General features: G+C 36.5%; 2 protein-coding genes, 1 long non-coding RNA gene, 1 other non-coding gene and 1 pseudogene across 4 annotated transcripts; all 5 read right to left on the bottom strand.

Annotated features, from left to right (window-relative positions):
* Positions 1 to 486: 486 nt before the first annotated feature.
* On the bottom strand, positions 487 to 12,781 carry LOC102524164 (transmembrane protease serine 11B). The gene is made up of 10 exons (XM_006194934.2): positions 12,595 to 12,781; positions 10,457 to 10,575; positions 8,651 to 8,766; positions 8,498 to 8,565; positions 6,901 to 7,061; positions 5,461 to 5,499; positions 4,475 to 4,652; positions 2,692 to 2,951; positions 2,200 to 2,342; positions 487 to 1,562 (listed from the first exon to the last, which is right to left on the bottom strand). The coding sequence occupies exons 1-10, from the start codon at positions 12,600 to 12,602 to the stop codon at positions 1,401 to 1,403; spliced, it is 1,254 nt and encodes a 417-aa protein (XP_006194996.2). The 5' UTR covers positions 12,603 to 12,781; the 3' UTR covers positions 487 to 1,400.
* Positions 12,782 to 37,703: 24,922 nt separating this feature from the next.
* Positions 37,704 to 73,442, bottom strand: TMPRSS11E (transmembrane serine protease 11E). Its single transcript, XM_032459025.1, has 10 exons — positions 73,361 to 73,442; positions 59,653 to 59,777; positions 56,723 to 56,844; positions 54,898 to 54,965; positions 51,443 to 51,606; positions 47,650 to 47,688; positions 46,260 to 46,437; positions 44,993 to 45,252; positions 44,254 to 44,396; positions 37,704 to 40,693 (listed from the first exon to the last, which is right to left on the bottom strand). Exons 1-10 carry the CDS (start codon positions 73,366 to 73,368, stop codon positions 40,532 to 40,534), a joined length of 1,269 nt encoding a protein of 422 aa, XP_032314916.1. The 5' UTR covers positions 73,369 to 73,442; the 3' UTR covers positions 37,704 to 40,531.
* TRNAA-UGC lies at positions 68,451 to 68,523 on the bottom strand. The gene has a single exon. It is a non-coding gene; the product is annotated as a tRNA-Ala (tRNA).
* Positions 73,443 to 97,723: 24,281 nt separating the features above from the next.
* On the bottom strand, positions 97,724 to 97,824 carry LOC116659345 (annotated as a pseudogene).
* Positions 97,825 to 107,657: 9,833 nt separating this feature from the next.
* On the bottom strand, positions 107,658 to 119,325 carry LOC106730482. The gene is made up of 3 exons (XR_004312296.1): positions 118,988 to 119,325; positions 107,872 to 108,042; positions 107,658 to 107,777 (listed from the first exon to the last, which is right to left on the bottom strand). It is a non-coding gene; the product is annotated as an uncharacterized LOC106730482 (long non-coding RNA).
* Positions 119,326 to 121,896: the final 2,571 nt, after the last annotated feature.

Below are 121,896 nucleotides of genomic sequence, written 5' to 3'. Positions count from 1 at the left end.
TCTGCTGACACAACCACCTTGCTCATTTCTCTTTTGAGGCTTTTACACTTGTTCTCTTCGGACTTCTCTCAGATGTTTTATGTTTTGCCTCCTCATTGTTTAGGTCCAGCTCAAATGCTACTCTTTTGAAAAAGTTTTCATACTACCAGATCTCAAGTACTTCTCATCTGCCCCATTTTTTCTATCATATTACCTTTTCCCCCTTCCTAACACTTACCACAAACCAAAATTGTCTTATGTGTGTGCTTACTGCCTGTCTTTATCCACTAAATGCAGCATCCTTGGAAGATGATACTGTGTCCATACCTGACAGTTCCTGGAACGCACTGAGTGTTCAATACATACATGTGACCTGCCTGAGAAAGGAGAGGGGAGGAAAAAACACCACCTTGTCTCACTTAGTTATGGATTGGCTTCACATCATTATGTACATCATAAGTCATAATTTATAATAAGGAAAAAAAAGAAGAGTAATATCACAAACAATTGAAGGAAGAGAATTTTTAGGTTTATTTTAGCTGGTTTTAAATTTTTAAGCTACTTTTTAATTTTAGGAAATTACAAAAGGTGAATTATTTGCAGAGATTACAGAGTCTGTCCTCCACACCACTGCATATGCACTGTGAGGAGAGCTATAGATGCCATACAGTCCTCTGCCCTCAAGGACCTCACATTATTCTTGCTGCAAAGGAATACAAACAAATGACAAAAGGACATGAAGAAATATTATATAAATAATTGCAACTTAAAAATCATTTTAAAATTCCTGACTGACTTTGGATTTGAATTCTACAAGGGAAAATTCACATGAGGGTTGCAACTTGTCAGAGAGACTGAAGAATGACTTTAAGGAAATAATTTTTCTTCTTAGTTTCTCGATCTCTATATTGAGACACTCGGTCTAGCTGAACCTCTGACATTCCCCTCCATTCCAAGATCATATGATTTTACAAGGTACACAAACTATCTCACATTGAAATAAAAAGTGAATATACATTATTTGTCTTATGTATTTTGGTTTAACAAAATGCATTTATAATATATAGAATGAAAAATAATTTATTTGGTAGATCCAGCATATGTTCTCATACCAACAAATATGTATTTCTTTAATTCTAAAAAATAAAGGTCTATTCTGAATATAATGGTAAGATACATCAGAACTAGGCTATTAATAAAAATATTACGGTCATCCTTTCTTTTTTTCTTCCTGTTTCCTAAATTAGTTAAATAGATCAATAAATAAATGGATAGTGCTTTAGATAAAACATTAATCAAGATATTTATGCATTTTTATATAAGAAAATGATTAGTATACCAACAATCAAAAAAGATTTTGAAACAATAGATAAGAATATCCTGTAGTTGTCTTTATGTTCCATTCCAAGGTTACATTTCTTTCAGAGTCCAGTCTTGGAGGTAATCCAGTCACGATAAGCAGTCACCCGAGTGTAGACACCTGGTTTATTCTTTTTACCACATCCTTCACCCCAGCTTACTATTCCAACAAGGTGCCATATATTCCTAGAGTTGGGGTAAGCTAGTGGTCCACCAGAATCATTCTAGAAGAAAAGAGGGAAAAATGTTTCGTGTCTTGTCGAAGAATTTCCTTTTACCTCTCCTCTGGAGTTGCAATGCCCTGGGCATTGCAAACATCCACCCTCTGGGCTTAGAACTGTGGAACTCTTGGGTTTCTTCAAAACCCAGGGCAACTACCAACCAGAATACATTGCCTACAGCAGCTAAATATTGGATTGGAAAGACTAGGATTTGATTTTGTTAATTAGTCCAGCCTTAACTATGGAGAAAGTGCCTCAGCTGCTCCATGAGGAAGCCTCTGAAGAACGGATGTCACGTGCACGTGCTAAACGTCCTGCTGCATCTCTCCATAAGGAAGAGACAGCATTCTTGTCGGCAGGGTGCCCATAAAATAGAGCCAAACTTATTTTATCACCTTGTAAGTATGGATTCCTAGACTGAAAACTTCATGAGGGCAGGCATGGTGTTCACCACTGCATCCTCAGCATCTACGCTGGTATCTGGTACATTAATGAGAGTAATAAATATTTGCTTTCTGGATTGAAATAAGAAGTTACTCTGTGAAAATCATTAAGACAAAAATTTTTTTGTGTGGTGATAAAAACTACCACTGAATTAGTACTTTGGGAAAAAATGATTTGATAATATTTCTTGAGGTACCTGACAGGCATCAGCTTCTCCTGACATAAATCCAGCACACAGCATTGTATCAGTCACCAAGCCAGATAACGCATGTGGAGCATTGCAAACTTTGTTATCAATAATCTTCAGAAAGGCCTGCCGAAGTATTACTGGAAGAGGACCTAAAGGCAATAAATTCTGCAAATTATAGAGATCTTAACCTTGTTTGTTGATACAAAGAGCTTCTGTGGAATAAAGCCGATTCTTTGGTCACCAAGAGCCAGCCAGTCCCTGACTAGACTGGTTTCTTTCTGATGTTTATTATCTGGCTGCCGCATACATTATTCCAATTTTTCCAATTCTCATTCTCAGAGGTATTTCAGAAACTGAAAACAATACCATGCTTTTGGTCCCATCACTTTGTTTTCTTTTCAGTATATTTACTGATTGGTTAATTGTGTGAGAAAGTGATTGATTGATTGATTAAATATTATTCCTGTGAAGATATTACATATTTACAGAAAAACTCACCATTCATATAAAGTGTTCCCCATCCTGTAACTACAACGCTGTCATTTTCTGAGAGCTTCATTTTGGCTTCAGGAAGACAAATCGTACGAACGTATTTCGTAAAAGAGACTTCTTCAGCAAGCTGCACAAGGGCAATATCATCGTGAACCCCAGCCTTGCTATAATTTTCATGAAAAATAATATTTTGGACTTTCCTTGTCATATATGGTTTATTTACTACAGTTCCAAAGTTGACAGTCCAGTCTTCTGAATTATTTTTCCTGGAGGACACAATTCAATTAAAATTCACTCAGTTTGGGGTGTTCACAGAGGTTATTATCTTATAATTTTAAGGTATGAGGTTCCCAAACAATACTTATAAAGCACTTAAATTCTTATTTTTAAAAATTGTCTTTGACGTGGGGATGTTATAAATGCTGCAGTCACATAAAAATAGTGCTAAGGACTATTAGAGCTGTTAGCTTTCTACAAATCCTCCTGACCAGAGTCACTGATGTTTCCTGCTGCTTCAGCCCCGTCCAGTTTCTGAGCATTTGAGTTGGGTAGGGCTCACATGAGCAGCCCCAATGGAAGGGGTCCAGAATCACTGTTCTTTCCTACCATACACCCTGCACTCCTAGAACCTGTGGCAGTCTCCAGGCACTTCCATAAATTTTAAAATTGCAAATTATTTTAACACAGTCACATTACATTTACCAAGTCAATGCCTCTTGGCTTCTAATTTAGATTTTCTGACCAGTTTCTCCAGTTCCCCTGAGATTCTTTCTCAGTTAGGACCTAACATCCTATCTAACCATTTTTACCTTCCTCAAAATGTCAGGTATTGGCGGTTTTTTTGGTGGTTTTTTTTTTAAGGGTTTCAAGACCTTCCTATAACTGTGACACTGTTCAATCTTTCTCCCATTTTAAAATCTTCAGTGACTCCACATACTCAATAGCTGTGTTTTTCCAGTAAGTTAGCATCTTGTCATTTAGAAGTATTCCCGATCCCAGATATAACTACATTTTCTAAGCATATTTTCTAATGTTTCCTTTTACAAATCCTCTAAGATTCAAATTATTCTCTTTGCTTGCTGTCCACAGAATACAACTTGTGTTGTTTCATGTCAACACATTTGAAGAAGGCTATTTTCCCAACTCGAAATGCTTATTATCCTTTCTCATCTACTCACCCTATCAATCAAGTCTTTCATCTTTAGAGTCTGGATCAAATCTTACAACTGCATACCTCAGCTAGATATGTTCTCTCTTGTCATCAGGTTTCCATCAAACTTAGTACCTGTGTTGTACATACACCATGCCACCTTCTACTTTTAATACATCACATTTAAATTTCTTCAAATAGATTGTAACCCCCCAGAGGACAAGACAAATAAGCACCTTGTAACTGGAGTCAGACATACCTGTATTCACATTCAATTTCTGTTATTTAAGAGCTGTATGATCTTGGTCAAGTTACATCACCATTTCTGAACCCTAGATTTCCTCATCTTTAAATAGGTTAAATTATACCTTCCATATGGAATTACTATTATGATTAAATAAAATGATGTAAGTAAAGCACTTAACATTGGGCTAAAGCAGCTTTTTAGAAAATGTTAATTTGCTTCCATTCACTTTTCCCCCCTTCCAAATTTAAATTTCTTTGCTGCCCTTCAATTATACAAGTATTTGTAAATTTCATATGGCTTGGCAAACTTCACACATTCAAGTTAACCCCCACAGACTATCCGAAATAGGCCTGCACCTAGACTCCTACATTTAGTGAAACTCTCAAACTTACTTAGCAAAGCAGTGAGCTGCAGATAGGAGCCACCTGCTGCTGATCAGAGAGGCACCACAGTAGTGCTGGCCCTTCCATTGCATGCTTGCCTGCCACGGCCAGGCCCCACCCACGGCTTTTTTCCCATTCACAATTCGATTGCCAGATGTAATACTGTTGGCCAGTTGTCTCCCACAACCTAAAGAAAAGATTTATTTATACAAGAGCAGGTATCTGTGATTATGCTTTATAAGAAGTATTTTTAAAACATTACTTGAAACCCTTCAGTGATTGTTCAGCACCTCCTAACAATGCTGTCTCTTTCCTGTAATGTATTCATATCATGGTAGTCCACTCTATCTTCGTTTGGGTGATGTTTACTTTTCCTCTTTTTCAGTCTTAAACGTCTTTCACTTACTGAGTTACATTGTATCTGTCTTATAATTTTACTCTCCCCAAATAGATTGCAAAGTTCTTGAAGGTAGAAACTTTGCTTCATTAATGTCTGTATGTTGCATAGCATGTACAGTGCTGTCTGTAAAGCCCCATGTGGATAATAGATATTCCAGAAATATCCACTGATTGAATGAATGCATGGATGTACCATGTTGTGGGCCCCATGATACTTTAAAGAGAATTTGTTTAAAAGGTACAGAACTGTTTTTTACCTTATAATAGACGTATTTTTCTATAGCCTAGTTTTGCATTTTCTTATTATCCTAAGTTGTCCTTTTTCCTTCCCTTTTTTTTATATATTAACTAATTCAAACAAGATATTTTTCATGATTCCATTCTTTGCAAACAGTTGTCATTTCACCCTTTTGGACAACCACTTACAAATGGTCAGTGTTTTTTAAAAAGGAATTCCCAATAAATATCTAGTATATCCAATAATTTTGAAAAACTACTATAGATTTCCACCTGAGGTGCTTCTAGATACTTTCTAGAAAAATGATAGAAAACTGTTTGTGAGTGTATTAAATTTATAATAAAGTTTCTAAACTTACAGTTGTTTGTAAGCATTTCAGCATGAGCCTTGCTGATTTCTGAAATTAAAAAAAAATAAAGTTGATAAAATATCATCATGCAATTCTCTTCAACCCAAGGACTAGATTTCCTAACCTAATTACAGCCAACATTTAACTATTCAGGCTAGTTCGTGTATTGCTTATCAACCCCTCTCACTCTTACTTGTTATATTCTGGCCATCTCTCCACATCTTTACCAGGTAGTACAGGAAAAGGAAATAAAAAAGCAAAGCTCTCAGTTTTATGATAGTTGAAGTAAAATATTTAGTGAAGTAAGAAGCTTATACTCTTACTAAAAGAGGCACTGGGCATAATCTTTGGATTTCTTTCCCTTAGATAATTCTCATTACTCTGAAATACTCAGAGTTATCTATATTTTAAAGGAAAAAAATCCAACTAAAATTACATTGGGCCTATCCTACTCTTTGCAAGTCATCTCATTACTAAGACTGAATTATGAAATTTTGAGAATTTAACTTAAATTCAAGTCTCTTTTCCACTGGGAAGAGACTTTAGAGAGAAAGAGAAGAGAGAACTAAAAAAGAACACATCAGAAAGTGCTAACTCTTAAATCTCGGGGATACAGAGGGGCAGTAACTGGTACAGTCTTCTTTCCCAACAACTACTCACGAAGGAATTGTATTGCTTCTTTCAGAAGCTCTGCCTCAGACTCACTTGTCATGAGTGGCCCATTGGTGACAGGGTCTGTGTTCTGAGGCAAAGGACCTGTGACTGGCAGCTGGCAGCCATTATAGCTTTCAAGGACACTAGGATCAATTGTCAGTCTGGAAGAACCACAAAACTGGGCTCTGGAACCACAAGCTTAGACCACCTAAATAGACCTTTTAACAATCCAAGTTAGAGTTTCAGGACAAATGCAGGACCTTCAAGATGCTTACAAACGTTACTTTCTGCACTGAGACAAAATTCTGTCATTTTCTTCTCTTGTTTTCTGGGGAATTATTTCAGACAAGTTTTTCTTTAGTAGGATTACTTCCATTCTTCTACAAGAATCAATAAGAGCTCTCTGTCCTCAATTTCACACTTACTCCTACAATCTTCAGCTCAATGATCAAGAAAACACTTAAGTCTGTTTCCTATAATGAGATCCTGACAAAAGTAGAAGGTAGGGAGAATAATGCTTCAATTACTACCTTTCACCCCCTTTTCCATCCATAATACCCAACCCTCCCAAACTCACAAGCATATCTGTGGTTCAACACTCCTTCCTATCACTGTTCAGACAAAGATTCCATAGCACTACCCTTTCCACTATCAACTCAATGGTAGGAGTGCCAGAGTTTGGAAAGACTATTTTTTCCTAAGTAAATTTTTTCCTAAGTACATTTTTTCTGGTACTTTTTTTTTTAATAGTCTAGATACTTAAGTAGTAGAAAATAATTAAAATAGTTGAAATACCTATAAATTTAAGGGAGGTGGGAACTGCATTCCAGGATGCCATGTTGTCTTTCAATATCTGATGTAAGATAGCTTCTATTTCAGGCTTCATGCTATTCTTCTTTGCTGGAGGAAACTTGAATGTCAGCTGTAACTGTACACTGGAACCACTGGGATTAGGACTGGACAAAACAGAAATGTTCTCATGTGCTACTTCCTGATTTTTTAGATGTCTTATGAACATACTGAATTTCCCACATTGTAATTATTATATTGCCTTTACATATATTAAAAAACAATACACAGATATTGTCCCAGTATATATAAAGTTCAAGGATCCTTAAAAATCTTCTAATTGGTTTAGAGGTATTGTTTGTGAAAGAGGATGTGAACGTTAGAAATCAGAATATTTCAAACATGTATGAGAAACTGAGTACTGGCCAACAAATAATTGGCTTGAAATTTCATTATAATACAGTAAAAAAAAATAGTGTTTTGTACAGATGTTTTCTTAATTTTAGAGGAAGAGATAAATAAGAACTTAAATGCAGGGCTGGGAAGCATTCAAAAGATAAATTCTAGCATATATTCAAGAGCCAGAACTAAGCTTCTTCCCGTAGTTTCTTATGAGTGTCCACCCCAATGGATCTATACAATGAGAAGGCTCAGAAAGATAATTCTAAGCATAAGAATATCTCCGTTATCTGTATATTCAGTACATTATTTTTATTGATCAGGAGAGACAATTAATTCATTTTGGAAGACTGTCAATGCAAAAGCTATATTAATCACAATTTTTAAGAAACCACAGCTCTATTTTCAAATAATTAGGATCAATTGAAGGGCCTTCAGACGTTTTTGTCTGTCTGGAGGTAAGTAGGTTGGTTGGTTGTCTAGCTGGATTTTTTTTTTAGTTTTAAGGAATTCAGACTTCTCCAGAATAGATACTGACAGTTGCTAAATTACAAATGCTCTCTCCCTTAATCACTTATCCCCTATGCTCCGTGATACCTGCCTCCCCGCATCTCTCACCACCACCATTACCACTGTCAGGCACACTTACAATACATATTTAGACAAATGTTATCGTAAAGATTCACTTTTCTCCACAGTCATTACAGTGATGGTGATTATTAAAGAGACCGAAGGAGGATTATTTTAAGAAAGATACGGCCAGACGAGTATGAATGGGAAAAGAGGTGGCTAGTAGATGGATAGCAAGACAATCTTTATTTTCCGTAGAGTTACAATTGTCTTTTAAATTATCTTTTATCATAGAAGTCAGTTAGAACTGACTGCCACCAACAACCTTACAATTCCCCTTCAAGTACCGAGATTACAGATTTGTACAGAACACTTCCTACCCTGAACAGAAATTTGTTAGATACAGTGATATTTTAATTTATGGGGAGTCCTTCCTTCCTTCCTTCCTTTTTTCCCTTCCCTTCCCTTCCTTCCTTCTTCCTTCCCTCCCTCCCTCTCTTCCTTCTCTCCTTCTCTCTTCCTCTCTCTCCCTCTCTCTTTCTGTTTTTCATCACTGTTGTTACTTAAAACCAGGACTAATGTGACATATTACCTACATCTTCTTCCATATAATCTTGAATGAATTTATACTTACAGAAGTTTCATGACCTGAGAGTTGATATATTCTTTGTATACCCTAGAATTCTGAAATGTGGTAGATATCTGTCAAGAGAAAAAACCAAAAAAGCCATGATGTATGTTTCAATCAAATTTATAATAAAGTTAATAAAAAAGATCTCTTACTTACTTTAGTCTCAATATCTTTGCTCAGATTTGTGCTGGCTTCTGAAACTGCTTTTTCACAACTGTCATTATATGTGACTCCAGAAATATGAAAATTACCTTGGTAATAGTAAATCTTTCCTGTGAAATAAAGAAATATTCAGAAAATTTTAAAACAGGAAACGGCTTCAAGCCCCTCTGTATCTTTATCTCAAAATTAAATTTCAATAGATGTACTCAGTTAGGGCAATTAGTTTACTACCACTGAATGAGATATTCCCCTAGCTGTCATCCAACTCAAGTTACTCTATTAACAAAGATTGTATTAGCTCCTAAGCCAAAATCCTAGAGCAAAAGGGTTCATCTTTCAAAATGATTTCAAACAACCTTTGCAAGTTTGAATGTCCATTTTTACTTCACAAGAAGCCTGGTTCAACTAATTTAACTTTAGGTAATACAAGCTTGTCTAGTCTTATATCTGAAATGATAGATGGTTGAACATGTAGAGAAATTCAGGGGTGACTTATCATTCCACACACTTCCTACTCAAGCCAGGATGCCTGTAGTTCTCTCTTTTGCATTACTCCTTTCCACTAAGTCATTGTTTCTCCAGAAGAAGGGATCTATTAAAATGCAAACTATATTTTGGAAGGTTAACTAATTAGGCTACTGGTCCCCACTAACATATTGACAGAACTTCTTCACGGGGGCTTAATATGGAAAACTCAGAACTATCCTTAAGGAAATGATGTGAAGAATGTTATTTTTTAATGAGCAGAGACAAAAAGAGGCTAGAAGGATTCAGACTATGGAGAGTTCATGGATAGACATGCCAAGCAAGAGTCTGAGTGTCTACTACACTCATGAAGGACAAGTTTTGAAATTTGAAATTAAGATGATTATGGAGAAACAAAGGAGAAGCTAGGTTGAAAGAAAACTTGAATTGTCACTGAATCAAGCAAAATGTGTCCATATGACATTATTGTATAGGGTGATATATTTCAGAGGAATAAAACAAAAATCATGATAAAGTAGAATAATACACTTGAAGTATTAAAATGTGGGTTTGTGTTCAGCTATGTGACTTAAATCCTGTGATATCAAGCAAATCACTTGAGTTGCCTGAACCTCAGTTTCCTGCGTGTGAGACTAGGGATAGTAGTAAAACCTGCTCTCTCAAGTTCAAAGGATTATTGTGAGGATCAAGTGGAAGAGTAGGTAACAAATTTGTTTAAAAACCTTAAACAGTTACACAAATTTTAGAATTAATTTTTCTGAAAAGTAAAAATAAACTGGAAAACCAAACTTTCTGAATGTAGGTTTAATAAAAGATATTAAAAATAAGATCAAGTTAGTATGAACATTCAGCCATTTAACCATTCTTGACTGTCCACTATTAGAAGAACCATTAGTGGATTATCCATTCTTACTTATCAATTATATCTTTAATAATCAATATTAGAAATGAGCCAAGAAGAGTAGGGATCTCCAAAGCTTGAGGTATATTTACTAAAAATGTACAGCTTAACTGCAAACCTACTATATAAGCTCCTTTATTGACAACAAATATTGGCACCAAAGTATTGAATTTTTCAGTCTTGCCCATACTCCCATAGTTGGTGATACAACTTACAGAGAGGATCAAGGAAATACAGAATTCAGAAAAATTTATAAACTTTGGTGTCAAATTATATAAAATTATTATGTTGAAATAAAATAGTAGTGACAAAGTTTCCATAAGGAAATTTAATATTCATATTGTTTCTTACCAATTTCTAAGAGTTAAAAGAGATTTAGTGGTAAGGGTGAAAATTGAGTAGTCAATACTGACCAACTGCCAGAAAATGAACAATGAGACCAATAGTTATTCCCAAGATTGCCATCGTTCCAAGGAAGATAAGGATTGTCATCCACAGTGGCCAAGATCTTCTCTGGGAAAATACGTTGTACCTACCAAAGGAGGAAAACGGCTCAAATCAGATGATAGATATTCTAAATCTACCTGTTTCTCCTCCAACTCATACAACACAGTTTATAACTTATGCATTAGGTCTTTATGTTAGTTTAAAACACAGATGCCTTAACTGTCTCAGTGAGGATGGACATTACTGTTCGTCCATTTAGCAAGTCATCTTTGAGTACTGTGTTACAACAGTGAGTAAAATAGCATGGTTTGTGTTCTTACGTTGATAAGGAGAAGTTGGTTTGCTTTTTTATTTATCTAAAGCAAGTTATAAAACATTACATGTGGTCTGGTTGTATCTTTGTAAACTAAAGCCACATCAGATGTGTGGACATATATAGATTTATAAACACAAATATATAACATCATTTATATGTTTAATTGTGTAGGGAAACATCATGATGTCAAAAGCAACTTTCCCATATTATAAGATTATGGGTAGACTTTTTGTCATTTTTGTTTACTTTATTCTTAACTATGTTTTCTGATGTTTCTATAATAAATATAGATTATTTGTAAAATATAATTTAACAGACAGGTAAGATTCATCATCAAAACCAATCAATTAGATGAAAAATAATCAGAAAACATTGTGACTTGGCATCATACAAATAGAGAGGTCTAGGGTTACAGTTAGGCCATATGGCCACCCTTAGTCTAATTTTATAAAGTTTGGACATTGTTTATTCTTTATAGCTTGAAAGATATGATGTCATGAAATTGTCCATTTGGACGAAGACCTGTAACACACAAAAAACAAAATCTGATTTCAAGTTTCAAAATAGCCTCAGCTGTTTCTTCAATCTCTTTGTATTCTGCATCACCCTAAACAAAACTTGCAAAACAGAAGAGTTTGTAATCAGTGGGTACATTTAGCAAATCATATATTCCCTGTGAGCAGGAGAACCTTTTTGTTCTAATCTTTCTAGGACTAACTGATTTTTAGGTAGAGAAGGTCCTTTAAAAATAAATGAGTACCTTATGCCACACCTGTACAACTCCACCCAGTTTTGTTTCCTCTCTGTTCTCTATTCTTAATCCTAACTCTTCCTTGTATGCTTTTATACTAGAATTCAGTTGTTTAATCTCATCCTCAGAGCAAAACATCTATTTAGGCATGGTATTTCTTATACTAGATAAATCACAGTTTAAAAGGAGTATACAGTTAAGGTAATTAATAATGATATTTATAACCTTATTAATATCCAATAATCTGTGTCTTCTAATGAGTAGAAAAGTTCACTGTGATAGCAAAGTCTGAAATTTGTTTTGGATTAGTCAGTTGTAATGTAGTCTGGTAGCTCAGTCTTTCTGAGACATGAAAGTTTGAAAGACTCACACAGGTAGCCTAAATTATGTACATGGCACATAAAGTAGCTGAGACAGTTTCTATGCAAGTAATCACTATATTCAGCTTATAAAATGTTTATCGTTGAAAGCCCATTTTAGGTGTTCTTGGAAGTTCTAAAGAATACATATAGTTGACTGCAGCACTGATAAGCTTTTCCCTTTCATTATGGATTTCTTTCAGTCATAAGCATAATTAGTCCCCCAAAACACACACACACATGAAAACAAAAACAATTCAGCAGTAGTAAACAATCCTATTTTTTAAAAAAAGAACAAAAGCAGAGTCTACAGAAAGAAAATCATTTGAAAACCTTTTAAATTTTGAGGCCCCTTGTATTTTGCCAGGTGCTAATTTAGAATCTGTGTTGTAAAGTACATTATTCCAAAATCTATGTACTAGAGAACAAAAATAATAGTTCTTATGGGTGGATATAAAAAGTAAGCAAAATTTTGCTAAAATTCGTTTCCCCCCCCCAAATTTCTGAAAATTTCCCAGAGACTAAATACAGGGCCTTTAGGCCTCAGAAACAATTGCATGGGCCCAGAAATAACAATCTAAATTATAAAAAGCAACCAATTAACAAAAAACTAGAGAATACGCTATAGCAGCTTGTTAGCTTTTATAGACTTACTCTCCCAATTAAAATCCCATTTACCTGGACATAGTATTTTGATAGTTGTGGTGGTGCCACTGGCAATGGTAGTGATGATGATGATGACAGTGGTGACAGTGATAATGATAATAAGGATCTTCTGGTGTAGCTTTTAAGATGATCAGTGTTTCATAGGTTTATGTGCTACATCCAGTGTTGGTTTGTTTTTTGGGCTGGGTGAAATATGGAGAACAAATAAGATGAAACTTGTCTGACTAATGTTAATGACTGTCATATTTCTATTGTTTCAAGATAGGAGTCATCCAGGGAATGACAAACTTCCTTGACTTGGCTATTTTGAAAAAAATAATTGCCAAGTCTTGGATTTGTCACCTAAAGCTACACCCCAAAAACAGCTTTGTGGTAAGTCGGGATAATCCTAACTCTGTGTTCGGTCAATTCCATCATTCTGGCTTCTTCTTCCTTAACTGAAACCAGCTGTAACTAGGTAGAAATTTCTGACAAAAGACTTTTCACAGGGTACCAATTTTAATATAACTAATATTGCCATCATTTTGCTTAACTTTTTAGCACCCCTATGCCACCTGGACTGAATGACCAATGCCCTCTGGCAAGAAACTGTATGTTTGTAAATCTCAGGCAATATAGTCCTTTCCTTTCATAAACTGACCCTAATACAGTTTTTCCCAGTTTTTGGTCACTCTCTGCTGCCTTCATATGGCTGGTTTTTATGTTTTTTCCAAACTTTGTAATTATTAACTCTAAGAGAGCTTGATATAAGACTACCATTGCTGGAAGTGGAACTAATTATTGGTGATTTTTTAAAAAAAGATTTTCTTAATTTTAGTTTAAAAATTGTCAATATTTCCTTTTAAGGTTAGTATTTTGTGAGTATATGTGTGCAATTCATTTAAGAAATCTTTGCCTTTCATAAATATATACTTCCATGTTTTCTTCTAAAACCTTTAATGTTTCTTCACTGTCTGCACTTAGGTCAACAATTCACATTGCATTTATTTGTGTGTGCATTATGAAGTAGGAGTAAAAGATGCATCTTTTCCCATATGACTATTAATTGACCCTGTACATCTTATTGAAATCATAAACATGCAATCTTTATCCACCGCCCTTCAATGCCACCTTTCTTATAAATCAAGTATAAATCAAGTGTGGATCTCGTTCTGAACTTCTTTTATTGTTTCTTTGATTTATTTTTCTATTACTGTGCCATATCACACTACTTTGATTATTGAAGTTATAGAATGTATGCCAACTCAAAGAAAAACACGCATTATAAGAGTTGTGAATTCAGAGTCTTACTATAGCCTGGTGGACAGCCATTCAGTTAGCTCTGAGGAAAAGGCTCCAAAGAGGTAGGGGAAAAACCAAATTAAATATGATTACCAGATTAAATCTCGGTAAAAGATTACTGCTAGTCACAAAGAACAGATATCCCAAGTCAGTGATTTTAGTGCTTTTCTGTAAAATGGAAAATGCAAAAATCCAAGGTCATTGAAATTCTTCCTGAGATGTTTATCTATTTAAGGAGCATACTTGTCCAAAGCACGGAGGGCCTTACTCATTATGCTGTCCTCTTAATTTCATCTCACAGTGCAGTAGGTCAGTGAATATAGTGGGTTGTGACTTAATCCTTGTAGAACTTGGTGGTGAGCAACACCTTGAGTTTCTCTGTTTACACTTGATGTCTGGTATGTAAGCCCATATTTATTTTCCTTTGTCAAAATTGTCTTTGCTATTTTTAGTCCATTACATTTCCTTATAAATTTTAACATCATCTGATTAATTTCCAAAAAAGAATTTCTAGACTTTTGTTGGTATAGTATCGAATCTATAGATCTTTTGGGGAAGAACTGACTTCTTAAAATATTGAAGTTTCTAATCCATGAACTTGGTACCTTCTTTGTTTTATTTAGATTTTCTTTAATTTCTCTCAGTAGTGTTTATTAAGTATCTGAATAGAAGTCTTGTACATGTTCTCCTAGAATCAGTCTTATATATTTGACTTACTGAATCCTACTGTAAATGTCATTATCGTTTACATTTCATGTCATATTTATTGCTGACATATATAAATACAATTGACTTTTATATATTGACCTTGAATTGAGAAAACTTGATTCATCTATTAATTTCATTTTTTTCTATTTGTGTATTCTTTTGGGTTTTTAACATACACTTCCATCTGCAAATAAGAACAGTATTATTACTTCTTTTCTATTGCTTATATTTTTATTTTGTTTTGGTTGTAGTTGATTTATTGATTACTTCTAGCTTAAGTCATAGAATTCTAGTAAACTGTTGAATAGAGTTGGTGATAGCTGGAGTCCTTCTCTTTTTCCTAATTTCAGGGAAAGGTGTTTGGTACTTCACAATTAAATAGGATGTTTGCTATCATTTTATCAGATTAAGGAATTTTCTTTTGTTTTTAGTTTGCTAATTTTTACAAAAATGGATTTTTAATTAGCCAATGCTTTTTTTGGCATCTACTGAGATAATCATATCCTTTTTCTACCTTTATTTGATCAATATTGTGAATTACATTGATTTGTATTTAAATGTTAAACTGATCTTGTATTTCTACAATAGCCCCAACTTGATCGCAAATAAGATACATTTTACATTCCATTGGGTCTCACATTTTATTTTGCTTAGGATTTTTGTATCCATACTTCTGAGAAAGAATGACACAATTTTACAGTCTTTTAATGTCATTGTTACATTTTGTAATCAAAGCTATGTTGGAGACGGAAAAGATGGCGGAGTAGAAGGACGCTTGCAGGTCACCCTCTACCACAAATACACCAAGACCCACATCTACAGACCCACTCAGCCAACCAGAGCACCTGTGGAACTCCGACAGAACATCGCCCTCTTCAAAAGATAAAGACGCCAAAAATCTGGTACGAGAAAAGGAAAAAAGAAAGAACAAAAGGCAAAGCAGCACCGGACGGGGCCCGCGGGGAGGGAGCGGCAAAGGAGGACTAGCGCTGGCTCGCTGGGTCTCCCCTCTCCAACTGAGAGGCCAGCGGGACGGAGGGGGAGCCTCCGAGGCTCGGATCTGTACAGAGCAGCCCTTGACTGACAGAACTAAGTTAAACGGGCACACAGCGTCCCCCCGACACCCAGCCTGAGACGCGGGCCGGCAGCGGCGGGCAGGGCCAGGCTGCACAAGCCGGGCGGAGGACGGGGACGGCTGCACGGAGGCAGCCCCGGGGGAACGCAAGGGGCTGCGCGCCGTGGCTGTGGGTGCACAGGGCAGAACAACCTGGGCCCTCCATAAAACAGCAAGGTTGATGTGCTCTCGGGGGAAGGGTGCACACCCCCATCTCTGAAAACCCACGGAAAGTTTTTGGGGGAAGAGAGGCAGAGCTCAGGCACAGCCGCCATATACTCCGGCACTTAGCACCCAGGCAGAGGCAGGGGCGAAACCTGCATCCGCACCGAAGCGCTTAGCAGCCTCAAAGGCCAGACAGACTGGCCTGCAGCCTGGGGCAGATAGGATCCTCCATCCTGGTCCCTCAGAGAACTTGCTCCACAAAGACAAACAAGGAGCTGGGTTTTCGCTCGGAGCAGGGACAGGGCTGTCCCTCGGTCTTCCCCGAGCCCACCCGCGGAGCGCCTACCAGGGCGGAGCGCCGACCAGGGCAGAGTGCGCAGCCGCACAGAGTAGCGGAGCTACCGGCGGTGGCGCAGGTAGAGCGAGAGCGGCCCCCCGCCTTTCGGGCAGGAACACAGCCCCTGACCGAGGTGCTGGGAGGGGGCACGACCCGCCCTCCTACCCAGCCAGTCTGCAACATCTGACTGCGGCATCCGGAGGGGCAGCGACCCGCCCACCCACAGCAGAGAGCTGCACCTGACCCAGTGTTAGGATGAGGCGCGATCTGCTTGCCGACAGGTGCTGGGAGCAGCACAGAAGAGGGCGCCAACGGAGGGCCTCTGAAAACAGTAAGCTGAGCTTCCAAAACAGGAGACAAAGACAGAAAGACTTCACATTAAAAGCACACAGACTCCAGGAGAACACCGACAAACACCCCCCCCCCTTTTTTTTAAAATCTGTTTTTACCTGTTCTCTTTTCTATTACTCTCTTAATTTTTACTTCTTAATTCATTTCTATTTCTCTTGGGTTTTGATGTCCTGCTATTCATTAGACACAGGTTTCAAATACATCTATTCACCTCCCCCCCCCCCTTTTTTTGTAAAAGTTTCAAAAGGACGTCTCAACACGATTAATACTCTGCTTCAACTCACTCTTCTATTATTCATTATACACTGTTTTCAAACCCTCTTTCTCCCTTCTTTTAAAATTCTTTCTCTCTCTCTCTTATTTTTTTTTCTTTTTTTCCTAAGTTCTATTCCTAAATAGGCATCAGATAGATAAAATCCTTAAGGACCAAAATAAACAACTGATACTCCATAAACCACAGTGCCGGAGAGGTATGAGCAAGATGAAGAAGCAGAAAAACCTTTCCCAATTAAAAGAACAAGAGAAATCCCCTGAAAGATCAACGAAATAGCCATCGATAGCCTACTAGATCAAGATTTCAAAAAAGGAGTGATCGAATTGCTGAAGGAATTAAAAGAGATAGTGTTTAGAGATATAAAATATGTCAAAAATGAAATCGAAGCTATAAAGAAGAGCCAAGTAGAATGGGTAAACTCATTGACAGAGATGAGGAATGATCTAATAGCTGTGCAAAGCCGACTAGATAATGCAGAGGAACGAATTAGTGATCTAGAAGACAGGGCAATAGAAAGCACCCATTCAGAAGAACTACAAGAGAAGCAAATAAAAAATAATGAAAATAGCATAAGGGACCTATGGGATAATATAAAGCATCCCAATCTTCGCATAATAGGGGTCCCAGAAGGAGAAGAAAGATCAAAGGGGATTGAAAAGGTTTTTGAAGAAATCATGACTGAAAACTTCCCAAACTTAAAGAAGGAATCAGATATCCAAGTACAGGAAGCTCAGAGGGTCCCAAACAGGAAGAACCCAAATAGACCCACACCAAAACATATCATAATCAAGATGGCCAGAGTTAAAGATAAAGAAATGATTCTAAAGGCAGCAAGAGAAAAGCAAAGAGTAAGTTACAAGGGAACCCTCAAAGGCTCTCAGCTGATTTCTCTACACAAACACTACAGGCCAGAAGGGAGTGGCAAGATATATTCAAAGCCCTGAATGAAAAAAAGATGCAGCCTAGGATCCTTTATCCAGCAAGGCTATCCTTGAGGATAGAAGGAGAAATAAAGAGTTTCACAGACAAAAAAAAAGCTGCAGGAGTTTAGCAACACTAAACCCATGTTAAAAGAAATATTGAAAGGGCTATTCTAAATAGAAAAGCAGCAGGATGCTACAGAAATGAGAAACACACAACTGGAAAGGTGATAACTCATGAATTACAAATAAAGTAAACATGAAATTATAAAAGAAGACATACAAATCACTGAGAGTGGGAGAGGGAGGCAGGGAAATATAGAATATCTTTTTCTTTCTTTTTAAAATTTTTTTAACAGTAGGATGGGTTTGAGATCATGTTACTATCAGTTTAATAAGAACAGTTATAGTAATGGGTTGATAGATTTACAAAAAAGGGTAACCACAAGCCAAAAATTTACAAAGGAGTCACAAAATTAAATAAAATCCATAATAATAAAAGGAAAATTACCAAACCACAAAAGGAAGAAGAAAGGAACAAAGAGGATATACCAATTCAACTGCAAAGATAAGTTCAAAATGGCAATAAACACACATCTATCATTAATTACTGTAAATGTTAATGGACTAAATGCTTCAGTCAAAAGACACAGAGTGGCAGACTGGATAATAAAGCAAGAACCTTCAATATGCTGCATACAAGAGACCCACTTTAGGGAGAAGGACACATATAGATTGAGAGTGAAAGGATGGAAAAGGATATTCCATGCAAATGGAAAAGCCAAAAAAGCAGGTGTTGCAGTACTGATTTCAGACAAAATAGACTTTAAAACAAAGGCCACAAAGAAAGATAAAGAAGGACATTTTATAGTGATTAAAGGAGTGATACAAGATGAGGATATTACACTCGTTAATATATATGCACCCAATATAGGGGCACCTAAGTACATACAAGAATTACTAACAGAGATAAAGGGGGATATTGATGGGAATACAATCATAGTTGGAGATTTTAACACTGCATTAACATCACTAGACAGATCTTCCAGACAGAAAATAAACAAGGCAACAGAGAAATTAAATACTACAATAGAAAAACTAGATTTGGTGGATATTTTCAGAGAATTACACCGCCAAAATATAGGATATACATTCTTTTCAAGTGCACATGGAACATTTTCCGGGATCGATCATGTACTTGGGCACAAAAGAAACCTCAACAATTTTAAGAAGATAGAAATTATCTCAAGCATCTTTACTGACCACAATGACATGAAACTGGAAATCAACAACAGAGAAACAAAGGAGAAAAAAAGGAAAGCATGGAGATTAAACAATATGTTATTGAAAAAACAATGGATCAATGAGGAAATCAAAGCTGAAATTAAAAAATACCTTGAGACAAATGATAATGAAAGCACAACCACTCAAAACCTATGGGACACAGCAAAGGCAGTGCTAAGAGGGAAGTTTATAGCGATACAGGCCTTCCTCAAAAAAGAAGAACAATCTCAAATAAACAATTTAACCCACCACCTGAATGAATTAGAAAAAGAAGAACAAAAAGCCCCAAAAAGCAGCAGAAGGAAGGAAATAATAAAGATCAGAGAGGAATTAAATACAATAGAGATTAACAAGACCATAGAAAAAAATCAACCAAACCAAAAGCTGGTTTTTTGAAAAAGTAAATAAAATCGACAAACCTCTGGCCAAACTCACAAAGAAGAAAAAAGAGAGAGCACAAATTAGCAAAATAAGAAAGGAAAATGGAGAAATTACAACAAACAAAGTAGAAATACAGAATATCATACGAGAATATTATGAAAAACTGTATGGAACCAAACTGGATAACCTAGAGGAGATGGACAAGTTTCTGGAAACATACTGTCCACCAAAACTGAATCAAGAAGAATCTGAACACTTGAACAATCCGATCACTAGAAAGGAAATAGGAATAGCAATTAAAAACCTCCCTACAAATAAAAGTCCAGGACCGGACAGCTTCACCGGGGAATTCTACCAAACATACAAAGAAGAACTCATACCAGTCCTTCTCAAACTCTTCCAGATGATTGAAAAGGAGGAAATACTCCCAAACTCATTCTATGAAGCCACCATCACCCTGATACCAAAACCAGGCAAAGACACTACAAAAAAAGAGAATTATAGGCCAATATCACTGATGAACATAGACGCCAAAATCCTCACCAAAATTTTAGCAAATAGAATCCAACAACACATAAAAAAGATTATACATCATGACCAAGTGGGGTTCATCCCAGGGACACAAGACTGGTTCAACATACGCAAATCAATCAGTGTAATACATCACATCAACAAGAGAAAGGACAAAAACCACACGATCATCTCAATCGATGCAGAAAAAGCATTTGATAAAATTCAACACCCATTTATGATAAAAACTCTCGCCAAAGTGGGTATAGAGGGAACATATCTCAACATAATAAAAGCTATATATGACAAACCTACAGCCAGCATAGTACTCAACGGTGAAAAACTCAAAAGCTTCCCACTAAAATCTGGGACAAGACAAGGATGCCCACTATCACCACTCCTATTCAACATAGTCCTGGAAGTCCTAGCCACAGCAGTCAGGCAAGAGAAAGAAATAAAAGGGATCCAAATTGGAAAAGAAGAGGTAAAAGTGTCATTATATGCTGATGACATGTTACTATATATAGAAAACCCTAAAAGGTCCACAGAAAAGCTACTAGAGCTGATTGAAGAATTCAGCAAGGTAGCACGTTACAAAATTAACGTTCAAAAATCAGTTGCATTTCTTTACACTAACGATAAATCAACAGAAGAAGAAAGTAAAGAAACAATCCCCTTTAAAATAGCACCCAAAGTAATAAAATATCTGGGAATAAATCTAACCAAGGAGGTGAAAGAATTATACACAGAAAACTATAAACCATTGATGAAGGAAATTAAAGAAGACTTTAAAAAATGGAAAGATATTCCATGCTCTTGGATTGGAAGAATCAATATTGTTAAAATGGTCACACTGCCCAAGGCAATCTACAGATTTAATGCAATCCCTATCCAATTACCCAGGACATATTTCACAGAACTAGAACAAATCATAATAAAATTCATATGGAACCATCAAAGACCTAGAATTGCCAAAGCGCTATTGAAGAGAGAGAAAGAGGCTGGAGGAATAACTCTCCCAGACTTCAGACAATACGATAGAGCTACAGTCATCAAGACAGCATGGTACTGGTACCAAAACAGACATATAGACCAATGAAACAGAATAGAGAGCCCAGAAATGAGCCCACAAACTTTTGGTCAACTCATCTTTGACAAAGGAGGCAAGAATATACATTGGAATAAAGACAGTCTCTTCAGCAAATGGTGTTGGGAAAACTGGACAGCAGCATGTAAAACAATGAAGCTAGAACACTCCCTTACACCATATACAAAAATCAACTCAAAATGGATTAAAGACTTAAACATAAGACAAGATACAATAAACCTCCTAGAGGAAAACATAGGCAAAACATTATCTGACATACATTTAAAAAATTTTCTCCTAGAAGAAATAAAAGCAAGAATAAACAAATGGGACCTAATGAAACTTACAAGCTTCTGCACAGCAAAGGAAACCAGAAATAAAACAAGAAGAAAACCTACGGAATGGGAGAAAATTTTTGCAAGTGAAACCGACAAAGGCTTATCTCCAGAATATATAAGCAGCTCATACGACTCAATAAGAAAAAAATAAACAACCCAATCCAAAAATGGGCAGAAGACATAAATAAGCAATTCTCCAAGGAAGACATACAAATGATCAAAAGGCACATGAAAAAATGCTCAATATCACTAATTATCAGAGAAATGGAAATCAAAACTACAATGGGGTATCACCTCACACCAGTCAGAATGGCCGTCATTCAAAAATCCACAAATGACAAATGCTGGAGAGGCTGTGGAGAAAGGGGAACCCTTCTACACTGCTGGTGGGAATGCAGTTTGGTGCAGCCACTATGGAAAACAGTGTGGAGATTCCTCAAAAGACTAGGAGTAGACTTACCATATGACTCAGGAATCCCACTCCTGGGCTTGTATCCAGAAGGAAATCTACTTCAGGATGACACCTGCACCCCAATGTTCATAGCAGCACTATTTACAATAGCCAAAACATGGAAACAGCCTAAATGTCCATCAACAGGTGACTGGATAAAGAAGAAGTGGTATATTTATACAGTGGAATACTACTCAGCCATAAAAACCGACAACATAATGCCATTTGCAGCAACATGGATGCTCCTGGAGAATGTCATTCTAAGTGAAGTAAGCCAGAAAGAGAAAGAAAAATACCATATGAGATCGCTCATATGTGGAATCTAAAAAACAAAAACAAACAAACAAACAAAAACAAAGCGTAAATCAGGGACAGAAATAGACTCACAGACAGAGAATACAGACTTGTGGTTACCAGGGGGTTGGAGGGTGGGAAGGGATAGACTGGGATTTCAAAATTGTAGAATAGACTACACTGTATAGCACAGGGAAATATACACAAAATGTTATGATAACTCACAGAGAAAAAAATGTGACAATGAGTGTGTATATGTCCATGAATAACTGAAAAATTGTGCTGAACAGTGGACTTTGACACAACATTGTAAAATGATTATAAATCAATAAAAAATGTTAAAAAAAAAAGCTATGTTGGCCTTATAAAACAAGTTGGGAAGTAACTGTTTTATTACACATAAAATTTTAAAGTTACATGAAGTGAAAAAAATCTTAAGGAAAAAAATTCAAGTTTCTAAAACTGATATAATCACCAGTATAGGAATTGCTACCTGCCCTTCAAGAATACCACATTTTGAACTCTGCACAAACCTGAAATAAACTTTCACTTTACCAACTAACTACGATTCCGAAATTCATATGTTGAAACAGCTAACAGAAATATAATCTGACTCATATAGACATTATATGACACCGTCATTTTATCTTTGTAAAACAAGACAAAGATTTAAAGCTGATGTATGTAATGTATTTATACTAGATATCAATCATCTCATATGCATTTCTTTTTTCTTTTTTGATTTGCTTCTAATGTCAAAAATCGCAACTGTGGATTGATGTGGTTCTCCAACATTCCATGAATAAACAGTGTTGCTGCTGAAACAGTATAAGCCTTTCTTCCATCTTGGACAAAGCCTTAAATGTCAGTGCTTACACCAGTTTTCTCCTCTTGGCACCATTGCCACAAAAATCCTGTCAGTTGTAAAGGAGAAACACACGTCATGTTAAATTTTTGGTCTTATTGAATCATCATCCTTTACATGAGTACATTTTAGAATTTACGTGTGTTCTAAGAACATCCTATAAATTGCATGTCCCAGTTTCAGTTCAATTACAAAGTCTCAGTGTCTTAAGCTTGGATAAGAATTATCAAGTGCTATGTAGCAGCTGATATTATCCACCACATGACAGCACTTCCTCTTCCTGGGTTTATATTTTCACCCAAAGCTTTACCATGATATTTGCATTCAAATATATTTATTTTCAAATTTTTCAAAATCTTTCAAATACGCCTTAAGACTCTCTACTGACTGGCCCACCTTAATTTTATTATTTTCTGTCACGAAGTTGCACATGCCTCGTAACAACTAATACTATTTATTGTTCTGTTTGTGCCATACTTTTTCCCCAAGAATCTTATAGGACCCTAAAGTATAGGGTTTATATCTTATACTAATTTTCCATACATTTCAGGTTTTCAATAAGCACTTACAGTCTCATTGTCTGATTCTTACAACATGAAACAGCAAGCAAGGGCCTCTTCTTTCTTTTATTTCTACATAGTATTTAGCGCTTATTCATACTGTTTTCTTTTGCATTTGCAATAATATTTTGGGTTAGCTTATCTGGCGAGCTAACAGTGGCCTTTTTAATGACGTTGTTCCTTGATAAGCTCACTTCTAACAGGACCTAGCTTTCAAAAATAGAAAAATGAGAAGCTCAGTTTTATCAATAGCCCATCAAGATCCAGCTCTAAGGAATTATTTCATATTTATTAGACTCATGGCATATTTTTTGACCAAGGTGTCAGGTAGTTAACTTAGAATGGGAGCTACAGTATTTTCTATGTATAGAATGCATGAGTCCATTACTAGGAAACTACCTTTGTATTCTCAGGGAACCTGGGTAATATACTCAATAGGTCTGTTACTCAATAAGTGACACATATGTGTTAAATCCTACTATTCTGGTACTTGAGTGCCTACTTACTTCCTATAAACCCTCTAGATTAAAAATGTCATTTCTTGTGCATTGTTAATTTTTGTTGCTAAAAATATAATTTCGTTATATATTCTGTTCCTACTAACGAAAATTTAGGGGAGATTGACATTCCTTGCCAACCCTTGTAACACAGTGAACTGAAGCCTACATTAATTAAAAGATTGTAAGAGACTAAATTGCTATTCAATGAGTTTCAGTTTTTTGTAAGATGGATTACATCCCTAGGTACAAAAGGTACTTACGAATGAAATTGTTTGCAGTGTTATAGCTAATGTTTATATAATTTTGATGACTCATAAAATATGAAGAATACGAAAGTGGAGATAACAGTCTACTTTTTTAACTGAAAGAAGTTGTTACTAAAAAATCATTTGCCACTCAATCTAATAATTCTGGGTAAAAAGAAATCCAGAATAAATTATTAAAAGTATGGCTTGGTCAAATCTAAAAATTGGAAACAATCATTACTTGAAGCCTATGTTTGTTCACTTAAAATAAATGTTGTCAGATTAACTTTATATCACTTTTAGATTAGGAGCTCAAGGCAGTGTGGTAGATAGAGACTCATATATTTCTCATATACTCTTCATCATCTTAATAATTATTATCACTAATATGAAAAAAATAATAGTTGCTATTTATTGAAGGGATACTAGTGGCCTTATATTGTGTCTTCCAATGTTACTAAGTAACTATTTCATATTAATTTTTTCAACAATTCTATGAGATAAATATTATCACTCTCACTTTATAAATGAAGAAATTGAACTTCAGAGAGTTTATTTGTCAAAGGTCACATAGACAGTGAGTAGTAAAATCAAGGTTAATTTTTCAAAAATATATGGGACTGGTATTTCTTCTAATGATGGACTAAGCAATTCAGAACAACACTTCTGATAAGTATAGCAAGAAAGATGGCTAAAAGAAATAGTTGAAAATTCTTTTGAAGAGCTCATAGAGCTAACAAGATGATGAATTCCAGGCCAAGATCTTGGTGAAGATAAACCCAAAGAAGTTAGTTAGCCTGCCATTTGGAGCTACTATTTCTGAAAGAGGACGCCAGAGCTGAGTAGGACATATGATAGGATCAGGGCAACAGCATCAAAACTTGGAATCCAGGGCCTGCACTGGGTAAGGGTGGTTGGGAAACCCACCACACTTTGAGATGGGCCTCTGAAAGGCAACTTCCTAAGTGTACATATATACCTAATGTCTGAATTGGATATCTTTATGAAAAGAACAATGATACTTGACCCCTACATGGCATTCTACTATAGGAAGATCATAGATCCTAATGTAAAAGGTAAAATAATAAAACTTTAGAAGATCATTTAGGAAATAAGCTTCATGATCTTGAAGAGAGCACAGTTCTCACTTTTTACAAAAAGTATTAAAAAGTATTAACCGTAAAAGAAAAGATTGATAGATTGGACTACATTTGGAACTCCTGTTTATCAAAAGACACATTAAGAAAGTTAAAGGCAAGCTGCAGACTGGAATAGATATTGCAAAAAATTTACCTGACAAAAGACTTTTATCAAGAATAGATAAAGCACAGCTCTAAGTTAGTCAGAAAAAGACAGACATCTTAATAGAACGCAAAACTTGAATATGCAATTCTGAAAAGTATATAGATATTTATAATCATATGAAAAGATATTCAACCTCATTAGTCATTAGGGAAATTGGAATTAAAATCACTACATATTGACCATTTTGGCTTAAACTAAAAAAAAGTAATAATGACAAGGGTTGGGGAAGAGGAACTAATAAATCACTGCTGGCAGGTGTGTGAATTGGTCAGCCACTTGGGGAAACTGTTAGAGCAGGCAGATAGCAGGTATGAGCAGAGAAAGGGGGACACAGACCAAATGGCAGGAATTGGGCAGAAAGGAGGGGCACAGGCCAAATGAAGGAAACCACACATCCTGTGAGCAGCAGGGATCCCTGGGCAGAGAAAGAAAAGCTGGAATCTTTGAGCTGATAAGGGGCCACATCTTTTGGCCTGGAGACCAACAAAGAAAGGTCAGAAAAGGCAGGAATTTCCAATGTCCGAATGTAACCTTTTACTCATTATGCCCTCATTTCAATAAAATTAGCCTTGCAGATCAGAAGTACCCATCATGCACCGACACCATGACTATTCCGATCCAGACTAAATAAGGACAAAAATCCCTCCTCCCTTTGGGAAGGTGTAGTCAGGGAATACGACCCCAAACCCTTCCCTCCCCAATGAATATTCCGCCCATTCATTTTTACACCCTATGTAACTAACTTGCCAAAGAAACTCAGGGCAGCTGCTCACCTGAGCCTGCCCACTCTCCCCTGAGAGTGTACTATCCATACTTTAATAAAGCCTCACTTTACCTTTTTAACCTCTAAGTCTTGTCTCTAAATTCTTTCTGGGGCGGGACAAGAACCTGGAACACCAGTTGCACCTATCGGCGACAAAACTAGTTGACAGTTTCTACTAAAACAGAATGTGGGCATGCATAGCAACCCAGCAATTTCACTCCTGTTCTAAACCCACCAGAAGCAGCATACATATGTGCACCAAAATGATGTGGAGGGGCACTCCCAGCTACACTATGCATGATAACCCCGAAGGGGAAGCAACTCAGATGTCCATCAGCACTAGAGTAGCTACAAACTTTGTGGTGTTTTCACATAACAAAATGTTCCACGGCACTTTAAGTAAAAGAACTTCAGATACATGCAGAAACATAAGTGATTCTCAAACGAAAGGATTAGATTCAAAATAATATACACTAAATGATTTTATTTCTGTAATAGTCAATGACTGTTAGATGTATAGAGTTAGAAGTTCAGGATACCATTTGTTTTTGTGGAGAAAAAGGCACATTGATTGGGGGGAATTGGGAGAGTGTGGCTTCTGGGATGCTGGCAAAGCACTATTTCTTGACTAGGTGGTAATTATATGCCTGTTCACTTTGTGACAATTTATTGATCTGTATATAGTCTTCTGTTTTCTGTGTTACAGTTAACAGCAAAATTTCTGAAAAAAATATGTCATCTATTAGAAAGGGAAATATTTCTATATAAAAGCAAAATAAAAAGCTTGTCAACAATATGTACCCAAAACTTAATATACTGCAGAACATCTTTCAGGGTTCTGTGATGGTAGATACAAAAGATACAGTAAAGAATGTGTCTGCTGTTTAAAGAGGTTACATGTAATAAGAGAAATAATGTATCTGTAACACATGTAGGTATTTTATTGTAGTCGCTAAATGACTTTCCAAGATAACTGCCATGTCTAAGAGATTCACATTTCAATATATTTTCAAATGGAGTTTTCATAAAAAAAGAAAATGAGTACTCAGTATTTATTTAACTAAACATGTAAATATTTATGTAATAAATGTGATTTTGTTCATACAATTAAACATTTTAAATGTATCCTTAGTAGCAAATACTTTCCAAGTTACTGGGGAAAGAACGACTGAAATCAGAGATACTACATATTTTCTTATGGTTTGCAAAATATTTTCAGCTTTCTGAAAATACTAGTATTTTATATTACTTTGCACGAGTCTTTTTAAAGTGCAGACACAAGTAGCAGTTGAGTTCTATTCTATTTTCTTTCTTTCTTTTTTTCTTTTCTTTTATTTACTTGTTTATTTTTAATATAGTTATCCTAATTGTCCTCTCAGAATTAGTCCATCTGGACCAGGTTTTCTTTCCTGACTGAAACTCTGATTTTCAAATTAGTAGCGCCATCTAGAGTCCTACCGACATATTTCTCTATGGGGAAAAAAAGCCCATCTTTTAATGTTGCACAGAGTACAATTTATTTAGTACTGTCCTCATATCTATTTTTAAACATAAATTGCTTTTTAGTGTTAATTGTATTTATCATGTTGTACATTACATCTGTAGTACTTATTTATCTTAAAACTAGACTTACCAGCCCCCAGAACTGCCAGAAAAAAATATTCTGTTGTTTATAACCCACCCAATCTATGGTATGGCTGCTTTTTTGCAGGAAAAAAAATGGATATCAGCAGTATTTGTTCATTTACACCACAAGAAGTGCTAACACTAACAAAATAAGTATTCTAGTGTTGCTAAAACACCACTGCTACACTTGTTTTCTGCTAAAAGTTGTTCCTTTGAAAATGTTTTGTGAATTTCTTGGATGCCACAAAATTTAATTATTAAATTCCCTATGTTTACAAAAAATATATTATTAATTTAATAACCCTATTATTAAGATATTATATTTGAACATGTAATAGGCCCTGCAGAGTTTCTAAGTGACTACACAGGATGGTGCAGCAGGAACAGTGGTAAATGTAAAATTTGTACAAAGAAGGTTAGAATTGGAAATTGTGCATTTGCAGAGTACTTTGTATAAAATTGGGAAGGAAATGGGAAGATACAAACATTTTGGTGCTGTGCTCACTAGGAGTTAGTACCTTTTTTAATGTGAGCTATCTACTTCTCTGCCTCTAGAGGCTGGATTTTCCTTCCTTGAAGACATTTTACAGAGTCTGTGGTTGCTGGGATTCACCTTGTATCTTGTTCCCATTCTCTTGCACCAGGTAGCTACCTGATAAAATTTCACTTTATAACAGGAAAAGAAAATAGGTAACATATGTGTTTTACCAAGTAGTATATGTGTTTTAATACTAAAATATGAAAATTGATATTAGAACTTTAAAAAAATTAGTGCTTCTTTAAAAAAAAATCAATCTGAAAGATAATTGATGACAGCTAGGCCTTTCAAACCACCCCCAATATACCACATTGATTTCTGCCAAATTGGCCTTTAAGGCCAGATTTATCAGAGTGAATAATCAGCAAATGCTTGTTTAAAATGCAAACTCTTAAGCTCCCCTAGACCAACTATATATGAGTTTAAGAATGAGGCTCAAGACGTGCTTTTGACAAGTACCTCTGATAAATTTTATAGACAAGAACATTGCTCTGAGAGTACTCGAATGAGGTATAATAAAAATAAGCTCTAAGATCTAAGAGTTCCTTTAAGACTTCAAAGGATTTTTGTCCTCAAAGAATGAGACCAAAAGGTTTTGGCATATATTAAAAGTAGTGAGGTAAATTATTAGTACACCCTTGTACGACCAACTGCCAGAATTTTTAAAAATTCAAATAAGAGCTACAGCTTAATTAATAATGTTGTACTAATGTTAATTTCCTGTTCTTGATCATTGTACTATGGTTATGCAAAATGTTTGCATTAGAGGAGGTGGGGTGAATTTTTTTTACAACTCTCCTGTAAGTCTAAAATTAATTCAAAATGAAAGTTTTTTTGTTTAAAGCTACTAAAGTCTTTGAATAATTCCCTCGTAGACTTTATTGCAGAGATTAAAAAGTAAGGCCAGTATCTTGAACTACTGTTGCTTGTGTAATCAGAGGGTCCCGTGACCCGCTCCTGGGGTTTGATTGATTTGCTAAAGTGGATCACAGAACTCAGGAATCTACTTACTAGATTACCAGTTTATTACAAAGATACTGAAGGATTTGAATCAACAGTGAAATGAAGAGATACATAGAGAAAAGTGTGGAGAAAAGGCATGGAGCCTCCATGCTCTTCTCTGAGTGCCACTCTCCCCCAAATCTCCATGTGTTCATCATCCCTGAATCCCTCTGATCCCTGTTCTTTTGGACTTTTATGCGACTTTCATTACCTAGGAAAGATTGATTAGATCATTAGCCATTTAAGATCAATTCAACCTCCAGTCCCTCTCCCCTCCCTGGAGGTAGGTGGGGTGTGGTGTGTCTAAAAGTTTCAACCTCTATTCATGGTTGGATCCCCTGGCAACAAACCTCCATCCTTTTTGCTTTCCAGAAGTTACCTCATTAACATAAACCCAGCTGTGGCAGAAAGGGCTTGTTTTGAATAACAGGACAGCCATTTCACTTTGGACTCTGAAGCTATTTCATGAAGTGAGGACAGGAGACCAAATATTGTAACAAAAGATGCTCCCATTGCTCTTCTCAGTCAGAAAATTCCATGAGTTTTGGGAGTTGTGAGCCAGGAAGTGTGGACAAAGACCAAATATATATTTCTTATTATAAATCAAAATATCACAGATTAGGTTAAAGACAGTACATCATGAAAATATTTTCACGTTTCTTTTTTTATTTTTTAAAATATGTCTACTAGAAAATTCAAATTACATATGTAGCTTACATTTTATTTGTTATGAATACTTCTGTTAGACAATATTCATCAGCAGATGATAATCACTTATAACATTTTGGCTTTTTTCCTTTCTATCTTTTTAGGTCTACATGTATAAAAAATGACCATGATATAAAATGAATAGCCCAGACTTGTAAGACCAGTGCCTTTATAACAAGACTGTTATATTTGTGTTTGTGAATATGTATTGGAAGGATCTGGGGCAAGACAATGCTTAATCTAATCAACAGTAATTCTAGGGTAGGAAATGGTTGGCTCTTGTACAGGAAGAGAGGAATAATTTTTAGTCTTGGGGACTAAAATGAGGTGTTGTGGGACAGTAATGTAGGTGAACTGTCTCTGGTTTAGAGAAGGCAAACTTTCATTATGGAACTTTTTTTTCCCTAGCATCTTTTGTGGCATCATAAATCTCTCAGGCACTGCTTTATATGTTCTTGGTCTCACTTCAATTCCAGATACAACTATGGTGAAGAGTTCCACACACACCTCAACCTCCTTCAGTCTGACATCACCTCACCTCAAGTGTTCCAGGACTTTTCTAAAAACTTCAGCGTGGGATGCCTGTGGAATTCAGATGAGCGCTTACATTTGCAGAGTCTGGAAGTGCAAACAGGTAAGTCACCATAGGGCAGCTCTCAATCAATGGGAGAAAATATTCCTCCTTTAATTTCTCAAGTGGATAATTCTGAGAAGTGGTCTATAGGGCTCTTCAGAAAACCCTGAGGGATGGAACACCTTCCCCCAAAGGTGCCAACTCAGTAACATATCCAGCCTAGGCTTTTCCTTCTCTGTTTTTAATTCCAATCCCCCATTCCTGGGGTTGCTTTTAGGAAACTATCTGCATGGAAGTTGTTTCAGGCTCTGTTTTCAGGGGAACCAAAGTTAAGATCATGGAGTCAACTGGAATCACAAAAGCAGGGTGGAGTCTTGACTTCAGAGGACCTCTTCCCACTCCATGTTCATTGTAGGCAGCCTCTAAAATGCCCCGAGTAGTGTCAGCCTCCTGAAATGCATACCCTTGTGTAATCTCCTCTCCCAAGTGTGGACTAGACTTAATGATTCACTTTTACAAAGCTGAATGAAGTTGAGATGATGGGATGTTGTTTCTAAGATTAGTTTAGGTCACTTCCAAGGATACAAAAAGACTGTAGCTTCTGTCTTGGGCACTGTCCTGGGCTGGATAGTGTCCCACAAACATTCACGTCCGACTGGAACTTAGAATGTGACCTTATCTGGAAAAAGAATCTTTGTGGATGTACTTAGTTAAGATGAGGTTATACTGGAGTAGGTGGGCCCTAATCCAATACCTGGTATCCTGATAAGAAGAAAGAAACACAAGAAGCAAAACGCAAACACATGGGGAGAACCTCTGTGCTGACAGAGGCAGAGAATGGAATATGAGAAAACTACAAAAACAAAAAAAAAGGGAATACCAAGGATGGCCGGCAACCCCCAGAAGGTAGGGAGAGGCAAAGAAAAACTCCTCCCTAGAGCCTTCGAAGGCAGTGTAGCCCTGAAGGAACTTTGATTTCAGACTTCCAGCCTCCAGAACTATGAGACAGAAAATTCCTGTTGTTTGAAGCTGGCAAGTTGAAGGTACTTTTTTATGGCTGCCCTAGGAAACTAATACAGAAGCTTTCTCTCATTCTGTTTCCTGCTCCCTCTGAGGAAACCAGTTGCCATATTGTTATTTGCCTGAGTAAAGGCTAATGGTGACTCTGGCTAACAGCCAGCAAGGACGCAATGGCCATGTAAGTGAGCAGATCCTCCAGTCAAGCCTTGAATTGACTACAGCCCTGGCGATGCCCTGATTAAAGCTTTATGAAAGGTCCTGAGCCAGAGACACCCAACAAAGCTGCACCCAGGCTTGTGACCCACAGAAACGGCTAGATATTAGATGTTTGTCGTTGTACGTTGCTAAGTTTTGGGGTGACTTGTTTCTCAAGCAATAGAAAACAAATGTAATGCTCTGCCATGAAAGACAAGAAGGACTCTTGGTGGCCTGATGTAAAAGAAGAGGACGTGTTTCTCTCCAGTCTCAGTGGGGAGACTAATGCTACAACTCCACCTGACAACAAAGCCATTCTCATACCTGGGGCAGGTGAGGAACACATGTGACTGTGGGTTCACACACTTAAAACAAATGGCCCAAAGCCAAAACATATTTGTGTAATGTCTACTAACAGAGTTACTGTTTAACCAAGTTTTCTGGTCTCAGGAATATTAAGAAAACTAATCAATTAGAATAGTACTTGAATAATGATAAACAGTGTAATTTTAAGACAAAGAGAAACAATGCCATTCATCCTAGCTGAGCATTCTGAGCCCCACTTCTTCTAGATTCCTTCTCAGAGTATCTCAGGGTTTGAAGGCACTGTTTTATTCATTTAATAAATAATAATTGAATAATTGCCATGTGTCACACACTGAAATACAACAAACAAGAGAGGAGAATTTCTTACCTCACAGAATTTATATTTTAGTGTAGAATATAGGCAATAAATATTTGTGTGTGTGTATGTGTGTAGTATAGGGTCAGGCAGGAATAATTGCTATAAAGAATGTAAAGTAGGGTAAAAAAATGAGTAACAGAGGCTACTGTGAGAGATAAGATCATCAAACTAGGCCTCTCTGAGAGACTGATATTTGAGCAGAGACTTGAATGAAATGATGAGGGGGACAAATCACATGACTATCTAGGGAAATACCTTTCTAGGTGGAAAAAGCAGTAAAAGCAAAAATGCGGAGGCACGAGAATTAATGAGATGCTTGAGGGACAGCAAAGTACCCAAAGAAGTTGGAGAGTTAGAGAAAGAGCAGAAATATAAGAAGTTACAGAGGTAATGGCCTAAGGAAAAATAGTTTTCATTGAACCTTATAGGATGTGATGAGAACTCTGAATTTTATTTGAGTTTGGTGGAAAGCCATTGTAAGGTTTTAAAACAGAAAAGGATGTGATCAAAGTTGTATTTCAAAAGACTACCAGCGGCTGCAAGAAACTAGTTCCTTGTGAAGCAAGAAACTATCTGTCAAGGCTGAGTGGGAGGAGGCAGGGAGTTAAGAGGTTGTTGTGTTGCCCAGGTGAGAAAAATGGCTATTTGGACTGCAGAGATAGTAACAGTGTTGACATTGGGTATAGTTTGATGGTCCAGCTGGCGGGATCTGTTGATGGATTGGTTGTGGCAGGTGGTTTGGGGCCTGAGTAATAGGTTTGTGGTGGTGCCGCTAAGTAAGAAGGTAACTCGCAGAGAAAAATAGGGAGTGGAAGTCAGAAAGCAAGACTTCCCTTTTAGGCATGCGCCATTGAAAAGGGCTTTTAGATGTCTTTTAGATGAAAAGGGAGCTGTTAAATGGGTCATTGTTTATATGAAACTAGAGTTCTTTGAAGAGCTTTCAGCTGGAAATGTAAATTTCGGAGGCTGAGGAAACTGGAGACCAACTCTTGTCACTAGATGCACTGACAGGTTGACTGTTCTAGTTGAAGGAGACAAGCAGCAGACCAAGTGAGGTGGCTTGACAACCATGAACAGGAGGTTGAATTGCAGACGGCAGAAGCTCACAAGGAATGAAAAGACTTTAGGAAGCTATTATGCTGTGATAAATGCTTTCATGTTTCTTTTCCCAGAATGAACTCTATTTCATGGTAATGAGAATAATTGAAAATGATTGCTGAACTACTGAAGCTAATATCTCTGGAATTATGGATTTTCAGACAATGGGAGAAGTGGCAAATGACATTCTTTTCAAAAGAGCAGAAAATTAATTTACAAACAATAGACAAGTGAGCTTCAGTTTAGGCAAAATTCTAGAGAATATTAATATATTAGAAAAGCTTTAGATGTGGGATGGGAGAGAAAGAGAGGAATCAAGAGGATGTCAAAGTTTGGAGACCGGAAAAACTGGAAGAATGACATTGATGGAGATGGGGAAGACAGTGGGTATGAGATGTTTGAAGAAAGGACATGCTGTGTTTAAACTGGTATTAGACATCTGAGTGGAGATAACCAATAGGCAATTGGACATATGAGTTTGGTTTTGGGGAGAGAGGTCTGGGGTAAAGATAAAAATCTGGAGAAGTCATCATGTAGATGGCATTAAAGACCATGAGACTGAATGGGATCTTGACCAAGGAAGCGTAACAAGGTGTTAACTCTGAAGTAACCCAGCACTAAGGGGTCAAGGACAAGGGTAGCTACCAGAAAATGAGACTAGCCTGTGAGTGGAGGCTGAGAGTAGTAGGAGATCAGGAATTCGTGGTACCCTGGAATACAAAGAAGGTTTATGAAGGAGGGGTGGGGGGGGGAATCAACTGTGTCAAATGCTCTTGATAAGACGTAGAAGATGAGAATCCACCATTAGATTTACCAACATAGAGATTACAAATGTTCTTGCAAAGAGTAGTGTTAGTGAAATTATGAGGCATTTGATAATGTGTTTAATGGATATTGGAACGAGAGGTATGGGAGATGGTGAATATAGACTTATTTTTTTCAGGACACTTTCCCTTAAAGTCTTGGAACAGTCACTGGTGGGGAACATAGGATCAAGATAATTTTTGATGTTTGCTTGTTTGTTTGCTTTAAGATGGAGGAAATAACAAAAAGAAAAGGGAGGGAGGGGAGAGTTGCTGGAGCAAATTCTTTAAGTGAGAGGAAGAGATCTAGTGTGTAGGGGAGCAAAATTTGCCACCCCAAAATATGTCTCTTTGGCATAAGGATTAATTGTGACTGATTTTTTTTAAGAAACAGAAGATTCAGGAAGTCTTTTCTGTTTATCTCCTTCTCTTCCTGCCTAAGGAATTTAAATAAAGGGGCTGTTGCTGAAAGGGTTATCACCAGAGATACCTGCAAAGAATATGAACTAGGTGTTGTGAGGAAAACTCAGCAGGGCCTGGAGATCAGAGTCCACTCTGTGTCTGATTTGTCCCTTGTGACCTAAGTAAACATTTATTTACCAAACATTTGCTTTTCCACTTCCTCGTGAATTGCCTTCCTCTCCTTTGAAGTCCCAGACCACTACCCTCAACATCCTCTTTTGTCTTTAGCTGAAGATGATATTTAAGATGACGGCTTCTACCATCTTGGCCAGTTTCTCAGTTTTCCTGGGTATCTCCCATGCTTACATGTTATTAAACTTTATTTGATTTTCTCCTGTTAATCTGCCTCATGTCAATTTAATTCTTAGGCCAGCCAGAAGAACCTAGAAGGGTAGAGGAAAAATTCTTCCTCCCGGACAAGTTGGAGGATCGGCTTTCAATCAGAGCACCTGGGACAACAGGTAGGCCGGCTGAGTGTGCGGATGAAGCTGCTGCTAAGTAAGTAGAAGAGGTGGAGGGTTTCCACAGAATGCTTCAATCTTCAGTGAAGGAGGGAGGAAGCAATATCATCAGTGGAGAATGGGGATGGATAAAGAGGTGCTAGGGGAATTGAGGAGAGGAGAAGATATGAAATAGACAGCTGGAGAAGGGCAGAGTGAACAGAGACACATAGTATGATGTGGGGAAACATTAAAAGTGTATTGGAGGTTTGTGATCATGAATTTGACATTGGACCAGTCAACATGGTTGTGTATGACTGCATGGTATAGGAAGAGCAGATGGAGATTTGGACTTTATTAGGGTTGTTGTAAAAAGCAAATGTCACATAGTAGTGAAGCAAGAGAGAAGCCCAAGAGTCAAGCATATGTGCAAGGCAGTGATCATAGTGATTGACTGTGGTATTTATTTAAGCTGGATACAGCTATGCCCAAGAGGTACTGATTAATGGGTCATTGTCAACTAAGGGAGATATTCCGACTGTGTTTAACAGGCCTCTCTCTGTATTTCACTCTCCAATATGATAAAAATTATATTAGGACAAGCAAATTATAGTGTCATGGTTACACAAATTAAGAGCAACAGGTATTTATTGAGTATATCTCTATACTGAAATCCATTTCACAACTACAGTATAGAAGCTGATACAGATACCATTAAGTATTATGTATCAGGAAATTTATTTAGGCACAAGAATAGAATGATCATCTAAATCATACCTTTAGACTATGTTTGATAGGATATCATGTGGGAAAGTGGAAAACAAGATTTTAAATCAACCTGCATGAGATACTTGGAGATAAAGTCCAGAATTATAGAAATTAAGACATAATACATTCATGAAAACATTATGCAATATTGTTCATTCTTTTCTACCCAAACTAACGTCTTCTTTTTCATTTTACATACAGTGCCATGTTTGCTTGTTTTTATTACTATCTTCCCTCTTAATTTAATAAATCTTTATTGAGCATGTGCCATAAATATACTTTCTTATGAACTGTGAAGTTTATAAAAATGAGTTAGTCATGGTCCCTACCCCCACAGAGTTTACAGTGTAGTGTTGAAATCAGATCTATTCACACATGTCTTAAAATATGGGGAGAGAGTAGAGGTACAGAGAGATTTAAAAATGGTAAGAAATCATCTGAAAAGAATATGACAGTTTCTTCAGAAATCAAACATAAGCTTACTATATGACCATGAATGCACTCTAAGCCATTAATCCCAAAGAAATGAATACTTATGTTCATACAGAAACCTAAACACAAATGTTATAGTACCTTTATTAACAGTAGCCAAAAATTATAACCAAGTCAAATGCCCTTCAGTGGATAAATGGTAAACCAACTGTGGTACAACCATACTGTGGCTGTGGAATAATACACAGCAGTAAAAGGGAATAAACTGTTGACACACACAACCTGCATCGATAGCAAGGGAATCATGCTGAGTGAAAAAGCCAACCTCAAAAGTTTACATACTTTATGATTCCATTCATATACCATTCTTGGAATGACAAAATTATATAGATGGAGAATAGATTAATGGTTGCCAGGGGTTAGAGACTGGGGATGCTGCTAAGGAGGGAGCCAGGTGTCTGGATCATATGAGGAATCCTTATGATCAAACTATTCTGCATCTTGACTGTGGTGGTGGCACACAAATCCATATGTGAGACACATGGAACATGCACACACATCCACATGCATAATTACATGTTTTAAAAACTGATAAAATCTCAAAAGGTTGATTGATTGCCTCATTGTCAACTTCCTGGTTGTGATATTGTACTATAGCTAAACAAGATGTTACCATTTCCAGAAACAGGATAAAGGATACACAGGATCTCTCTGTATTATATTTTACAACTCTACATGAGTCTATGATTATCTGAAAATAAAAAAGTTGTTTTTAAGTGGGTAAGGAATTTCAGAAAAGAGGATGTTATGGCCACTTGAGGGAGTCAAGGAAAGCTTCACGGAGGAGGCATCATTTGAACTAGACTGTAGCTCTTGATATGATCCAGTCACTCCATGGTTAATAAGGTTTATCATTTTTGAAAGTTGAAATGAAAAATTAGAATAACAGTCGGAGAGCAACTTGACAGAATGTTTTAGAATGACCCCGATAAAACTTCTTTTGCAGAATCAGAATTAAAGAAGAAACAAGCCCATTCTGTTGCTCTAATTATGTTTCAAAAATAATTATTTAACCTATTATAGTCAAGATAGTCAAGTAGCAATCATATAAAACAAGACTGTAGTTTTATTACAGTAACAGTTATAATAGCACCATTTCTTGAACACCTACTCTGTTCCAAGAACTTTGCTAGAGAAGCACTTTCAAATATTATCTCATTCTAATTCACACTACAGTCATTTGAGGTAAATATTATTATCCTTACTTTATGAATGAGTATACTGAGGCTTAGAGTGTTTATGTAACTGGCTTAAATCACATATTTAGTGTAAAATCTGGGATTATTTCTTAAAAATCAATGTGTAAAAATAATAAAGCTGTATTTTCTACATAATACAAAAGTAAAAAGGTAGTTCAACAACATTTATTGAAAGACTATTATGCACAAAGCACTTCACTAGGTGCTGTAGGAAGAGAGATAAAAGACGTAGCTGAGGAACTGCCTGCTTTCTTCCACAATAAATAAGTATTATTTCAGCCATGACTTCTTAAACTTTTCCAATGAAGTGGTTAAAACAGACAAGTCCAAGAATGCTGAAACTTTTATATGTTATCTCTCAAAAGAAGCTGTCGTTTAAAAAATCCAATACTGTATTATCTATTTCTCTGTGCACACAAAGTTTCAGCTGTTGCTCACATATTCACTATGGCTTTAACTCTACTTCTCAAATCTTTCATTAAAAAAAAAATATATATATATATATCTCCCTGAGAAATATGATGCCATTTTGAAATTAAACATCTAAAATTTGTCCTTAATTTAAATCTCTTCAAATGTATTTGCAGAAGAAATTACTTACATCACATGGCTTAAATTTTATTTTAGTTTGGAAACTCACCTCCAGATACCTGAAAAATACTATTCATAATGTCAGTTTACCTGGATTCATTTTTAAACGCCTTCACAAAGATGAACTGTGTTCTTTCTGTTTTACAAGACCCTAACATAGAATGTCTACTGCAGTTTTCATTATTACTTGATGGTCCTGACGTCGTTCTTCCCTGTATCTACCTATAGCTGTGGGTGCCATCTAGAGTCCCAACTGCAAAACATACTCCAAGGGAAATCAGTTTTTAACAGAACACTGAGAGTAATGTGGTTTGAAATGTACTTGTCTTTGTTTAAAATTCATCATTTTCCTCAATTTTTAAAAAGTATTTCATTAAATAGAATAAAAACAGCTTATGCAAAATGTTTAACACTGTCGATTCTTGTCAGATTTCATATCTTATTTTAGCCAAGTGCCTAAAATTTGATCAGTTCATATGCCAGTGTTATTTGGGCTAATAAATGTCAGATTTTTCCTACTAATGTTACTTTCAAAGTGGTTATGGTACAATACAGAATTTGTATGAGTAGCTGTATACGATGAGGAAAGGGTAATGGAAAGATTGAGTGAAATCTCACCATTAACATGTACGTGTGCCATGGCACCAGTGCTTACTTCATAATGGCCCAGGTCACTTGAATGTTGTGTCTCTAACAGCCCAGTAGTGGTTTACCAAAGCCAAAATTATGAAGGTGGTTGATATTAGGCTTTCTCTTCAGTTTTCTGTCCAGGCAGTGAGCAACTTGGTGCCATGCTAGATGTAACAGGGAGTTTCCAGGATGAATTCCCTCTGATATCTTTCCATCTAAGCCCAGAGGAGTCTAAGAGGCCCATGGTCCAAGTGTGGAGTGCAAATGCGGTAGGGGGAGGAACCTGCAATCATCTCAAAATAGAGGTCCCACCTCCAGCTTTATTTGCACAGCTGCAATTACACACTAACACTGGGTCCTTATTCCCCTTCAAGGCTTTGCAGTTTGGGAAAGCTTTAAATATAAATACACAAGCAATTGGTCATAATCCTATTTCATCCATTAGTTTGTACTGAATCTATCTTCATTCCCTCCTATTCAACTGTACAAAAATCTCACCATATAAGGTATGCTGGTTGATCTTAAGTGAATTTTCATTCTAGTGAATTTTCAAATTTTAAAAGAATTTGCAATAAATTGATTATTGACATTTCCCCATCTTTCCCTTCTTCATCAATTATCATAATGTCAAGCAAAAGGATGATTTATTATTATTATTATTATTATTTATTATTATTATTTATTCTTCTTATTATTAAATATTGATATTCTTAGTAGTGCAATGTTACATAATTATTATTTGCTAGAACTTAGAATAAGCCCATTATATAGAGTTTGTATACTTAGCGTTGGCCACAAGAAAGCAGAATCTTCCCCACATTTATCTCTGTAGTTGTTTGCTGGAAATAAAAATAAAGCTGTATCTTAGTTTCTCTTTAGTTCCTTAACTTAGTTCCCATTCTTTTTCCATCATGAAGTATTTGTTATTCTGTTGTCTGTTTGCTTGACCTTTCATAATGATTATGATCATTTTCCTCATTCCATAAAGAAAAAAATACTAATGCTTTTCTACACATGAAAAATGTAGTTCTTTCCTTTTCATATTTCCTTTCAGTCTCTGTCCTACACCTTGAAAGTGGAAATTTACTGATATGAGAGAAGCTGAGGAAATGAAGGAAGGGATCACTTCAAATTGTGTACGTGCATGAGAAATTGATGTTAACAAGCTAAAATCTGATGACAGTAAACTTCTAGGGAACAAGTGAATGCAAGTTGGGACGGAATCCATCTGGCAGAAGTTAGGAAGGAAATATATGCACATACAAGCAGACAGTTTAGTTCGATCAGACAAATCTAGGTGATCTGCAAGGCTTCTTCTGCAATTCTGTATCTTTAAGAATGGCCTGTATATAAAAATGTGTTCTACTCTACTGGGTTTTTCTCTCCTAGACACCGGTTTTGGAAGCGATCCAGCCCCGGAAAGCAGTCACTCTAGTATAAACGCTGGGCTTATTGGGTGCCCCGCAACCATCGCCCCAGCTCACTATTCCAGCAAGGTACCAGGTATCTCTAGCATCTGGAGTAACCAGTGGTCCTCCGGAATCACCCTAAAGGAAAAGGGAGAAAGTAGTCATTAATAATTTAGTTCGTTACAGAGAAATCTACTACTTTTCTAATTTGAGTTTAATGAAAAGGGCGATTTTCAAAAGTCTTCTATGTGCTCCCCTCTACCTATGCCAGTGACTCACGGTAAGGAGAAGCTCCCCTACCTGGAGAACTGGCTTAGACTCAGGGTTCAGAAAACTGAGATTAAAGGCTCCATCTCTTTGCAGAATGGTACTTATCTGATACATCCGTCAAAGCAACTGTCCGTTTTCTTTATGAGTGTGACACAGTTCCCAAAAGAAAGGTGAAGGGTTTATTACCGATGAAAAACATGGACATTAAAGTCAGACACCTGGGTTTAAATCTCAAGTCTGGCCCTTCCAAGCTAAGACCTTTAATTTACTTCTTTGTAATGCTTCTAATAATACCTACCTCCAAGGATAATTTTGAAGATTACGGAAGACAGTGTATGTAATGTGCTTAGCATGGAGCCTGGCACAAAACAGAACTTAGTAAATATGTATATAAAATCACAAATTCCACACAATTGTTTATGTCTTGCAAACTCCAAAGGGCTGTTTCTTTATACAAGTCATAAAAACAAGGTACTGGATGATCTTTCTGAAAAATCCTGGGGTCTCTATTCACTGACCACCCATCAACACTGGAACAACAAGCTGGAAAATAAGGTGACATCCAGCAAGTATCAAATAGAGAAAGATGTAATCTGCTCTGCTAACACTAGTTAGCTCACACTCGAGGAAAAAGGAAAAGGGGAGTATGGACGTTGCGATGACTTATACGTGTTTTGTTTTAGTAAAGGACAGAATAATGGGAGTAGAAGTACAATCTTCAGGAAAAAAAGGAAAAGGTCTCAGCTCCACTACTGCACAGGCAGAAGCCTTTGAGGCTTTATTTTAAGAAAATGTTAAAAGAATCCCTGCGCCTGGGAACCTTCTCCCTGCCCAGAGAGACACACCCCAGACTTGCTTAATTCTTGGGTCCTGGCAGGTTACACTTCCTCCTCTACTGAAGCTACATTCCCATGGGCATTGTCTAAGCCTCTGCAAGCTGGTATTTCTACTCTGTTGTTTCTGTGCATTTTTAACTTCCTCTAAGTCAGCCACCAGCCACTCCGGGCATTCTGCCTACCTACACTGTCCACGTTGTTTTTCAAGGTCCAGTTAATTGTTGTTAATTCTCTGCTTACAAAATTGCACAGCCTTTGAGGGGGGCTTTTGGTCTGTATCTAACCCTATTTTTCTCATAAATCCAGTTATTTTTAGTGAGTGGTTTAGTGAGAAACAGAACAAGAAGTTTATTCAAGAATATATATATACCACAACAGAAACTTTTAAAACGAGAAAAAGAAAGTCAAACCAGGAAGCAATTAAGGTGATCAAAATATGAAGTAAGGTGATGGACTAGATGAGGATGTTAACAGAAAGAATGGAGACAAAGAGATAAATTTGGAAGAAATGGTAAAGGGGAAAAATATTCTATAACTTACTTGATTACACGTGAAGGAGATTTAAGAGTAAAAGAAGATTCCAAGCATAATAAGATCCAACAACACAAATGAGAAAGTTGAAAATGAAAAAACAGGTAACATTTCATGATGCCTGTTGAGTTTAAGATGGCACATACACACATTTTAGTCTTATACTAACAATTTAAAATATATAAATGGAAATGGTTTTGAAGTGGGTGGAAACGTGAGACTGAATTTGGGCAAGAGGTTGATTTTGGAGATATAGGTTTGGAAGTCACTAAAGTGACAGCTGATTTAAAGAAAAGAAAAGATAATTTCTTTGAGTGAGTATATAGAGAGCAGAAAAAAAAATGAAAAGATTCTTTAGGAATAGCCAAACTTAGAGAGAGGGAGAGAAAGAGAAACCATAATAAGTAACCAGAAAAGAGTGATTGAAGAAGGAGGGAGATTAGGAAGTCAGCATATTTCAGGATCATAGAACCCAAAGAAAGATCATTTTTTAGGAGGAGGTAGCCACATGTACCATCATGTTTGAAAAAAATGAAAAAATAAGAAGTTTCAGCAAAGAAATACCATATATAAAGGATCAAATGGAAGTCTCAGAACTGAAAGATATAATAATCAAAAGAAAACTTCCCTATATGTGCTTAGAGAAGAATGAAGATGACAGAAGGAAAAAAAATCAGTAAACTTAAAGATAGAATGATAGAAATTTCTCAGTTTGAACAACAGAGAAAAAGCAGAACAGAAAAAAAAAAAATGAACAAGAACTCAGGGACCTCTGAGAGTATAACAAAAGAGGTAACATTCCTATCATTAGAGTCCCAGAAAGAGACAAAAACGTATAGGGCTGAAAAAGTATTCAAAGGAAAAAAATGGCTGAAAATCTCCCAAATTTATCAAAGGACGTAAACCTGCAGATTGAAAAGCTAAGCAAACTCTAAACAGGATCGCCCAGAGAAAGCCATGCTAAGATACATAATCAAACTTCTGAAAACTAAAGACAAAGAAAAATTCTTGAACACAGGGAGAAATGACACCTCACCTATAAAGGGAAAACAATTCTAACGGGAATCCTCATCAGAAATCCCAGAGGGCATGATTTAAGTGCTGAAAAAAAAAGAACTGTCAATCTTAAATTCTATATCTGGCAAAATCACACTTTAGAAATGCATAGGAAATAAAGAATTTTGAAAATGAAAAAAAAAAAAATCTAAGGAAATTTTTCACCAGCAGATCTACATCAAGAGAATGGCTAAAGGAAGTTTCTGAAACAGAAAAGAAATGATAAAGGAAGAACCTTAGAAAACCAGAAGGAAAGAAAGAACAGACTTCCCTTCTCCTCTTGAGTTTTCTAAGTTATGTTTGGCACTTGAATCAAAAACATTGTCTGCTGTGGCTCTCAATATATAAAGGAGAACTATTTAGTATTTGTATTTATTAATATTCAATATTATAAATGAGAAAGGGTAAAGAGCCTTAAGGGGAGGTAAGTTTTCTATTCTAAACTCCACTCAAACTAGTAAAATTCCAATACCAGTAGACTGTTGATAAGTTATGTGTATTTAGCTAAGAGGAACCACACAATTTTTCTACAGAGAGAATCTTTTGTAGGTCAAAAACACAAATAGCTAAATCAAAATGGAATTCTTGAAAAAAAAAAAAGGTTACTGTATGGTTCTGTTTACATGACACTCTCAAAATTACAAAAGTATAGAGATGGAGAACATATTAGTGATTCTCAGGTGTTAGTGATGGTGAAGTGGTGGGTGAGGAGAGTGAATGTTATTATAAAGGGAAACCTCTATGCTGATAGAAGAGTTCTCAACTGCAGTGATGATTACACAAATCTGCACATGTGTTAAAAAAAAACCAAAAACCCAAAACCTAGAAGCACACATTGTACCAAGGTTCATTTCCTAGCTTTTACATTGTGTTATAGTTATGTGAGATATAACCATTGGGAAAAACTGATTGAAGGGCCTCTCTATACTATCTTTGCAACTTCTGTAAAGCTATAATTATTTTAAAGTAAAAGGTGAACAAAAAGTTATGCAGCAAACCACTTACGAGGCATGCATCTCTATTTCCCTTCAAGGAGCCAGCACATAACATTCTAGGAGTTATGGTATTATTGTAAATTTGCGGTTGGTTACAGGTTTCAGTGTCGATGAAATCCACTTGTACTTGCTGAAGACAATTTTGACTGATATCTAAAGGGAAGAAAATAGACTTTATATTAATAGATATACATATATTCTGTAAACCTGTAGAAAATCTTTTATAACTATTGGATAAGATGGTGGCACAGAATCTTAGGATATGTATTTTGTCAGATACAGTAATATTTGTGAAAATTTTTTTCTATTTTAAATGAAAAGTTAGGTGCCTAGGAAAGGACCTCAAGTTGTTTAAGTAATTTTTATTCCATTGTTGGGCTTAGAAGGTAATTTCAGTAGGTGAGAATGGTGGCTTTATGAGTCTCTGATCCTCACAGTTGGGTATGTGTGTTAATGATCCCTAATCTCTGATGTAGTTAATTCCCTAATACAAATTTCAGACATAGTCACTCTTTCAAACACCTTACCAAGCACCATGACTAAAGTAGTAGTGATGAACTTGATAGTAACCTAAGGCATGAAGGAATTTACGTGTCTTCTAAATGACTTGGTTCACAAGTAGAGCCTGGCTTGGCCCACGTCCACATGACCAACCATCAACATATTTCGGCATAATGACATTCCATTCTTTAAATGCATTAGAATACCGAATTAGATTACTATGACTTGACTTTCTCCCAGATGCTCACTTTCATTTCGCAGTGCTCCAAATCCTGTCACGAACATCACATTATCGGGGTGGAATTCATAGGATGCATCAGGGAGACAAATTCTGTGTACTGCATTTGTGTAAGGAACGGGGCTAGAAAGCTCTGCAACCGAAATATCATAGTCGTGCGACGGGTATTTGTAATTTTCATGGACAATTATCCTCCGGAGGCCCCGTTCTATTTTCGGAGGCATTAATGTTACTCCAAAGGAAGCAGTCCATCTGGCTGGGTCCTTATACCTGAGGAGAAAGTATGAGGAACAAATTTCACTTTGTACATGTTATCAATATAACCATTTATATTAAATAATTCAGTGGACAGGTGTCAATATAAGTTTTATTTGTTAAATTATAGTTTCTGTATATAGAAACAAATTCCAAGCTAATGTTCGGAGGACAGATCTTGTGGAAATACCATGGTGGCATGTTTCTCAGGCTATGCATGCCTCTCTGCATGCTGAGTCACCCACTCTAGACCCTAGGATTGTTTGACATTGCTGGGCATCAGTGTCTCCAAGGGGCATTTGGAGAGCATATCCTGGACAGAATGAGAGAACAGAATGTCTTATTTTATGTGCACCATGTTGCCTATCTATGAACATACACAATTCTCTAAAAATCAAAAATGCTGGAGGCAAGGGTATAGCTCAGTGTCAGGGGACATGCTTAGCATGCACAAGGTCCTGGGTTCAATCCCTAGTACCTTCATTTAAAAAAAAATCAAAAATGGTACACAATAATTTAACAAGGCATTACTTATCCTGTATACTGTAGACATTTTGCACTGGATTGGAAGATTGAATTGAAATTCCTTGAAAAATAACTAGTCAGCCTATTCAGTTGTATAATTTTTTTCATATTTAAGTTTTCTCTTACCATGTGGAATTTCCCCATTGGTGTCAAACCTATAATCTACCTGGCCTCCATCGCTGATAGATATGCAGTAGAGATATACAGCTCTTCTCTTTAACACCAAGCTCCAAATCCAAAGATGACTTTAAAATTCCTGCTTCCTTTGACCAACTGTTGTGTAGTTGTCAATGGATAATTTATCTACATGTACTTTGATGTCACTTCCATTGCCAGACTCTAAAACCTCTTACTAAGGTTTATGAGTTCCCCGCTCTCTTTGTGATGTATGTATTTTCTTTAATTTATATTGAACTCGTCTCTCATGAGGTATTTCCTTCCTGCCAAGCCCACAATCCTTTGCTGACCCTCAGTCATTCTCATGGATCAGGATTTACCTTCTAAAGCAGTGGGCAGCACTCACAAGCCATGTGCCATTAATTAAAGTCGCTCCACAGCGATGTCTCCCATCCCATCGCAGGCTAGCCTGCCACGGCCATTCATCCTCTTGTGCCTCTGTCCCACCAACAACCATGACCCTATATTTTGCAGTTTTGTTCCTTCGTGTCCCACAGCCTGCCAAAGAGAGATGTTGCATTAGTTAGCAGTCGCTTTTAAGTATCAAATTGTGTCATTATGTCTCAAATTTCTTATACTTTGTATTCCAGTAGTATCAAACATTTTTTCCTACTCTTACCTTTCCTTAAATTGTAGTGTTTCATATTTAACTCCTATTCATTTTGTAAGAGTTAAATCAGTCATTACTTCCTCTAGAATGCCTTCTCTAATAATTCCCCTGCCTCCAAACTGGATTAGTTACAACTTTCTTGATTCTTACAGAATAATAATAAAAACAGTAAACTCTTTCTTTCTATGTGTGTGTATATACATATGTACATATATCTCCGTTTATATATTTCTACTAATATATATTAGTAATATATTATATATATGCTTATGATACTAACATATTAGTACTAGAATATATACACATATATATTATATCCTTGTTGCCTAACACAGCACTGGCACATAGCAGGTTTCCAATAAATAATGGTGGCAAAAATATATGCTGTTTAGGTAATGAGATCATCCTTTGGTTTTATGTTTAGTTAGGTTTGTGAACTAACCAACATTCTGAGCTGGTGAGTAGCACATTTCCTTCCAACTTTCAAGATAAATGTATTGTGTGCTAATTCTGTTGACTATGAAATGTATTCTCTAAATCAGAGTAGGGTACTATGCTATAGGGGAAGGGAAACACTAGGCCTAGAGTCAGCACTTTTAAAATATGGGTGAAGGTATTATCTGGACCTTCAACAATTTCATCAGTATATACCCCAATCTCATAATTGTCTGCAATTTTTATAATATGGGATTAATATTATCAAGATTTTATTTAGTGTACAGTAACACTGCTTCTGTCTCTACCTGAAAAAATATCAACATACAGACCACTTTTATATAATGTTTAGAAAACTTTCATGAGGGTATATTGTAGATATCTGCAATCAAAACAGTGAGAATTTTTTTGCCTTTTCTTGAAAAACTGCACAACTCACTTCCACTACACATCTGCCACTGGCTCCACACATCTGTTCCAAAGCCCTCCCAATTTTTATCCTTTTGCAATAAAATGTGCCTCAAATATAAGATAAAACACCATAGATGTGTACAGATCAAACTTTATTCTGACCCTATAATACCAACAAAGTAAGCCTAAATAATCTAGAGTTAACTTTTTACATTCAGGTAATGCAACTTTAATAACTAATGTATTAAACTTACAATTGCTCAGAAAGTCGTCTGTTTCTGTCTTGTTGATTTCTGAAACACAGAAATGGTGAATAGAACAGGGTCAGCGTATCAGAATTACATAATGCCTCTGAATACTTCAACAACTAAAGGTTGCTCAATTCCATTATAAGATAATAGCTCTAGATTGTTTAAAAAACAAACAAACAAACAAGGAACACAGGTAGTTTATCATAGACTTAGTATGTTCACTGCCTTGAGGAAAAGGGAGGTTTGAACAGTGTTTCCTAAACTCAAGTGTGACTGAAAGTCACCTAGAGAGTGTTGTTGCTGTAAATGCCTGCTCTTTCCCGGTAATTCCAACTCGGCAGCTCTGTGCTAAGAGGCAGGAACCTGAGTGTTACAGCAGGTGCAGATGTTCCACAGCCTCTCTGCGGGCAGTGCCGCGCTATAGTGCTGATCCCCCAAATACAGTGATATTTTTATTGACCATTATTTCAGATTTTGTTTTTTACTAAACTCATAGACATAGTTCCATTTGTATAACATATCTGAGTGGTGTGCCCCTAAATTAGTCCTCACTCCCATGTTATTAAAAACAGTGTTATGGAGGGGAGCGATAAATTAGAAATTTGGGATTAAAAGATAACACACTATTATATATAAAACAGATGAACAAGGACCTACTGTTTAGCATAGGGGACTATATTCAATATCTTGTAATAGCCTATAATGAAAAATAATCTGAGAAAGAATAGATGTAGATAAACGTATAACTGAATGACTTTGCTATTTAACTGAAGTGTAAATCAACTATGCTTTGATTTAAAAAATAAATAGATATATATACAAAAAGAAAACAAAGAAAGGAGAAAAAAAATTTAAAAATTAAAACAATGTTATCCTTTTACAGGTCTTCTTTCTGCTCAAGTTTTAGCAAGACAATTTGCCCTCAAATTGCCATTCAGTTTGCCCTGAAATTGACTAGCCAATGACTCCTTAGATTGTTGATTTCTCAACAGTTAGGCCCTAATCCTATCCAGATACTAAACCAACAGTTACATCAAACTCTAAGCACTCAAATTTCATGATTCAGTAGATTTCCAATGACCAAACCTATTTCCTTTGAACGTGGCAAGATGGGAGTTCTAACTGCAAAAAAATAATGTTAATTTTTCTTATAATATTTAATAGTACTGATTTACAAAAAAATAAAATCTGTATTCTAGAGAGGCTTCCTTCTGACTTTCTCCATTATGGCTATATTTGAGGAAAATGACAAAAATAAGGAAGAAGTGACCATTTATTCTCAGTAAATATTTTAAAACACCACCACTAATCTCCTTTTTCAATAATGTGTTCTCTATCTCAAGCTTTCCCTAGAGAAAATTCTGGCTTTTCATGTTGCTACTGGTAAAAAAAAAAAAAAAAAAAGTAATAAATGACCCCAAGTAGAGTCACTTGTTCTAAGCCCCACATCAGCAATTAAGACTTAATATCTAGCCTAATTGTGGTTTCCATCTATCCCAAGAATGTAACCGCTAATCAGTCAATCTGGCATCACCTGGTCAGCACTAGTGAAGTAATCTGCCTGACAGATTTGCAAATCTGCTTGCAAAAGAAGGTGCCCTTGCCTGAAACAATCTACTCTGCTAGAAAGCCTCCTTGCCCAACCTCATTCTGTCTATAAATGTCTTCCATTTTGTACAGCAACTCAGCTCCTATCTATCTGCTAAGGTGTGGTGCTGCCTGATTCATGACTCATTAAATAAAGCCAATTAGATCTTTAAATTTATTCAGTTGAATTTTGGCATTTTACAATACTACTGACAGGACTGACTTCACGGATGTGTGACTTGTGTGTCTGCACTGGGTCCTGCACTCATTATGAACTTACACTGGGTTTAATGCTCACTGTCTTGAAATTCTTAATAATTGTTATCTCATAACTTGTGCTTGGAAATGAAGTCTGATAGGATAATAGAGCATGGCATGAGCAGAGGAATACACAATGTGTCCATGGGTTCTTGCCACCCCATTTGCTTATACCATTCACAATACCCTGTGAACTAAGAATTCCAGTGGACCCACAATGTTCAGCAAACTCAAAGTGAGTACAAAATGAGTATGTGATGCCTACCACTAAGGAAGTAGAGGACACTGGCAGTTTTTGTTTGAAACAGAGCTTGCTTTGAATGCCAAAGAAGGCATTGGCATTCTAATTAACACAAATGGCCAAGGGACCCTAGCACATTCTTTCTTGCTCCTGTTACTTCTTTGCATTAGCCAGTAGCTTCTGCTGAAAATAATGACATAGAGGGATCTTTTGGTCCTTTGTCATATAAACAGAAGGTAGAGAGCATTGGCAAAATGTGCCAGTATCAACGAAAAGTTTTTTAAAAAGCGTGATCTAGACTTGTGTAGTGTTTCCATTGATCTGGTAACCAAAATGCATGTATGTATGAGCTGTGAAATACAGCTGTATATTTTTATTATTCCAAATAAAAGTTAAACACTTTTATATTTACATTTGAAATTGATATATCACAATATAAAGGTGAACAGCGAAACTCATGCTAGTAATTTTAATTTTTTTCACTTAGAATAGCATTCATTAACAAATAAAAATACCATCACAAGTCGAAAAAGACTGTGAAAGAAGAAAAAGTTTTATATTTTAGTACCTTTAACAGCACATTTTTATTGCTTTTCAGAGTCCAACACTTTAATTTTGCACTGGGATCCACAAATTATGTAGATAGCCCTGACTAATGAGCCTCTTTTTCTAAGTAAGTAGAGGGGCTGACCACCAGGTTAGGCCTCTAGTTTGGTTTACCAGCTTTTATACTACTGCTTTGTATTCATTCTACTTGACCCCTATCCTGTAGTTTCTAGTGCTGACATTTCAAATATTGTATTCCCTAGCCACATGTGCCCAGTGAGCTCTTGAAATGTGGCTAAATTGGAATGTGCTATAAATATAAAATATACACTTGATTTCAAAGCCTTAGTACAAAAAATACTCACGAATAGTATTTACATGGACTACTTGTTGGAATAGTACTAATTTGGATATATTGGGTTAAATGTGTAAGGTATTTAAATGTATTTCACATGTTTATTTTTACTTTTTTTAATGTGACTACTAGAAAATTTAAGATCGCACATGTAGCTGGCATAGTATTTCTACAGACTAGCTTGTTTTTATTTCCACTAAGGATCGCCTATGTTCCTTACTTTCTAATAATGAAGACCTAACACTGCTTATTTTGTCCCCCTGCCCTGACAAAAAATACAAGTACCCCAACCACACAAAATTATCAGACTTTACAAGTTAGTTGTAAAACATACCAAAAATAAGTTATATCAAAAAATTAATTATAAACTTTTCATTGGTAACCTGGAAGCAGGTAACAAGGTATATTAATGACATTTGAAAGCAAATATGTGGCTGGCATGAGCCTTTCTACACATCATACTCACAGGACATAAAATGTAAGCAACAAGAAAAAGAAGGATAAATATACAAAGAAGCTTTCTCCCATTTATCACTGGATTCTATAGCTAAAGTGAAAAACCCAATGTAGACAAAGAACCCAGGCTCAGGAGTTACTGATAGACTTGCATGGGTGGCATAAGTTTTGGGTGGTATTAAAAATTTTTAAACTTCCTTTGGACCAACTTAGTCACAAAGAAATGTTCTGCTGGTGGCAAGACCCCATAATAAAAGACATCCAAAACACAATTTTTTAAAATCAATGCCCAAACTTATCCTGGAGCTATTGTATGTAAGAGAATTGAACTAAATAAGAGGAAATAAACTTACTTTTAAGTACAAATAACTCAAGATTTAAGTTAGGGGATCCTACAGCATCTTGCAGCTTTTCATGTAGAACACGCTGAATAATTATATTTGTGGTTTCAGGATCCTCAGTAGAGCGAAATCTAAAAATCAGCAGTATATGAGCCAACACTCTATGTTCCCTGTGACTGTGGGCCGAAAAATAAAGAAATAAAAATGTGGTTTTAAAAGGTATAATTCATAATAAGATTTATGGTAATATCACACTCCATTTTTTTTTATCATTCATTTGAAACACATTCACACAAAAACAAATCCATAAATGCAATTTTAAAACTTCCAGTTTGTTTTCTTCTATATTCCTATTTTTTACCACATATAGAACTCCCATCTCAGCCTCTCCGATAGCTGGTATGCTTATGGTCTCCCTAACCACCAAAGGATCTAGTTAAGTACATGGATTACTAATATAAAAAGGCAATTCTCTTGTCAACCACACAGAATTATAAAGTACAATATATAGTCAGTATGAAGTCAACTCTGGCTATGGCTTTCAGGCTTAATCCTCAGGGGTATAAATCCAGTGATTTCTCCTAAGCAAATTTCAGGTTGCCTAAACAACTCCTAACCCTAACGATGTTAGAAAACTTAGTCAAATTGTCTTGACTTCATGTGATTGTATTTTCAAGATAGAGCATTAATTAGCCTTAGCATTATTTGAATGAATTACTACTTTGAAGTCATCTTTGATTACTCTTTCTCATTCTCTGTCAGCTACTCTACCTTTCCTATTCACATATAGTCAGTTCCCTTTTAGTCTGGGTGCAATTGGCAGCCTCTGGGCTAAGCCCTGAGGTAGGTGAGTCCGAGGCATTGGCCCATTAAGAGCCACCTCCTCAACAGCTACAATCTTGTGGGTCTCAGAACTTGAATTCCATTGGTTTTCAAAGTTAGATGTTTTGGAGGCTCATCTCTCAAATGCAGGTGGTAGAAGTTGGGGTGCCTCGTGGGTTTCAAACTCTTTGCCCATTGAAGAGAACCCTGGGGTTTGAGGGTTTTTTCCTGGTGTGCTGGGGTGAGGCTTATGGCAAGACTGTGTCCCAGTTTCTCCAACCCTCTTCAATGTGGTTTTCTTTCTCATCTGCCCAATGTGTAGTAGTCGCTCAGCCAGACTTTGCTTTTTTTTTTTTTTTTTTTAGGAAATTATCTCTTATGTATCTTTGGAAGGCAGTTTTGTTTATAGTTTTGATTATCTATCCTCTCTGATACAGCATTTCTACTTTTAGAAATTTAATCTTTAAATACACTCTTGTGTGTGCAGGGAGATACGTACTTACATGTTCATCATAACCTTGGTTTTAAATCAGAAAAATATGTAGCAACCCAAGTGTCCATCAAAAGAGCTTTGGCTAAATCAACCCTGACATATTCTGAGAGTGAAGCCCTGATATACACTATACAACCAGCTAAAGAATGAAATAGATCTATATGCAGTCATTGAAAAAATATTAACAACAAATTGTTAACAAGATGTGTTATTTCTGGGTGTGAAATTACTGGAGAGGAGGCTTTTGCTTTCTGTTTTATGTAATAGTATTTTTGAATTTTATGTAATTTTGTATTGCTTTTGTAATCTGAAAAAAGAAACAAATAGGGCTTTAAAAAGATTATTGTTATCTATCTCATCCCTCTTCACAGCCTCAGCAACCCTGTACCTCCATTATTTATTCTTTCTTCTTTCTCTTAAACTATTCCCATACTGGCTGAGTAATAGGAGCAAACAAACAAACAAAAAAAACAAAACCCTCCCTCTACTCCAGCTATACAATTTATCTTTCACCTTCATATCACAGAAAACCTTCTTAAATGGGTAAGTTACATTCTGCCTCATATTTACTTCATTGCAGTCAGCTTCCTCCCCTTCTGTTCCACTGTGTTGCTCTCTACCTAAACACTAATGACTTCCTCATTGACAGAGCCAGTGAGTTCTTTCTAGTCATTTTACTTGGTCTCTGGGGAGTATTGTCAATGCTTACCACCCTCTCCCTGAAACTCTGTCTTAAGCACCAGCAGAACCTCTCTCTCTCTCTATTCTTTTTTCTTCTGCTTCTCCTCTATTTCCTAAGTTTCTGTTTCTCTTCCATCTCCTTAAATATTGTTCTTCAGGCTTTCTTCGTCGTCCTTTTTCTTTCATCACCCTTTTCTGAAAAGTTATGTTTATACCCACACTTCCCAATACTTAGAGTTGATGATAAGCAAATGTCTGTCTTCAGCTCAGTTCCCTTTTCCTCCCCTACATCAGACTCATATTTCAGGCTTATCTGGTCCCTAACTATCTCAACTCAGCAACTCTAAGACTGACTTTATCTTTGCAACAAACTTGCACTTCCTCAAATTATAGTAAGAGAAGAAAGACTTAATAACTAGCAAGATTTCTGGGATGAAGAGTAAAATAAATTAGAAAATGATTTGGAAGATAGAATAGGTAGAATTTAATTATTCACAAAGTGTATACAAAGTCATCATATGACTTCTAGGTTTCTCATTAGTGTGACTAAGTTTTCCCTGAGTTTGAGAACTTTCTGTGAAACCTCCATGTGGAGATGTGACTAGCAGGCATTAGGTCTAGAAATCAGGAAGACAGTTTAGATTGGAAAGAGAAGCTTGGATTTCAAAAGCATGTGAAGCCAGGTGCGTGGATGAATTTTTAACCTTTGAGAGAGTAAAAATTTAAGAAGTGAAGAAGCAGATACATACCCAAGAAATAATATTTTAAACATTAGAAAGTGGAAATACTGGGAGGAACTGGTCAAAGTAACACCTCAGAGATGTCAGCTAAGTAATAGACTGAGAAGTAACTTGGGGTTTTTATCACGGAAATAATATTGGAAATAGCTCTTATTTTATTTTTGAAAAATAAAAATAATTTTTATTAAGAATGTATTATTTAAGATTCTTAAATAGTATTTTGCTTAAAATAGTATGTTCTGAACTTCTATTTATTGTTGGTTGATGATAATCAGACCTGAGAGCTTAAATATGTGTAGCAGAAACGGGTAGAATGGAAGAAAAGAAAGAAAATTGGTAAGCTGGAGAACCAAGAGGAGAAGAAAAACCTCATCACTGCACAGGTTTACACAGGGCATTATTTGCTATTAGACCAAGAGATGTAGTTCAGGTGCCTGTTTGTGCTAATTAGAGTTTCCAAAAAAATAATGATAATAATTCCATAACATAGCCACCAATAACACTTCTGTCCCTCGAAAGCATCTTGCAAATGCTTTTTTTTTTTTTTTTGGATTTGAAGAATGAATAAGGCACATTGTAACCCATAACTTACACAGGACAGGTACCAAATGAATATCTGTTGAACTAAATTATATCATATCATTGACACTTCAAGCAGTATTTATTACTAACCAGGTTAATAGCCTTAGCTTTAAATTATATTCACAAGTCAGAATTTTAGATCTACATACCTGAACCTGATAATGTGAGACTTAACAAATTTGTCCCTCAGTGAAGATTTATGAAACATATTTTTCACCTGTTCCAAAAATATTCAAAATGTCAGTAAGATTAATTTTCTGAAATTCTGCAGTTTGTTTCAAAGCTTAAAAACATTTTAAAAACAAAACACATTGACTGACATTTCACAATGTGCTGAAATTGAGGAATTTTGAGAATTCTTTGTATTCTACTCAGTGATTTCAGCTGCACTCTGCTAGGGAATCATAGCAGAACGGCTAGGAGTGACATCTGCTGCACTATACTCAGAAAGAGATGGTTTGGGGAAAAGTGAGAGTTCACACCCTGAGATACAGACTTTTTCTGTAGGTAGACTAAAGGAAATGAAATAACTCTGGCAAGTAGTGGGTCACTGAAATAAGTCAATCTACTGCCACACCACTGTAAACACACTATCTCATCTGATCTCACAAGCTAAGCAGGGTTAGGCTTGGTTAGTATTGGGAAGGGAGAAATGAATGCATAACAGTGTCACGTGGCTCTCAAACCTGTTGAAAAAGTTACCAAATATCCTGTCAAAATCTGCCCTCGGTTCACCACTCAAAATGCTCTGACGAAGGCTCAGGTGAACTGGAATACTTCCTATGAGGTGTACTCTAATAGAGTAAAAGAATGTATTTTGTAGAGATATTTCTTACTACTACAAATAAGAACTCCAGCCAACTTACATTTTTAAATTAGGAGTCAAGGTAAACATGTCAAGTGTTTCTTTTCTTACTGTATGGATATTTGCCAAACACAAGCTGGTTACTACAAGCTAGTGATTGATGGATAAAACCACTGAACCCTTTTATTTTTTTCTTACATTTTGTTGATTCCTTAAGAAGAGTTTATTCAATATTTCCCTGAGTTGGTGTTTACAAGTACAAAAACAACCAAGATTTGACCTGAGCAAAGTATTCAAATTCTCAGGCTTCTGAGTCTACCAGGCAGATTCCAGGTGAGTCATTGCCATTCTGTTCGCACTCAGGATATTGGAACTAGAAGACAATTTGGAAATTATCTAGTCTAACTCCTTAATTTTCACACAAGGGAGTCTTTCCAGATGATAAGAGATGTGTCAAGAGACATGTCACTAGCTAGTAGGTGGTACTAGAACTAGGTGTCCCACCTCCCACTTTAGGATGCTTTCCATCACACATTCCACTAATTGCCTCCCAGACCATCAGGAAGAGTCCAAATTGTTCTCTAAATAATCTGACAATGATGAGAAGTTATCGCCCAGGCTCTTGCTTTTTTGGCTTATACTGTTAATTTTCCCACTTTTTATGACAATTGATTCATCTCTCAGGTTGAATGTTGATGCCTTAGGGTTAAAGATAAGTATCCAAGGATTTCCTGTAAACTTACATACTAAAAACTGGTCCAAGGTTAGATATTTTGGGGTACTAAAGTACTATTCAACTATGTGTCTGAATAGTTTCAATCTTGTGGCCTTTTGCTCAAGGTTTCTTCTTTAAGAAATAAAGGATACAACAACTATGTTTTGGGTCACCCTCACATTTCCAGAATTTCTGGTCTCTGTTGAACAAGAGTGTAGCACTAGCTAAGGAGGGGTCAGTTAGGAGGGACAAAAAGGAATGGCTAACACTCACTAGGCTTAGCTCTGCAAGGCATACTCTTTTAAGTCATGTCAATTTTGTTTATATCTCTTAAGTAGGGCCTCTTCCCACTTTGCAAAGATACATGAGATTGGTTAAATTTGAGAAGCTAAGGTACTAAAAATTATACTCAAAATTGATAACAAATGCCATTGAAGTGGGAAAAAATGCTTACCATTGATTCAATTTTCTGGCTCATCTCTGTGAAATTTTTAGAAGCCTCTTTTTCAAAATCATCATACAGCTTGTCACTTGTAAATGATAGTGTGCTGTAATAACTGTAGGTCTTCCTTTGATCTATAAGGAGAGAGACAAAAACTCCCCATACTTTTTAGCAGATGTGTGTAAGCATCATCATTTCCCCATTTGTTAGTTGCTAGACAGACTGAGAGAGGAAAGAACGTTCCTAACCTAGGTCATCATCTCTGTCATCATACCCCAAGCTTCATTGTCATCTAAGAGTAAAAGACAACACCATTCATTGTTATAAGATCTTGAGTGTAAAAGCCATAAGAAATGCTTGGTGTTCCTGTAGGCTAATTAGTCATGTGTTATCCATTCCTGAATAAGCCACAAGAGGCAGAAAGTCACTCCACCTGAGCACACAAACAGGGATGGATTCAGAAGCTACCCAAGAGTAAATGCATTTTTAGGTTTCAAAAGTAGATTTCTCCCAGTTCTATAAACTATACATCCAATTCTGGCCACAAGGATGCTAGTGTAAGAACTTTTATTTTGGCTAAAGAAGGAGGTGAGGGTAGGGATTAGAATGCTGGAGTTCAGTATATCAAAGCTGAGGGAGCTAGAGCTGTTACCCAGCGTGACTCTCTAGGGACCCTGCTTAGTTTCACCTGATTCCCCTGTCACTCCATTTATTTTCTCCCACCAGCCGTAGGAATTGGCTTGTCCACTCCTTTAGCCATTGTCTCCATTTTTAGCATCCAGTTCAAGCAGTCCATGTTTTTGCTCTGCTGAACAATTAATGCAACATAGCTTTTCCTCTACCCTCCTGTACTCAAACATGTCACTAGGTGTCAAAACATATTCCCAATTGTCAGAATTACTTGGCATGTGTAGCTGTTGAAAATATTATTAAGAATGTTAACACAAAAGTAAGAAAAACAAGGATGAACATGAGTTTGCTGATAACTTTCACAGCTTTTTGAATCTATACCCTACAATGATGTTGTTCATAATAGATTCACCTGCTGCCATTCCAATCACAGAGGGGACAGAAATGCAGTCCCAAAGGCCACTGGACACAAATCACATATACAGTTTTATGCTGTCCTGGGCTTTATGCCCAAGTGATGTTTTTCCAAGTCTGATCACCTCCATCTTTATCTGTGTTTCTATTACAGATTTGTTTGGCTTAGTTTGGTTATCTAGGCAGGCCAGCTCCTAAATGCTCATGTGCTGTATCTACTCTGTTCTTAGGTTACATCTGTAAACAGAGCTCAAGTCACAAATATGACAGTAACACATATCAGAACAATTGCTATTTATTCAGGTGTGCTGTGTGGACAGTGGAAGTTTGTATGTTCATATTATTCAGCTAATTATCCCAACAATAGGATATACAGGAACAGTTTACTAGAAAAATCTAACCAGATTTTTATTGTATGCATATGAGGAAGATTTGTAAGCATTGGGAAGAGACAAATGAGAAGTAGTAAAGAACATTTCCTCTTACTGAGGCCATGAGACCCCCTTTGCCATACTAGAAATCAGACAAACCGAAATATGCCCCAAGCAAGTATCATAGGTGTGATTCGTTCATTTCATTAAAACTTTTTTAAAATTTAGGTATAGTCAGTTTACAATGTTGTGTCAGATTCATTCATTTTTATCACTCAATATTCAATAAATATTAAGTATCTAATATGTGCCAGGATCCTGCTAGTTCCAGATATACAGAAGTGCATAAAACATAGTTCTAGGCATCCATGGAGATGAATAATGATGCTTATAACATAATGGGACTTAGTATATCCAGAACAGAACTATAGAATTGTGAAGTTATTTTAGCTATTCTTTTTATATTAAAAACACGTACCAGAGAAATGACCAAAATGCACATACTCCAAATTCAAAGACCTACGTGTGGGCAAATTCTACCAGGAAAAAAAATGACTTTTGAATATTTTTTTCTTTAAACTACCCAGAAATAATCTACCTTATTTAGGAAATTAAGATTGGATTTATGTCTGCTAGCAGAAGAAGATAACCAATTTACAATTGCCATTTCTCTTTATAGGAAAACAACTTCCTATACATTCCCAATTAAATTAGAATCAAGTGATTAGGTTTTTTACTTAGAGGATCTTGAACATCAAAGCATTATCTAGTCTCTAAGGGAGATATTAAACCAATAGGTCAAAGTGGAGTCAACTCATTAAAACCCGAGGCAACTAGCAGGAAACTTCAGAAGGGTTGTTATGCCTGGAAGAATAGTTCTGAAGTACCCCGGGGACTTTTCTAATGACATAGCAGTGTTCACAGTTCATCTAGCAGGGAGGTACCCGATTACCACAGTCTGAACCTCTTTATAATTAACCTTCTCAGCATATCTCATCCTCTTTAATCACTTGCAATATAACACAAGATGATTTTAAAATAACAGAAGTAGGCATTTATTCAACAATATATCACTTTGAGCCTTTTTCCAGCTTACTAGTACAGTATAGGGCCTACTTCTCTATGATCTCTGATTGTACAATTTATTGGGCTATCAGGATTTTCAGTGAGTTGTAGTTATTATTTTAAATCAAGGTGATTGCCTTATGACCTCCAATAACACAAAACATTGAACTCTAGCTTTCCTGTGGTCTTCCCTTAATTAAGGCTTGATTATTGCTTATTATGGAATATAAATACTAGCCTGCTATTCCCAGCAGGAGGCATTGGTTCATCAAAGATGGAAGAAAGACTCCTCCTTGGTTTATGAAGATTAAACGATTGACAAGGCAGGTAAAGAATTCTTTGCACTAGCTATGCAAATGAGTTACAGAAATGAATGAATAAGCTTGAAACAAATCAAAACAGGAATGTACATCAGGAAATATCTGAGGTAAATTGCAGTCTGCCAGGGCAGCCGCTACTTACTGTATCTCGCATAATCAAAAGTGAGTCCAGTGCACACTGTCAGGACAATTAGGGAGAGAAAGATGATGAGGACAATAATCCAGGGCTCCAAATAAGCTCTCCTCCTGACCTTCACCACTGACAGCCTGAGAAAGAAAGCAAATAGATGGATTATGTTACAGTGCACACTGCATCTGCTCCTTAGGTAAAGCAGATATTCCTGGGGAATGAATGTGGGACACTCAGTTAGGTGGAAGAGGACTGTTTGGTTTTAGAACACAGCCTAATCAGGGCTTCTGAGGCCATTTCTGGCTCTGGTCGCTTGACTTTAGGCAAGTAATTTGACTTCTCTATGCATCAGTTTCCTCGTTCATAAAATGAAGATAATACCTATCTCATAGGATTGTTGCAAGGATTAAATGACTTACTATATGTAAAGTGCCTCCAACAGTACCTAGCATGTAGAAAGCGCTATGTTAGCTATGATTTACTGAGCTGATCGTGTGCAAGATACTGAGTTAGGCACTGCAGGAGCTACAAAAATGTTTCAAGTCTGCTTTCACCCTAGAATCTTAAATGGCCTATGATATGTATTACAGCTTGAACCATACCAGCTGTTCCAGGCAGGGTTTCTAATTCTATTTTCCTTCTAGTTTTCTGATTTATTTTCAAACAAACTTAAAGACTACATGCAAGTGATAACCTGAGATATCTTCTAAGAACCTGAGAGAGCTAAACTTCAACAATGCTGCAGGAACTCTCTTCTTCAACCTCTCCCATTGGTTCTGCTTTCAGAAATAAATGTTACTAAAAAAATGCTGATCAACCTTGTTTTTGATTGATTAGCAAAGTTGCTGTTCCCTTTGGTTGTAATAATTATTAAGCAAACCCTCTTCAAGAAAATGAAATAAGTCAACAGTTGGCCAAGTTGGTTAAGTACGATGCTGTTATTTTAAATTTCTTGAGGTATTTATCATGCTGGCTAAATCAATGGCATATATTCTTAACAGTACTATCTTGTACATGAGAACTGGGGGAAAGGGTAATATTATCCTGGGGAGAACTGGAGATGGAATCAGAATAAAGAGAATTCTGAATCCAGCTCTTTCCTTACCAGCTTGGACAAATTATTTAGACTCTGAACTATGTTCCTCCATCTGTCAATAAGGGACAGGCTACCAGTTCTGTCTAAAGTGCGTTGTTGACTGTGGAATCCAGAATGAGATCATGAATGTGAAAACCTCTTGGAAAACTGTGAAGCATTTTGCAATGAATAATTTTTGCTTACAGAAATCAAGGAGACTCTGTTTCCTGGTGTTGTAGGACCAGAAAATGGGATTATCACTCTGGTCCCTGGCCCACCATCATCACATCCTGGCTCTGCCTCAATGTCCTGTTCTGTGGGAACTATTGCAGAAGTCAACCGAGTCATCGCTACATGCCCCTGCACCTGCCCCTGCCCCTGCTGAAGTCACTGGGATGTAGTGGAAGACTCCAAGGATTCTACTTGGTCTCCTCCCTTATTCCTTTTTTTTTTTTTTTTTTTTTTTTTTGCTCCCTTATTCCTGAGATTTTCCCATGGGGCTGTAGCCAAGGAAACTTCATCTTCTTCTCCCCAATCTCTTTCATCTCTAGTTCTCCCTTGAGTGGGATTCCAAACACCTGTTCCTAGAATTACTGTAATATAAAAAGACTTCTCCCCTTATCTTCTGTACATTTTTTATGTGCAAACATGTCTAAGAAGACTATAAGTTGATTCCTATTTCTTCATTCCTGAATGCTTATTATTCACTTGTTGGAGAAGAAAGGATATGCCTATAGCAGACATAAGCAAAACTTTGGAGGAATATGGGGAGGGAGGGCCTCTCAACTAATGTCAGTACATGCCAGATGAAGAATATGAATTTGTAATTATAGGAAACATGATCTAATAGTCAAAAGCACATGATTGCTATGTAGAATTGTGACATATAAAACAGAAGTTCTTTTTGTTCTACCATAATTTTTAATCAAGACAAAATTAAAACAGTGCAGCCATTAAATTGATGAGGTGGAGCTACATGTATTAACATGCAAAAGGTAAAAGATGCATTTTAGTGAAAAAAACGTTGCAGAATAATATGCATTCTATGTTGCACTTGTTGCAAATAATAAAACTACATATGTGTGTGCATAGCAAAATATATAGAAAGACACAAAAATATTAGCAGTAAGAAGCAGAATAACAGGAGACACTTTAATTTGTATACTTTTTGTGTTTTGCTGGATTTTTTTGTGTGTGTTCTGGTGGATTTTTTTCAACAAGGCTTTTGAATTAAATGAGAGAGAGAGGAGAGAAATAACAAGGAGGATTATGCATGTCCTTTCATGGAGCTCCTATCACTATCTTCGCCAAGGTACTGCTGTCTTCCTTTCCTGTCTCCCACCTTTCATAATGATTTTAGTGGTGCTCTGTCTTTGGTGGCTTTGAAGAAGATAAGACCAATAGCATGGAATAAAGGAAAAGACAATCCATTAAAAACACTTTGAATAAATTATCAAGAGAGTATGTTTCTGACTCTGGCCACCAACTTATTTATTGTATAGTATGGTACTAGCAGATTGAATTCTCTCTCTTACTTTCTCCATATGAAAAGCAAGGATAAGAATCCCAGACCCTTCTTAGCTCTATAGAGATAAAAATGATAAAGTATTTTATTGCTTTGCGCTCCCAGGTAGAAAATCATTGTACAAATAGTAAGGATTATTATTATTATCATTATTATTTTAATTATTAATAATAAAGGTAATGACCACGTTACTGCAGTATTTGTCATCTGAAACATGATCTCTTTCTTCCTAGTCTATATGACATTGCTTTTCAAACTTATTTGACCTGTTTCTTGTTAGTTTTTTTGTTGCTGTCTCAGCAAGTGATTCAGTATTAAATTGCTCCAAATTAAATGTAATAGAAGTGTGCTCAAAAAATTATTAAAATGGAGAAATAAACCCTTTTTATATATCAACAGACACTGATGTCACTAACCCCCTCCTGCACATAAACCCTTGCCCAGTCATGATTGGGGCCTTTTGAAACTTATCTGAACCTCCTCATGGCTGAAACTTCAGACAGACTGGATGAATTCTAGTAGCTTCACTGGTATCAAATTTCTTTCTTTTTGTGAATTTTCTTTTCAATTTGAGGACATGTGTGATTAGACAGTGAATATAGCAGTTAAAATATGGGTATATTTTTGTCAGCCCCAAATTGCCAGAAGACAAGTCCAGAATTGCATTATCCTGATCACCTCTTAATGCGCTGTTTTTAGAATAGTACTAAAAAAGAAAAGCAGCAGCAGCAACAACAACAAAAAAGTGAGGGGGAGAAAAGGTACTAACACAAACAAACCTTCTGATAAGCACTGGAGAACCGTTGTCAAGGCTCACAGTGCTTCAAAGAAAAGTTTACCGGAACAAATGCCTACCTGACACCACTGCCATGCACTGATTAATAGCGCATCTCCAACTCGTTGCCCATTCTCTGTAATGTAAACATCAGCACTGATGTTTAGTTCTGTTTCCCCAGCTCAGTCTGGCTGAGCTGTTCTGAATGAGCATGTACACAATATCAATAAAGCTGGTAATTCCATTACTATCAACTATTTCATTATTGTCATCCATTTCAGCCGGAGGTCAGCAAACGTTTCTGTGAAGGTCAAGATAGTAACTATTTTCAGTTTTCTGGACCATACATTCCATGCTGCAGCTACCATACTCAGCTCTGTGTAGCACCAAACAGCTGCAGATAGTACACTCAGAAATGAGCAGGGCTGTGTTCCAAAAAAAACTGAATTTGTGTACACTGAAATTGACATTTTGTATAAGTTTCACTTGTCATAAAATATTTTTCTTCTTTTGATTTGTTTCAACCATTTACAAAGTATAAAAATCAGTCTTAGCTCAATTAATTTATAAAAACAGGTGGTGGGCCAGATTTGTCCCTTGGGCCATAGTTTACTGAAAGCTGATGTGAGCAGTAGCCTACAAGTCAAGGCTCAACGCTCTTCAAAGGAAAGTTTACCAGAACAAATACCTACTTACAAGCCAGTGCTAATTGTGTTAGGAAGTTATAATAATCTTTTCGTTTTCTAGTCTCACTCACAGGGCAAATCTAATGTAGTCCATCTCCAATCCCATTGCCACCAACCTTGTTCTAGAAATCCTGACTGAAACTTGTCCTGCAGCTTGATAACAGGTTTCTCTCCTGCCTCCTCAGTCTCTGAATTATTCTCCAGTACAGTAAGCGGTCTTTCTGGAGGTGAGGGAGCCAATGACTGAGAAGACTTGAAACCCAAGTTGGCCTCAGTTTGCTTGGCAATCCGCTCTTCCCCAAAGCCCTTTGACTTTGCTCCTGCTGCCTCCTATGTGGAGTAACTTAGTCTGTTCTTTGCTTGAATTGTAAAAATCAGAGTATATTTAAGAGCCAGTTCAAAAAGTCCCCTCTGCCTCAGGAAGTTTTGTTCACCTCGAGTATCTCATTAGAATATGCATTTTGAGCTCCTTAGGGATGGTGTCTGAGACTTACTGTATCTCTGTATTCTCTGACTGTACACTCAAGATTTGTTTCCAGAGGGAACTGAAATTAACTAAACCAAACTGAATGGACCATTTGTCAGTACCACAGTATGGGTTTCAGTCTCTCTCAAAGCACTTCTGTTCTGCCTTAGCCTTAGAAAAGAACCTGGGATATTACCCATAAGAAAAGATAGGTCAGACACTGGGAAGAATAATCACCATTTAAGTAAAGCCTTATTTCCATAAAACACTTTATATAATGATCAAGCGTTGTAGTTAATATTTCTATTTCACCCATGTTTAAAATACATGATTTTCCAACTGATTTGATCTATCTGCTGTGAAGTGATATCATAGTACAGAAAGTGACAAATGAAAATAAAGGGTCATTAATTTCAGGAGACATTATTTGGGGTCATTGAATATCTGTATATAACTACAATATCCAAACAGAAGCATAAAGAAAGATACCACAATGAAATAACAGCATAGTACCTTATGACATTGCTAAGTCAATGCTTACATTTTAAAATATCAATTAATAAATATTTATTCAGTTTTTATTATGTGTTCAGCACTAGCTTATTTCTTTAGCTCATAGACTGTGCCTGCTTGTCCTAGCCACGCAAATACTCCAGATGCTTTTTCCTTTGTGGAAGACTCACAAGCTGGCACTGGTGAGATCTTTACTCTTTCTTACACTTTCTAGAATAAGACTATAAAAATATTCAAGGTGGAACTAAAGTTTTGAATATGTGTGAATGGATCATGTTTTCAGTGCCTTTTTAAAAAGAAATACAAATTACTCATGTAAAATTATGAACCATGTATTTCTGTCTTGTCCACTCCCACACAAAAACATCTACAAAGTGTCTAACAGCGTCAGCCAGGCCCTTGAACTGAATGACCTGTGCGTTCCTTAACAGTGGTAACTGTGGATACTTCTATTAGAGAAGTTACAATTATATCAAGGTGGTAGTCTAATTAGGAGACAACTGTTTCCATTTTATTTTATAGTACCAAGACAAATGGTGGGAAACTTATTATTTTTATTATAAATGTTTTCATTTAGATTCCACCTTGTTCTAGACTGGTTTAAGGTAGCTTATAAGGATATTTATATTTATATTATCAAATTATATATTATTACGTTATATTTATGTATGGTATTAAATATAGGGATGCAAGGAGAAAGCAAAACATTAAGTGAAAACATAAAGTGGGAATAGTACTAAAACTACATATCCTAATTCGCATCTACATATTTCCTTAAGTCAGGACATAAAATTTGTAGCTTTTTAGCAGCCAACTCAAAAACAAAACTAAATAAAATAAAGCACGCAAACAAACCCTCCTCCGGTGCATTCTCCATGGCATGCATAAGATAAAAACTGAGCAGTTGTTCAGCAGCAATACAATTCTTTTGTATTCTAATAAAAAGGACACTATGTAATATAATGAACTATATTCTCCACAGTATTCTTAGCACAGAAACAAAAATTAGTTTCATAATACTCTGTTTGTCCCTCAATACTGGCAAATGACATCAATTACTAATCAGTAAAAGCAGTATGTGGGAGAAGCAGTGTGGAATTATTCATACCAAGCTCTAAGATAATTTTTTAAAATATCTGACAATACTTCCCTAATTGTTGAAACGGCTCCATGTGGCATTTTCAACATGATAAAGTACCTAAGGATTATTGAAATCATAGACAAAAAATACCGTATTACTTAGGTAAGTTTTTAATAAATATTGGGAATGACAGAAAACCCTACCACGAACTGTTAATTTAGGCAAAACCCATAGCTTAATGATTCCTATATTTAACCACCCACAAAACTGAAGTGATACTATCTTTCCTCCTACCTACTTTAAAAGGAAGTTGTGCATCGTCGGTGTTGGATACATGTATTATATGTGTCAGTGACAACTCGGTGGTAAGGAGTGTCTCTAATCTCTGCTATGTTCTTATCAAGGTCTTTATTAAGTTCCCTGCCAGATATGGTGCATCACAGGAAACTACAGACTGAGATTCAGGTTGGCACTTTGCCTGACCTCTAGAAATTTACAATCACACATAGATGGGGTGCAAAAAAATTAAAGGTATTATTAAGTAAATTAGGTGTGGGTTTATAGACTTATAAACTGAGCTGTTTTAACCCTTAATTACACTAACATGTTTGCTTTATTTTCTTCAAATTCTTTCCAGTTCAGGAAATAAGTCAGCATGACCTACGTAAGCAATTTTAAAAGCAACAGTTTCCCACAGAAAGTTTGACAAGAGTGGCCACTGCAGCTAGTCATAGGGAATTGTATGTACTTTAAAGTGTGGAAGAAAAATAAGAATTAATAGGGAAGTGTGAGTATGTCATGGGAAGTATACCAGAAGAACAATGGTTGAGAAACCTGACCTAGAGACACTCTTGAGGCTGCTGATATATAGCACTGACTTTCAGAAATTTCTTGTAACATTAGATGCCTTCCTATCCAACCTTTCTCTTGAGTTTGTCTAGATGCCTCTTAAGAGAGTTGGTATTATTGAGTGGAAATAACTCTGAACTGGAAGAGCAGTGGCCTGTGTCTTACTCTTAGGATTTTCATTTAAGGACTATGTCCTTCCATTTAAGTCTAAGTTTCTCAGATGAGAACTCTGAGAGCATATTCAGCATCACGTAAGTTCCAGCATCCCCTAACCCTCAACTTACATGACACTGCATGTGCTTTCATTTTAATGATTTTAATTGATCTAGTTTTAATTGATCTAGTTGCTCTTTAATTTCCACCAACGCATGTGTTCCATGTCTCAAATAACCTAAAAATGCTTAACATTATCATGGTTAAAATTCAGGCTTTTTAAAAATAATCAACTTTAACATAATTTTTCAAGTGCATCATTTTCCTGATGGCTAGATGTCAGACTATTTGGAATAGTCGAATTAAGGAACTGCAAGTCATTTGAAATAATCTAACTTTCATATGAGGAAGTCATAAAGTTTCTTGATTACTTGCATCCTAAGCCAGTTTTAAAATCCCTACACCCATAAAATTGTATTTTGTGAAGTCACTGATGGCTCTTAAAATTGGAATGTGCCAGTTGGAAGATGTGCTGAGACCATGTGGTGACCCTCTGGCTGCTATTTTCTTGGCAAGCACTTGTAAGCCATACAAGGACCTAGAAATTTCTGTATATAATAAAACCCTATCTGAATTTATTTAGCTATGAGGAACAACTGGAAAATGTGTGGATTCTGTTAATGTTTATATTATTCTTCCGAAAGTGAGATTTCTTGCTTAATAAACTTGCTGCCTCAATTGCTGACCCAAAATATAATGGAAATATTGAGTCTTAACTTTTGGATTGAACACAAATTTGTGAAATATTCACCTTAATTATACTCAAATACATTGGCATTTTAATAGGAACATAGTGAAATATGCTCAGATTCATATTAGGATAAGGTATAATTTGCTATGTAAATTAATACCATAAAATTACAAGAAAAGCATTATCCGAAAGACCTAAATATTTTCAGTCACTAGTGCCCATGGCTTTAATACATATCTATATGCTGATGGCTACCAAATCTTTAACGGCAGCCCAGATCACTTATCTAAACTTCACATCCATGTATCTACCTGTTTGGCGTCAAAACAACTTGGGTTTAGTCCTGGCTCTGCTTCTCATTAGCTAGGTGGCTCTGAGCAAGTTACCTTCTCTCAGTCTACATTTCCCCACCTATAAATTAGGATAATGATAAGACCCAACTATACGATTCTTTTAAGTGTTCAGTGAAATAACACTTATTGCAATTGACATCATGCCAAGTACACAGTACATGCTCATCAAATGTTGGCTTTGTCCTTATTCCTTCTTCATAATGAGGCATTAATTTGTTTTCAAAGCAGGTTGAAAAATGCTTCAGATTGCCTCATGTGCCTGAGAGGATAAGGAAAAGATGGAGCAGGTGAGGCTCCCAAGCCTTAGACCCACTCCACCCATCACAACACTGCTCCGCGCAACAGGGGCTTGTACTAGGCCTTATGTGTAAAAGGGATTCAAGTGGTAAAGAAAATGTGGAAAACTACTCATCTTTGGACCTGTCTAGCTCTAAAAATCTGTAAGTCAAGCCTGTGGTCACCATGAAGTATATAGTTCAGGGCAAGGATTTTATTTACTTATTTTTTAAATCTTAAAAAAAATTTTTTTTTCACTTCTTAGGAGAGAGGTAATTAGGCTTGTTTATTTGTTTGTTAATTTTAGTGGAGGTACTGGGGATTGAACCCAGGACCTCATGCATGCAAAGCACACACTCTACCACTGAGCTATACACTACCACCTAGGGCAAGGATTTTAGAACACTACTTATGAAGCCCAACTTTAGCTTCACTGCTGAATCCAGTATTATATGTCCAGGTGCTTTATTATGACTTGAATATGTTGTAAGTTTTGAAAGATTGGTTTGAAATCTTTTAGATGTATTATTTATTTCTTTGCTATTTTCTGTATTAGGAAAATTGAGAGATTAAGATTAAGCTAATTGTTTGAAAAGCAAGGAAGGTTATCTCTGCTTAACCAAGGGAGCCCTTGTGATTCTGAGGGTCATGATGTGGTGGAGGCAGCAGGCAGCACTGCTAGAAAGTGCAGGACTGGAGTTAAAAATGTATGTTCAAACTCCAGGTCTGCCAATCACTTACTCAGGCATTTGGAGACTTCGATCTTCCTAATCTTTGATTTCCCTATCTATAAAATCATGGTAATATTAAAATTGCCTGCCTCTCAGTGTTGTTAATAGGTACCAAATAAGAAATATATGTTGGAATTACATGTAAAGAATATATACATATTATGTGTGTATGTGTGTGTATATATATAGTGTATATATAATATATATGTATTCCTATTATATGTACACTTTCTGAATTTTTGTAAATGTGACCCAACGAGCTTTTAATGTGCAGTAACTAATTTTTAAATGTCCATATATTTCTATACAAATTCAAATGGTAATAGTAGCAACAGTAATAATAATATTTCCTGTGTCTGGTTGACACCTGTGTTAATTTACCTCTTATATTTAACAACGTTGGACTCAGTACACAGATGAACTGGCAGGACGGATTCAATCTCTAGTATTAAGTGACTCACCCATTCCTGTGACCACATGCAAATTACCTAATCTTTGACTGCTGTGTCCCTTAACTTATAGAACACAGACAGAGATGCTTCCTGTCTCTCAACCTCAAGGTCTATTTAGATGACTATTCAGTGAATAATAACATTGTTCCTTGTAAATGTAACTTTTATTTTAACACAATAAGACAGTTAAATCAGCACAGTAGTAGCACTGCCTTGGTAGGTAAAGAAGGTATTGTGGGGATAGTATAGCACTGAGGTTAAGAGTATAGATTTAGAGTCAGGTGGACCTGGGTTAATTCTCAGTTGTACCATTTATCATCTCTGGGCAACACAGTTACTTGTCTGAGCCTCAGTTTCCTCATCTGTAAAATGGGTATAATAATATAACCATAAAATGTAAATGTGCATGATATTTTAGAACAGTAGTTGACACACAGTACATGTGAAACAAATGATAGCAATTATATTGCTCTTCACTGGCTCATAGCTTGACTTTAAATAGAGTGCTTTGGGGAGGGATAAATTGGGAGTTGGGATTTGCAGATACTAACTACTATATGTAAAATAGATAAACTGTATAGCACAGGGAACTATATTCAATGCTTTGCAATAACCTATAATGAAAAAGAATATAAAAAAGAATATTTATATATGTTATGTATGTACAACTGAATCACTGTGCTGTACACCAGAGACTAACACAACATTGTAAGTTGACTATGCTTCAATTTAAAAAATACTATAAATAGAGTGCTAAATCCTTCTGTATCTGCTTTTACAGCTTCAAAAAGAGGTATCATCAGATATTTTCAGAGGAAAGGTTGCAAGATAAAATTTAATGATGACTGTGTGATACTTTGGACTACCCTAGGCTTTGTTCTATCATCTCAGAACTACTCTTCTAAAAATCTCAGAAATTGCTCAACCACGCAGGCCACGTGCATACACGGGAGATTGGGCTTGCAGGTTCTGGCATGATCTGCTATCTCTGTAGCCCATTTTTGTCTTTCTCAACTTCTTAAAACTTTCCTAGTCTCTAATCCACTCATTTCAAACCTACTAATTTATGCTTGAAACAATGAGTCTGTCCTTCATAATTTTCATCCACCATTTTCAATGAGACTGTGTCCAAAGCGGTATGCTTTGAGATGTTCTTAGTGGGGTACTTCTAAATCCTAATCCTGACAAAGCCATGAAGCACAAAAACATCCGCCCTCAAGCACAAAAGCATCAGGCAGACTCAAATCTCAGTGCTGACAAGTAAGCACCTGATGTTGATTGTTTTCCTTGAATGTTTCTATTTATTCCCTTGCGGTATTGAGGCAGTGACATTTTTCGAGGAAAGCAGACAAGGATGAAGGATAGCAAAGGTCCACCAGACAGTGATAGTCGCTACAGACTGATGAATTCCTTCCAGGAAATGCTGCACTAAGGTGAACTTGATTTTCACACAGTAGCATATGGTGCAATCTCGTTTAGAAAATGGTGACAATGTAATTGAAGTGCTATGCTCTCACTTACTGATCACCTTTGAGACAGTGCAGAAAAGTTAAGTCATATTCTTACCTTGTTAAGAACAGAGTCAGTTTTAAGAAAATTAAATAAGGGCAGCCTGTGAATTCTTCAAATGTTTCTATAGACCAGTAATGAAAGTAAAACTCTATCACCACCCTTCCTCCTTTCACATCTACTTGCATTCTTTGATATTAACCTGTACTGATCTGTTTCTTTGCCTGTACGTCGTGTAGACATGCATGCCTACACAGACATGCACATTTTCTCCTTGTGTGTATATGCAGTGTGCATGTTTTCCTTTTCACTGTTGAAGTGCAGACTTTCCAAAGAGTCTCTCTTTAGCCTCACAAACATGATAGACAGCGTATTACAGTAGAAAGAGCATAGACTTTAGAGCCAGAAAGGCCAAGGTCAGATTCTAGATCCAACACTTATTAAGTCTAGACAATTTGAGCTGCAGTTATTTCATGTTTTAAAGGAGTGATCACAATAACAGCATCTCAAAGTACTGCCAAAATTAAAATATGAGACAGTATTTTACAAAATGTTTAATACATAATAGGTGCTCAACAAATCTTTTTCTTCCACACAGAACTTAGTACACAATGGGAACTCACTAAAAGTTTTACATGGACCAGGACTGATCTTAGCTGAAGGAGAAGTGAGGGGCAGTGTTAAACAGATGGAGCAGCATCATACAGCAACTCTGCACCTAAGTGTCAGTAGAGTGACTCTTCACTATCACTATCTAATGACTAACCTCAGGGCAGAAAGGAAGGTGTTGCTAGATTAATCTTACACTGAGATTTTCTCTATAAACAAACAGATTTTTAATCCAAATAAGACCACCCTCCCTATCTAACACAAACTACCCAAATCATGTCTGTATCCTCCCTTCAGTTTCCCATCCCTTCTGAAATTATCCTCTCTTCCTTAATCATCACTATGTTGCATAAATGACTACTCTTCTTCCTTGGAGGGAAAGGTGACCTGGGAGAGAGCACCATTAAGATATAATTATACCAATTTGGTTAAAACAAAGAGCTACCTCTTTAAAAGCTGACCTATTTCATTTCTGCTTTTCTTTCTTTCTGTCTTACAAGTTCCTTTACTTTTTTTATGGCTTTATACTATATCAGTTCTTCTCAAACTTTAGGTTGAGTAAGAATTTCTTTGTGTAACTTTTAAAGTTGCGATTCCCATGCCTCAACCAGAGATTCATAAGAATTTCTTGGATGAGAACTGGACTTCTCTATTTTTATAAGTACCCGATAAATCTAGGGGAGGGGTCCATGGATTACACATTGTGAAATATTGCTTATCCTTCCTAGTAAAAATGGAAGTTGTCCATTTTGTTTTACTTGAATATTACTCATCTTACTTTCATCCATGTAAACATGTGTAGATATTAATGTCTACAAATTTGACCTGCTTAATTTTAATTCTTGTCAGTGGTTGCTGGTCAATGTAGTTAGCAGACATCCCATCAACAATAAATCTATTTGATAAATATATTCTCTTCCCATATCTCTTCCTTATAAACTGATTCTTGATAAATTTTTCTTTAACCTTCTGCTGCATGGGTTTTTATCAGATTAATGTGTTGATTTCTTCATATTCAAACAATAGAATCAAATAAGAGTTTGGGGGAAATGACAGCATCTGAAGAATAATGTTTACCTGACCCAAATTACTTCTTACATTTACATTCTGAAATAGTGATTTTTACTTAGAACAGGAGAAGTGGGATAGGGGCTATCAGAAATTTGGCTAAAGAAGAAGGAGCATGCTGTTTGATGAAAACTCTCCACTTATTTCTGATGCACCTTTCAAGTTTTGAGCCAATGGCCTTAAAAAGAAAGTTCCTAATATTTCAGTTCAAAGCATTCTTGTCAGTACATTTATTCCTGCAATAAACATATGACTTACCTGTTAGAGAAGTTGATTTTGTGACTAGGCACATCATTGGATTTATTTTAAATATTCAACTATAATACTTTAATTATATTGTCTTTTTGAATTGTTTCTTATTCTTTTAAAACAGAAAATTTTTTAAAATTTATAATATTTACTAACAGAAATAAGAGTAATTTTGATCTTCATGGTTTCAGATTTATATTTTTCTCATATATAACTTTAAAAATAAAAGTATTTCTCAATATAATGTATATATAATATACTATAACTTGGGGCAAATAAAACCCAAGCTAAAAACACATTCTGTTCTTCTTGAAACAAAACAAAAGACAGTTGTCAAACACAATGTGCCTTTATCTGTTGTTGAACTCTTCTGAAAGTACATAGAAAACATTTTGGGGTGGGACACATGAGGACAGAGAACACTAATATAGAAAGAAGAGAAATCTATTTCTTGACATAATTACAGGTTAAATATCATAAATATTTTTGTATATTAAATAAACAATAAATTGGAGATCTACATATTTGTTGGTATGGTTTATGCCATTTTAAACAAGCTAATTTAAGACAAGGAGAAGGAAAAGAAAAGGGAAACTTACTGATACATTGCTGCCCAGCAAGGAACAGTCCTGTGGAGACCAAAGTCTGCAGTCAAGTGTGTATATCCAGGCTCTATCAGCAACGTTGTGGTCTGGATTGAGGTGAAGAAAGAAATCACTGATGACCTAACTAGAACCAGTCCGACAGGTCTCGGCTAGTGTGATGGGGGCTGTGTAACTGGCAAGACAAAGCCAAATTTTACGGGGAGTGGGAGAACATGAATAATATAAGCACTTTCTAGAAGTGGGGACTTAAACGCTAAGCACTGTTAAAGGTTATAATAATTTTAAAGTGTTAATGTAAACCAGATTTTTAAAAATAGAAACCAGATGTTTAAATATAGAAAGAAATTTAAAAATCATCTTGCTCAGCCTCCTTATGTTTCCAGTGAAGAAATTGAGGTTTCATTGTTGGTCAAAAGCACATAGTTTTTTCACCTATTTAGGACTAACACCTTTTTTTTTTTTTTAACTAATCTGACATGCTTTCTACTCTGCCATGCACAGAATGAAGGTTTTCCTTTGGTACTGACTACAAATCAGCTGCTGAAAATACAGTAGAGATTAGAAAAGCATTAATATCTTAAAATTATGTGCCACCATTCTTCTGCAAAAGTCAAGTCGTTTACAAATATTAACCCCCAACTGAGACAGTGTGTGTTCTTCATTGTAGTGGAAACAGGCATATCAGCCAACACTGAGTCATTACTTTCTTATTTCTGAAAAGTTCATAATGTATCTTTTTAAAATATGCATTGACATATGTATATGCAAATATCTGTGTGTTTGTGTCAGGTGTAATCTTTAGATTGCCTCTCCTAATCCCCATAAACTAGATTAGGTGTTTCTCCTCTGTGCCTCCATGGTATCTTAATACTTACTGTATGGTACTAGAATTTTTAATTTATATCTCAACTCCTCTAGACTGTGAATTCTTAACAGACATTAACTCTATTCTTAACACATATGGGCTTTCAAAAGTATGCATGAGAAGGAGAGAGGGAAGGAAGGAGAAAGGGGATATGTGCGACCAGACCTAAAAATCACCATAAGGAAGGCAGTAAATACTGTTGAATATGACTACACATCCATTTAGCCATCAGCCCCTCTGAACAGATGTACAGGTTGGGATCCATAGTGAAGTGTGGGATTAGTCTACCAAGAATTGGGATCACTCTCTAACAGTAACTCAAGAAACCCTTATGGTGCGGCACACAGTACTGGGACCAAAGAGAGCATCACATCTACACTTTCTGTTCTAGCCAAGAGATTACTTAACACTGAAGAATAGAATGTGTATTTACTTAAAGTTATTCAATGTAGTATCAGGTTTCTGTCTGCTCACTGGAAAGTACAGTTTAGCCAGAAATAAAGAAGAAACAATAATGAAGTAAAAACTTCCAGGTTATGAGATTAAATGGTTCTTTTATATAACCTTTAAAAAGTGAAATCCTCATTAATTATATGTTAATACTGACTTAACATACTATATTCTATTTCATATTCATATATTATGAAAATATTGATTATATTCTTGCTTTCAAAGGAAGACAGTTTCCTTTTAGGAGTGACTTTGGGCCAAGACTTGTCAGACTCATTTTAACAGAACCCCATGACTTTTTTTCGCTACCAAAATCTAGACTCCAAACTCAAATAAATCCTTTATATTGTCCTATGGTTGCTATATACTCAGGTTTATGTATATCTAGAGATGTAGATGCAAAAAATAAGAGAGCTTTCATGAATTTTTTTTTAAAACCCTAACGAATATAAACTAGAATTTATAGAAAACCAGAAAAGTAGAGATTAAAGATATGTAAATAGAGAATGAGTGGATGTCAGCCAAAAGAGAATCATAACTACATCCTTCCTATAAATAGCCTCCATTCAAAGAGCATTAACTGTGCCATCAAATTTCATGATATTACTTACCTTTTAATAGAAATTTGAAGAATAACAGGGAAAGAAGAAAGAATGAAACATTAGAATAAAGTTTTCACCAAACAGAGCATTTCATGTATTTAAGGTATTTCTCTGATAGTTATTTGTAGAGTTGTAGGGTAGAAAAGCACAGTCAATCCATTTTAAATTAACTGATCTCTAAGAGGGAGAAAAGTATCTTAGAGCAAGTTTATCTTTCATTCAAATATTTATTTTCTTCATGCTGTTTTCCTGAAATTATAAATGTTTTTCTACAATCCTTTGCCCTAAACTGTGTTGTGAAGAAAATGTATTCAGAGCTATCCTCCTCTTTGTGTCTGAGATACAGCAGTCTGTCTTCCCTGTGTCCTTCTGTGCAATGCGGAAGCAGAGTCGGAAGGAATGTATTTGTGGACCTGAGTCTCTTGGAAACCCACAGTAGATATGTTACATTGCATAACTAGTAAAATAGCTGCTTGACCTCAGGCATTTTTACCAGCCAATAAACTATTCCGTAGTCTTTTCTATACATGGCGACATCATAGCAGTGAGGCATCTGATGGCCGTAAACATAAGTATTTTCAAGAGTATAGGGCCAGTGTGGCTAGTAATAGCTGATTGTTATCATTGTTTAAATATCCCCTGGCCTGAAGCAAGTTCTTTTATGCCTCATAATACATGGATGCTTATGCGTAGTAATCTGATTAACTTATCTTTATCTGTAGCTTTTTTTTTTTTTTTTTTTTTTTTTTTTTGAGAAAGGGGACTGGGACTGGGGATCTGTCACATAGTTAAGTAGATAAGAAATCTTATTAATCCAATTTTGTTTGAGAGTTCCTTGTCCATAGGATTTTTTTAAGACCAATTAAGTTTCACAAAATGTTTCTTTGTTTCCTGAAATTACTTTTGGAATAATATTTAAAATGAGAGATTATAACCCTATAAATTCCATAGGGAATAAAACATTCCAGTGTACACACATAAAAAGGCAAGTTTTAAAATCAAATAAAGAGTGTTGTAAAATGTAAAAAAAAAATTCCTCTATGAGATGTTCTGCACCTGCTATAACTATCTTCACGATTCTATGGATAGTTTTTCTGCACATTGACATGAGGCTCTGCTAAGCTCTAAGATACCTAGTGATACATAGAATAAAAACCAGAGATACGGTTTTTATAATTAACAGACAGTAACAATACTAAAACAATCTTTTTATTGCTTAATTTATTGGGATATACAATATAGACTATTTAATGTTGTTAAACTAGTGAGTGAATGAAGATAACATTTTTGGACACATTTTAAGTTTAAAACAGTTTTTTGCAATTAGTCTTTGAAAAACATTTTTAACATTAATTAATTTCATGTTGGGGGATCAACTTTCAGTCTTCTGAATAGACTTCCTGAGATACAAACTAAATTTATTTATCTATATATACTTTATCATTTTACAAGTAGACACTCCCCCAAAATGTGCAATATATTGATAAAATAGGAATCAAATCCAAGAAAAAGTACAAATGCAAATATGCTCTAAATATTGTTTAATAAACATACTTGCTTTGATAGAGCTGCAAATTTGACTTTGAACTTCCTGGCAGTAAGAATAACAGCAGAAACTTAGAAAGTTATACAGTTGTAATTACTGAAAGGTATTATTATGCCCATTTTGTAGACAAGGGTACTGAGATACAAAGATTTATGTATTTTTTAAAATTATATTTTATTATGATAAGAACACAATATGAGATATTATCTCAACAGATTTTTTAATGTACAATACGGTATTGTTGACTATAGGTGAAGTGTTATACAACAGATCTCTACAGACTATTCATCTTGCTTAACTGAAACTTGAAGCCCATTGATTATTAACCCCCTATTTACCCACCACCCTCCCCAGCCCTTGGAAATCACCATTCTCTTTGATTCTGTGAATACTACTATTTTAGATACCCCATATTGTTGGAATCATAGAGTATTTGTCCTTCCGTGATTGGCTTATTTCACTCAGTATATTGTCCTCAAGGTTTACCCATGTCACGCATTGCAGAATTTCCTTTTCTTTTAAGGCTGAGTAATATTCAATTGTATCTATATACCACATTTTCTTTGTCTCTTCATCTAACTATGGACGTTTAGGTTGTTTCCATGTCTTGGCTATTGTGAATAGAGCTGCAATGAATGTGAGAGTGCTTATATCTTTTTGAGATTCTGGTTTCAATTATTTTGGATAAATACCCAGAAATAGGATTGCTGGGTCATGTGGTAGTTCTATTTTTAATTTTTTGAGGAACTTTCATACTTTTTTCCAGAGAAGCTGCACCATTTTGCATTCCCACCAACAGTGTGCAAGAGTTTCAGTCCTCCGCATTCCAACCGGTGTCTTTTTCTTCTGTAATAATTATTCTGATGGGTGTGAGGTGATATCTCATCATGGTTTTGAGTTGCATTTCCCTGATAATTTTTTTTCTATAAAACTCTTTAATGCCACATTCAGCACAAAAAATGTACAGTTAGGTGAGTTTAAAATTAAAAGTTACCTGAATTATGACCACACAAAGTTTAAATTCTAGATGAGTCCGACTACTGCTAGGACCTTGAGTGCCAGGAAATACTGATGGCTCAGTAGTCAGTAGAGTGATCCAAATCAACCTTCACTGCAGAACCATTGCAGTTCAGTTCCACTGCATCAACAACAAGTGCTCTCAGCTTCTCCACGTTACCACATAAGTGCTTCGCCTTGGGACAAGCAATGATTCTTTCCAGGGGTACATAAAACTTTCCTCTTATACAGAAAGGTTTGGGAGTCATCTCTATGGCTTTTTCAGCTTCTGTGAGTGGTTGAGGGGGTGGAAGGTTTAAGATGAACTTTCTCCTTGGGTTGTCAGCATCTTTCTGGGTCAGCTTCCAATTCATACCATCTTAGACCATTGAAGATTTTTGTCATGTACCTGTTGGCCCTTTGTATGTTTTCTTTAGAGCATGTCTGTTCAAATCCTTACACTATTTTTTATATCAGGTTATCAGTGTTTTTGCTTTTGTGTTCACAGGGGTATTTGTCAGAGGGCCTCAGAAGATGGGAAGCCATAAGACCAATAAGAACCATCTTCGTACAGTGTCAAATTTATTCAGTGGTGAGTAATTTAAAACATTCTATTCCTGCTAAACATAGATAGATAGACTAAAATGCACATTTTCACAGATTTTAAGAAGTGAGATTTCAAAATAACTCTGTGCTTTCAAGCGAGCCTTTATTTTGTGTTCCTAGAGTCACGTGTTTTTCCTCTTGATGTTGGGGATACTGCAGGACACATTTTGGGGAAGCATAGGTAAGGTAAGAAACTAAGCAAAACCAAACCCTCCAAGAAATATATCGGGCACAGTTTGGGAAGGATCTTGCTCACCTGACAAGAGCAATATTGGGCTATCCTCAGCTTAATCTTACTGATTTGCATAAAGGTGAATTCTATGGGTTAGAGAAAATAATAAGTAGGCGACTAGATCTTAACTTCTTTTAACTAAAATCATCTTTTTTCTTATTGCAAAACAATGCATAAAACAAGATTTGTCACAAGTTAGTAATAATTGAAGCTAGGTTATGGATACTTGAGGTTTCATTATACTGTTTCTATTACTTTTGGACTGAATTGAAAATTTCCATACTAAAAGGTTAAAGAGAACAACAATCGTGCTTAGTTATAGAAGAATATTACATATAGGTAAGCAAAAGGAAGAAAATGTAAGTGAAATGTAATTATACCACCAAGATACCACCATTTTATAGTATTACTTTTCTAGACTATTCATAAATACAGATAGATAGATAATTTTTTAAAATCTATAATAAATGTAATTCCATAGCCCCCAAATCTTCTAGTCTACTCAAAGATAGGGATTAGATAGGTATTTTTTAAATTGTGTTTGACTTTCCAAATGCACTTTACCCTCTACTCCATTGAATAGTAACACTCTGGTTTAGGAAATTGACCTTAGCTCAGTAAGTGAGTCTGACTGGTCTACAGAGAATCACATTCCCTTTGCCAACTATGAGTTTAGAAACTGAACATGATGCAATTCTAGCCTCTCTAGATAAATGAGGAGATGGTTACTAGAGACTTCTAGAAAGGTTCCTCTTCCATCTTAACAGCAAGTGTAGTCAGCTATTCCCTCCTCCATCTGAATGTGAATGAGGAAGCAAGTAGTTACACCCAATGGCACCTGGCATCCATTTTATTTTATTTTATTTTATATATTTTCTTATTGAATTATAGTCAGATTACTATGTTGCATCAATTTCTGGTATACAGCATACTGCTTCAGTCATACATGGACATATGTATATTTGTTTTCATATTTTTTTCATCGTAAGTTACTACAAGATATTGAATATAGTTTCCTGTGCTATACAGTATGAACCTGTGGTTTATCTATTTTTATATATTAGTTAGTATCTGCAAATCTTGCTCCCAATTTATCCCTTCCCAGCCCCTTTCTCCCTGGTAACCATAAGTTTGTTTTCTATGTCAGTGAGTCTGTTTCTGTTTTGTAAATAAGTTCATTTGTCTTCATTTTTTTAGATTCCACCTATAAGTGATATCACATGGTATTTTTCTTTCTCTTTCTGGCTTCACTTAGATGACAATCTCTAGATTCATCCATGTTGCTGCAAATGGCATTATTTTATTATGTTTATAGCTGAGTAGTATGCCATTGTATGGGTATACCAGAACTTCTTTATCCAGTCATCTATTGATGGACACTTAGGTTGTTTCCATGTCTTGGCTATTGTATATAGTGCTGCTATGAACATTGGAGTGTATATATCTTTTTGAATTAAGATTCTCTTTGGATATGTGCCCAGGAGTGGGATTGCTGGATCATAAGGTAAGTCTATTTTCAGTGTTTGAGGAATCTCCATACTGTTTTCCATAGTGGCTACACCAAACTACATTCCCACCAGCAGTGTAGGAGGGTTTCCTTTCTTCACACCCTCTCCAGCATTTATCATTTGTAGACTTTTGAATGATGGCTATTCTGACTGGTGTGAGGTGGTACTTCATTGTAGTTTTGATTTGCATTTCTTTGATAATTAGTGATATTGAACATTTTTTCATGTGTCTCTTGGCCATTTGTATGTCTTCATTGCAGAATTGCTTGTTTAGGTCTTCTGCCCATTTTTGGATTGGGTTGTTTGCTTTTTTCTTATTAAGTTGTATGAGCTGTTTACGGGTTCTGGAAATTAAACCCTTATCAGTCTCATTTTTTACAAATATTTTCTCCTATTCCATAGGTTGTCTTTTTATTTTGCTTATAGTTTCTGTTGCTGTGCAAAAGCTTATATATTTAATTAAATCCCATTTGTTAATTTTTGCTTTTATTTCTATTACTTGGGTAGACTGCCCTAGGAGTATATTGCTAAGATTTACATCAGATAATGCTTTGCCCATGCTTTCTTCCAAGAAGTTTATAGTGTCTTATCTTATGTTTAAGTCTTTAAGCCATTTTAAGTTTATTTTTGTGTATGGTATGAGGGCATATTCTAACTTCATTGATTTACGTGCAGCTGTCCAGTTATCCCAACACCATTTGCTAAAGAGACTATCTTTACTCCACTGTATGTTCTTGCCTCCTTTTTCAAAGATTAATTGACCAAAAGTTTGTGGGTTTATTTCTGGGCTCTCTATTTTGTTCCATTGGTCCATATGTCTGTTTTTGTACTGATACCATGCTGTTTTGTAGTTCTGTAGTATTGTCTGAAGTCTGGGAGGGTTATTCTTCCAGCTTCATTCTTCTTCTCCAGTATTGCTTTGACAATTCTGGGTCTTCTGTAATACCATATAAATTTTAGGATTATTTGCTCTAGTTCTCTGAAAAGTGTCCTGGGTAATTTGATAGGGATCACATTAAATCTGTAGATTGCTTTGGGTAGTATGGTCATCTTAACAATGTTAATTCTTCTAATCCAAGAACAAGAGATATCTTTCCATTTCTTTAAATCATCTTTAATTTCCCTATTCAGTATTTTGTAGTTCTCCACATGTTAGTCTTTCACTTCCTTGGTCAGATTTATCCCTAGGTATTTTATTTTTTGGATGTGATTTTAAAAGGGATTGTTTCTTTACTTTCCTTTTCTGATATTTCATTGTTAATGTAAAGAAATGCCACTGATTTCTGTATGTTAATCTTGTATCCTGCTACCTTGCCAAATTCTTTTATCAGCTCTAGTTGTTTTTGTGTGTAGCCTTTAGGGTTTTCTATATATAGTATTACATCATCTGCATATAGTGATAATTTTACCTCTTCTCTTTAAATTTGGATCTCATTATCTCTTTTTCTTATCTATTTGCTATGACTAGGACTTCCAACAGTATATTGAATAGAAAGCAGTGGTGAGAGTGAGCATCCTTCTCTCATTCCAGATTTTAGTGTGAAGGCTTTCAACTTTTCACCGTCGAGTATTATGTTGGCTGCAGGTTTGTCATAAATAGCATTTATTATGTTGAGATGTGTTCCCTTTATATCTACCTTAATTAGAGTTTTTATCATAAATGGGTGTTGAATTTTATCAAATGCTTTTTCTGCATCTGTTAAGATGATCATGTGATTTTTGTCCTTTCTCTTGTTGATGTGGTGTATCACATTGATTGATTTGCCTATGTTGAACCATCTTGGTGTCCCTGGGATGAACCCAACTTGATCATGGTGTATAACCTTTTTTATGTGTTATTGGATTCTGTTTGCTAATATTTTGTTGAGGATTTTTGCCCTATGTTCATCAACAATATTGGCGTATAGTTTTCTTTTTTGGTAGTGTCTTTGTCTGGCTTTGGTATCAGGGTGATTGTGGCTTCACAGAATGAGTTTGGAAGTATCCCCTCCTCTTCAGTCTTTTGAAGGAGTTTGAGAAGGACTAGTATGAACTCTTCTTTGTATGTTTGATAGAATTTCCCAGTGAAGCCATCTGGTCCTGGACTTTTGTTTGCAGGGAGGTTTTTCATTGCTGATTCTATTTCACTTCTAGTGATTGGTCTGTTCAAATGATCTGTTTCTTTTTGATTCAGCCTTGGTGGACTGTATGTTTCTAGCAACTTGACCATTTCTTCTAGGTTGTCCAATTTATTGCCCTATAGTTGTTCATAGTATTTTCTTATGATTTTTTGTATTTCTGTGGTGTTGGCTGTAATTTCTCCATTTTCATTTCTTATTTTGTTTATTTGTGTCCTCTCTCTTTTCTTCTTGGTGAGTCTGACCAGAGGTTTGTCAATTTTATTTATTCTTTCAAAAAAGCCAGCTCTTGGTTTGATTGATTTTTTATATTGTCTTTTTAAATCTTTATTTTATTTCCTCCCTAATCTTTATTATTTCTTTACTTATGCTGACTTTAGGTTTTGTTTGTTCTTCTTTTTTTAATTCTTTTAAGTGGTATGTTATATTGTTTATTTGATATTGTTCTTACTTTTTGAGGAAAGTCTGTATCGTTATGAACTTCCCTCTTAGGTCTGCTTTTGCTGCATCCCACAGAGTTTGTGTGGTTGTGTTTTCATTGTCATTTGTCTCAAAGAATATTGTATTACTAGAATGACTAGGATTATCTAAAGAGATTAAACAATAATTCCTCTTTTAATTGTATCATTCCTATCCATTATTAAGGACTCATAGTATGGGTTGAGAAAATGTGAAAAAGAGCAGCAGTTCATATGTGAATATAGTCACTTTAATAAATAGTCATATCAAACTGTATCATGATCAAAAGAACATGAATGAACCATAAATATTGCAAATATAAGTGTTCTAATAAATTTGACTGCATCTGTGTCACTACCCTAGTTACTTGCCTTAATTTAAGGTGAGTGTTGTCAAAATCTCAAATATTCCTATCATTTTGGATTCCATGCACAGACAGGTAAATTCATGTCCTATTATACTCCTCTGCTCTTGTATAACAGTCTTGCCAAATTGGCAAGTGTTTTAATCCAGATTATTTTATGAATAGAAAATGGAAATAAAAATTACTGGCATAAAATAGAACCACAGTGGATATTCAATACAATTTACTCTTCTGTTGCCTAGCAAATATCCAAAGACATACTTATAGCTCCAAAAATGTCTCCACCAAGTAATTCATGTGCCACCAAAAACACCCACCTCTTGCCCAAGAGGAAATCACAGAAAATCATGTCTTTCAAACCTTCCCTCAGACAATGTTCCAAGCTCAGTGTTCTTCAAGTCCAAGCTTTCTGTGCAATCTCCTTTAGTACAGTTGAATCAGACATTAGTATGAAGTTTCAATATACCAGTGTGGGTTAGACAATGAGTTTCTGTCTTCTATCAGTCAGGGTCCCCAAAAGAAATAAATGGCACAACTAAATAGGCTATTATCAAGGAAGAGTTGTTTATAAAAGGACTATTTCCTAAGGTGTGGATGTGGGGGAATAACAGGATATAATGCAGGAACCCAGAGTTTTGTAGCAGCTGAGCTGTTGCCCCTAGGCCACAAGTTACCAAAAGAGGGACAGAGACAGAGTGATTTGGCTTGAAATGAACAGTGACATTCAGTTGAGGAACACAGAAGGCAACCTTGTAGGGAGGGAGCCAGGAGATAAGTCCTCTCCCCCTGTCTCTGATCTACTGCCAAGCCTCCCCATTGGCTGAAACTAACTGGAAGTCAAAAGGGATAAGAATCTATTAATGTTGACTATACACGTATGTCTCCGAGGACAGAGAATAGGGTAGAGAAGGTTGAAGGATGGACAGTGGAGTCAGAGGGGCAAATAAAGGCACACCAAAGGTAGAGTAGCTATAATAAAATATGTCATGTAGAAAGAAGAAAAGGGAAAAAATGCTCTCTTGTTAGGAGCATGTGCTATAAAATGTCATTGACTTGCTTTCCTGAAAGTTGAGGAAATATTCTTGATGAACCAATATGCACCTTGAAACTCCCTTGTTTATCACTGTTTATCCAATGCCTGACTTAATAGTTACAACAAATGAGGCATTTGGTGCTATTATTCTTGGAGATGAGTCAAATTCCTAATTGTTTTTTTTTTTTTTTTTTGCATCTGGTCTTGTTCTCATGCGGTACACTTACCCACCTCTTGCTAAGATGATCATTCTGAAATACCAATCTCACCATGTCATGCTCTTGCTAAAATTCCTTCAATTACTGTTCACCATTTTCAGAATAAATTTTGAACTTATTAGTATAATATCTAATGCCCTTCCCCCACCTACCTCTTCAGCCACATCACTGGTCACGGCATACTTTGTATCCTGAGCTATCTTCTCTTTAATCAACATATCTTTATAAATGCTCTACTTTTGATTAAGAAGACCTGTTCTCCCTTTCTTAGTCTGGCTGAAGTACTCATCCATCAGCACTTAATTCATCTTTCACTTTCTCTAGGTAGCTGTTCTCCTTCGGTCTAGATTACTTGTCCTTCCTAGTCTGTACTTCCGTTTGCTATTGTATCTATTATAATGTATAAGCATTTTTACTAGGTTTTATTGATTTTTATTATTAGAAGTGACTTTGAGCCATTGTGAAAATTTCAGAAAAATATAGAATAGAAGTTTGAAGAGAATAAAGTTAATGTTAACCAATCTGATACTATCCCAGGATACTCACGTTGTGCCCACAAGTGAACACATTTTGTTACATATCCTCCTCCCTGTGTGTGTGTTTGTGCCCCTTCTTATTCTCCACAATGCGGGCAGTGATCTTTTTTAAACTATAGATTATTCAAGCCTTTCCTCTCAACTCTTTTAAAATTGGCTTTAGGGAAAGGTTTTATACCCTTACTATAACCTGTGAAGCCAGGAAAGATCTGATCCCTACTTACCTTTCCATACTTACTATATGCCCCTCTCCCCGTCACTTCTTCCCCATGCCACCTTGGAGTTTTCACCTCTTTGTGCATACCATGCTCTTTCTACCTTAGAATTTTGTTCTTCTGTTCTTTCTGCTGTGAACACTTTCACTCCAGCTCTTCATGGAAGTAACTTTATTTATCATTCAAATCTCAGTTTAAACATTACATTTTCAGAGAAGTGATTTTCTCATCTAGTTTAGCTCTGGAAAAGGTGTTATAACATTTTTAAAATCTTTTTTGAGAGGGGTGGGTTATTCGATTCATCATTATTATTTTTAAATGGAGGTGCTGTAGGTTGAAACTAGGACCCTCCTGCATGCTAAGCACGTGCTCTACCACTGAGCTATACCCACCCACCCTGCTTCATAGCATGCATATTGTTTGGAATCCCATGTTCAGTACCAGCTTCCCCACCACCAAATCTGTAAACTCTGTGTGTACGTCTGCCTCTTACTCACCTCCATATTCCCAGTACCTATCACGTACTTGAATTATTTCAGGTGCTCAGCATTGCTTACTGGAAAAATAATAGAATGTGTAACAAAAATATATTTATGTGTATTTTGTATTTGGCAATATATTATGGATATCTTTTCATATCAGTAAGTCTAGGTCTAGTGTCAATTTTGGTGGTTCATTGTATGGATTTATCACTCACCTCATTGTTATTTTCTCTTTCCCTGTATATTTTCCTGACTAGACTATGATCTTCCTTAACCCAGGGACTAGACTTCTTTCTCTGTGTTCCAGTGCCTAGCACATAGTAGGAGTCCGATAAATATTATTGAATAAATGAATGAGAAAAGTTTACAAGCACAGCAATAATGGCTACCATTTACTGAGAACTTTCTGTGTGCTGAGCACTATTCTAAATTCTTTATGTGTATTAGCTCATTGGACCCTCACAACAAGGCTATTAGCCCAATTTTACAGATAAAGAAACAGAGGCCTAGAGAAGATAATGTACCCCGAGTCTCCCCATTAGTAAACAGTGGAGCTGGATTAGGACACAATCAGTCTAGTTACAGACCTGAGTCCATAAAAAGAATCAAAAAGCGATTGCTGGATTGGACAAAGGGGACTTCAGCAGTGACTTTCAAGATAGAAGATCTGTGAGGGAGAAGTTGTTTAGGGGGTATGCTGAGGACAAAAGTAGGAAGTTTGAACAATGTATCCAAAAACCAAAACTTCTCTATCAGGTATGAGGATAGGGAATAAGTAGAAATGAAAGGAATGGACCTGGGCACCATTCCTGAGAACCATGCAGAGACAGAGTAAGAGGTCTAAGTATAAGAGAAGCATAGTTGAACTTGGATTTGCATGTAAGAAATAGGTGTAAGTCCCACCAAACAGGACTTCCCGTGAATGTCCATGGGGCCATAATGACAGTGAGTGGTCCTGTCCATAAACTGGTCTGAGAGTTGAGAAAGAACCTTCCCTTAGGATAGTTACCACAACATTCAAAGCACAAGATCTACAAATCCTGAAGAATTTTTTTCTGGGAACTCCCTATGTCTGTTCTCCATTATTCCATATTGTTTGTCAGTTCTTGACATCATACGTAAAAAAGCTCATTTTTCTTACCAGTAGTAGTCATTTTATCTAATATATGATGTACTTAATCAAATGATTGAAGTTTTCATTGTCATTACTTTGAGAGATTAAAGGATGAGACTGTAACAAGGTACTTCCTTGGATGTAGAGTAATACTGAGGATAGGTACAACACAAACACTGTTTATTTTTTTTAAATAGAGGCCTCTTCCAGTCAAACACAGGTTCAGTAAATAAAAACTCAGAATACATGCACATACAGGGTCTATTTCTGATTTTCTTTTGATATTTAAGAACTGAAGGGAACTTAGAAATAAAATTGCACAAATGTAGGAGATCAACAGAGCTGAACACGGTAAACTCTCCGTGCTGAATACCTATAGTGAAAAAGACATGTTTTAATGATAGATCTATTTTATTCATAACTTTAAACATGATATTTTTTAAAACAAGAAAAACTTTGCCCTGTGGAACTGTTATTTTGACTGAAGAAAATGATTCCTTCCCCTGAACCCTAATATTTAGGCATTAGGAAAAATTAAAAGAAAGAGTATTATCAAGCTGTAAATAAATAACTTAAAATCAAAATGAATGTTTCACCTGTCTTTGTTCTATAGTCATGACTAATAAGGTTAAAAGTCAATAGTTTCAATACTATCAACCATAACCTCTAGGTTTGCCTTCACTGCTTCTCCATCAAACTAGAATTAAATCTACCTGTAATAAATGTATATACTAATGTTAAGTGTATAATATGTATACATATGTTTGTGGGAGAATAGACAGAGCTGGGGGATAAGAACTGAGGTAAGTTTATAAGGAATAAATATGGAATACAAAGGGACAATCTAATTAGTTTTTTTTTTAAAGTTTGTTTTTTCAGGTAATTCCATGGGTAATTATTTGACTATATTATTAAGTACAAAACACATGTTAATAAAAAAGAAGAGTGGAGGGCAGACTTCCAGTTTCAAAATGGTAAACATTTGGTGTAATCTCCTTTCTTACACTAAAGTCACAGAAATTAAGGAAAAGATGTTTAAAAAACAAATAAAATAGCCGTAATCAAACAAAAAAGAATGACAGAAATAGTAATTGACCTTTGAAAAATACAGAGACAAGAGAAAGGTCAAGTCCAGAATTCTCTTGGGAAAGTTCTAACCTAGCGAGGTGAGACCAGCAACACAAATGCTCCATGCGTCGAGATGAGGAAATCCAGTAGAAGGAGCTAGACCCAGATGTAACCAGCAGGATGATTAGCTGGAGTACCACAAAGGGAGGAGCCAGGCATTCAACCCTAGCACTCCTCTCTACCCACCTCCTGCAAGACAAATAGTATCTACCTCCCTGCAGGAAAGGTGAATATAATATAAGCACTTACTGCAGGGAACTAGGGCAGTGTGCCAGAGGGCTGGTGGCATGAGGGGGAGTAAGGAGAACTCTCAGCCCAGAAGACTATCATCAAGGCTTCCTGGTTGTAACCATCAGGTGTAACATCCTTCAGCAGATTTAGCGAAAATATAGAAGAAATATTTCAGAAGGTAGTCAGTGGAGAGTGGGGTATAACTCAGTGGTAGAGCGCATGCTTAGCATGCATGACATCCTGGGTTCAATCCCCAGTACTTTCATTTAAAAAATTTTTTTTAAGGTTTTTAAAATTTTCCTACAATTTTCCAGAACTTCACAAAGGCATGATAACTCAAAAAAGCCAGCAAAACTCTCACAAAATTAAAAAACAGAGAAGAGATGGCGAAATCTTAGAATATCAAGTTAAAAAAGAAAATATCTAGAAAGAAAAGACAGATTCCTTACAGGATATTAAAAAACAGACTTTTTATCAGCATCCTGCTCACAGTGAAAGAACTGAGCAAAATTCTGAGTGAAAAAAACTTTGAACCTGAAATTCTACACCTAGCCCAATTATCAAGTAAACAGAGCCATTTTCAGAGAAAACAGTAACTGAGAATTTGACGATCTTGTTTTCCAATTCTGTATGGATTTAATTCAACATTAAATGTGTGAATAAGTCTTAGCCACATTTCAGATACAGCATATGGCTGATCCTACCCGTAGGCCTCCTGCCAATTGCCTGCTATGCATGAATGTATTCAGTTGTTTCTCTGCAACCGAATTCATTCTTTGGAAGCTACACTGTTTGTCCCTTTGACTAATACACTTATTTTCTACCCGTTCCCCTGTGCTTCCCCTCTACCTTACAAAGAATGATCTAAATTTTAAATTTACCTGAAGGCTAATGTCTCTGGCCTGAATCTCCTGTCTCTAAAGTCCATCTGTCCACAACGTCACATGTCTGCCAGACTTGAGTCACAGCCTCTCCCAATCTGGTTCATTCAAATACCACTTAAATCTTGGTTAGAGTAGATTGAAACTTTTAGTAAACTTTTAGTAACATGCAAGATTATATGTTCTTTTAGAGTTTTAGGCTACAATGTGTCAATAATAAATCAGCAGAAATACAAGAGTTATCTTATCCTCTTTAAATTTAAATCCTAGCCTTGCCATTTACTAGTTGTGTGACCCAGGGCAAGCTTTACTAAACCTGTTTTTATATAATGAGGAGAATACCTTTTTTTACCCCAGGGTTATTGTGCAGAACAAATGACATAATATATTTAAGGGACCAAGCAACACTTTATGTCAGTAAATGTGAATTTTCTCCACTTCCTCCCTCTTAACAGCAATGCAGATTCTGCTAATAGAGAAATGTGAATTTATTTAACCTTGAAAAATAATTTGAGAAATAGAAATTAAAATGTATTTTTCCAGTCCATGAATAAAGAAAAGTTAAAAATGAGTTGAATACACAGGATGATATTTTAATTTACCTACGTTGCCACCTGTGAATGCCCATTTAAATTTGAATTATCAAATATCTAAGCATGCAAAATACATAAAGTGCCCCCAATATATTTATACATGTTAGGAATATGATATATTTGTGTAACTAAAGTATATAACCAAAAACCTTGTTTGTAAATTCACAATGAGAAATACTGTCAATCTAGTCAAGTAGGACATATTTTTTGATTTGGCCTGACCAGCACATTCTCTTCTGGGAGGCAAATCTCTTGGAAAAATCAAACTATCAGAATATTGTCTAGTGAGCATGAAGTCAGACCAAAAGGCATTCGTTACATAATTCCAGCACTCCTGATGCTTTCTCCCCACAGTGAGTATCTGTGGCTGGGTATCCAAAACTAGAAGGTGGCCCTCACTTTCTCCTCAGCATGAAGTGGTTGTTTTACTACGAGTGGTAGACTTTGGGATTCTGCTTGTTTCTGCTTCTGTGACTGAACTGTTCTTTCTTTAAATTTGTTTTGCCTTCAGTTGAAGTTCTAGAACTATCTTGTGAAGAGTGATCTTTAAATTTTGTAGCAGGAGAAACTTCCAGTGAGAAGGTAGCACACAGTTTTCTACACTCTGTTGTGGGAATTGGGTGGGTCCTTTTACACATGCACACAAGTTGTTTCCATTATTCCTGAGGATAGTCCTGAATGTGGAGAAGTAGCCCCTAAGCAGAGGTCTGACGTTGGGCTTAAGTGTTCTGCTCAGTAATATAAATTTGGTTTACTAGCAAGACTCTACATGAAACATATTGTACACCATAAACTGACACAACATTGTAAACTGACTATACTTCAATAAAAAAGGAAGAAAGAAAAAAAAAAAAGAGTGCTCCACAGAGCTGAAGACAGTTTCACTTAATTCTGGATTTATTCTATTCTCTACCTGAAAATAACTATTTTGTTCTTAAAAGTTGTGTTTATATATATGTTTTTGTTCCAGAATTCACTCCCAGGAGATAGGTGATGAAATCATATTATACGTGCAGTTGCAATTTTTCTTTGCGTCCCCTTGAAGGCAAGACTGAAAACAAACTGTACTGAATTTGGTCCAGTGACATCTGGTCTCTAATGTAACTCTTTCCCATAAAGTGTTATTTGAGATGGAGTTGGGCGAATCACTGTGACTGTTTTGGCTTGTTGAAGCCAGACCCCATTAGTGGAAAGGATGCCAGTTATCCCTTGATAAGAATGAAATTCTCACTCACAAGCACTGTGTGTGTGTGTGTGTGTGTGTGTGTGTGTGTGTGTGTGTGTGTGTGTGTGTGTTGGTGCATGCCACAGGAAGTCTGATGGTTGTTATTCAGGGACTTGGAAGTGTAGTTGGGCTTTGGATTCTAAGAGTAACTACTTGTGCTAGCAGCTCTTAGTCAATGATTATAAACTAGTGACTGACAGTCCCATTGTGTTCTGTAAAAGTGTTTGACTTGGCCAAGGCAGTGTCATTTTAAAAAAAAAAATCAAGTGCCAGTGTTGAAAAATAAGCTTTCACTTAAAAATATAAGTTTCAGATTTTTCTTGCAAAATCAGATCTGGCAAAACTAAGTCTTTGTTCTCACAGGTCAACAATCAGTTGGCTTTAAAAAGTAGCTTCTCGTTTTAAATGGGGCACGTGCTAGCCAGTTCACCATCACTCTCACATGGCCTGTTATTTCCTGATACTGCAGCCAAAGATCATAGCCACTTTTCTTATACCACACAGACTTCATACATTTCCATGACCAGCCAGACCTCAGTTGACATTTGAGTTTGCAACAGCTATGACACCCAAACCTTGTGAAGGTCCTTGCAGGGTCTCAACCATCTTATAGAGAATTACAGGAACAGCGTCCCCTCCCAGGAGCTGGGCAGCTAGAGGCAGAGTGGCAGTCTGATAAACATCACTGACACCAAAAGTAATGAACATCTCCTTGGCCAGCAGGATGGGAAAGCTTCAGGGAGGGACCAGACTGCAGCAAAGCTCCTAGCCACATGCGAGGCAGTAATTTGGAACCTCTCCAGTGTGGGAGGTAAGCAGGTGCCAATCTCTGGCAAGCAGGTAGACTTGCCCAGAATTATCTAGACACAGAAATAAAAGGTAACTCCCATTTGTAGTGACAAGCTCATCAAGCTGGAGACATATGTCTTGCACAAGTTCTGGTTGTGGGGGTGGTCATCTCACAGTCTCTTCACATTTACCTAAAACCACTTTCTCACTTGTTTTTAACTCACTTGTCTTACCTGCTGAAAAGGCATGTTGCCAGGCTCTGGCTTTAAATAGAGCAGAAATGAAACACTTTTTCTTTGGAGTCAGTAAATGGAAAAAATTAAAGCAGTGACATGTTTTTTAATAGCTACATGTCACTGAGTCAGATGTGGGTTACAGCTTCTCACAGAGAACACATCTTAAAGCTTATACTTTCCTCTGTTGTCATGAATGTTTAACCCATATGACTGTTTTGCACACATGTATAATAGAATTGTACAGAAGAGAATTCTCTATGTTAAAGAATTGACAATATGTAAGTGTGAGTGGTTGTATTTGCGTTAGGAAGGATCTGCTGCCCTGCAGCTTAAGATTGAGAATTTTGACAGGAGTTGAACTATCTGGATTGGATGTAGTGTGGAAGTGGGGTGGGTACCTTCCGTTTGGAAGGAACTGCATGCACACAAGAGGTGAAGCTCCAGCTGATCATCATTATGCAAGGAGACTTGGTATTTTAGTTTTGCTGGAGAGTCACAAGAGAGTCATTTGTGAACTCAAGCTGTGCAATGTCACAGAGATTTCAAAGTGTCAGAAAAGAACACAAGAAGGATATTGAGGCTTTTGTGTGTTGGGTTATTTTTAACAAATCCATTCTACTTATGTGAATAAATTTTAATTAACTTCATAATTATGAAAAGTACCTATTTCAGAAGGTTCACTGATTATAAATTTTGTATAATCTATATAGTATGTTGTAAATGAAAGTGAAACAAGTGCCTTTTTAAGTATAATCCGAGACTGGGATGGGGGAGCGGATAGCTCATTGGTAGAATGCATGCTTAGCATGTGCAAGGTCCTAGGTTCAATCCCCAGTACCTCCATTACAAATCAATCAATCAATCAATCAAATTACCACCCCCCTAAAAAAAAATCCAAGACCATAAATGCTGGAAAATAGGGAGTGTCCATGTACAACTTTACAAAATATTGCCAAATTGCTCTTCAATGTAGTTTACCAATTTACAGTCCCATCAGCAGTCTGTGGGAGATCCTATGTCCAGCCATGGTTATTTCTGTCATTATATCTCAAGTACCTAGCACAATGCTTAATTATACCTAGTATAATGCTTATAGCAGAAGTGTAAGTGATGTTTGACAAGTGAATGAATGAATGAGGACCATGATTTGTTTAGCAGTGAGACAGTCCAAAATACAGGTCCAGCACCAGCTCCAACTAAAGGGAAGCAGGGGCAGAGCCAGCATTACACAATGGGTCTGCTCAGAGAAGCAAAGTAGAAGACACTACCTGAAAAGAATAATGGCAAGGAAACAATCAAATCCCAGGTGAGAAAAATGTAACAGAAGATGGATAAGACATGGCAAGGAGGCAGTATGTCAGCAGGCAATATGCAGACGTCCAGGCAGCAGTCTGACTGTCTCAGCAAATTCTCACCTAGTGGGAACCTTAACTCTGAAGGCAAGACCCCAGTTTCTGGAAGGTAGTGTCAGAGAAACTTTGTCTTTTATGGGGAGAAAGACAGTAGGAGATGCAAAGGACTTTAAGGACGATGGGGCATTGAGTAGAAACGAGGGAAAATACCATAGCTAGAAATCAGAATGGATCTATCAGACCACCTATGCCTTTAATCTCAGCCCTAGACCCACAGTTTTCTTAGATGTCAATGTATTTGTGGCTGTGGTTCAAGATCCACAGCGTCAATCCTAAAGAGATTTCTTTCCTGTTCATAATTCATTTCACCCTGACCACCTCCTCACTGATGGCCATTATTTGTATCTCATTCTTTCTGTCTAGTCTTTCCTGCTCTGCAAGTCAGTTATTTACTCCTGGTTGTCATCCTTTAATACCAAATCGTGGCTTCCCAAATTTAGCTCAGTCCACTGATGTGATTATTCCAAGGTAATCTGCTAGTATTGACTCTTCTCCTCACACATTTTATTTAGTCTGTTGGATGTTTCTACTGTACCATCTTCCTTATACTGCTCCTTCAGGATGGGCCATTTTCCAGTACAGTGGAGGAGGAAAGGGGAACAAAATGATGATCAGATATTGACTATAATAATTACTGCATCAAGGAATTCTAAATTTACTTAAAGTTCTGAGAGAAAGAATACCTACAGTAGTAGCTCAACGTTCATTAACTCCAACGGTGCTAGAATTCTGTATTCCAAAGAAGTAGGGACACAGTATCAGGAACTCAGTGCACAGTCATGGCACATTATGATGGTGGAATAATGCAAATGATAATATTATCTCCAGTCTTCCATCTTTGTCCATGTTTCCTATAGGGACATAATATAACACTGTGTCTTTGTGATCCCTGAGTCTTCCTATACACTGAAGAGATAGGGTTAAATTTTATAAATTCATTAGATCACATTAATTTTGAATTTGAGGGTTAAAACTTTCAAAGCGTGTGTAATGGAGAACCATATTTAGTAGATACATAAATATCAGTTAATGAAGGGAGAAATTGTACTTACCTCTGAAAGCATTGCTGATTAACTGAGGGTCTTGAACTTCAGCTATACTCAGAGATGTGGATTTTATTAGTCTAGTGTAAGACGGAACAGTATGAACTCTTTCATGAATTTCCGTAAATCAGTAGTATTCTCTGCTTTCATTCCTTTCCCGGCACTCATGAGGCACATCTGAAACACTGGGCAAGCATTTTGTACCACCAATACAGTGTAACAAATCTCAAAACATTAAGTGCATAACATGCATAATTAAATTGAGGATTTCTGATCAGCCCTACTCTACAAAATCCAAGCTCACGCCTACTACCATGGCAGTAGGTTCTGTTTGGGATTTAGGCTTCACAGTCCCTCCTCAGTCTGTAGAGTCTGTGAGATGGGTCCCATCATGATGTCAACAAGTATCTCTTTAGTAGGCTACATTTTCCATCCATTTCACTGTGAGGATTCAATGAGATTTAAAGGATGGTACAGAACTCAGCACAGAGTAAGCTACTGGTTCATTCATTTATTTGTGCAACAAATATTTATTCCTAGAAGTATTCCAAATAGGGGGCCTAACACTATGGTCTTGTGTTTTAACTCAATCTAGAGTATGGGATATACCCATCCTAAAAATTTATATACAAGCATATGGATATGCAGATCTATCTATATTGAGGGAGGGAGACAGAGAATATATATATTCTTCTTAGTTAGGACTAGAATATTTTGTAACTACATAGCCTTGCCCTGGGATATCTTAGAAATAACTTGAAGGAAAAGAAAGAAGAAATATGGGGAGGAGGAAAAAGTGAGAAAATGTAGGAGGAAGAGGAGGGCAAGGAGGAGAAAACATTAATCCAATGATACTTCAAATGATTCCTTTCTATTTTTATTTTATGTTATCTGTGTTTTTTAAACTAATTGATGTACATTCTAATTTTTTTATTCTTTTTCTTTTCATCTTCTCAAATTTTTCCCATTAGTATGTATAACTTTAGAGAGTATGCAAAAAAAAAAAAAAACTGGTGGAAAAACTGAAGACAGAAGGAACAAGACAACTTTTTGAGGCTATCAGTTCTCACCAGCCCATTTGGGCCCTTGAATAGACTTGGTGTACAGGCCTGGAATGGCCACCCTCTTTGGCAAGCTGACCTTGGCAGCTGATGTGTGGGTTGCTGCCTGAGGCACAGGTATTATGAGGTAATTACAACAGGTAAAATTAAGTGAAGGTGATGACAGCCAAGAAATAAAAAACCCTCTCAGGATAGTTTTAATCCAGTAAAAAACGAGTAGGATGACTGGGAATCATTGCCGTCAGTGGCAAGATGTCCTTTGCTCTCAAATCAACCACAGTTAGGAACCAGGCAAATAGTAAGTCTCATCCGAAGAAAACAAATAAGCAATTCAAGACAGCTTCATCTGAAAACTCTCTCACCCGTGCACTATTTATTTATTAATTTACATCCTTATCTGGGTTTTAAAATAATTTGATATCTCTTATTTCCACTGTAAAGGGATGTGCATTAATAATATATGCCTTGTCCTGCCCTTTTTTGAAAAGCAGTATAGCAATGTTTTTTTCTTACATATATATACATATATATATATACACACACACATGTTTTCAGATTCTTTTATATTATAGCTTATTACAAGAAGTTGAATATAGTTCCCTGTGATGTATAGCAATGTTTTTAATGGATTAGTTGCCAGATAGTCCTGACATATCCACGTATGCCCAAACTCTCATTAAGCACGACAAATGCGGAATGATATGTAAAAGCTAACTTTGGCAAAAGTCCTGACATGTGGCGTGTACCCTTACAGGAAACTTGCCTGATATAGCACGTTTGCAGCTAGAGACTTTGTCTTAAGAAAAGTACTGTAAGTACATATATTTTGCTATTTCTCTGAAAAGTGATTTGAAACTATTTGTTTAGATCACACGATGGAGGCTTGTATCCAGAGAGGTATGTCAAAGTAAATTATGCATTACAAAGATTTGCCAAAAGAATAAATCATTTTTCTTGGGCCAGCCTCTAAGCTTAAGGTTTCTCTCTCACTCTGTAGAAAGATAAATATTACAAGGTAAAAGGGACTATATACTTTCTATAAAGCCTATGTACAGTCTTCCTAGAAGACAAAGCAGAGTCATTTGGGGGGAATCTTTCTATAACCTTTTAAATATTAGATACATAAAGTGTACATACTTAAGCTAAATTATGGCCAGTGTTCAAATTCAAAAAATAAGGGAGAAATAATCAGTAAGATTTGTGACATGCTTTTTTTCTGCCTCTTACTCTCAAAATTAATTAAATTTTCCATTGGTTAGACATTTCAGTTCCATAATTGTTTTAGTACTGAAAAATGATTATCTATAAGACCTTATGCTAAAAGGTAACATAGAAAATGCAAAGACAATAAATAAACAGATGTCTTTCCTCATAAGCTAGCACTTGAAAGTTGGAGTTTCTACAAATACTGCAAACCAGAGTCATAGACTTTTCTTATTAACATCTTTCATGGAGGGGGTATTGGGGAAATCCTTAGCTTAAACCATTTGAGTATTACAAAAAAGGCATGATTCTCCACTTAAGCAAAATTTAATTTTCAATGGAAACAATGAAATCTGCTTAATCCTGATTACCACTGGACAGTTTTTTGTTTTTAAAAAGATGTTGTTTAAGAATCCGAAACCATCAGAAGCAGAAAAACAGAATTGACTGATTCCTGTAGAAAAGTTGGTATCTTGCCAAGCTTGCTTTTCTTAAAAGGAAATAAATTTCCTCTACTTCTGTAAATGACATTTAGGGCACAAGGTTAGCAAATAAGTCCCCTAAACCTTGAGCTCATAGCCAGCCTCTAGTTTTCCATTTCTGGTATTAAATTCCTCATCCTAAAAACCACACGTATGTTCATAGTTGTTGGTTGATTACTAGAAGATTGGGAGAAAATCCTTCCTCCTATTTTCAGAACTCCTCAGTTCTGGGATTATTGTTTCTCCACCCTCTCACTTCTTTTCTACCTGATGTCAAGGCCAAATGCTTTCCAGCTGGAGGCCTCTTTTCATGTCCTCATAATACCAGGGAGAGATTCCCTCTTATTCAGATCTCAAGATGACAAGAACGAAGACAGAACCCATGATGACCCAACTCTATTGCAATTCAAAAGCAGAAAGACAGTTGGGTCAAGAGGGAAAACAGCATCCTACCTTCAGCTGCACTTTGCAGGGAGGCAGAAGTGTGGAGCCCGCAGAAGAGCACCTTGCCCATGTAAGCAAAGCTGATGCGTGTGCACTCCACAGCTCAGGAGCCTCTGCACCCAACATCTTCCAGGACACCCATGTTTATAGCTATAGCAATTGCACTATGTCAGAAAGGGTTATTCCACTGTCACAGTTCCTTAAGGGCCAGTCTTGTTACAAGAAAATGTCAGCTTGGATTTTTTTTTCCACCTTTATTGAGATGTAATTTTTATCTTGCATAACGATAAATAAGGAACACTGCACAAATGTATGTGTCACTCTTGACAGAGGTCAAGCTAATTTCTCTTTATGGTTCCAATTTTAGTATATTTGCTGTGAAAACAAGCACGAGGCTTTATTGGATATTTATTTGGGGTGTTTGTATTTTTTAATTATTATTTTGATATTATTTAGATCTGAAAAGTCATCAAATCCCAGATTAATACATACACAGTAAAACAAACAAAAAAAATACACAGTAATATGAGTGGATATCTCTACATGATCTAGATTATTTTTAAACTTCTTCTTGATTATCAATGTTGTCTGAAGTTTCTGTAATGAGCATTTATTTACTATTTATAGGTTAAGAACAAACATAAAATTTCTTTTTCCTACAAAAAATGATTATCTCATATTAAGTGATTTTTCTTCTTTCTATTTTAATGCATTTTTTTCAAATGTTTACAATAAACATATATAATAAGAAAAAGTAGTCATTATTTTATTTCTAAAGAGACCTTGGTGAGGAAATTGTTTATTTTTTTGCCTGAGTGCTGGGAGCATACAAAGATGGAATTTAGGAGACCAGCACAATAAAAAGGCTTAAGTACTCTATAAAAAATGATGAGTCAGAAAAGGCAAAAGTGCTGTCTCACTGTATAGAAAGATGTTCTCTGCCCAGCTGGGTGAGCTTTGGTTCAGACTTAGGCAAATTCACCTCTGCTACTAAAGTGAGCTGGTATACCATGTCCTACTCTCCACCTGGCCAGAAAGATAAACAGCTAGAAAGAGTCTGAAATGGAAAGAGCAAGCCCAGCTTATTCAGTGTCAAATACTATTTGATGAACTGTTTGATCATTTGTATAATGTCAATTTGACTTAGAAATTAAGGTAAAGGGCCCAGAAATAACGAAATTTGCAGGCTCTACATAACCAAAATGTGCAAGTAACTTCATCTCTTGGACCAAATGCCTTATTCTAGTAAAAATCAGTATTTTCTGTGGTCTTTCTCAATTCTAATAGTCTATCAATTGTGTTGTTTCATAATAAATGAATTTGCATATATGCAGGAAATTCCTGTCTTCTAATTTCATTTTGGGAAATATTTGACAAAAGTGAAATTAATAGAGAAAAAATTGTCGGTGACTAGTTATCATTTAAAGACACAATAAAGCATCTTCAAGAAGGTAATTTTAGCTGTGGTTCTTAAAAGAAAAATTCTTTAATGTCCACTCAAAATACTGCATGATGTTCTTTTTGGGGGAAAACCTCAAAATAGGCAGCATACAGCTAAGGCAGCAACCCGTACAAATCCTCTTAATTTTGTTCTGAATTGCCAAGCCAGTAGCATGATGTTGATGAAATCTTCAAACTTTCCTGTTGATGCTGACATAACAACATGCAAACATTTTAACAATGTGCACATTAATAACTGTGTTCATCTGAACAGTTTCTCTAGGAGTTTGCCTACTAATCTTACCACTCACTTAAGCAATTGTGAAACTGTTAATGTGTGTAGTAATTTTTTAAAAGCTTCAAGAGAGTAATTATAATGTAAGGCTGGGTGGATGCATATAATTTGGTATTTTTAACTCAGAGATCCCCATCTAGAAACTTCCTGACAATGAAACTTTGTCAGAGAGAAATGCTGGTATACATACAGGAGAGACTACAATGCCTGGAGAAAAGAGGGTGTAATCACCCAAAAAGAAGTGGGTGGTGCTTTGATTGCAAAGCCCTTGGGCAAATGCCCAAAACTGGTGTTTCTCTTCAGCTTTCTTCTGTTTGCTTGCAGCGTTCTAAATGCTGGGCAGAGCCATTCACAGTAAAGTCTGAAATTTTGAAAATCCTTGGGAATGAAATGGAAATATTAACAGTTTCTCATTTTCAAAGAGCAAAGAATTTTGTTTATAGATAAGAAGCAGTCATTTTTCAGTGGATTTGCAAATGCCTTCATTCTTATCTGGAAAAGACTTCTTAGAAATTGTTTGATCTTTTGTACTCTTTTAGCTAAATGAGTCAGTTGAAAGTTGATGTGTGATTTATGTTGTGAGACACAGTGGATCAGCTGGTGGGTGACATGGTTACGCATGGGTTGGTAAAAGAATTTACCAGAGATAAAGTATGGGAATAGAAAAAGAGTTTATTAGGGATACTCTGCTATAGATAACAGAGGGCCACACAGTTGGGGGGGGGGTGACTGTGTGAGCACAGGTGTGAAGAACAAGGGAAAGTTTCAACAGTTACACTCCTGTAGAAGACGGTGGCCCACACAGGTGAGAGGGGCCTGTGTGAGCGCCCAGGGCTGGTTGGTGGCGTTTTATAAGGCAGGATCACAAGGTGCCTGATCAGCTTGTGTACAAGTCTCTAATTGCTTGTAGGTGAGGTAAAAGATTTAGGGTTCTACTGTAAAGGGCGGTGGGATTCATGACTCTGATAAGGTGGGCTGAAACCAATAGCCAACCTGAGCTATTGTAAGATTAGGCATTACCTGGTGCTATTAGTCTGTTAGGGGCAACATGCCCAGTAAAGAATGTCTGAGAGCCCAGAAATGGGGGTCATAGGACTTTGAAGGACATCAGTTGGCCCAACAATTTAGATATCTTTTCTGCTGCCATTGGAGCTAATGCTGTTGACTCATTTTGTTGCTGAACACAATTTTATGTGCCTGATGTACACTGAGTACAAATAAATGGAAACATCAGAGTTTGGATCAGAGAAAGGTTTATTGCAAGGGCCATGCAAAGAGAATGGGTAGCCCATGCTCAAAAGACATAAACTCTCCTATGGTTTTGGGGGAAAAGTATTTTTGGCAAAATTTAAGGTGAGGGCTGCAGGGTGTGTGACTTTCTTCTGCTTGGTTGGTGGTGAGGCAACAGGGTGGTGTTCCAGGAATCTCAATCATCAGCCCTCTGGTTGCAAACAGTGTGGGGTCTCAGTATGTAGTAGTTACCATCCTACACCTCGGCAGGAGCCTTAGTTCAGGTAGAAGAACTCAAAGATACATTGTTATGTATATTCCTTGAGGAGGAACTAGAACCCTGCTTTATTGCTTCACCACTGTTTCTTGACTATTCCTCTTTTGTTTCTTCATTTCTTCATTTCCCTGATTAGCAACTGTTTGAATCTGCCCTTTGGAACTCTGGGAAGGTCTAGGAGGCTGAAGCCTTTTTCTTACAAACAAGAAGAAAGGGAGACTGGGAGGCAGAGGGGGTGGTGGTGGGGCACTGGAAAGTCTTTTGTACCCTGGAGGGTCCCACAGGGTCCTACCTGGTTTCAATTTCTAAGAAAACACTGTAAAACCATCAGGTGAGGAACCACTAGTTGTTACTACTAAGTTGAGCAAGTTTTAAAACTAGTGTTGACTGACATAAATGCTCAGCCTAAAAGTTGAGAGTTATGTTTTATTTGGCAGGAGGACTGGAGCTGGGATGATAGCCTCTCAGATCACTCTGAGGATCTTCTCCGAAGAGGTAGGGGAGGAGCTAGGATATATAGGAGCTTTACAACAAAGACCAGGTAGTTGTAACAATAAAGATTACTTGTTATCTGAAGAAAACCAGGCATCTCAAGTTAAAGAATTTAGTGCTTTTCTGTGTATGGGAGGAGGCAAACATTTGGGCTCAGTGAATTCATTCCTTTGACAAGCACCTAGCTATCTAGGGCCAGTGTCCTGTCCTTTCTTATTCTGAGTCCCCTCAGGGTGCACCATTGTGAGTGGCTACAGAGGCTGGGCTGCAGGCTTATCTTCAGTGGGGGGTGGCGGCAGCTGCTGATGACTTGGTTTCAGCATTCTTTGTTTACTGATACGGTTTGTAGTATTTTTTGTTCACAATATGTAACAGTGTATCTTTGAGATCTTCTGTAGGAACTAAGGCCCCCACCAAGCTGGATGATGGTAACTTTAGGCTGAGTATCAGAGTCCTGGAACACTGTTACCTCACCATCAACCAGTGAGAAGAAAGTCGTATACTCTGCAGGTCTTCCCCACAAATTTTGCCTATAAAAATCTTCCCCATAGGAGAGTTCAGGTCTGTTGAGCATGAGCCACTCATTCTCTGTGCATGGCTCTGCGATAAACCTTTCTCTGCTTCAAACTCTGACGTCTGGTTTGTTTGGCCTCCCTGTGGGTCAGGCACATGAACTTGGGTTGAGCAACAGATTCTTCTGCTATAATCATACATATAGTTTTACTATGTGCTAGACATTTTTCTTGGTTCTTTAGATACATTAACTCAAACTTCAAAGTAACTCTGTCAGGAAGGTTCTATTATTATCCCCATTGAGTAAATAATGTTAACTCTTCAAAGGTCATGCACCCAGTAAATAGCTGGTTTGGAACCCAGGCAATTTGGATTAAAAGCCTATGCTCTTAGACACTATGCTAACTATTTCACTGGATTATAACTGTCTCTTTACATGTCTAGGTCATTGTGATACTGTGATTTATTATGAGAAATATATATTTGGTCTTAATCCCCATTCCTGGTACAGAGCTTTTAAAACCCTAGGAATTTCCTAAATTCCTAGAAACAGAAAATACGTCTTTTGTTACGTTAATGGGTGACTTCTGGAAAGCCCCTAGATCACCTAAGGGTGGGGTCTGGTTGCCTGGGGAACAAACCACCTGGTTAGAGGGCTGGATCTTTTAGTCCCACCTCTGACTCCAGGGAGGTGAGAGGGGCTAGAGACTGAGTTCCATCATCCAAGGCCAGTGATTTAACTATTCACACCTATGTAATAAATCCTTCATAAAAACCCAAAAGGAAAGGGTTCAGAGAGCTTCTAGGTTGCTGAACAAAACACTTCCACGTGCCATTGTGCCAGGTCCCAAACTGCACGGTGACAGAAGCTACTTTGCTCAGGACATTGCCCTATGTATCCCTTCTTCTAGCTGTTAATTTATATTTTAAAAAATACCATTTTTAATAAACTGGCAATCTAGTGAGTAAACTCATTTGCTGAGTTCTGTGAGCTGTTCTAGCAAATCATTTGAACCCAAGGAGGTGATCATGGGAACCTCAGCTTTATAGCCAGTTGGTCAGAACCACAGGTGACAGCTGGGACTTGCAATTGGCTTCTCAAGTGGAGGGCAGTCCCATGGGACTAAGCTTTTAACCTGTGGAATTTAATGTTATCTGTGGGTAGATAGTGTCAGAATTAAACTGAATTCTAGGACATCCAGTTGGTGACAGAAAATTACCTGGTAGTGTAGGGGAAAAACCCACACAGTGGAATTGGGCAAAGAATAATAGTCCCCCTTAAGAACTGACTGTTCACTCCTTGAGGATAGGTGTTGTGGCTCAGTCATCTTTTTATCTTTATTGCTGAATACAGTGTAAGAGCCAAACAGATTTTGTTGTAAATTGCAAACTCTTTAAAGACTAGAATTCTTTTCACACGCATGGTATACAGTGTATTTTGAATGCTCTGCACACTAGGAATGTAAATAAACATAGATAAAGGAATGGATTTATCTCCTTATGAATAGGGTAAACTTTAAAGAGAGGATAGCAAGTGCTGCAAAATAGTAAATATAAATGGAATTTATTTCTAGACAGAAACTGCTAAAGATTAAAAAGTCAAATCTGACTCCCTTTCAAAAACTTGATCCTTCTTTCTCCTTAAACTCTCCAATAATTCACTTCTCTTAAAACCAGATTTCCATCATCTTATGCACTAACTAAACTTTTTCCTTGAAGTTCTTAACCACTCATGTCTTAGATGAGCAATTCTGAGCCTTCTATCCTCCTTGGCACAGAAGATGCTCCTTCAGGTAAGAAAACTTCAGGTAACACGTAATTCCCATCCATAGGATTCACTAAAAGGCCCTTTCCCTTCACAAAATTTTCTCAAGTCACTTACATGACTCCCCAGCTCCTCCTCTCATTCCATTCCCAGGCCGGGGAATCACTACTAAGACCACTTCCTACCTTCCCCTTTCTTGTTGCTGGTTTTTATTCTGTTTTGAAGAGCTAATTATTTATTTCCATTTTTCTGTTTGCCAACTGAAAGAAAAACACACAACCTAAAAGTTGAGAATTATGTTTTATTTGGAGACTTTACTGAGGACTATAGCCTGGGAAGGTAGCCTCTCAGATAGCTCTGAGGAGACTGCTCGAAAGAGGTAAGGGAGGACCCAGGAGAAGAAGGAGTTTTTGCTGGAAAAAAAAAATGTAGTCAAACATCAAATGATGACTGCTAATCACAAAAAAAAATAAATAAATAAAAGAAACTTCCTCAAGTTAATGATGTTAGTGCTTTTCTGTGTATGGGAAGATAAGGGTCAGGCGCCTTGAAATGATTCCTTTGGTATGCATCTTAACTGTCTAGGGCTACTACCCTGTTCTTCTGCATCCTGAATTCCCTTCAGGGTGCACATTGCAGGTGGCTGCAGTGGCTGAAGCTTGATGGAGGCAACATTCTTTCTTTACCAGAATGGCTGGCAACATTCTTTGTCTGCATATCTATTTCTTCACTAGTGATCCTATCTATGCTTAGAATATACTTTGCTATATTCCAAGGAATCCAAGAGTCCCCTTTAAAATGGCCCCTTTTCTTTCCAACATTGCAACAAATAAAATTCAGACTGTACAACGATTATTTATTAACCCTATATACAGATTTGTTTAATGTGCTTACATAAGTTTTTCTATATTGTATCTCTGAATATGAAAGATATCTGCCATCTGTATTTGCCATCTCAAAATTTTAGTGACTTGACAAAGTCACAATTCAAAATTGGTCCAGCAGCTCTGTTCAGCAGCTCCCTTCTAAGTGTTGACTCAGGGAAGCTCCACTTTCTAAAAATCCTTTGCTTACAATCATGGGACAATGGAGAGAGTGCACAAAAAATTGTGAAGGACATTTTAGGAGCCAGATCCAGAAGTGGCAAAAATAGCTTCTGTTCACATTCTATTTACCAATCTGTCAACCTAAACAAATATAGGAAACAGTAATCAAGTAAAAAGTATTTATTTGGGATCAAAGGATGGCAGTTCCAGGCACTCAGTTACTCAGACTCAGGAAGTAACCCAAAGAGTGTCCCTAGGGAGTAAAAATCAGGAGCTTTTAAAGGCAAAGAAGAGAGATTTGCATTACAAAGAATTTGGGGTGTATGTATATATACATATATATATATACTTTTTTTTAGTTGACATATAATCAGGTTACAATGTTGTATCAATTTCTGGTGTACAGCATAATGCTTCAGTCATACAGGAACATACATATATTTGTTTTCATATTCTTGTTACCATAAGTTGCTATAAGATATTGAATATAATTCCCTGTGTACACAGTATAAACTTGTTTATCTATTTTATATATATTAGTTAGTAAGGCAGAAGCTAGTCTTGGCTGAACACGACTGAGTGCTAAGGCTATCCCTAGAGAGAAGGAAACGTCTATTATTGTCTATTATTGCAGGTATTCTTGCAGAGTCCTTGGAATATTTGTGGTTTGGCCAGGTCAAAAGTTCATGGCTCTAGCCTGTGAGGACATGGGTAGGTCCACCTTCTTAATGGCCCCCAAGCTCCATTTTAAAACTCCTTGACATAAGTGACTCCATTTTGTTTCATATTTCTGAAGTCAAATGGCTGTGATCTATTTGATCTTACTACGAGAGACACTGAACTATGAAGCATTCCCATAGTCCCAAGAGGAGGAAACAAGATTAGTGAGCATCTAGTTAGTCTCTGCCACAGTCCTCCTTTCTAGCCACTCATTGTCCCTTTATCTATCCTCCCACACATGAAAGATATTGACTCCCATCACTAACCCAAAACCTTTCATCACTAATTGCATCAACTCAAAATCCAGGCTCTTTTTTTTTTCTATCTATCTATCAATTGGCCAATTTTCTCCTGGGCTCATCTCTTTTTTTTAACTATACACTGTCAAATGAGCTAATAGTCCCAAAAAACACTTCTAACATTTGGTTTTTGAAATTCTTCCTATAGAGCGACAGTTCCATCAACACATGTCTGCCTTGCAAGGAAAAGCAGGTAACAAATTCACCAAAAAATTTGCCACCATATAACATAGTTATCTAGCAACTATTTCTTTACAATCTGTAGCCAATAGCTGATGCAGTGCCACATATTTTAGATTTTCGTTATGGCAGTACCTCACCTCTGTTACCAATTTCAATTAACAGGAGTAAAAATCACTAGCTGCTTTAACTATGAACCCTCAAATCAGAGGGATTAATACAACAAAAATTTGTCTCCAGTTCATGATGTGGCCCAGGCAGCTCTCCCAGGTGACTCTACTCCGAATGATGACTCAGAGATTTGGATTCCTTCCATAGTAAGTCAGTCTTACATTTCACTTCCAGCCACTCAGACAGAAAGTATGAACAAAATTGAGGAGGCATTTTAGTGGCTAGCTCTGAAGGTGGCAAACATCACCTTCACCCATTGTTAAAAACCAGTCATATGGTCCCAAATGAATGACAAAAGAGACTGTCAAGTACGTTTCCTGTGTGCTTTGTGAAATGAAAAAGTAATGTTCAGCCTGTAGCCAATCTCCGCCACGCTCTGCAAGGGAGAAAGAGCCCCAGACTTAGAATCAGAGTGGTTATATGTAAATCCTGGCTCTCAGTTCATAATAAATGTTTGATCTTAGTTAAGTCAAGTGGTATCTCTTAATCTTTGTTTTCTGATACATAAACAGTATTCCTAAAAATCTATCATTATAAGGTTATAGAGACATGAAATTCAATTCTATATTTTATTGGTCAGAATTATTAAGGCAAGTACAACAGAAGCCAACTCTAATTTAGATAGAAAAGTAATTTATTACAAGAATTTTATATAGCTAAGAGAATTGCCAGCAAAGCTAGGGAACCACATTCTGAAAAAAGAAAAGTACAAAAGATAGCAGGCAGCATCCAGGACCAGAACTGAAACCATGGATCTAGAGTCATGAAGGTGTTACTGAATTCACTCAAGAATCCAGTACCGAGAGACATGTTTTGGGTAAAAAGAAAGATAACTTTATTGAGGAAGCTGGAGATCCTGGGGATAAGGTGGACTTACATCACAAAGAACCAATTCCCCACTCCCTCTTTACTGAGAGATTATATAGGGAAAAGAGGAAAGGGCTATGTGCTAGGGTGGGGGTTAATCTATTTTCAGAGACGATTGTCTCCATCATGCCATTCCAAGTAGCCATCATGTATTGCTTGCAGTTGCAACATGACCTGAGCCATAAATCTCTGGTCAGCTAGTTTTTCTGGTTCCAACTGGTCTGGGGTCTGTGTGCCTGTGGGCAGCACACAGTTAATTTCTTCCATCTGGTGAGTGTTTCAGTATCTGCAAAATAGCTCAAAGGATATGGCTCAGAATGTTATCTATATCCCTTGAGGAGGAAGTAAAGGTCCTTGATTTTGTTTAATGGCTAAACTAGTAATAACTTGCCTCGCTTGACTATTTTCCTTTGTTTCTGCATTTTCTCATTTCTCTGATTAAATTTATTGTTTGGAACTTGGGGAAGGCTAGGAAGCTGAAGTTTTTCTACAAACAAGTGGTAGGCAGAAGACATGGAGGGGAGGAGGGGGTCTGTTCTTGGGAAGGTCCCCTAGGGTACTGCTCAGTTACAAGGGGACTTTTCCTACTACTGGCGAATTCTGGATGCTGTTGGATTCTGCCAAGCAGCTCCTGAGCAAGGGAGTCCTGCTTCAGAGAGACTCAGCGGATCTCCAGGGACAGTTCCAGGGCCCTACGGTTGAGAGAGGCAGAGAGCAGGTCAGAGGGGACTGGCTCCTCAGCAAGCTGGGAGCTCCTGGACCCGGGAGGGAGTGGGGGCTCCTAATCCCGAAACCAAGGAGGTCAGAGGGACCCAGGGTCTGGTTGCAGATAATTATCGCCCATATAAGGCATGGGGTTATCAGAGGCCCAGAAAGGCCAGAGTGTACTGGGATCAGGTACCTGCTCTGGGCAGTGGTGGATGGTGGTAGAGGCTCATTTGTTCATGGGCCCCTTCCAGGTTGATGAGGGCTCCTCTTAAGGCCTCCTCAGGGTCCTCCTGCACCTTTGCAGCTCCTCTTGCATGGACTGCAGCTCTAGCACCATCTGCAGGCAGGGCATAGTCAGGGACACAGAGGCAGGTAGGTCCCAGCCTTGCTCTTCCCCACAGGGCAGCCCACCCACTTGTGCAGCCGCTCACCTCTGGCATGGACATCGTATGCCACCCTCGTTCTATTTCCACTGGAGCTCTGCAGCAGGCGTTAGTCACACACTGTTACCACAAGTAGAAGAGATTCTCCACTAGCTCCCAACACAAAGTCGAGTGGGTGCAGCTGACTAGTTGAGCCCAGGTCATGTTCCTGTGCACTTGCTGAAAAGGAAGATGGGATACCTAGTGTACGGCCTTTGAGGCTTCTGTCAGGGATACTTATGATTAAGAATTCCCCAAATATAGGAAGGGAGTTTGTGCTCTGAGCAAAAAGAACAACAAAAGACAAATATTTACTTTAGACACTTACTGAGCTATGCCTGGCAATTTCTGGGTTCAAGGGATAGAAGTCAATGAAATAGTTCCTGCCTCTAAAAAGGTGTACAAGAAAGTACTTTATGAATTGGAAAGACCTCAGAAATTGAAGATACTAATATTACTGCAATAATTTTAATATCAAGATTATATTAATAGATTCTTAAGATATATTAGTTTTATTCAGATCTATGCCCAAGTGTCCTTCTATTTTCAACATCATCTGACTCTATCTAGGAGCCTAGATATCTGACCTCACATGCACAATATCATTTTTAACTAATAGATTTTGATGAGGATTAGCAGATAGCAACTCCAAAATTACAAAAATACAATATATATGGATGAGTTTCTGTGATTTCTCATTAACTACTGAAACTACAGTTCCTGGTCTACCAGAAGGACCACCTGTATTCATGTAGAGGCATGTCAAACAACGGTAGGAAAATAAATAGTAAACAAAATAAAAACTAATGTTATTTGTTTTCTATCATAAAGAGAGACTTTGGAATTTCAGATGTTTCGTAAAAGAATATATTACTTTTCCTACATTATGGTATAAAAGAACTGTGGATCTCTGAAGAGTATTTCTTCCTACACAAAGGAAAAGCCCCTCTCCAGGGTTAAATTAGTAATTAACATTCAGTGAGTTGAATGATTGATCTTCTGAAAGAAAGTATTGTAGGTCGTACTTAGTCACGCTGCTTATCGTGGCAATGAACCAGGGAATTTGTGACTTAGCCTGTCCCAGAGGGATGGATCAAAATCAGAAGTGGAGGAACCACTGACTCACAAATCTTACTTCCTTGGGGAACAAATAATGAGAAACAGGTAACAACAATCGCAACCAGCAGGCAAATACTAAGAAAAAGAAGCAGGACCTTCTAGTTCCAACACAACTAGATCCCAAAGGGTTAGCTTGTTCATCTGTCTTCAAATTTCAAAATAGTCATTTCTGCAACTGCAAAATCACTTTGAAATGCAGTATGTATAAAAATTCACATGAAATAATCAGAAAATAATAAGCATAATCATGATGAAAATAAAAGAGGAAAGTGGCATCACTATCAATTTACAGAGTGAATATAAACCAGTTTAGTTAATAATCGGTTTCCTTAGGTAATCTTTCTGAACCTATTCCTTCTCTAATTAGAAGATGAACAAGAAAAAAACAGATGACAGCTGAATTGTAATCATCAACTCTGAGTGATGTAATAAGCTTTTTCTTTCTCACATGGTAATGTCTATCCTTCCTCACCCTAAAAAACACTCTTCTTTTTAAACTTTTTGAAGCACTTTAATCAGCAGCCAAAGAAAGATATTGTTCAGATTACCTAAGATGTAAAGTTGGCATTTTTCCACATGACATGTATTCACTACATGATCAATTAAGGAGCCAACAGTGATGTTAAAACACACTGAATAGAATTAAATGTTCTACATGGAGATATAATATCCTCTTAATATTCACAGTTAAGACTATTAAGACTGTGCTGTATACTCCATTGCCTACTTTCTCTTTTGTGATTGTTCAAAGGAAGGGAGAAAATAAGAATATAGAGCAGAGGGTAAGTGCAAAGACAAATAATTTTGAGAGGCTCTGAGTTCCAAAGATAATCCTCATTCAAGGTCATGAATAATAATGAAAGAAAGGTAAAATGATAGCTTCAATTGAAGTACTTTCTAATGATAACACACTAAAATCTGTGAGTGCAACTTAAGCCTCACATTATACCAATTAACAAGATAATGACAAAAGAAATTCCACTATTAAAAAAAATCACCATATTTATCACATAGAAAAGTGAAGGTTTTGATGAACATAGTGCATTATTTTCTTTAAAATATACTTCCTACATTTATGTTTACTAGTATAAATATATGTGTCAGGTAAAGCTTTACAGCTTATCTTGTTATTATCATTTGCCAAACTGAAACAATTAAAATATAACTGCTATGATATTTATTATCTTCCTTTTATCCCAGAAAGGATATAAGAGCAGGGGATCATCAGAAGCCTGAGAATTCAACATGCTCATCCCCAGATAGCACTGACTTTCATATGCTCTCAAATTACTTCAGACCCCACACTCCCTGTTCTACTATGCATTATTATTTTTAAACAATCAAGTGCACAAAATTGAGTTAATCACACTCTATATTTCACTGTACTTTATCAGCCTTTTGAATGCCTTTTTTTCTACTCTCATTCAGTATTTTTTCCATTCATCCACCATCTTTATCTCTCTTCAACTCGTGTACAAATATTATTATATACTAAATGTAATATTAATAAAATATTAATTTATTATATATTAAAATACAGGCTTTTCCAGTCTGTCATCTCTATATTTATTTAGATACCCATGTATCCTTAAAAATAAGTATAGTGTTGCTTTCTAGGTGTCTGCATTTAATCTCCTTGAAAGATATTCTTTTATAAATCTCATATTTTGGGTTGGGGATGGGCATAGCTCAGTGGTAGAGGACATGCTTAGCATGCACGAAGTCCTGGGTTCAATCCCCAGTACTTCCATTAAAAAATAATAATAATAGAAAAAAATTTTAAAATCTCATATTGTTTCTTTTTTTTCCCTTGCCATGATATTTTAAGATCCATCTAGCTATATATTAATCTAGAACATTCTGATTACTGCATATAACTTTATTATGTGTCTATCTCTCACTTTACTTCTCATTCCTCTCCTGATGGACATTTCAGCTTCCCCCATTCTTATTACCATAACCAGTGCTGTAAAAAATATTCTTAGGGACAAGTGCAAGAGACTAGGATGTAACTGCTACATCCTATAGAGAGTATAAGAAGAGTTAATGTACCAAGTACTTGCAGGTTGCCCTCTGGAATGGTTGCACCAGTTTACCTTCTCTTAAGCCTTATAGGAGATTTCCTATTTCCCAACATCCACACCTCTACTTGAAATTATCAGACTTTCTAATTGATGTTTTAATTTGCATTTCTCTGATTACTTGTAAAGGTAAATTACTCTTCATTTGCTTTTTAGCCATTTGGGTTTCCCTATTTGTTTTTTTTCTGTCTCAACAGCAGAATGGAAACTTCACAAGTCCTGTTATTTAGTGCATCTTCTTTTCTTTTTCCTGATTAGTTTGATCAGAAACTTGCCTAATCAATTTTTTAAAAGAAAAACCAGCATTGGGTTTTTATAGCAATATCTAGCACACAGATGTTCAATATATAGTGAATGAGTGAGGAATAAATGAATAAGTGACAAAGGAATGTCTTTTGCTATGTAACAAACAACTGAACAACTCAATGACATAAGAACAAACGTTTATTTCTCACTCATGAGTGTGCAGACTGGTCTGCGGGAAGTTGTGGGCTCTGCTGAGGTCTACTGGGCTTGGCAACAGCCTGCAGTTTGGTTTAGGTCTGCAATGAAAGGAAACCATCCTTAAGGGTTTTTTGTTTTTGTTTTTGTTTTCAACTTTAACAGGTTTCATGTTTTAAAATTCCTTTAAAAATAGGAAAGAAAATGGGACATGATATTTATAATCCAGTAAGCTTAATGAAAACCCATGCAAGCTGACTTGTCAGGAAAATGTCTTGATTAAGATTATATGATTACTCTCTCTTCTTTATTATAAGTTAATATCCCCTATTTATTTTTTCTGATTTGCATTGTAAAGAAGATAAGGCTCTCCAATATGCCAAATCATTTTACTACAGACACTGTCTTCATCTCTTAGGAGTATAACATCTACCAAAGGTTAGTTTTAAAAAAATAAGTGTATTTTAGAAAATTGTGTGACATAATCAAACATGAAGACATGTTGCTACTCTGCCAGTATACATGACCATACCAGGTGTTAAAATTCTGAACAATCTGGTATCTGTTGGTAAATGGAAGCTACCCTGATCCCTTCCCCCGTGCCTCTCCAAGGCCCCCGCATGACCCAGTTTGCCTCAGATGTACTTGCAATCTCCAGGTGAAGGGCACAGCAGGAGCCTCCCAGAATCTGCTCCAGCCCTTTGACTGATGTCTGCTCTGATTGGTCAGTGCCCATGCTGTATTAGATGTCATATATTTTAAACATTATCTCTGATTATAGGAAATAGTGCATATTCACATGTACAATTTGTAAATAAATTCATGGAAGGTTTTTATGGCCTTTGTTCCTCCAACAAATACCCATATACAAATGACATGTGTCCCACCTGTGTATACTCTATGAAATCTCTGGGGTAATAGAAGCGGTCCAGTCTAGCCACCCCCTGAAGCCATCTGTATTAACGGCTCCAGCAGCTTCTGATCCAAGCATAATGCAAAGCGTTGCTTCTTCCACACCTTCTGCATCTCCTAGTTACCTCTTGGATTCATTGCTTTGCTTGCTCAAACACTTCCTCCCACCCTGTTTTCAAATAGAATCTTTGTGTGTCAGCCTTCTGAGGCATTGTGCACCTTACAGTAACTTATTTTGGCCTTACATATAATGAATTAGATTAAAACTGTTAGCTTGAAATTTCTCCTGTTTCAACACTTTCTCTGTGCTCTTTCCATCTAGATACTAATATCATTCTTTACTTTTGCAAAATTGTGTCACTGTGTCTTAGCGTCTCTCTTTTCTCTGTTTTTTAGTATCACTTTGTCCCTTCCTAATTTCTCTGGGAATGTTCATTGACCTGATCTTACAGTTCACTAATCTGTTTTTCAAGTGTATTTAGTCTGAAAAAGTATCCACAAAACAGTAGTAAAGTGTTTCTGATACAATACTTACTACATAATTTTGTCTGGTAGATTTTTCATGTTTAGTATCTCCAGTTGGTCCTTCATAATTGATTTTTCTGATTCATGTTTCCAATTTCCTCCTTTAGATCACTAAGGTTATTACTTATGCTTTTTAAAAATTCTTATTTGGTCTGGTCCATTCATTTGGCATCCTCTAAAGATTTCTGTTTACTTTCTTTTCATAGTACTCGCATTCCTCCCACTTTGTTATTTTTTTCTTGTGTCCCCTAGGATTTAGAGTAATACCCAGATGATAGAATAACCAGATGGCATGGACACCAACTAATTTTAACAGAATATTGAACACATTGGAACAGACAGATGCCCACTGTAACTACTCGATATAGGCTCAGTGTTGAACATCAGCTTAACTTGGGACTACAAGCTACCTTTGCTAGTTATATGTACCATCATATCTTGATTAATATCTCCAGTTTGCAAAGTTCTTGTGCCAAAAATATCCTGCTCAGTGACCAAATTCTGATTTTGTGATTTTCTCTAAATTGATTGGCAACATACCTTCTAAATCTTCTACCTGCAACAATTAAACTATAATTTGGCATTTTCTTAAGAACAGTAAGATTTCTGAGGTCATAAAATGTTTAAGATATTAAGAAAAAGCATTTTCAAGAAAAGGCCTGCATTTATGAGCATTCTGATTATCATCCAGCAAGGGTTTTCACTTGCAAATTAGATGACTTCATACATCAAATTACAATCATGGACTATTGTATATAGAGTTTTTATTTATATCAAAATTTAATGAAATGGTGGTAAGATTCATTTGATGCTATAATACTTACTGTTGTCTTTTTAAATATTTGGATCTAGCACTCAAGTGTCAGAACATTTCTAGCTTTCAATTAACCTATCTTGCCACTAGGTGGAGAGTAATGACAGTTTATCGTCTCGTGGTAAACACAGGTTTTTAAGATAATTGCTTAAGTATAAAGTATGAGGTCTTGTCTTAATCTGGTAAACAATATTTCAGAGTTCAAATATTAATGTTTCTAGTTTCAAAGGTGAACTTAAAACAAGTTCTTTCCTCTCTAAATCACTAATATGAATAAAACAAGCCTTGTCCTTAATGCCTCCTCTAAATCTCCCTATGCTTATTCTGGGAATAAAAAAGAGGATCTTTAGCCCCAAGAACAGTCAAAAGTCAATCACTCTCTTAACATTTGAGACTGGATGCTGTACATGCTCCTATAGAAGAAAAAGATGTGGGAACTGTTGTCTGACAGCCCGAGGGTTCCCTGGGCATTCATCGAGCTGCATTAAATCAGAGTAGGATAGTGACTTCATCAGTGGATTCCAGCCAGTGGAATGACAGCTGAAAGCCTGGGCCTTTCAGACCTCTCTGAGCTGTAGAGCTCTTCCTCACAGAGCTGCTTTCCTTACAGGGCTCTTACTGTGAGTGGCAAGAAGTTCAGAGCCCGGACCCACGTACATGTAACCCACAAACCTCATAAAACCATACCGATAAATATTCAAACATTTACAATTCAAGTCTAGGATATGCACCTAAACTAAACTGGTTGCATCATCATCAAGTTACATAATCTTAATTTTAGTTAAGGCCTACAGGCTTAAACTAAACTTAAAATTAAACTAGTTGAATTTTGCAGAGAGTGAAAGAAGAAATTTTTCTTGGTATTTACTTGAAAGCCTAAAGAGAATTGTTTTCCAATAGAGGAACATAGTAAGGTCACTAGATCTTAAAGTTATTTAACTAGTAATAACAAAAAATAATAAAACAAATGGATGAACAAAAGAAACATTGTTTCCCATCATCTGAGATGTGTGAATGCATTACTGCATTACTGCTGGGGAAATGAATAGTCTAAAGACTTGACTGTAATTCCCCTATGGTGAGAATTAAAACGTTCAAACTTCCTAGCAAAAGAAATGCTAAGTTTTTAAATGATGTGTCGTTTTCCTTTTTAAAACTACAATAAATGCATTAATCATGATTGACAACATAGAACAAGGATGGCTAAAAAGAGTATAAACATAAATTTTCAAAAGGGCAATTTTGCAATAATTGTAAAAAACTTGAAAAGTACTTGTACCATCTGACTCAGAGATTCTACTTCTATGAATTTATTTTATTTATTTATCATAGAGAAAAATACTTAAGAACCTAAAAACCTAAAATTTAAGGAATGGTTAGGTGAATTATAATACAATGTGCTATTTCCATTCCCATCTACTTCTTTTCTTTATGTGCCTTTGAGGTTGGAAAGTAAAAACTACGTTACCCAGATGTCCTCGCTGTTAGGGTGGCGGATGGGTTTGGGTTCCACCAATCAGGGTCAAGAGATCGTGGACAGGACCCGCCACAGCGGCTGGTTTTGATGCTGCGAACCCAGGCGGAGCCTGTATTGTTGTGCCCGCCGCAGCCGCTCGGTTTGACGACTTCCTAGTGGCGGTGCTGCTTCGGGAGTGCAGGTGTGGCGGTGTGATTCTGGAGGGTGGAAGTCGGTCCCAGAAGCGCCCTAGCCCTGCCATCACAAAGAGTTTAAGCCGTCTAAACCCCGGCAATAAATCCTTCCTGCTTGAGCGACAGAACCGTGAGCAACTGAACCATAGCCAATAGCTCATCCATAAGGTGAATACGACACATCAATTTAAAAATCACATTGTCAAAGTTAATATTTAATGAAACTGGAGTATAATTTAATAATCATTTATGTCAAAAACTGTTTTCTTAAAGGACGACTGTGTCTTTAAGAGCAAATAATTGCATTCATGTGAGTAGTTCAATGTGGTTGTAGGGAAAGTTAAAAGTGATTTTTTTAAGACAGAGCATTTTAAAAGATTTCCCATCTGCCTTTCAGTTCAGCGGCAATTCTGTTGCTCTGCTCCCCAGTTTCCCTCGAAAGCATTTGTTTTTAGGTGTAATCCAGTTATCGACTAAAGTAGTCTGTCCTGTGTCATTCAAACAAGTTTGGCTCAAATCCACATAAATGGTAGAATTCCTGCATTCCTCCTGGTTTCAATTGCTCAGCTAATTCTGGGGAAAAGAGGGAAGGTGTTGGGAGGGTGACTTTGGTTTTTTTTCTGAACAATTAATCTAGTGATTTTTCTGCTTGTTCCCTTAGTTGTGTTAAATTAATTAAACAAGGAGGCCATTAGACTGAGGTGGCTATAAATACCCTGTCAGCCTATATAAGCAAACCAAAACCTAAGTCCATAAATACCAAGGTTACCAAATGAAAACCTAAGGACAACCAATATCCAAAATATATAAACTGCTCATACAACTCAACATCTCCCTCTCCCTCTCTCTCCCTCTCTCTCTCTCTCTCTCTCTCTCTCTCTCTCTCTCTCTCTCTCTCTCTCTCTCTCACACACACACATGATTAAAAAATGGGCGGAAGACCTGAATGGACATTTTCCCAAAGAGGACATGTATATGACGTGAAAGTGGCCAACAGGCACATAAAAAGATGTTCAGCGTTGTTAATCAAGAGAGAAATGCAAATTAAAACCACAATGAGATATCATCTCATACCTGTCAGAATGGCTATCATCAAACAGACCACAAATAACAAATGTTGGCGAGGATGTGGAAAGGAACCTCATACACTGTTGGTGGGAATGTAAATTGGTGAAGCCACTGTGGAAAACAATATGACAATTTCTCAAAAAAACTAAAAATAGAACTACCATATGACCCAGCAATTCCACTCCTAGTATATATCAAAAAAAAACACAGAAACACTAATTTGAAAAGATACATGCATCTCAATGTTCATAGCAGCATTACTTACAATTGCCAAGATATGGATCAACTTAAGTGTCCATCAACAGATGAATGGGTAAAGATGATGTGCTGTGTATAGATAGATAGACAGGTACATGGGAATACTGCTCAGCCATAAAAAATAACAAAATTTTGCCATTTGCAACAACATGGATGGACTTGGAAGATATTATGCTAAGTGAAATAAGTCAGACAGAGAAAGACAAATACTGTATGATACCACCTGTACGTGGAATCTAAAAAATAAAACAAACTAGTGAATATAACAAAAAGGAAACAGACTCACAGATCTAGGGAAAAAACTAGTGGTTCCTAGTGGGAAGGGGGGAGGAGCGAGATGGGGATAGGGGATTAAGAGGTACAAACAATTATGTATAACAAAATAAGCTGCAAGGATATATTATACAACACAGGGGATAGAGCCAATATTTTATAATAACTTTAAAAACTGTGAATCACTATATTTTATACCTGTAACATATATACTATTTTACATCAACTATATCTCAATTTTTTTTGATTAAAAAAAAAAAAAAACCAAGATCAACCAATCCTAAACAGCCAGTTAGGCCTTAAGCTATAGCCAGTAGATAATTTCCTTATTTTGCAGTCAGTCTTCTCTGTAAGTCTTTCCCCCAGTTCCTGTGAGTGCAGTGTTTCCAACTGCTTCCAGTTTGGCAAGGCACAGTTTGAATTGATTTTTGCTGAAATAAACTCTCAAAATGTTTAATTTGCCTCAGTTTATCTTTTAACAGAAGAGAGAAATAGCAATTTTAAGTGATTTTTTTCCTACTTCCATTTCGTAAGACTGCTAAATCATCATATTTTCACTTAAAAAGTTTTGTAAACCTGAGAACACACCTATATGTTCTGCATATGTACCTTCTGCATAAGGTGATTATGAAGTCAATGAGATAATATATGCAATTAAATTTTAGCATTTAAGAATATAAGACCCTAGGTGTATGTAAGTGGTGAAGAAATTGACCTAAACTGAACTTACATTCTTTACAATCCTGATTCTTCTTCTATATTCCTTATTTCGATTAATGACATCTTTTAGATGCTTGTCAAGAGCAGATGTTATTTCCTTCTCTGGGCTAGGTATAACTTTAGTTCTTTTATTTTTATTTTTTGGGGGGTTAGGTAACTAGGTTTATTTACTTATTTATTCATTTTTTTAATGGAGGCGCTGGAGATTGAACCCAGGACCTCGTGCATGCTAAGCAGGTGCTCTACTACTGAGTTATAACCTCACCCTTCTTGCCCCTGTTCTTTTAAATTAAGCGATGAGAAGAAAATTTCAGAGCAGCAATAATGGTAGAACACACTACCCTGGGATTTAATAAGTAAATACGTGGAAAATAAATAAAATGATTATTGCTAACATAATGATCTCAGCCTTATTTCTAAATAATAGGAATAGGCAGAAAGAAGGCAGAACACGTCTTTCTTTTGAAGCAATCATCTGTCTAGTCATGCCCCAGAAGCCCAACCACTTATTGTGGCTAAAACTGTATGTCCTGCTCCTCTTCTCTCTAGGAAATGAAGTTGTGGTAAAACTACTACCAATAACAGCAACAATAAAACTTCCATCTTTTAAGCACCTTCTTCTATGTGCCAGATGGCACACGTGCTTTACTTGACAAATCCATGCAGTAACTCTCTGAAGCAGGTATTCTGATACCCACATACCTGCAGATTAAGAGGCAGACTAGGAAGAGGTTAATTTGACCAATAGCTCCTAAGTGGCAGAGTCACAATTAGATCAGAGAGCCTGATCCAAGAGTTCCTAAAGAGAGATAAAAATTTCCAGAGGCAGGCTCATCACAAACCAAATTACAAGATGCATAGAGAAGTTGATAGAGTTATTATATTCAAATGTAAATCCAATCACTTCAGTCATTTAAGATGCCTGTTAATATGGCAGGTTCCCAGACTTAAACAAGCCCTGAATCAGATTTCTGGGTTCAATACCTGGAATCTGTATTTTCAATAAGTTTTCCTTATGAATCTTACACACACTATAGTTTGAGAAATCCCGATCTGGGGGATGAAGTTCAAACTCCTTGTTTTGGCACAAAAAACAATGTCTTGGGCAGTGCCTGTCATGCAATAGATGTATAATAAATACTTGTGGAAAAAAACCTGAGGAGGCAAGAAGGGGAGTAAGTTGAGGAAATAGATCCAGCTACTTAGGTTTTGGATAAAATTAAGGATTAATAGGGAGATAAGGAAGATAGATAAGATTACCTACAGAAATACTGCACAGATCAATTCCAATGCTGAATCCGTTTTCTGCCTTGTTTTTCTTTCTCCAAAAGGCTAAGTAGCCCTTGAAAAACAAATACAATTATTAACTAGGTGTAAATTTAACTGCTCAGCTTTTAAATGCCTTTCATTCTTTCCCTCTTTTTATTACACCTTTCTTTGCTTGCACTGGCATGTGAGCTGATTGTTCTGGTCAAATGAGCCAGTTTAGGTGGAAGCATTGATGTACAGGAGCACAGCTTGTGTCCATGTCCTAGACACACATGCACAAAGGTAGTGGCTGCACATCTGTGTTCCACTTAGCCCACAAAATGTCTAAAACGTCCCTGGAAATTTGGCCTCAAACCTGCTTTAGAAAGTCTGGCACAATTTAACCAAACTTACCCAAATAAGAAGTATCCTAATGATTTTAAGACTTCATTTTTTTAGAGTAGTTTTAGGGTCACAGCAAAATTGAGAGGAAGGTATAGAGATTTCCCATATAACCCCTGCCCCGAAGCATAGCCTTTCCCACTATCAGCATTCTCCACCAGAGTGGTACATTTCTTATAATCAGTGAAACTATACTGACACATCATAATCACCCAAAGCCCATAGTTTATGTTAAATAGACCTTTGATGTTGTATAGTCTTTGGGTTTGGACAAATGTATAATGTAATGTAACCATCATTATAGTATCACGCAGAGTAGTTTCACTGCCCTAAGAATACTCTGTGATCCCCCTTTTCATTCTTCCCCCACCTTCAACCCCCGACAACCACTCATCTTTTTACTGTCTCCGTAGTTTTCTTTTCCAGAATGTCATGTATTCAGAATCATACAGTATACAGCCTTTTTGGGTTAGCTTCTTTCACTTACTAAGATGCATTTAAGATTCCTCCATGTCTTTTCATGTTTAGTAGCTCATTTTTTTATAGTGCCGAATGATAGTCCGTTGTCTCAATGTACCACAGTTTACTTATCTATTTACCTGCTGAGGAATATCTTGGTTGCTTTAAGATTTTGGTAATTATGAATAAAGCTATTATGAACATCTATGTGCAGGTTTTCTGTGGGCATAAATTTTCAGCCCCTCTGGTTAAAAACCAAGAAGGGCAATTGCTGGATCCCAGTAAGAGTATGCTTAATTTTGTAAGAAATTGCCTTCCAGAGTGGCTGTACCATTTTGCATTGTCACCAGTGTGTAAAGATAAACTGAAGCATATTAAATATTTTAAGAGTTTATTTGAGCAAAAATGGATTCAAAGTGGAGAGTGCTAAACCGGAAGTGGTTAGGAGAACTCTGCTGACAAGAGTCAGGGGAAAGACTTATACAGAGAAAGCGTAGAAACAAAGAAAGGAAAATATTTGACTGGCTATAGCTTAAAGCTTAGTTGACTGTTTGTCCTTAGCGGTTTGATTCATAACCTTGAGGCATTTACAGGCTTAGGTTTTGGTTTGCTTACATCAGTTGCCATGGCATTAGAGCCATCTCAGTGTGATGGTCTCCTTGTTTAATTCATTTAACAAGAGGTAAGGTTACCTGCCCAAGTCCAAGGATAAAATGCAATCATGTCTCAGAAAAAAACTGCAGCCAAAAACTAGAATGCTGTAAGACAACTAAGATGTGTGTTTTCCTTTTCTGCTTTTCCCTCTGCATTTCTTATTCTTTACTGAAAGATTAATCTTATCTGCTACTCAGTCCATATTATTGTCAAAAAGTGATTAGCTTCAAATATTCACGTGTTAGTTATAGCTTCAGTCACACAAAGAAAATGATTCTCGGTCTTAATTCACTTCTAAATTCTACATTGCTCTCAGCAGCTGTGGCCAGGAGAGACTGTAACTATACAAATATGGCGACTCAGAGCTGTGTGTCTGAGGGGCAGTTAAGGGCAGTAGTATGCTGGAACTGGCTCATAATGGCTTGTAAGAGCCAACTTAGATTTTCACAAATTTTGCAACTTGGTTGTTAAACACAGGAATTATTAAAAATTAGATTATATAAAGGTATAGTTAAGTCAACTATATTAAAAATAAAGTAAAACATATCAAAACTCACCACTTCCTAATTATTTCAACTAAGTTGTAATATTATCTATGTTCTTGAGGTTATTTACATCTATTGCACCTGTATGATAAAAATACTATTTAATTGTGTGTTACCACGTACTTCTCAACTCTGTTCAGTGATGTGATATCACATTGGTAGCTTCAAATAGGTCACGATGGGAGTATTTATATTACAGAAATTGGCAAACACTACAAAGAAGGTTTTTCCTTCTGGAGAGCTGGTTGTTAAATATCTACCAGCTCACCAGCAATTAAAGGAGTCAAAATACCGTTTACTCCACTATCTACTACTTCTACTGTACTAGAAGGTAAGTTTCTTCAAACAAGCTATAACACAATTGATAACAATACAACTTTTTAATTATTTATTTTTTTAAATTGAAGTAGAGTTGATGTACAATATCATATGTTATAGGTGTACGATCTAATGATTTACAATTTTTAAAGGTTATACTCCATTTATAGTTACTATAAAATATTGCCTATTATAACATACTGCTTAATATATATAAACTATATGTATAGCTTATATATTTATAGCTTAATATTATAAAATATTGCTATATTCCCTGTGTTGTATCCTTGCAGCTTATTTTGTTATACATAATTGTTTGTACCTCTTAATCCCCTATCCCCATCTTGCCCTTCCCTCTTCCCACTGGGAACCACTAGTTTTTTCCCTAGATCTGTGAGTCTGTTTCCTTTTGTTATATATTTGCTTTATTTTTTAGATTCCACATATAAGTGATATCATACAGTATATGTCTTTCTCTGTCTGACTTATTTCAATTAGCATAATACCTTCCAAGTCCATCCATTTTGTTGCAAATGGTGACATTTCA

This window comes from Camelus ferus, chromosome 2 (genome assembly GCF_009834535.1).
Source record: "Camelus ferus isolate YT-003-E chromosome 2, BCGSAC_Cfer_1.0, whole genome shotgun sequence".
NCBI lineage: Eukaryota > Metazoa > Chordata > Mammalia > Artiodactyla > Camelidae > Camelus > Camelus ferus.
Note: the sequence above shows the minus strand (reverse complement) of the source record. Positions and strands in the feature narration are given on the sequence as shown.

Excerpts from the sequence above, each read along its gene's own strand:
- LOC102524164 (XM_006194934.2), bottom strand. Across the intron at positions 7,062-8,497 it reads TCTCAGGTCATGAAACTTCT|TCCTAATCCCAGTGGTTCCA; the intron begins GTAAGTATAAAT and ends TGTTTTGTCCAG. Across the intron at positions 2,952-4,474 it reads GCAGCTCACTGCTTTGCTAA|GAAAAATAATTCAGAAGACT; the intron begins GTAAGTTTGAGA and ends TGTGTCCTCCAG.
- TMPRSS11E (XM_032459025.1), bottom strand. Across the intron at positions 56,845-59,652 it reads TTTTGATTATGCGAGATACA|ATCAAAGGAAGACCTACAGT; the intron begins GTAAGTAGCGGC and ends CTCTCCTTATAG. Across the intron at positions 40,694-44,253 it reads GAAATAGAGATGCATGCCTC|GGTGATTCCGGAGGACCACT; the intron begins GTAAGTGGTTTG and ends CTTTTCCTTTAG.